Source organism: Triticum urartu, chromosome 5A, assembly GCF_056163025.1.
Source record: "Triticum urartu cultivar PI428250 chromosome 5A, HENAU_Tu73, whole genome shotgun sequence".
Lineage (NCBI taxonomy): Eukaryota > Viridiplantae > Streptophyta > Magnoliopsida > Poales > Poaceae > Triticum > Triticum urartu.
Genome location: NC_141877.1, coordinates 380,934,722 through 381,078,900, shown reverse-complemented (window position 1 = coordinate 381,078,900; position 144,179 = coordinate 380,934,722).

The window sequence follows — 144,179 nt, the reverse complement described above, 5'->3', positions numbered from 1 at the left end:
GTGAGAAAATATCGATATCTGCCATGAGCTTCAATGTTCATTGGACCACATACATCAGTATGTATGATTTCCAATAACTTTGTTGCTCGCTCCATTGTTCCGGAGAACGAAGTTTTAGTCATCTTGCCCATGAGGCATGGCTCGAAAGTATCAAGTGATTCCAAAAGTCCATCAGAATGGAGTTTCTTCATGCGCTTTACACCAATATGACCTAAACAGCAGTGGCACAAATAAGTTGCACTATCATTATCAACTCTGCATCTTTTGGCTTCAATACATGTGTATCACTACTATCAAGATTTAGTAAAAATAGACCACTCATCAAGGGTGCATGACCATAAAAGATATTACTCATATAAATAGAACAACCATTATTCTCTGATTTAAATGAATAACCGTCTCGCATTAAACAAGATCCAGATATAATGTTCATGCTCAATGCTAGCACCAAATAACAATTATTTAGATCTAAAACTAATCCCGAATGTAGATGTAGAGGTAGCGTGCCGACGGCGATCACATCGACTTTGGAACCATTTCCCACACGCATTGTCACCTCATCCTTAGCCAATCTTTGCTTAATCCGTAGCCCTTGTTTCGAGTTGCAAATGTTAGCAACTGAACCAGTATCAAATACCCAGGCACTACTGCGAGCATTAGTAAGGTACACATCAATAACATGTATATCAAATATACCTTTCACTTTGCCATCCTTCTTCTCCGCCAAATACTTGGGGCAGTTCCGCTTCCAGTGACCAGTTCCTTTGCAGTAGAAGCACTCAGTCTCAGGCTTAGGTCCAGACTTGGGTTTCTTCACTTGAGCAGCAACTGGCTTGCTGTTCTTCTTGAAGTTCCCCTTCTTCCCTTTACCCTTTTTCTTGAAACTGGTGGTCTTGTTGACCATCAACACTTGATGCTCCTTCTTGATTTCTACCTCCGCAGCCTTTAGCATTGCGAAGAGCTCAGGAATCATCTTATCCATCCCTTGCATATTATAGTTCATCACGAAGCTCTTGTAGCTTGGTGGCAGTGATTGAAGAACTCTGTCAATGACACTATCATCAGGAAGATTAACTTCCAGTTGAGTCAAGTGGTTGTGGTACCCAGACATTCCGAGTATATGTTCACTGACAGAACTATTCTCCTCCATCTTACAGCTATAGAACTTATTGGAGACTTCATATCTCTCAATCCGGGCATTTGCTTGAAATATTAACTTCAACTCCTAGAACATCTCATATGCTCCATGACGTTCAAAACGTCGTTGAAGTCCCGGTTCTAAGCCGTAAAGCATGGCACACTGAACTATCGAGTAGTCATCATCTTTGCTCTGCCAGGTGTTCATAACATTTGGCGTTGCTCTTGCAGCAGGTTTATCACCTAGCGGTGCTTCCAGGATGTAATTCTTCTGTGCGGCAATGAGGATAATCCTCAAGTTACGGACCCAGTCCGTGTAGTTGCTACCATCATCTTTCAACTTAGCTTTCTCTAGGAACACATTAAAATTCAACGGAACACCAACACAGGACATCTATCTACAACAACATAGACATGCCAAATACTATTAGGTACTAAGTCTATACCTACTAATAAAGTAAGGTGCGTTTCGCCAATTTTTTCATCCGTTCACCACCGAAAAGAACTTTTTTGCTATCCGAGGTGGTACTAAATTTTTATAACTTTGTTTGCTAAAAAAAATTTCGTACGTGGGCCGCGCGCCCTGGCCCAGCGAAGCCAGCCCACTTGTTTGTCTGCCCATGCAGCTGGCGAAATACGATTTCCCGCACAAGGCAAGAAATAGTTGAGTTCCGCACAGGACAACCAATATTGGGCTGGCCCATTTTTCTTTGTTTATGTTTTTTACTTCTATTTTTATTATTATTTCCCTATCTCATTTTCCCTTCCAATTTTATTTTTCTTTTATCATTTATTTTGTAAATAAAGAATTTTCAAAAAATGTTCAGAATTAAAAAAACAATTTTTTAAAAATGTTCAGAATTCCAAAATTTTGTTGATATTTTGTAAAATATTCAAAACATGCAAAAAGTTTCCCATTTTTGCAAAAAAATATTTTTCAAAATTGTTCGAGATGTCTAGAAAGAAAATGGCATTTCAAAAAATGCATCAATTTAAAAAAAATATTATTTATTGAGTTGAATTTTCACAACAAAAATGATGTTCGTGTATAAAAGATACACATTTTCTAAAAATCTTATGAATTTTCAACACATGTTCCCCTTTTTAAAAAATGTTCACAAAGTAAAATAATGTTAATATTATTATAAAAAAATTGGTATTTTCAGAAAATGTTTGTGAATTTAAAAATATCTTCGCTTTCATAATTTGTTCGTGTTTTTTAAAGTGTACATAATTTTAGAAAAACTGTTCCAGATTAAAAAAATTGTTCATGTCTCTAGAATATTTAGAAACTTCATACCTTAAAATCCCCTCGATCAAAAGGATTGAAAGAAAAAGTAGATTGAATAACTCATGGGCCTTATCTGATGTACGATGAGGTAACAAAACTCTTAAATGCCCTCGATTAATGATCGGAAAAATAACAGATTGATTCTTTCACACGCGGCGAAACCGAGAAGCTAAACGTTATTTTTTCGTGTGCACGTAAGATTTTGCTTACACATATAATTGTCACTGACTTTAGATGCATACTATTTTATCTCCCGTTGCAACGCACGGGCATATGTGCTAGTTCATGATAAATTAAAGTTCAATTAATCAAATTACTTAAGAACTCCCACATAGATAGACATCTCTCTAATCATCTAAGTGATCACGTGATCCATATCAACTAAATCATGTCCGATCATCACGTGAGATGGAGTAGTTTTCAATGGTGAACATCACTATGTTGATCATATCTACTATATGATTCACGCTCGACCTTTCGGTCTCAGTGTTCCGAGGCCATATATGCATATGCTAGGCTCGTCAAGTTTAACCCGAGTATTCTGCATGTTCAAAACTGGCTTGCACCCGTTGTATGTGAACGTAGAGCTTATCACACCCGATCATCACGTGGTGTCTCGACACGACAAACTGTAGCAACAGTACATACTCAGGGAGAACACTTATACCTTGAAATTTAATGAGATCATCTTATAATGCTACCACCGATCTAAGCAAAATAAGATGCATAAAGGATAAACATCACATATAATCAATATAACTGATATGATATGGCCATCATCATCTTGTGCCTTTGATATCCATCTCCAAAGCACCATCATGATCACCATCGTCACCGGCCTGACACGTTGATCTCCATTGAAGCATCGTTGTCGTCTTGCCAACTATTGCTTCTACGACTATCGCTACCGCTTAGTGATAAAGTAAAGCAACTACATGGCGATTGCATTTCATACAATAAAGCAACAACCATATGGCTCCTACCATTTGCCGATAACTGTGTTACAAAACATGATCATCTCATACAATAAAATTTAGCATCATGTCTTGACCATATCACATCACAACATGCCCTGCAAAAACAAGTTAGACGTCGTCTACTTTGCTGTTGCAAGTTTTACGTGGCTGCTACGGGCTGAGCAAGAACCGTTCTTACCTACACATCAAAAACCACAACGCGGTATAGTGATTGGTTTTTGATCTTCAGAAAGAACCATGTTCATTGAATCCGATTCAACTAAATTTGGAGAAACTGACACCCACCAGCCGCCTATGTGTGAAGCACGTCGGTATTACCAGTCTTGCATAAGCGTACGCGTAATGTCGATCTGGGCCGCTTCATCCAATAATACCGCCGAATCAAGAATCAACTAGTGATGGAAAGCAATATGTATATACCCATGCCCACAACTCCTTTGTGTTCTACTCGTGCATATAACATCTAAGCATAAACCTAGCTCGGATGCCATTGTTGGGAACATAGTAATTTCAAAATTTTCCTACGCACACAAGATCATGGTGATGCATAGCAACGAGAGGGGAGAGTATCGTCTATGCACCCTCGTAGACCGTAAGCGGAAGCGTTATGACAACGTGGCTGATGTAGTTGTACGTCTTCACGATCGACCGATCCCAGCACCGAAGGTACGACACCTTTGTGATCTGCACACGTTCGGCTCGGTGACGCACGCGAACTCATGATCCAGTAGAGCTTCAAGGGAGAGCTTCGTCAGCACGACGGCGTGATGATGGTGATGATGTTGCTACCGGAACAGGGCTTCGCCTAAGCACCGCTACGATATGACCAAGGAGGATTATGGTGGAGGGGGGCACCACACACGCCATGGAACAATCAACTTGTGTGTCCTAGGGTGCCCCTGCCCCTGTATATAAAGGAGCAAGGGGGGAGGCTGGCTGGCCCTAGTGGCGCCAAAGGAGAGGAGGAATCCTCCTCCTAGTAGGAGTAGGATTCATCCTTTCCTAGTCCTACTAGGAAGGATGAAGGGGAAAGGAAAGAGAGGGAGAGGGAGAGGGAAAGAGGGGCCGCGCCCCCACCCCTAGTCCTATTCGGACACCCCTCGGGGGGCGCGCCACCTCCTGAGCTGCTGCCCTCTCTCTCCCCTAAGGCCCACTAAGGCCCAATACTTCCCCGGGGGGTTCCGGTAACCCCTCCGGCACTCCGATTTTCTCCGAAATCACCCGGAACACTTTCAGTGTCCGAATATAGCCGTCCAATATATCGATCTTTATGTATCGACCATTTTGAGACTCCTCGTCATGTCCGTGATCAAATCCGGGACTCCGAACTACCTTCGGTACATCAAAACACATAAACTCATAATATCGATCGTCACTGAACGTTAAGCGTGCGGACCCTACGGGTTTGAGAACTATGTAGACATGACCGAGACATGTCTCCGGTCAATAACCAATAGCGGAACCTGGATGCTCATATTGGTTCCTACATATTCTTCGAAGATCTTTATCGGTCAAACCGCATAACGATATACGTTGTTCCCTTTGTCATCGGTATGTTACTTGCCCGAGATCCGATCGTGGGTATCTCAATACCTAGTTCAATCTCGTTACCGGCAAGTCTCTTTACTCGTTCTATAATGCTACATCCCATAACTAACTCATTATCTACATTGCTTGGAAGGCTTATAGTGATGTACGTTACCGAGAGGGCCTAGAGATACCTCTCCGACAATCGGAGTGACAAATCCCAATCTTGATCCATGCCAACTCAACAAATACCATCGGAGACACCTGTAGAGCACCTTTATAATCACCCAGTTACGTTGTGACGTTTGGTAGCACACAAAGTGTTCCTCCGGTATTCGGGAGTTGCATGATCTCATAGTGATAGGAACATGTATAGTTATGGAGAAAGCAATAGCAACAAACTAAATGATCATCATGCTAAGCTAGCGGATGGGTCAAGTCAATCACATCATTCTCTAATGATGTGATCTCGTTAATCAAATGACAACTCATGTCTATGGTTAGGAAACATAACCATCATTGATTCAACGAGCTAGTCAAGTAGAGGCAAACTAGTGACACTCTGTTTGTCTATGTATTCACACATGTACTAAGTTTCCGGTTAATACAATTCTAGCATGAATAATTCACATTTATCATGATATAAGGAAATATAAATAACAACTTTATTATTGCCACTAGGGCATATTTCCTTCAAAACCTTAGTCAGAGGGTAATCATGAGGGCATATCTTAACATTAAAGTGAGTCGCCAAACGAGTAGCGAAAATCCCTCCATGTATTTTACCCTTGGACTTATTAACATGGAGGTGACGTGACACAATAGCTCCCAAGCTATAAGTGTTGTCGCCCTCTAGTGCATGACGTAAAACATCAAAGTCTGGTGCACTGAGTGCACCTACTTTTTCTCTAGCAAGCAAACACTTAGCAACAAATAAAGCAAAATAATGTACGGCAGGAAAGTGTATGCTAGTGGCAGTGACGGCCGACACCCCTCTCTCATCTCCCACTGTCAAAGTACGATAAAAGGCCTCAAACTCTGCCAGCCTAGGCTCAGCTAAGCTCCCATCAGAAGGGATCATGCATATGTTACAAAATTCAGTAAGTGGCATCTGATGGGTTTCAGCATATAAATCAAACCGCACCTTAGGAGGATTATTTCTAGGAAGGAAAGTAAAACTTTGAACAAAGATGTTTTTGAGGAGATGATACTATTCGCATTCAGCTGCGATGAAGTCAGTGAGGCCGGCATTAGCAGCATATTGTGTGAACTCCTAAAGGATTCCGCCTCTTCCATGAACGGGGTGTGCGGCCATTCGCACGGCCGTACTTCCGCCAACCTCCAAGGATGGAGATCACTGTCAGATGACTCCCCAATAACACCCTTGGAGTTCTTCTTGGAACCAAACTTCCTAAAGATATTCATGGTTTTCCTATGAACAAAAATTCTGAAATTTATTAGCCCATAAAATTTTCTCAACAAAACTTCACAAGAATATTACCAACTACTCATAGGGATACATAGAGGCCATAGAAAGCATTCAAACTACTTAGAACTCTAAGAATTCAACATGCAAGCTCATCTACAGTAGCACCAAGAGTAGCCTATTATTCAAAATATAAATCACTACAACAAAAACTAATTGGACAAACGGTGGAGTCATATACCAAGCAACAATTCCCCAAAACAGTTTCGAAAACGGAGCTTCGAGCAAAGAGATCGAAATCCGCGGGTTTGAGAGCAAGGACACGGGAGAGAGAGCTATGGGGAATTTTTTTTGGAGGTAGGTGATGATGTGGTGTGAAGGGATAAGTGAGGGGGACCACGTGGGGACGACAATCCACCAGGGCGCGCCTAGGGGTCCTGGCGTGCCCAGGTGGGTTGTCCCCACCTGGTGCACCTCCCTCTAATATTATTTGCACCAGAAATTCAGAAATATTTAGAAAAAATCATATTAAATTTTGACAGCATTATGAGAACTTTTATTTTTGGGTCATTTTTTATTGCATGGGAAATTCAAAAAACAGACAGAACATGGCGTTTTATTTTATTTAACTAATAAAAACAGAAAACAAAAGGTAGGGACAGAAGGTAGTGCTTACTAAATTCATCAACTTCATACCGCTCAAAAATGATCCATTAATAAGGTTGATCAAGTCTTATTAACAACCACTTTCGATTAGCATGAAACCGAACAACTTTCGTACATCACTAAGTTACCTCAATGGGGATATGAATGTCCCCAACAATAAGCATTTCATATTTCTTTTTGACAGTAGGTAGAGGTATTTGAAAACTTCCAATAGTGATTGTCGGAGATTTTTCAATATATTTAATACCATTCACTTGGAATTGTTTCTTCTAAAAGTGCACCGTATGCTCATTACCATTGATATGAAAAGTGACCTTGCTTTTATTGCAATCAATAGCAACCCCTACAGTATTCAAGAAGGGTCTACCAAGGATAATCGACATGTTGTCGTCCTCGGTCATCTCAAGTATTACAAAGTCAGTCAAAATAGTAACATTAGCAACAACAACGGGCACATCCTCACAGATACCGATAGGTATGGCGGTTGATTTGTCAGCCATTTGCAAAGATATTTCAGTAGGTGTGAGTTTATTCAAATCAAGTATTTTATATAAAGAGAAAGGCATAACACTAACACCAGCTCCTAAATCACATAAAGCAGTTTTCACATAATTCTTTTTGATGGAGCAAGGTATAGTTGGTATTCCCGGATCTCCAAGTTTTTTAGGTACTCCATCTTTAAAAGTATAATTAGCAAGCATAGTGGAGATTTCAGCTTCCGGTATTTTTCTCTTATTAGTGATGATGTCTTTCTTATACTTTGCATAAGGAGGCATTTTCAAGATATCAGTCAAGCGAGTAGGCAAAAAGACTGGCCTTAGCATTTCAGCAAAGCGTTCAAATTCTTCATCATCATTCTCTTTAGTTGACTTAGGTGGAAAAGGTATAGGCTTTTGAACCCGTGGTTCTCTTTCCTTACCGTGTTTTCTAGCAACAAAGTCATTTTTATCACACCTTTTATTCTTAGGTTGTGGGTTATCAAGATCAATAGGTGGTTCTTCTTGGGGAACGTAGCATGCAATTTCAAAAAAAATCCTACGCTCATGCAAGATCTATCTTGGAGAAGCATAGCAACAAGAGGGGGAGATTGTTTCCACGTACCCTCGTAGACCGAAACCGGAAGCGTTTGACAACGCGGTTGATGTAGTCAAACTTCTTCTTGTTCCGACCGATCAAGTACCAAACGTATGGCACCTCCGAGTTGTGCACACGTTCAACTCGATGACGTCCCTCAAACTCTTGATCCATCAAAGTGTCGACGGAGGGTTCCGTCAGCACGACGGTGTGGTGACGGTGATGGTGAACTAATCCGCGCAAGGCTTCGCCTAAGCACTATGTGAATATGACCGGAGGTGTAAACTATGGAGGGGGGTGGCACACACGGCTAACAATGTTTGTTGTGTGTTCTAGCGGTGCCCACCTCATATATATAGGTTGGAGGGGAGGAGAGGCAGCCAAGGGGGCACCTCAAGTAGGAGGAATCCTACTTGGGGTCCTCCCAATTCGGCCTCCCTCCTTTCCTATTCCTATTCGGAGTAGGAAGGGAAGAGGGGGAAGGCGGAATCCTATTCCCCTTTTCCTTTCCTTCTTCCCCTTTCCTTCTCCAATTTTTCCAGCCAATATGGGGGCGCACCAGCCCCTTTGTGGCTGGTGTGTTTCCCCTCGTGGCCCATTAGGCCCATATAGCTTGCCGGGGGTTGCCCGGAACCCCTTTCGGTGACCCGATACGTACCCGGTACCCCGAACACTTCCGGTGTCCGAATACTATCATCTTATATATGAATCTTTACCTCACGACCATTTGAAGACTCTTCGTCATGTCCAGGATCTCATCTGGGACTCCGAACAACATTCGGTCACCAAATCACATAACTTATATAATACAAAATCATCATCGAACGTTAAGCGTGCGGACCCTATGGGTTCGAGAACTATGTAGACATGACCGAGACACCTCTCCGGTCAATAACCAACTACGGAACCTGGATGCTCATATTGGTTCTTACATATTCTACGAAGATCTTTATCGTTCAAACCGTAATGACCACATTCGTTATTCCCTTTGTCATCGGTATGTTACTTGCCCGAGATTTGATCGTCGGTATCTTCATACCTAGTTCGATCTCATTACTGGGAAGTCTCTTTACTCATTCCGTAATGCATCATCCCGCAACTAAATCATTAGTCACATTGCTTGCAAGGCTTATTATGATGTGCATTACCGGAGGGCCCAAAGATACCTCTCCGATACTCGGAGCGACAAATCCTAATCTCGATATATGCCAACCCAACAAACACCTTCGGAGATACCTATATAGCATCTTTATAATCACCCAGTTATGTTGGGACGTTTGGTAGCACACAAGGTATTCCTCTGGTATTCAGGAGTTGCATAATCTCATAGTCAAAGGAATATGTATAAGTCATGTAGAAAGCAATAGCAATAAAACTTAACGATCATTATGCTAAGCTACCGGATGGGTCTTGTCCATCACATGATTATCCTAATGATGTGATCCTATTCATAAAATGACAACACATGTCTGTGGTTAGGAAACTTAGCCATCTTTGATTAATGAGCTAGTCTAGTAGAGGCTTACTAGGGACACGGTGTTTTGTCTATGTATCCACGCATGTATCAAGTTTCTGGTTAATACAATTCTAGCATGAATAATAAACATTTATCATGATATAAGGAAATATAAATAACAACTTTATCATTGCCTCTAGGGCATATTTCCTTCAGTCTCCCACTTGCACTAGAGTCAATAATCTAGTTCACATCGCCATGTGATTAACACCAATAGTTCACATCACCATGTGATTAACAGCCATAGTTCACATCACCATGTGACCAACACCCAAAGGGTTTACTAGAGTCAATAATCTAGTTCACATCACCATGTGATTAACACCCAAAGAGTACTAAGGTGTGATCATGTTTTGCTTGTGAGAGAGGTTTAGTCAACGGGTCTGCCATATTCAGATCCTTATGTATTTTGCAAACTTCTATGTCTACAATGCTCTTCACCGAGCTACTCTAGCTAATTGCTCCCACTTTCAATATGTATCCAGATTGATACTCAGAGTCATCTGGATCGGCGTAAAAGCTTGCGTCGACGGAACTCTTTACGACGAACTCCTTATCACCTCCATAACCGAGAAACATTTCCTTAGTCCTCTTTAGGTACCTAAGGATAATTTTGACCGCTGTCCAATGATCTACTCCTAGATCACTATTGTACCCCCTTGCCAAACTCATGGCAAGGTACACAATAGGTCTGGTATACAACATGACATACTTTATAGAACCTATGGCTGAGGCATAGAGAATGACTTTCATTCTCTCTCTATCTTCTTCCATGGTCGGGTTTTGAGTCTTACTCAACTTCATACCTTACAACTCAGGCAAGATCTCCTTCTTTGACTGATCCATTTTGAACTCCTTCAAAATCTTATCAAGGTATGTACTCATCGAAAGTCTTATCAAGCGTCTTAATCTATCTCTATAGATCTTGATGCCCAATATGTAAGCAGCTTCATCGAGGTCTTTCTTTGAAAAACTCCTTTCAAATACTCCTTTATGTTTTCGAGAATATTCTACATCATTTTCGATCAACAATATGTCATTCACATATACTTATCAGAAAGGCTGTAGTGCTCCCACTCACTTTCTTGTAAATACAGCCTTCATCGCAAGTCTATATAAAACTATATGCTTTGATCAACTCATCAAAGCATATATTCCAACTCAGAGATGCTTGCATCAGTTCCATAGATGGATCACTGGAGCTTGCACACTTTGTTAGCACCATTAGGATCGACTAAACCTTTGGTTGCATCATATACAACTCTTCTTTAATAAATCCATTAAGGAATGCAGTTTTGACATCCATTTGCCAGATTTCATAAAACACGTCAATTGCTAACATGATTCGGACAAACTTAAGCATCGCTACGTGTGAGAAAATCTCATCATAGTCAACACCTTGAACTTGTCGAAAACATTTTGCGACAATTCGAGCTTTGTAGATAGTAACACTACCATCATCGTCTGTCTTCCTCTTGAAGATCCATTTATTCTCAATGGCTTGCCGATCATCGGACAATTCCACCAAAGTCCACACTTTCTTCTCATACATGGATCCTATCTCGGATTTCATGGCCTCAAGCCATTTTGTGAAATCTGGGCTCATCATCGCTTCCTCATAGTTCGTAGGTTCGTCATGGTCTAGTAACATGACTTCCAGAACAGGATTAACATACCACTCTGGTGCAGAACATGCTCTGGTTGACCTACGAGGTTCGTTAGTAACTTGATCTGAAGTTTCATGATCATTATCATTAGCTTCCTCTCTTGTTGGTGTAATCATCACGGAAACGGTTTTCTGTGATGAGCTACTTTCCAATTCGAGAGAAGGTACAATTACCTCATAAAGTTCTACTTTCCACCCACTCACTTCTTTCGAGAGAAACACCTTCTCTAGAAAGGATCCATTCTTAGCAACAAAGATCTTGCCTTCGGATCTGTGATAGAAGGTGTACCCAACAGTTTCTTTAGGGTAACCTATGAAGATGTACTTCTCCGATTTGGGTTCGAGCTTATCAGGTTGAAGCTTTTTCACGTAAGCATCGCAACCCCAAACTTTAAGAAACGACAACTTAGGTTTCTTGCCAAACCACAATTCATACGGTGTCGTCTCAACGGATTTAGATGGTGACCTATTTAATGTGAATGCAGTTGTCTCTAATGCATAACCCCAAAACGATAGTGGTAAATCGGTAAGAGACATCATAGATCGTACCATATCTAATAAAGTACGGTTACGACGTTCGGACACACCATTACGCTGTGGTGTTCTAGGTAGTGTGAGTTGTGAAACTATTCCACATTGTTTTAAATGAAGGCCAAACTCGTAACTCAAATATTCGCCTCCGTGATCAGATCGTAGAAACTTTATTTTTTTGTTACGATGATTTTCCACTTCACTCTGAAATTCTTTGAACTTTTCAAATGTTTCATACTTATGTTTCATTAAGTAGATATGCCCATATCTGCTCAAATAATCTGTGAAAGTTAGAAAATAACGATACCCGCCGCGAGGCTCAACACTCATCGGACCGCATACATTGGTATGTATTATTTTCAATAAGTCAGTTGCTTGCTGCTTTGTTCCGGACAATGGAGTCTTAGTCATCTTGCCCATGACGCATGATTCGCAAGTATCAAAAGATTCATAATCAAGTGATTCCAAAAGTCCATCTGCATGGAGTTTCTTCATGCGCTTTACACCAATATGATCTAAACGACAGTGCCACAAGTATGTTGCACTATCATTATCAAGTTTGCATCTTTTGGCATCAATTTTATGAATATGTGTATCACTATGATCGAGATTAAATAAACCATTCACATTGGGTGTATAACCATATAAGGTTTTATTCATGTAAACAGAACAACAATTATTCTCTGACTCAAATGAATAACAGTATTGCAATAAACATGATCAAATCATATTCATGCTCAACACATACACCAAATAACATTTATTTAAGGTTCAACACTAATCCCGAAGGTAGAGGGAGTGTGCGATGGTGATCGTATCAATCTTGGAATGACCTCCAACACACATTGTCACCTCGTCCTTAACTAGTCTCTGTTCATTCTGCAACTCCCGTTTCGAGTTACTAAATTTAGCAACTGAACTGGTATCAAATACCCAGGGGCTGCTATGAACACTAGCAAAGTACACATCAATAATATGTATATCAAATATACCTTTGTTCACTTTGCCATCCTTCTTATCCGCCAAATATTTGGGGCAGTTCCGCTTCTAGTGACCATTTCCTTTGTAGTAGAAGCACTCAGTTTCAGGCTTGGGTCTAGTTGTAGGCTTCTTCATGGGAGTGGCAACTTGCTTGCCATTATTCTTGAAGTTCCCTTTCTTTCCCTTGCCCTTTTTCTTGAAACTAGTGGTCTTGTTAACCATCAACACTTGATGCTATTTCTTGATTTCTACCTTCGCTGTTTTCAGCATCATGAAGAGCTTGGGAATCGTTTTCGTCATCCCTTGCATATTATAGTTCATCACGAAGTTCTAGCAACTTGGTGATAGTGACTAGAGAACTCTGTCAATCACTATCTTATCTGGAAGATTAACTGCCACTTGATTCAGACGATTGCAGTACCCAGACATTCGGAGCACATTCTCACTGGTTGAGCTATTCTCCTCCATCTTGTAGGCAAAGTACTTGTTAGAGGTCTCATACCTCTCGACTCGGGCATGAGTCTGAAATACCAATTTCAGCTCTTGGAACATCTCATATGCTCCGTGGCATTCAAAACATTTTTGAAGTCCCGGTTCTAAGCCATAAAGCATGGTGCACTAAACTATCAAGTAGTCATCATACTGAGCTTGTCAAACATTCATAACGTCTGCATCAGCTCCCACAACAGGTCTGTCACCTAGCGGTGCATCAAGGACATAATTCTTCTGTGCGGCAATGAGGATAATCCTCAAATCACAGACCCAGTCCGAATCATTACTACTATCATCTTTCAACTTAGTTTTCTCTAGGAACATATCAAAAACATAGGGGAGCTACAACGCGAGCTACTGATCTACAACATAATTTGCAAATACTATCAGGACTAAGTTCATGATAAATTAAAGTTCAGTTAATCAAATTACTTAAGAACTCCCACTTATATAGGCATCCCTAGAGTCATCTAAATGATTACATGATCCAAATCAACTAAACCATGTCTGATCATGACATGAGATGGAGTAATCTTCAATGGTGAATATCTCTATGTTGATCATATCTACTATATGATTCACGTTCGACCTTTCGGTCTCTAGTGTTCTGAGGCCATGTCTGTACATGCTAGGCTCGTCAAGTTTAAAACTGAATATTCCGCATGTGCAAAACTGTCTTGCACCCATTGTATGTGAACATAGACCTTATCACACCTGATCATCACATGGTGTCTCGGCACGACAAACTATCGCAACGATGCATACTCAGGGAGAACACTTATACCTTGAAATTTTAGTGAGGGATCATCTTATAATGCTACAGCCGTACTAAGCAAAATAAGATGCATAAAAGATAAACATCACATGCAATCAAAATATGTGACATGATATGGCCATCATCATCTTGTGCCTTTGATCTCCATCTCCAAAGCACAATCATGATCTCCATCATCACCGGCTTGACACCTTGATCTCCATCGTGGTATCATTGTCGTCCCGCCAACTATTGCTAACACATAGTGATAAAGTAAAGCAATTACATGGTGATTACATTTCATACAATAAAGCGACAACCATAAGGTTCCTGCCAGTTGCCGATAACTTTTACAAAACATGATCATCTCATACATCAACGTATATCACATCATGTCTTGACCATATCACATCACAACATGCCCTGCAAAAACAAGTTAGATGTCCTCTACTTTGTTGTTGCAAGTTTTACGTGGCTGCTACGGGCTTCTAGTAAGAACCGTTCTTAGCTACGCATCAAAACCACAATGATGTTTCGTCAAGTTTGCTGTTTCAACATTCAACAAGGACCGGCCATAGTCAAATTCGATTCAACTATAGTTGGAGAAACAGACACCCGCCGGCCACCTTTATGCAAAACAAGTTGCATGTCTGTTGGTGGAACCGGTCTCATGAACGTGGTCATGTAAGGTTGGTCCGGGCCGCTTCATCCAACAATACCGCCAAATCAAAATAAGATGTTGGTGGTAAGCAGTATGACTATGATCACCCACAACTCTTTGAGTTCTACTCGTGCATATCATCTATGCATAAACCTGGCTCGGATGCCATTGTTGGGGAACGTAGCATGTAATTTCAAAAAAATTCCTATTCTCACACAAGATCTATCTAGGAGATGCATAGCAATGAGAGGGGGAGATTGTGTCCATGTACCCTCATAGACCGAAAGCGGAAGCATTTGACAACGCGGTTGATGTAGTCAAACTTCTTCTCGTTCTAACCGATCAAGTACCGAACGTACGGCACCTTCGAGTTCTGCACACGTTCAACTCGATAACGTCCCTCAAACTCTTGATCCATCGAAGTGTCAAGGGAGAGTTCTGTCAGCACGATGGCATGGTGACGGTGATGGTGAACTAATCCGCGCAGGGCTTCACCTAAGCACTACGTGAATATGACCGGAGGCGTAAACTGTGGAGGGGGGCGCCGCACACGGCTAACAATGTTTGTTGTGTGTTCTAGCGGTGCCCCCTCATATATATAGGTTGGATGGGAGGAGAGGCAGCCAAGGGGGCGCCCCAAGTAGGAGGAATCCTACTTGGGGTCCTCCCAATTCGGCCTCCCTCCTTTCCTATTCCTATTCGGAGTAGGAAGGGAAGAGGGGGAAGGGGAATCCTATTCCCTTTTTTCCTTTCCTTATTCCCCTTTCCTTCTCCATTTTTGCCAGCCCATATGGGGGGGGGGGGGGGGGGCGCACCAGCCCCTTTGTGGCTGGTGTGTTTCCCCTCTTGGCCTATTATGCCCATATAGCTTGCCGGGGTTGCCCGGAACCCCTTCTGGTGACCTGATACGTACCCGGTAGCCCATGAGGGAGTCCTGGACTAAGGGGTCCCCGGGCGTCCAGCCTGTTAGTCATGGGCCGGACTAATGGGCTGTGAAGATACAAAGACCGAAGACTCTACCCGTGTCCGGATGGGACTCTACTTGGCGTGGAAGGCAAGCTTGGCGACAAAATATGAAGATTCCTTTCACTTTAACCGACTTTATGTAACCCTAGATCCCTCCAGTGTCTATATAAACCAGAGGGCTAGATCCTTAGAGAGGAGGAAGGAAGATAGGCTAGATTTCTAGGGTTTTAGCCATTACGATCTTGTGGTAGATCAACTCTTGTAACCCCCATACTCATCAATATTAATCTAGCAGGACATAGGGTTTTACCTCCATCGAGAGGGCCCGAACCTGGGTAAACATTGTGTTCCCCGTCTCCTATTACCATCAACCTCAGATGCACAGTTTGGGACCCCCTACCCAAGATCCGCCGGTTTTGACACCGACATTGGTGCTTTCACTGAGAGTTCCGCTATGCCGTCGCCAAGAGGATCGATGGCCCCGTCAATTATCCACAACAACATTGTCCAGGGAGAAACCTTCCTCCCCGGACAGATTTTCGTGTTCGGCAGCTTCGCACCACGGGTCAATTCGCTTGGCCATCTAGAGCAGATCGATAGCTACGCCCCTGGCCATCAGGTCAGATTTGGAAGCTTGAACTACGTCGCAGACATCCGCGGAGACATGATCTTCGACGGATTCGAGACCGCGGCAGTAGCCGCTCCCTGTCACCATGTTGAAAATGGCTTAAATCTATCATCGAACTACACCCAGGAGATAGAACCTACAACTGCTCCAGCTCTAGATCCGAAGAAGGTCACGGCATCCGAGGACGGGAGGCTCAACCCCACCACGGAGGACACTGACTTAGCGGCGTTGGAGCCATACACAGCCCCAACCCCAAGTGAGATCTGTGATGCCAGAACCTCGGACACGTTTCCGGCTACAGGTTTTAAAGCCCGCGCGTCCGCACATGATGAGCTGGATCGGTCGTCGATCATTGAATTCAGCTCTGCGGACATCTTCCGACACTCACCTTTAGGCGACGTGCTAAACTCATTAACTCATTAAAAACACTCTCCCTAGTGGGGGACTCACAACCAAATTATATCCGGTTTGAACTGGGGGCCGATGACGGAGAATTTCGCTTCGCACCCCCCGCCCACTTAATAGCCACTGTTGAAGACCTAACTGACATGCTCGATTACGGCTCCGATGGCATCGATGGTATGGACGATGATGCCGAAGAATAAGAGGCCCAAAACCCACCGTTCACCGGACGCTGGACGGCCACTTCCTCGTATGACATATACATGGTGGATGCACCAAAAGAGGATAGTGGCGATGACAAGGAAGATCCGGTTGAGGATAAACCTCCCGAGATACAACCAAAGCGCCGGCGTCAGCGGCGCCGCTCTAAGTCATGCCGCAGCAAAGACAGCAACACCAGCACGGGATAAGATAACACTCTGGACAGTGACAAAGACAATGAAGACCCCGTTCAGCCAACTTCCGAACAGGACGAACGGGAAGATGGGCGAGTCAGCCCTGACGAACAGGCCGTACACGTAGACTCGGAGGATAGTAATTACCTTCCACTCTCCGAGGATGAGGCAAGCCTCGGCACTGAGGATTTCATCGTGCCCGAGGAGCCCCTCGAGCAGGAGCGCTTTAAGTGCCGGCTGATAGCCACTGCAAGGAGCCTGAAAAATAAGCAGGAACAACTTCAAGTTGATTAAGATCTGCTCAATGACAGACGGACTCCATCCGACCTACGTCACGAACTGGCCCGATATAGAGGCACCGCACACCCTCTCTACTTCACTGACGAAGTCATGGAACATGAATTCCCAGAAGCGTTCAAACCCGTGAATATCGAATCATATGATGGAACCACAGACCCCGACGTATGGATTGGAGACTTCATTCTCCATATTCATATGGCCCGTGGCGATGATCTTCATGCCATTAAATACCTCCCCCTAAAACTCAAAGGGCCAACCCTGCACTGGCTGAACAACCTGCCCGAAAATTCCATTGGCAGCTGGGAGGACTTGGAAGAAGCTTTCATTGACAACTTCCAAGGTACATATGTTTGACATGTCTCCAACGTATCTATAATTTTTGATTGTTCCATGCTATTATATTATCTGTTTTGGATGTTTATGGGCTTTATTATACACTTTTATATTATTTTTGGGACTAACCTATTAACCAGAGGCCCAGCCCAAATTGTTGTTTTCTTGCCTATTTCAATGTTTCGAAGAAAAGGAATATCAAACAGAGTCCAAACGGAATGAAACCTTCGGGAAAGTTATTTTTGGAACGGAAGCAATCCAGGAGACTTGGAGTAGACGTCAGGGAAGCTTCGAGGTGGCCACGAGGCAGGGAGGAGCGCCTGCCCCCCTGGGCGCGCCCCCACCCTCATGGGCCCCTCGTGGCTCCCCTGACCGACTTCTTTCGCCTATATATGTCCATATACCCTAAAAAGGTCGAGGAACAGAATAAATCAGAAGTTTCGCCGCCAGAAGCCTCCATAGCCACCGAAAACCAATCTAGACCCGTTCCGGCACCCTGCCAGAGGGGGCAATCCCTCTCCGGTGGCCATCTTCATCATCCCGGCGCTCTCCATGACGAGGAGGGAGTAGTTCTCCCTCGGGGCTGAGGGTATGTACCAGTAGCTATGTGTTTGATCTCTCTCTCTCTCTCGTGTTCTTGAGGTGGTACGATCTTGATGTATCGCGAGCTTTGGTATTATAGTTGGATCTTATGATGTTTCTCCCCCTCTACTCTCTTGTAATGGATTGAGTTTTCCCTTTGAAGTTATCTTACCGGATTGAGTCTTTAAGGATTTGAGAACACTTGATGTATGTCTTGCACATGCTTATCTATGGTGACAATGGGATATCATGTGATCCACTTGATGTATGTTTTGGTGATCAACTTGCGAGTTCCGTGAACTCGTGAACTTATGCATAGGGGTTGGCACACGTTTTCGTCTTGACTCTCTAGTAGAAACTTTGGGGCACTCTTTGAGGTTCTTTGTGTTGGTTGAATACATGAATCTGAGATTGTGTGAAACATATCGTATAATCATACCCACGGATAGTTGAGGTGACACTGGAGTATCTAGGTGACTTTAGGGTTTTGGTTGATTTGTGTCTTAAGGTGTTATTCTAGTACGAACTCTAGGATAGATTGAACGGAAAGAATAGCTTCGTGTTATTTTACTATGGACTCTTGAATAGATCGATCAGAAAGGATAACCGAGGGAGTCCTGGATTAGGGGGTCTCAGGACAGCCGGACTATATCCTTTGGCTGGATTGTTGGACTATGGGGATACAAGATTGAAGACTTCGTCCCGTGTCCGGATGGGACTCTCCTTGGCATGGAAGGCAAGCTAGGCAATACGGATATGTAGATCTCCTCCCTTGTAACTGACTCTGTGCAACCCTAGCCCCCTCCGATGTCTATATAAACCGGAGGGTTTAGTCCGTAGGACAACATACAATCATACCATAGGCTATCTTCTAGGGTTTAGCCTCTACGATCTCGTGGTAGATCAACTCGTGTAATACTCATATCATAAAGAACAATCAAGCAGGACGTAGCGTATTACCTCCATCAAGAGGGCCCGAACCTGGGTAAACATCGTGTCCCTTGCCTCCTGTTACCATCCGCCTTAGACGCACAGTTCGGGACCCCCTTACCCGAGATCCACCGGTTTTTACACCGACATTGGTGCTTTCATTGTGAGTTCCACTGTGTCGTCACCGTAAGGCTTGATGGCTCTTTCGATCATCGGTAGCGATGCGGTCCAGGGTGAGGTTTTCCTCCCCGGAAAGATTTTTGTATTCGGCGGCTTCGCACTGCGGGCCAATTCGCTTGGCCATCTAGAGCAGATTGAGAGCTACGCCCCTGGCCATCAGGTCAGATTCGGCAACTTGAACTACACTGCCGACATCCACGGAGACTTGATCTTCGACGAAGTCGATCCTGTGTCAGGTGCGCCGCACAGTCACGACGAGCACGACGTAACTCTGACGTCGGACAGTGTTCGGGAGATCGCATCTGCAACTACTCTGACTTTCAATCCGGAGCAAATCACGCCATCCAAGGACGGAGGGATAGACCTCGCCATGGAGGCCGCACTCTCAATGGCGATGGAGCCGGATATTGACTTCCCCCCTTACGAGAGCCGTGTCGCCGAACCACTGGATTCATCTCCGGCCATGGACTCCGAGCCGCCTGCATCCACGCCCATCGAGTCCGACTGGGCACCGATCATGGAGTTCACCTCCGCAGATATCTTTCAGCACTCACCTTTCGACGATGTGCTAAATTCATTGAGGTCTCTCTCCTTGTTAGGGGAACCTTGGCCGAACTATGTCCGGCTAGAATGGGATGTGGACGACGAAGAAATTTTCTAGCCACCCACCACCCACTTAGTAGCCACTGTCGACGATTTAACCAACATGCTCGACTTCGACTCCGAAGACATCGACGGTATGGACGATGATGCAGGAGACGAACAGGAACCACCGCCCACGGGGCGCTGGACCGCCACCTCATCATATGATATATACATGGTGGACACCCCCAAAGAAGGCAATGGCGATGAGAGAGCGGAAGATAACCCCTCCAAGAAGCAACCCAAGCACCGACGTTAGCGGCGCCGCTCTAAGTCCCGTCACAGCAAAAGTAGTGATACCGGCACAGGAGATAATAACACTCCAGATAGTGCCGAAGACAACCACAATCCCCTCCAGCACAATGTAGAGCGGGAAGATGAACAAGCCAGCCCTCCAGAGCAGGCAGCAGATGGAGAACCAGAAGAGGACAATTACATGCCCCTCTCCGAAGACGAGGTGAGCCTCGGCAACGAAGAATTTATCGTACCTGAGGATCCTGTCGAGCAGGAGCGCTTCAAGTGCCGGCTTATGGCCACAACAAATAGCCTGAAGAAAAAGCAACAACAGCTTCAAGCTGAGCAAGACTTGCTAGCAGACAGATGGACCGAAGTCCTTGCAGCGGAGAAATACAAACTCGAGCGCCCCTCCAAGAGTTACCCAAAACGCAGGTTGCTACCTCACCTCGAGGAGGAAGCATTGAAACCTCATTCACCATTGTACGATGCGGCTGACCGGCCACCGCGTGGCCGAGCCAGAGAGGCGTTTCAGCCTGAAGTTCAGCCAGCACCCCACCGCCACTCAATCAAAAATACCAAGGCCCGGGGCAACACACAGGACCTGCGAGACATATTGAATAGCAGGGCAAAACTTGCAAGGTCAATATACGGGTCACGGGCATGCGCGCCAACACGGGACAATGATCGTCGCGCCGGATACACCAAAGGTAAATCCAGCCGGGCCGAATATAGCAGACAAGACTCATATGAACTGCGTCGTGACATAGCCCGGCACAGAGGCGCCGCACACCCCCTATGCTTCACTGATGAAGTTATGGATCACGAATTCCCGGAGGGTTTTAAACCCGTTAATATCGATTCGTATGATGGTACAACAGATCCCGCTATATGGATCGAGGATTTCCTTCTTCACATCCACATGGCTCGCGGTGACGATCTACATGCCATCAAGTACCTCCCACTAAAACTCAAAGGACCAGCTCGGCATTTGCTGAATAGCTTGCCAGCAGACTCCGTCGGCAATTGGGAGGATTTGGAAGACACAATCCTTGACAACTTCCAGGACACTTATGTGCGACCACCGGATGCTGATGACTTGAGCCATATAACTCAGCAGCCAGGGGAATCCGCCAGGCAATTCTGGACACGGTTCCTGACTAAGAAAAACCAAATTGTCGACTGTACGGATGCAGATGCCCTAGTGGCATTCAAGCATAACATCCGTGACGAGTAGCTTGCCTGCCACCTTGGCCAGGAGAAGCCGAAGTCTATGGCAGCCCTCACGACACTCATGACCCGCTTTTGCATGAGCGAGGATAGCTGGCTGGCTCGCAGCAACAACACATCAAGTAATCCAGGCACTTCGGATACCAAAGATGCCAACGGCAGACCATGTCGTAACAGACCAAAGCACCGCAACAACGGCGATAACACCGATGACACGGCAGTCAATGCCGGATTCAGAGGCTCTAGATCTGGTCAGCGGAAAAAGCCATTTAAAAGAAGTACTCTGGCTCCGTCCAGTTTGGATCACATACTAGATCGCTCGTGTCAAATCCACGGCACCCCGACAAGCCAGCCAATCACACAAACAGAGAATGCTGGGTGTTCAACCAGGCCGGCAAGTTAAACGCCGAAAGCAAGGACAAGGGGCTGCATAGTGACGACGACGAGGAGCCCCGGCTGCCGAACACGGGAGGACAGAAGGGGTTCCCCCCACAAGTGAAGACGGTGAACATGATATACGCAACCCACATTCCCAAGAGGGAGCGGAAGCGTGCACTAAGGGACATCTATGCGATGGAGCCCGTCGCCCCAAAGTTCAACCCATGGTTCGCTTGTCCGATCACCTTTGATCGTAGGGACCACCCCACTAGTATCCGTCATGGCGGATCCGCCGCACTGGTCTTAGACCCCATCATAGACGGATTTCACCTCACTCGAGTCCTTATGGACGGCGGGCAGCAGCCTGAACCTCCTCTATCAGGATACAATGCGAAAAATGGGTATCGATCCCTCGAGGATCAAACCCACCAAAACCACCTTTAAAGGCGTCATCCCAGGTGTAGAGGCCCATTGCATGGGCTCAATCACATTGGAAGTGGTCTTCGGATCACCGAACAACTTCCAAATCGAGGAGTTAATCTTTGACATCGTCCTGTTTCGCAGTGGCTATCACGCACTGCTCGGACGAACAACATTTGCAAAATTCAATGCAGTACCGCATTACGCATACCTCAAGCTCAAGATGCCAGGACCTAGGGGGGTCATAACAGTAAAAGGAAACACATAACGCTTGCTCCGCCCGGAAGAGCACACTGCAGCCCTCGCAGCAGAAGCACAAAGCAGCCTTTTAAGGCAAACCACTAATTCGGCGATGCAGCCCCCAGACACCTTCAAGCGAGTCCGGAGTAAACTGCAACAGGATCGCCTGGCACGTTCAGAGCTCGCCTAGCAATTCGGCCCCCGTCCCAGTCCCAGTAAAGCGATGAAATCCATGCCGCGCGTACATAATTACGCACTGAAAATACCATGGACATAGGCGGGGGCACGATCAGGGCACGTCCCGCAATGCGGCTTAACCGCCCTAGGGGCTGTATACCTTTATCATTTATTTTCTCTTTCAGGGCCTAACTCTCTGGAAGCCCTTTCCGACAGTACGATTGCCGGACACATTATGGGAAGGAACAACCAAGGCGGCAAGAAGCTAAGATGTACACGGGAACCCCCAGGTGGTCTCTAATAATAATTGATATACCCGCTTTCTACTATCCATACGCAGCTTGCCCTTGGATAGGACATTTCGAATAGTCCTACTTTCTGCTTATTGCACTACTTGTACCAGTACGCTTCGACGTATTATCTAAATAACAATGCATAGCATTAGTCTATTATTGCATTATTTATCCTTTGTTTTTTATATGTCCATTTACGACAATCCGCACCCGTACATTCGGGTACCGTCAATACGCCAGGGGCTTTCGCTTACCCCATAATACGGCGCAAGAAGTCTGAACACTTTTGACAGTGCGGCACCCCGAACTTATAGCATTATATGCATCAGCTCCTAATCATGTCTTGGGTCAATAGTTGGGTTTGCCCAGCTCCCATGCCTTGGTACCTTACGTTCCGCTATATCGGCTAAGGTAGTGGTGGGAGAACTACTGCGATTGTGTCCCGGTTCTTCCGGATGAGCACCTCAGTAGAGAAAGCCGAAAACTGACTGTCATGATAAGGCGAGAGACTGGTCGCTGTTCGAGAGGTCTCAAGTCCTTAAAGACTTTTTCCGCTTCGGGCGAGGAGTTGGCCTTGCCCGGCTTAGGCGTGTATAGCACCCCAAATTCATCCTTCCGAATACTAGGGGCTTCGCCAAAATTTAAAATTGTAGACTTCTACGGCTAAGTGAGAGTGATAAAGTGTAACATCCCAAATTTTCAATTTGGAATGTTATACATTAGATCATCATGCATATCATATTTTATTTTTGCATTTTGGTTGATCCTAGAAATTCTACGCAACTCAATGACCCACGGAGAGAGTTGGGGATTTCGTTATTTCCATATTTGAGTTCTCTCAAATTTTGAGAATAGGATCATTTGATTTTATTTATTTTATCATCAATTATTTCTACTACAAAAATATGAGAGAGGGAATAAAATGACTTTCCCAAAATAAACAAATATTGAGGATTTAATAAAAAATCAAATAAGATTTTATTTCGGAGTTTTTCGGTGTTTTATTTGAATTTAGGAAAAAAGTGCGTTTTTCAAAATTGCATTTAGGGACCAAATAAATGTTCACCTTGTGCGGCTTGATTTTAGAAGCCCGTGAAAATTTATTTCGGAATTTTTGGAGTCCATTTAGTATTTCTTTTTATTTTTCTTCCGAGCGGAATAATAATAAAAAAACGAACCGACTTCGGGCCGTACCCGAGCGGGACACCGCCCGAGGGCAGCCTTTAACTAGCGCCGCCCCAAGCCGCCCCAGCCCATCAGCCCCGCCTCGATCCGTGCGCGCGGCCGGAGTCGTCGCCGCCGCCGCCGCCGCCGACGATCCCGCCGCCCGAGGTTCGGCGCGCTTCGTTTTTCATGCCAAAAAAAATTCGGCGTTCATCGTTTTTCTTTTTCTCGGATTAAATCCGCGATTTTTCTGATCGGGATTCCTGATCCGATTTTCGTTTTAGTTTAACTTTTCGCTCGTTTATCGGAATCAGGCGATTCAAGCGCCTAGGGATTCGTCTCGAAACCCTCTATCCGTTTAACCAACTTAAACAAGTTTTTGTTACTATAAAATTTTCCCTAGATCCAGATTAGTAGAACGAAGTTGTTTTCTTTCGCAGTTTGATTTTCGTTGCTTTGTTCGATTTGATTCTTTTTGCCAACCGGAGTTCTTAAGTTGAACTTTCTGGTTAGATCTCTTATTTGAGTTTTACCTGTGCATTAGATGAGTGCTTATTGTATGCTTGTTTGTTTGTCTGTGATAGAGTACCCGGAGTGCGCCGCTTGTTACTTCGAATCGTTAGGTTTCGCGGATCATCAGCAAGGCAAGTAACACTTTGATCATACCTTTTCTACTACCCAGTTTTATTGCATTAGATCAATCCTCACACATTGCATGATTAGGATCTAATTAAATTGTGGGATGGGAAGTAGATGAGGTAGTACATATTACCTGTTTATTATCAAACCTTTGGGAGTTACTTCTACGTTTGCTTATTATGCCATGCTATGCTAGTAGACGTGGATTGGGTGAGTGAAATCCATGACAGATGTGAGATTGTTAATTAATGGTTTATCTAAGGTGGCAACTTAAACACACATCTGGGTGGATTGAGGCACCTGGGTATTCCAGGACTTGCCTGTTTTCTTTGGACCGCCACCCAGGATCATGAGACTATTCATACTAGAAACTTCCGTGTGCAGCCACAATCTATTATGGGCTCTAGCATAGTTGACTAAGTCGTGCGAACTCTTACAGTGGTAGACTAGCAAATGTAGGGGATGTAGGTGGTACGGTCTACCCGATCGTAAGGTGCTAGCGCTTCTGAAAGACTATGTCTCGGTCATCCGTCTTCTCAAACACCCTGTAGTGCGAGAAACCAAACGGAGGCGATCGAGTCTTATGGGGAAAAGTGCGCAAACCTCTGCAGAGTGTAATAAACTAATCATGGTTAGCCGTGTCCCCGGTTATGGACATCTTGAGTATCTAGTACTTGGATTTTCATGTGAATCTCAACATGTTACTCTAAATTAATTTTGTTGGGTTATGTTTAATGATGATGCTTAATTGGGATTGAGAATGCTGTCAACCATTCTCAATGTTTAACAACCACCATGATAGTAATAAAATTTTATTCCTTTGAAGTAGGGAAAAATTGGCTTTACGCAAAACTGTAACCATAGAGCTTTCCACCAGCCAAATATGCATATAGTATAGCTGTTTCATTTCATTACTCTCTATGTGTTACCTTGCCAGCATATTCCATGTGCTGACCCATTTCGGGCTGCAACGTTAATGTTGCAGACTTTTCAGCCGATGATTAAGGAGTTTAGGTCGTGGTTCTATACTTAGTGATGCCATTGGAGTTGATGGACTCACTTATCTTCCAAGCCTTCCGCGGTTATCGTTATTAGATGGCCTTAAGCCATACTTATTGTAATAAGTTCTCTTTTGAGACACTCGATGTAATAAGTGTGTGATTGCTACTCTGTTATAAATCCTCCGAGTACTGTGTGGTGTCAGCATTACTGATCCAGGGATGACACCGGAGCACAGAGATCAGACTGTTTGAGGTCTGGTCGCTACAGAGATGGTATCAGAGCACACGCTGACTGTAGGACACGACCACTAAGTTAGAGACCTAGAACACTTTTCACTCTCTTCTCTTCTGACCTCTCATATTTTCTACTCTTTAGGATGGCGGATGCAAGGAACAAGTTCACGCAACCGGATGAAGATACACCCTTTGGACGCCACTTGAAGGAAGTCACTAGATACCTGAACATAGGAGTACCAAGCTTCACGGGAACCTACAATGACACTTTACCTGAAGAAGAGCGCTGGATGATTCAAGTTCAAGTTCCAGGAAGGACGTTCATGCCAGTCACTGAGCCCATAGAATTTTCTTTTGATGCACCAACTTGGAGTCTAGGAAAGAGCCTGGCATCTCACATCGCCATGGGACGCATTGGAGAAGTCTACCGCAAGGATCTCAAGGATACTATCTACTAGATTTGTGGGCGCCGAGATGAACACTGGGAGATGATCAGCACCAGGAAGGATAGATCAATCGCAGCTTTTATCCAGGAGCTAAACCAGCACATTCGTCGACAGGAGAACCAGATGTGCGCCGACATGATAGACCTAAAGAAGGCAAAGACTAGAATCATGGAACTAGATTAAGAACTCAAGGCTACACGTGAAGATTATGAAGAGGAAATTGAAGTATTGGTGGAGAAGAATGATGACCTGATCAAGAAGATTGGAATATTTATGGGAGACCCTACGCCAGTAGATGAAGACGAAGAACCCAAGGAGATTAGCCCGGAAGACTACATCATCATCGACGGCACCGACTCGGAAGCAGATAGTAGCGATGATGACTATGTTGATGAAGCTGGAGCAGATATTATGGAGTCAACGACCGTAGAATATTTCTAGTAGACCACCTCATCAGTAGTAGTAGTCCACCATGTAAATATAGTAGTCTGAGCACTTTTGCGATAGATAGATCGATTGTATGCCCTTGTTTGATTGATTGAAGTGAATTGTTTGTTTTGCCTCATGTGCATATGGGTAGTGTTTTCTCTTTAGACCCCCTCTATTCTGATATCTCACCTTTTCTAAACCCTCAGATGCCTCCGAGATGTGACCCCGGATTTTCCTTTCCACCGGAGCTCACCCAGTTGATCCAGCAGCAGAACACATTGATGCAATTGCTAGTCCAGAATCAGAACCAGGGGAACAACAACAACCCACCACCACCACCACCACTTGTTGACCACTTAGCCCGTTTTCTTAGGCTGAATCCGCCGGTGTTTTCTAGTAGCACCGAGCCGATATTAGCAGATGATTGGCTCCGCAAGACAGCTAGGGAGTTGACCACAACAGGATGCACAGATGCGGAGAAGGTGAAGTTTGCCGCACATCAGTTAGAAGGACCCGCAGCATCATGGTGGGAGAATTTCATAGCCACTTTCCCTGTAGACACTGTCACATGGGACCAGTTTTAGCAGGCTTTTCGTACTGCCCATGTTTCAGCAGGAGCTATGGCCATGAAGAAGCGTGAGTTTCGCAACTTGCGCCAAGGAGGACGGACAGTTGGCCAGTATGTGGAGGAATTTAGTAAGCTAGCACGTTATGCCCCAGATGACGTTGCTACGGATGTAGCTAAGCAGGAGAAGTTTCTGGTAGGACTGAATGATGAGTTGAGCATGCAGTTGATGGTAGCAACCTTCAACAACTACTAGGAGTTGGTAGATCGTGCTCTTATGATTGAAGGGAAGCAACAACAAATTGAAAATCGCAAGAGGAAGTATGGACAAGGGAAGTACAATTCAGGAGCTTAGCAGAAGCCACGTTTTACCCCTAGACCTGGAGGACATTTTCAGCATACCCATGGAGGAGGTAGCTCGCACAATCACAATGGCGCCAAGAATGGAAATGGCAATGGAGGAAGCAACGGCCAGAACCGCACCAACCCCTCAACCCCAGCCAAGAAGGACTTGAGCCAAGTCACTTGTTTTAAGTGTTCGAAGACAGGACATTATGCAAATGAATGTCCTAAATTGCAAAATGGAAATAGCAATGGAAGTTCTGGGAAGAAGCCGAACCCTTTTAACAGGGGACAGGTGAACCACGTTAGCGTGGAGGAGGTTGAAGCTCAGCCCGATGCAGTAATAGGTAAGTTTTTGGTTAAGTCATTTACTGCACTCGTTCTTTTTGATACTGGCGCATCGCATTCATACATATCAAGGGGATTTGTGGATAAGTATAACCTACCAACCCAAGCCCTTAGGTCACCCATGTTAGTAACCTCTCCCGGAGCAGAGTATGTGGCTAGTCTATGGTGTGATCGGTTACCATTAAGGATTGGTAACTATGTTTTTCCCTCAGACCTAATAGTATTGGAATCCCAAGGATTGGATGTGATATTAGGCATGGATTGGTTATCAAAGTATGAAGGGAATATAGAATGTGCTAGTAAGTCAATTTTGCTTACCACCCCAGAAAGGAGAAGGATCAAGTATGTATCCCGGCATGTGCCAAAGAGGACTCAAGTAAATTGCCTAACAGGAGTCGTGTAGGAGGAAGTACCAGTGGTAAGGGATTTCCCTGATGTATTTCCAGAGGAGTTGCCAGGCATGCCACCAGATAGAGATATTGAGTTTTGATTGAGCTATTGCCAGGCACAGGGCCAATATCAAAGAGACCATATAGGATGCCAGCAAAGGATTTGGTGGAAATTAAGAAGCAGATTAAGGAGTTACTGGATAAAGGATATATTCGCCCAAGTTCTTCGCCTTGGGGATCGCCAGTACTTCTAGTGGAGAAGAAGGATGGATCGTTAAGGATGGTTGTTGATTATCGAGGATTGAATGAAGTAACGATCAAGAACAAGTACCCACTACCGATCATCAATGATCTGTTTGATCGATTGCAAGGAGCTAAGGTATTTTCCAAGATCGATCTGCGATCAGGATACCACTAGTTGAAGATTCGAGAACAGGATATTCCGAAGACAGCTTTTACCACCAGATATGGGCTGTACGAGTATACCGTTATGTCATTTGGTCTGACTAACGCACCTACATATTTTATGAACATGATGAACAAAGTGTTTATGGAGTTTTTGGATAAGTTCGTCATAGTGTTCATTGATGATATCCTGGTTTATTCAAAGAATGAAGAGGAGCATAAGGAGCATTTGCATTTGGTACTTGGAAAGCTCAGAGAACATCAATTATATGCCAAGTTCAGCAAATGTGAGTTTTGGTTGAAGGAAGTAGGATTCCTCGGACACGTTATATCAGGAGAAGGTATAGCAGTAGATCCCGCTAAAGTTGAAACCGTGACCTAGTAGGAAGCCCCAACAATAGTTGGAGAGATCCAGAGTTTTCTTGGACCCACAGGATACCACCGGAGATTTATTGAGAATTTCTCAAAGATTGCGAAGCCTATGACGGAGTTATTAAAGAAAGATACCAAGTTCATATGGACAGAGGAATGTGAGGCTAGTTTCCAGGAGTTGAAGAAACGTTTGGTTACCTCACCAGTATTGATTTTGCCAGACCAGACCAAAGATTATGAGGTGTATTGTGACGCTTCACGTCGAGGACTTGGAGCAGTGCTTATGCAGGAAGGGAGAGTTGTTTCATATGCCTCAAGACAACTGAAGCCTCATGAGTTAAATTATGCTACGCATGATTTGGAGTTAGCAGCCGTAGTGCATGCATTGAAGACATGGAGACATTTTCTCATTGGAAATCATTGTGAGGTGTACACGGATCATAAGAGTTTGAAGTACATTTTCACCCAGAAGGAGTTAAATCTCAGACAAAGGAGATGGTTGGAGCTTATCAAGGATTATGATATGAAATTACATTATCATCCTGGAAAGGCTAATGTAGTAGCTGACGCATTAAGCCGTAAGAGCCATGTCAATACGTTAATGACGGGAGGAATACCAAGGGAGTTAGCAGAAAATCTTCGTGAACTATGTTTGGAAATAGTTCCGAGAGGCTATGTAGCAGCATTGGAGATTCAGTCAACTTGGATGGATAGAATTAGAGAAGCTCAGAATGCTGACAAAGAGATTGCCGCTATAAAGGAGAAACTGAGCAAAAGAAAAGCTAAAGGATTTCGTGAGGATGAGCACGACACCCTATGGTTTGAAGACCGTGTTTACGTGCCCAATGACCCAGAGATCAGGAAGTTGATACCGCAAGAGGCACATGACTCACCATATTCGATTCACCCAGGAAACACCAAGATGCATTTGGATTTGAAGGATATTTTTTGGTGGACCGGAATGAAGAAGGATATTGCAGAGTATGTAGCAGTTTGTGATGTATGCCAAAGGGTAAAGGCAGAGCATCAGAAGCCAGCAGGATTGTTACAACCATTGCCGATACCCGAATGGAAGTGGGATAAGTTAGGCATGGATTTTATCACGGGATTGCCCAGGACTCGTTCAGGCTATGACTCGATTTGGGTTGTAGTCGATCGATTGACGAAAGTAGCTCATTTCATCCCAGTAAAGACCACTTACACCAGTGCTAAGTTGGCAAAGATATACATGACCAGGATCGTATGTCTGCATGGAGTTCCAAGGAGTATCGTATCGGATAGAGGAACCCAGTTTACCTCAAAGTTCTGGAAGCAATTGCACGAAACTTTGGGTACCAGGCTAGAATTCAGTACAGCTTTTCATCCACAGACAGATGGACAGACCGAGAGAGTCAATCAGATTTTGGAGGATATGCTGAGAGCTTGTGCGCTACATTATGGATCTAGTTGGGACGATAATTTTCCATATGCAGAGTTCTCTTACAACAACAGTTATCAAACCAGTTTAAAGATGTCCCCTTTCGTAGCTTTGTACGGAAGGAGGTGCAGGACACCGTTGTCATGGGACGAAGTTGGAGACCGCCAGTTGTTTGGACCTGACTTGATTAAGGAGTCTGAACAGAAGGTGAAATTGATTCGCGATAGGCTCAAGGTAGCCCAGTCCAGATAGAAAATTTATGCAGATTCTAAACGCAAGGAGACAGTTTACGAAGTCGGAGACAGAGCTTATCTTCGAGTATCTCCACTTCGAGGAACAAAGCGTTTTGGAGTTAAAGGGAAGTTAGCGCCACGATTTGTAGGACCATATCGAGTTTTGGAGCGTATGGGAGAAGTGGCCTACAAGTTGGAATTGTCCGAAGGATTGTCAGGAGTACATGATGTGTTCCACGTTTCTCAGTTAAAGATATGTCATGCGGAGATGGCTGACATACCGTTGAGAGACACAGTGCCATTGGAAACTATTCACTTGGATAATGATTTGACCTACGAGGAGAAACCAGTTAAGATTCTCGAGTTTGCCAGCCGAGTTACTCGCAGCAAAGTTATTAAGTTTTGCAAAGTTCAGTGGAGCCACCACACGGAGGATGAAGCCACCTGGGAGCGAGAGGAAGATTTGCTCAAAGACCACCCTCACCTATTCTCTAGCCAACCCGAATCTCGAGGGCGAGATTCATCTTAAGGGGGGTAGGTTTGTAACATCCCAAATTTTCAATTTGGAATGTTATACATTAGATCATCATGCATATCATATTTTATTTTTGCATTTTGGTTGATCCTAGAAATTCTACGCAACTCAATGACCCACGGGGAGAGTTGGGGATTTCGTTATTTTCATATTTGAGTTCTCTCAAATTTTGAGAATAGGATCATTTGATTTTATTTATTTTATCATCAATTATTTCTATTACAAAAATATGAGAGAGGGAATAAAATGACTTTCCCAAAATAAAGAAATATTGAGGATTTAATAAAATATCAAATAAGATTTTATTTCGGAGTTTTTCGGTGTTTTATTTGAATTTAGGAAAAAAGTGCGTTTTTCAAAATTGCATTTAGGGACCAAATAAATGTTCACCTTGTGCGGCTTGATTTTAGAAGCCCGTGAAAATTTATTTCGGAATTTTTGGAGTCGGTTTAGTATTTATTTTTATTTTTCTTCCGAGCGGAATAATTAAAAAAACGAACCGACTTCGGCCCGTACCCGAGCGGGACACCGCCCGGGGGCAGCCTTTAAATAGCGCCGCCCCGAACCGCCCCAGCCCATCAGCCCCGCCTCAATCCGCACGCGCCGCTGGAGCCGCCGCCGCCGACGATCCCGCCGCCCGAGGTTCGTCGCGCCTCATTTTCCGTGCCGAAAAAAATTCGGCGTTCGTCATTTTTCTTTTTCTCGGATTAAATCCGCGATTTTTTCTGATCGCGATTCTTGATTCGATTTTCATTTTAGTTTAACTTTTCGCTCGTTTATCGGAATCAGGCGATTCAAGCGCCTAGGGATTCATCTCGAAACCCTCTATCCGTTTAACCAACTTAAACAAGTTTTTGTTACTATAAAATTTGCCCTATAAAATTTTCTTTCGTAGTTTGATTTTCGTTGCTTCGTTCAATTTGATTCTTTTTGCTAACCGGAGTTCTTAAGTTGAACTTTCTGGTTAGATCTCTTATTTGAGTTTTACCTGTGCATTAGATGAGTGCTTATTGTATGCTTGTTTGTTTGTCTGCGATAGAGTACCCGAAGTGCGCCGCCTGTTACTTCGAATCATTAGGTTTCGCGGATCATCAGCAAGGCAAGTAACACTTTGATCATACCTTTTCTACTACCCAGTTTTATTGCATTAGATCAATCCTCACACATTGCATGATTAGGATCTATTTAAATTGTGGGATGGGAAGTAGATGAGGTAGTACCTATTACCTGTTTATTATCAAACCTTTGGGAGTTACTTCTACGTTTGCTTATTATGCCATGCTATGCTAGTAGACGTGGATTGGGTGAGTGAAATCCATGACAGATGTGAGATTGTTAATTAATGGTTTATCTAAGGTGGCAACTTAAACACACATCTGGGTGGATTGAGGCACCTGGGTATTCCAGGACTTGCCTGTTTTCTTTGGACCGCCACCCAGGATCATGAGACTATCCATACTAGGAACTTCTGTGTGCAGCCACAAGCTATTATGGGCTCTATCATAGTTGACTAAGTCGTGCGAACTCTTACAGTGGTAGACTAGCAGATGTAGGGGATGTAGGTGGTACGGTCTACCCGATCGTAAGGTGCTAGCGCTTCTGAAAGACTATGTCTCGGTCATCCGTCTTCTCAAACACCCTGTAGTGCGAGAAACCAAACAGAGTTGATCGAGTCTTGTGGGGAAAAGTGCGCAAACCTCTGCAGAGTGTAATAAACTAATCATGGTTAGCCATGTCCCCGGTTATGGACATATTGAGTATCTAGTACTTGGATTTTCATGTGAATCTCAACATGTTACTCTAAATTAATTTTGTTGGGTTATGTTTAATTATGATGCTTAATTGGGATTGAGAATGCTGTCAACCATTCTCAATGTTTAACAACCACCATGATAGTAATTAAATTTTATTCCTTTGAACTAGGGAAAAATTGGCTTGACGCAAAACTCTAACCATAGAGCTTTCCACCAGCCAAATATGCATATAGTATAGCTGTTTCATTTCATTACTCTCTATGTGTTACCTTGCCGGCATATTCCATGTGCTGACCCATTTCGGGCTGCAACGTTAATGTTGCAGACTTTTCAGACGACGATTAAGGATTTTAGGTCGTGGTTCTATACTCAGTGATGCCGTTGGAGTTGATGGACTCACTTATCTTCCAAGCCTTGCACTGTTATCGTTATTAGATGGCCTTAAGCCATACTTATTGTAATGAGTTCTCTTTTGAGACACTTGATGTAATAAGTGTGTGATTGCTACTCTGTTATAAATCCTCCGAGTACTGTGTGGTGTCAGCATTACTGCTCTAGGGATGACACCGGAGCACAGAGATCAGACTGTTTGAGGTCTGGTCGCTACATAGAGCCTTATAGTCCGATTGCCTGGTTCATTGCGCTGAACACCTCCCTTGAAGGACCCAAAATTGGGGTAAAGAGTGCTCAGGTTTATCCCGAACACCCCAGTACTAGTTACATGGGGGAGGAAGCCGACGACTGGCCAACTCTCAGATTTTATAAACGGACACACAGAAGGTAATATTTTAAATTAAAAAACAAAGGCGTTGCATAGCACAGATGAACTTGTTTCACATTACAGGATCACATGAGCATGTTCATTCAAAAATTACATCCCTGGCACATTCATCCGCCACAAGGTGGGAACCCTTCAGGACACTCTCATAATACATCTCGGGGCGGCGATGCTCCTTGCCCTCCGGCGGCCCCTCCTTCACCAGCTTCACGGCGTCCAGCTTCGCCCAGTGCACCTTCGCCCAGGCAAATGCCCTGCATGCACCTTCGATGCAGACGGACCGCTTTATGACTTCAAGCCGTGGGCAGGCCTCCACAAGCCGCCTCACCAGACCGAAGTAGCTGCCGGACAGGGGCTCGCTAGGCCACATCCGGACTATAAGGCCCCTCATGGCCTGTTCGGCCGCCTTGTGAAGCTCGACCAATTGCTTCAGCTGGTCGCTCAAGGGCATTGGGTGTTCGGTCCCAGTCTACTGAGACCAGAACAACTTTTCCGTTGAGCTCCCCTCCTGAGCTCGGTAAAACTCCGAGGCATCCAGTACACTGCGGGGAAGTTCTGCGAACGCTCCTGGAGAGCTCCGAACTCGGGTAAGTAACAGGAAAATTTCCTCCACATGCTTGCTTAGCATAATGAATGCCTTACCCGCTGCTATCTTCTTCACCGCATCAATCTCCTGGAGGGCCTTGTGGGCTTCAGCCTTGGCGCTCCGGGCGCTTTCAAGCGCCTGCGCGAGCTCGGACTCTCGCGTCTTAGAGTCAAGCTCCAAGGACTCGCGTTTTTTGGCGAGATCCTCGAGCTCTTGCCGCACCTTGCTACCTCTTGAGCACTGCGTTGGATTTCCCCGAAGAGGAGAGGATGATGCAGCAAAGTAGTGTAATAATTTCCCTCAGTTTTTGAGAACCAAGGTATCAATCCAGTAGGAGGCTACGCGCGAGTCCCTCATACGTACACAAAAACAATAGCTCAATGCAACCAACGCGCTTAGGGGTTGTCAATCCCTTCACGGTCACTTACAAAAGTGAGATCTGATAGAGATGATAGATAATATTTTTGGTACTTTTGGTATAGAGATGCAAAGTGAAAAGTAAAAGGCAAAGTAAAAAGCAAAGCAATAATAAAGTGATGGAGATTGATATGATGAGAAAGAGACCCGGGGGCCATAGGTTTCACTAGTGGCTTCTCTCAAGAGCATAAGTATTCTATGGTGGGTGAACAAATTACTGTTGAGCAATTGACAGAATTGAGCATAGTTATGAGAATATTAGGTATGATCATGTATATAGGCATCACGTCCGAGACAAGTAGACTGACTCCTGCCTGCATCTACTACTATTACTCCATTCATCGACCGCTATCCAGCATGCATCTAGAGTATTAAGTTAAAAACAGAGTAACGCCTTAAGCAAGATGACATGATGTAGAGGGATAGTTTCATGCAATATGATAAAAAACCCATATTGTTATCCTCGATGGCAACAATACAATACGTGCCTTGCTGCCCCTTCTGTCACTGGGAAAGGACACCGCAAGATCGAACCCAAAGCTAAGCACTTCTCCCATGGCAAGAAAAACCAATCTAGTAGGCCAAACCAAACTGATAATTTGAAGAGACTTGCAAAGATAACCAATGATACATAAAAGAATTCAGAGAAGATTCAAATATTATTCATAGATAGACTGGATCATAAACCCACAATTCATCGGTCTCAACAAACACACCGCAAAAAGAAGATTACATCGCATAGATCTCCACAAGAGAGGAGGAGAACGTTGTATTGAGATCCAAAAAGAGAGAAGAAGCCATCTAGCTACTAAGTATGGACCCGTAGGTCTGAAGTAAACTACTCACACTTCATCGGAGGGGCTTGGATGATGATGTAGAAGCCCTCCGTGATCAATGCCCCCTCCGGCGGAGCTCCGGAACATGCCCCAAGATGGGATCTCGTGGATACAGAAAGTTGCGGCGGTGGAATTAGGTTTTTGGCTCCGTATCTGATCGTTTTGGGGTACGTGGATGTAACACCCCGGATGTGACTTTCCCAATTTGTACTCCAACTCTTGCTGTTTCGGCGTTAAGCTATTTTATCTTTCTCGGGTTCGGGTCTTTGTCTCCGTGTGTTGTTATCGTTGTCATGCATCTCATATCATGTCATCATGTGCATTGCATTGGCATACGTGTTCATCTCATGCATTCGAGCATTTTCCCCGTTGCCCGTTTTGCATTCCGGCGCTTCGTCCACTTGTAACACCCTCGATGCGACTATATCTCCCACGTGTCGAGGCACGACTTAGAGGCATAATCGCATTGAAGGCATATGTCGCAAGTTAGGCAATCTTCACAACATCCCATGTAATATAAATCATAAAGGGGAGATAACATAGTTGGCTTACACTCGCCACGTCAATCAAGTACATAAATAACATTACATCTTCCAAACACTCATGGCCCGACTATGGTGCCAAAATAAAAGATAACCCAACATGCGACAACGGTCCCGTTCACCCCCAACTGGGCACAACTACTGATCATCGGGAAAGGAAACATAGTATCGTTGAGAGTCTTCGTCGAACTCCCACTTGAGCTCAAATGCGTCTCCGGGATCGGAATCAGGCCCTGCATCTGGTGTAATAGTAATCTGTGAGCCACAGGGACTCAGCAATCTCGCACCCTCGCGATCAAGACTATTTAAGCTTAATAGGTATGGAAAGGTAAATATATGTGGAGCTGCAGCAAGCGACTAGCATATATGGTGGCTATCCTGTTCGCAAAAGAGAGCGAGAAGAGAAGGCAAAGCGCGCACGAGAAACTAGAGAACAACCTGCGCAAACATTACTCCAACACCGTGTCCACTTCCCGGACTCCGCCGAGAAGAGGCCATCACGGTAACACACTCAGTTGATTCATTTTAATTAAGTTAAGGTTTAAGTTATCTACAACCGGACATTAACAAATTCCCATCTGCCCATAACCACGGGCACGGCTTTCGAAAGTTCAAATCCCTGCAGGGGAGTCCCAACTTAGCCCATGACAAGCTCTCACGGTCAACGAAGGAATAGACCTCCTCCCAAGACGTTCCGATCAGACTCGGTATCTCGGTTCTTCAAGACACTTCGACAGGTTAAAACAAGACCAGCAACACCGCCCGAATGTGCCGACAAATCCCGATAGGAGCTGCGCATATCTCTTTCTCAGGGCACACTCAGATGAACACTATGTACAACTAAAACCAACCCTCAAGTTGCCCCGAGGTGGCGCTGCAAGTGGCTCTATTTGGACCAACACTCAGAGGAGCACTGGCCCGGGGGGGGGGGGGTTTAAATAAGATGACCCTCGGGCTCCGGAAACCCAAGGGAAAAAGAGGCTAGGTGGCAAAAGGTAAAACCAAGGTTGGGCATTGCTGGAAAAGCTTTAATCAAGGAGAACTATCAAGGGGTTCCCATTATAACCCAACCGCGTAAGGAACGCAAAATCCGGGAACATAACACCGATATGACGGAAACTAGGGCGGCAAGAGTGGAACATAACACTAGGCGAGAGGCCGAGCCTTCCACCCTTTACCAAGTATATAGATGCATTAAGATAACAAGATAATATAATGATATCCCAACAAGTAAATAAATGTTCCAACAAGGAACGGCCATCAATCTTCACCTGCAACTAGCAACGCTATAAGAGGGGCTGAGCAAAGCAGTAACATAGCCAATCAACGGTTTGCTAGGACATGGTGGGTTAGAGGTTTGACATGGCAGTTTGGGAGGCTTGAAAGCAAGTGGTAGGCATCGTAGCAATGGCATAGCAAAAGAGCGAGCAAAACTAGCATAGCAAAGATAGTAGTGATTTCGAGGGTATGATCATCTTGCCTGCACAGTTGTCAGAGTTGACTGGATCCTCGAAAGCAAACTCAACGGGCTCCTCATTAGTGAACTCGTCTCCCGGCTCTGCCCAAACAAGACAAACAAACAACAAGGATACAATCAACCATGTGCAAGGATCAAGCAATATGATGCGATGATGATATGCTATGCGGGATGCGATGCGGGATGCAAAATGCAAGATATGACAGGAAATGCAAGATCCTGGCCTCAACTTGGAAATCCAAGTGTGCCACGGGAAATATGAGATGAAATCGCTTGAAAATGATATAAAGATCATCGGAATCGGAGTTACGGTTTAGAAATGGCAAGCGATTCAAAAATGACACCGTTCTGCGATTTACAGCAAGTAGGCATCTAAAGGCATTGAGATGAACATGCTACAGCACCCAAACATGACAACAAAATACATGGCAGGGATTCATACAAGATGCTTAACAAAAGTCTAGCACTGAGCTACGGCCAATTCATCCATTAATAGGTTCAAACAAGCATGGCAGAAATGCATATGACAAACAGATCTCAGACTTAGTGAAATTAACACTTGTCTGGAATTTGAGATCAGGTAGCTTCTTCGGAGCAACAAAACTACATTCTACAAGACCTGAACATGGAAAGGTAAAACATGGCATGGAGCTACTCAAATAGCTTAACAAAAGTCCCTTAGTGACCTTGAGCCAAAAGGGATCAGAAAATATACTAACAAGCACGTGAACATCGCAAAAACATGATCGGTTTTCAGACTTAGTGGAAACTGGCACATGCTGAAACATATCTCAAGTAGGCATGTTCACAAGCCCGATGCACTCACTACGTTGCAAGTCATGACAAGAAAAGCATACATCCATCAATAAGGCACAAAATGCAAGCTAGACATGGCAAGAACAATAACATAGCATGCACGGATCAACTGCAACATCATCGGCAAAATTGCAAACAAGTTGACAATCTGCCCAGATTCACAAAGTAGCAAAAGTAGAGCTCGATTGACTCAAGCTAGGGTGCTCCATAATTGCAACAAAAGACATGGATGGATAGAGCACTACAATATGAACAAAACATCCTTACTGATCATCCTCAAAAGAGGCACGGATCACTAGGAAACAACATGAACATATGGCAACATGAGATAAACAGATCAAGGACTTAGTGGAAATGCTAAGTCCCTGAAATCAGAATTATCAAGTGCTTTACTTTGCAAGCTTGCACTAGTCACCACACTCATCACAAAAATACATGGGTTGCACCTCTGGAAAGATGACAAAACCCTTAACAAAACATATGTAGAACATCAGGGCATATCAAGCACACATTAATCATGGCGAAAATGACAAAAAGCTAAATGGAGTAGCAGATCTGACAAATATCTCAAGTAGCCCTCTTCTAACAGCATTTCGGGCATCAAGATGAACTCAAATGAAAATGATGCAATGTAATGAAATGATGTACTCTATGGGATGAAAATTTTGATATGCTATATGCATGAATCGGAGCTACGGCTGCAAAGTTACGGGGCTATGAACAGGAGCACTTGGATCTGCAATTTCGGGACTTAGAGAAAAAATCACCCCGAGATCTAGGGTTTACTGTTCACGGCACGCGAACCGAGAACTTCGGCGAGGTGGCGGCTGCTCCGGCGAGCACTCTTCGTCGACGGGGAGGAAGAGGCCGGAGGAGGGAGAGGCGAGGTCGGCCGGGGAGGAAGAGGCCGGGGCGGCTCCGGTGGTTGGGCGCGGCGGCGACGCGTCGGGCGAGGCGGCGGCAGCCGGCGACGGCGACCTAGGCGGCCGGCGTCGGAGGGCGGCGAGGTGGCAGTGCCGGCGTCGAGCTTCCGGGACGGTGGGGCGAGATCCAGGCGGCGGGGCGACGCACGGGGAGGCGCGGGCGCGATGGGCCGGGCGGGCCCGCTGCGGGCTCGCCGGGCCGCGGCTGCGGCTAGCGGCGGAGGGACACGTGGCGATCTGCCACTGGTGTGGGCGGGCGGCGGACGATGTCCGGCCGGGGACGGACGTGTCCGGCCAGCGCGAGGTGGAAAATTTAGGGTTTCAGAGAGGGAGATCCGGATTTCGGGGAAGGGGTCTTTAAATAGGCATAGAGGGAGCTAGGAGAGTCCAAATGACGTGCGGTTTTTGGCCACGCGATCGTGATCGAACGCTCTAGATGATGGAGCAGAGTTAGGTGGGTTTTGGGCCAAATTGGAGGGGTGTTGGGCTGCAACACACATGAGGCCTTTTCGGTCCCTCGGTTAACCGTTGGAGTATCAAACGAAGTCCAAATGATACGAAACTTGACAGGCGGTCTACCGGTAGTAAACCAAGGCCGCTTGGCAAGTCTCGGTCCAATCCGGAAATGTTTAATCCCCACACATGAAAGAAAGGTAGAAATGACCACCGGAGGAGAACAAAGCGCCGGAATGCAAAACGGACAACGGGGAAAATGCTCAAATGCATGAGATGAACACGTATGCCAATGCAATGCACATGATGACATGATATGAGATGCATGACAACGATAAAAACACACGGAGACAAAGACCCGAACCCGAGAAAGATAAAATAGCTTAACGCCGAAACGGCAAGAGTTGGAGTACAAATTGGGAAAGTTACATCCGGGGTGTTACAACAATCCACCACTACGAAAGGATCTCGTCCCGAGATCTAGGACTGAAAGAACGCCGGGTACTCAGAACGAAGGTGATCCTCGCGTTCCCAGGTAGCTTCACGCTCGGAATGATGTGACCACTTGACTTTGAGAAATTTGATTGACTTATCGCGAGTCTTGCATTCAGTCTCTTCAAGAATAGCAACTGGGTGCTCACGATAAGAGAGATCTTCTTGGAGCTCAATGTCCTCGAAGTTGATGGTGTGGTCAGGAGTCTTGAAGCACTTTCGAAGCTGAGAGACATGGAACACGTCATGAACATTTGCAAAGTTTGAAGGAAGCTCGAGTTGATAGGCGAGGTCGCCTTTCTTGCTGACAATGTTGAAAGGTCCCACGTATCTAGGGGAAAGCTTCCCTTTGATACCGAAGCGACGAGTACCTTTCATAGGAGAGACCCGGAGGTAAACATGATCTCCGATCTGGAAAGCCAAATCACGATGCTTACTGTCATAGTAGCTCTTCTGATGGGATTGGGCTGCTTTGAGGTTATCACGAATGACTTTGCACATTTCCTCTGCCTCTGTGATTAAGTCATTACCCAAAAGCTAACGTTCACCGGTTTCAAACCAGTTGAGAGGGGTACGGCACTTCCTGCCATACAGAATTTCAAATGGGGCCTTGCCCGAACTTGCTTGAAAACTGTTGTTGTAGGAGAATTCAGCATAAGGAAGACAATCCTCCCACTTCATGCCGAAGGAGATCACACAAGCCCTGAGCATATCTTCAAGAATCTGGTTGACACGCTCGACTTGACCGCTAGTTTGAGGATGGAAAGCTGTGCTGAAGCGGATGTTCGTTCCCATGGCCTTCTGAAAAGAATCCCAAAACTTTGAGGTAAAGATGCTGCCACGGTCTGAAGAGATCACTTGTGGAATACCGTGCAGAGAGACAATACGAGAGGTATCGAGTTCCGCCAATTGAGCTGCAGTGATCGACTCTTTGATAGGCAGAAAGTGAGCCACTTTGGTGAGTTTGTCAATGACAACGAATATAGCATCATTGCCACTCTTGGACTTTGGAAACCCAGTCACGAAGTCCATTTCAATGTGGTCAAACTTCCATTCTGGAATGGCAAGAGGTTGGAGGAGACCAGCTGGCCTTTGGTGTTCTGCCTTCACTCTTCTGCAGACATCACATTCATTCACGAATTGAGCAATCTCGCGCTTCATTCGAGTCCACCAATAAGCCTGCTTAAGGTCCTGATACATCTTCGTGCTCCCAGGGTGGATGGAGAGGAGAGAATTGTGAGCCTCATTCATGATCACTTTACGGAGGTCACCTTTGGGTACAACAATTCGATCCTCGAAGAAGAGAGTGTCCTTGTCATCAAGGCGGTAGCATTTGTACTTGGGTTGACTCTTGGCAATCCCAATCTTCACCTTTTTCACCATAGCATCAAGAAGCTGGGCTTGGCGAATCTGGTCTTCCAAGGTAGGAGAGACTTGAAGGTTGGCGAGGAAACCTTGAGGAACAATTTGCAGATTAAGTTTGCGGAAAGCTTCACAAAGCTCGGGTTGATAAGGCTTGAGAATCAGACTGTTGCAGTAAGATTTCCTGCTCAATGCGTCAGCAATCACATTGGCCTTGCCTGGAGTATACTCGATACTCGGATTATACTCTTGAATCATTTCGACCCATCGAGTTTGCCTGAGGTTGAGATTAGGCTGAGTGAAGATGTACTTGAGACTCTTGGGATCAGTGAAAATGTCCACTTTCCTTCCCAAAAGAAGATGTCTCCAAGTCAAAAGAGCATGCACAACTGCCGCCAACTCGAGATCATGAGTGGGGTAGTTCTTCTCATTAGGCTTCAATTGGCGAGATGTATAAGCAACAACTTTGTTCTCTTGCATCAAAACTGCGCCAAGACCTTGGAGAGACGCATCACAAAAGACCTCGTACGGCTTGGATTCATCAGGCGGAGTTAGAACTGGAGCAGTGATCAATTTCTCTTTCAAAGTGTTGAAAGCAATATCACACTCCGGAGACCAAACGTACTTGACGTGTTTCTGGAGAAGATTAGAGAGAGGCTTCGCGATCTTAGAAAAGTTTTCAATGAATCTTCGGCAATAGCTTGCGAGACCGAGGAAGCTACGGAGTTGCTTCACGTTCTGAGGAGGTTCCCAATTCACAATTGCAGACACCTTCTCAGGATTCACGGCAATACCCTTGGCAGAGATGATATGACCAAGATAAAGAACCTCATCAAGCCAAAATTCACACTTGGAGAACTTGGCGTAGAACTGATGTTCTCTGAGCTTATCAAGAACCAAACGCAAGTGCTTGGCATGATCTTCCTTGTTCTTCGAGAAAACCAGAATGTCGTCGAGATAGACCAAAACGAAGTCATTGGTGTAGGCATTGAAGATGAAGTTCATCATGCGAGAGAAAGTCGGAGGGGCGTTGACGAGGCCAAAAGACATGACAGTGTATTCATATGAACCAAAGCTTGTCCTGAACGCCGTCTTGGGAATATCTTGCTCACGGATTCGAATCTGATGATAACCCATACGGAGATCAAGCTTGGAGAATACTTGGGCACCTTTGAGTTGTTCGAACAGCTCGTTGATGTTGGGAAGTGGGTATTTGTTCTTGATGGTCTTCTTCTTCACTGGACGGTAATCAACACAAAGTCGGTCCGTTCCATCCTTATTCTTCACAAAAAGAACACCATAACCCCATGGAGAAGAACTAGGCCGGATGAGACCCATTTTCTCTTGAATATCGAGTTGCTTCTTCAACTCCTTCAACTCTTCAGGTCCGAGCTTGTAAGGACGCTTGCACACAGGTTCCGTGCCAGGCTCAAGATCAATAACGAATTCAACTGGCCGGTGCGGAGGCATTCCTGGAAGCTCTTCTGGAAAGAAGTCTTGATATTCGCAAACGACTGGAATTTGCGAGATGGCATCGAGTTCACCCTTCTCATTGAGAGAAAACAGACGAATGGTATCATCATGAGCGGCAAAGACAATTACATCCTCAGACGAATGAGTCAATTGAATTTGCCTGGCTGCACAATCAAGCTGAGCCTTGTGCTTAGAGAGCCAATCCATTCCGAGAATAAGATCAATATCCGAGTTACCAAGAACCACTGGAGAAGAGAGAAACTTGTAGTCGCCCAACGTGATAGAGACATCCGGGACGCAATTGTTAGAAGTCATTTGCTTGCCCGGAGACACAATCTTCAACGGAACAGGAATCCTTTCGGTCACAAAATCATGCTTGGCCACAAATGGGGTTGAAATAAAAGAAAGCGATGCACCAGTATCAAAAAGAACTTTTGCAGGAACATCGTTAACAGGAAGGTTACCCATGATCACATCTGGTGAGTCCTCTGCCTGAGCTGCATTCAGCAAATTGACCTTGGCGTGCTTGGGGTTATGCTTGACCACAGTTGTACTTGCCGATCTGACAGGAGGAGGAGGAGGAAGACACCTCTGGTTGAAACACTTGTTGGCATAGTGACCCTTCTGTTGGCACTTGTTGGACGTGACCTCTGAAAGCAGACGGTGATACGGAGCACTCGATCTTGGAGCTTGAGACGAAGTCTTGTTCTGAAAGCCAGGGTTGGGTGGGTGGGAAGATCCACTGCCACCTTTGCTCTTCTGCTGATACAGCTGACGGAACGGAGGAGGAGGAAGCCAATACTTCTGCTGCTTGGCCACTTGAGTAGAGGAAGAAGGAGTAACATCTCTGACTCGCTTCTTGGAAGCATCACACCTCAACTGAGCAGCCTCTTGCTTCAATGCCATGTTGTAGAACTCATCGTATCTCAAGGGCTCGAAGAGAACAAGAGCTAGCTGAATATCTTCTCTAAGACCACCCCTAAACTGGTATATCATGCTCTTCTCATTAGGAAGGTCCTGCATGGCAAAGCGGGCGAGCTTCTGGAACAACTTGTTGTAGTCATAGACAGACAAAGAGCCTTGCTTCAGGTTGCGGAATTCCTCACGCTTGCTTTCAACCACGCTTTGGGGAATATGATGAGCCCTAAAATCTCGACGGAAATCATCCCAAGTGATAACACGTCCACCTCTAGAATCCTTGTACTGCTGGAACCATTCTACAGCTTGATCTTTGAGTTGGAAGGAAGCGAACTTGACAAAGTCCTCAGGCCTGACGTTACTGCACTCGAAATGCTTGCACAGATCCACTAGCCAATCTTCAGCATCGGTTGCCTCAACACAATTGCTGAAAGCCTTTGGCCCGTTAGCAAGGAACTGGTTGAGTGTAGCAAAGTGATTCTGATTGTTGCCTTGATTCCCTTGGTTGCCTTGATTGCGCTCTTGAAGAATTTGCATGATCAACTGTGTGCTTGCATTGGTTGCGGCCATCACAGCTTGCCATGCCTCCGAAGGAGGTGGAGGTGGTGGCCGATCAGGATTCGGAGTCGTGCGCGTTGGAGGAGCCATCCTGAAGAGGTTGACCACCATTAGCACATTGACAGAAAAATATTGAAGCTGAATCCAACGGAATGAAAATTGCAACATATAGTCTTTACATCCGAACACAATGAACGAACGCATTCCCCTTGAAATGGTCACATATCCATAAATTGAGAAGCCACGTAGAATTAAGGTAGAGAAATAATTCAACAAGGTACAGATCAAGAACGAATAATCGGTAAGAAATCCCAATCTCAAACCAATATCCGTGGAAGAAGAACTAGAGCTACAAGAATTCCCACCTATGAAACTCCCGAACCTTTCCGGTTATGCAATCAGGTGTTGGGGATACAAGGGAAGCATAATATCTCACCCAAACTAGCAAATCCTACATCCAACTGTATCCATCCTTCAGCACATAACCAAGAAACCTTCGGAAACCATCTACCTCAACCTTCGAAAAGCATCTGTTATACAAGTTATGGCGATACTCCCGAACTCCCGCCCCAGTACTGGGTGGCGTCGAGGTTATCTCACCAACGAACTGCATAAAAGAGATTTTCGATGTCGGCGTACTAAACTCAAGTATTCCAGAACTGCAACGATAAAATTATGATGACAACACCTCAGAGCTCAACTCCCCGGGACACTTCCACTAAACCCCTGACAGGAGGCACCAAGACAATGTTCTCATCATAAAACCGGAACGATTCCAAGATACCCGCGTGATCCTAAATTTTTTTAGTGAAATTTGAGAAGATAAGAGTCAAAACTCTACGTCAGGATGCCTTACCAGAGCGATGAGGAGACTGGGAAGTAAAAAAGAATTCCTAAACTCTCCGATATATAATTCCTAAATGACTCAAAACATTTTTCTAGACACAACTTGGCCGCTAAAAACGATCAAGCAATGGGGCTCCTAAGGTCGGGGAAGGCTCTGATTACCAACTTGTAACACCCTCGACACATGGGAGATATAGTCGCATCGAGGGTGTTACAGTGGATATATATAGGAGGAAGAAGTACGTCGGTGGAGCAACAGGGGGCCCACAAGGGTGGAGGGCGTGCCTGGGGGGCAGGCGTGCCCCCCTACCTCGTAGCCTCCTGTTAATTGGCTTGACGTAGGGTCCAAGTCTCCTGAGTTGTATTCGGTGAGAAAATCACGTTCCCGAAGGTTTCATTCCGTTTGGACTCCATTTGATATTCCTTTTCTTCGAAACCCTAAAACAGGCAAAAAACAACAATTCTGGGCTGGGCCTCCGGTTAATAGGTTAGTCCCAAAAATAATATAAAAGTGGATAATAAAGCCCAATAATGTCAAAAACAATTGATAATATAGCATGGAGCAATCAAAAATTATAGATGCGTTGGAGACGTATCAAGCATCCCCAAGCTTAATTCCTGCTCGTCCTCGAGTAGGTAAATGATAAAAACAGAATTTTTGATGCATGGTGCTACTTGGCATAATTTCAATGTAAATCTTCTTAATTGTGGTATGAATATTCAGATTCAAAAGATTCAAGACAAAAGTTCATGTTGACATAAAAATAATAATACTTCAAGCATACTAACAAAGCAATTATGTCTTCTCAAAATAACATGGCCAAAGAAAGCTATCCCTACAAAATCATATAGTCTGGCTATGCTCTATCTTCACCACACAAAGTATTTAAATCATGCACAACCCCGATGACAAGCCAAGCAATTGTTTCATATTTTTGACATTTTCAAAACTTTTTCGATCTTCACGCAATACATGAGCGTGAGCCATGGATATAGCACTATGTGTGGAATAGAATGGTGGTTGTTGAGAAGACAAAAGGAGGGGAAGATAGTCTCACATCAACTAGGCGTATCAACGAGCTATGGAGATGCCCATCAATAGATATCAATATGAGTGAGTAGGGATTGCCATGCAACGGATGCACTAGAGCTATAAGTATATGAAAGCTCAACAAAAGAAACTAAGTGGGTGTGCATCCAACTCGCTTGCTCACGAAGACCTAGGGCATTTGAGGAAGCCCATCATTGGAATATACAAGCCAAGTTCTATAATGAAAAATTCCCACTAGTATATGAAAGTGACAGAATGAGAGACTCTCTATCATGAAGATCATGGTGCTACTTTGAAGCACAAGTGTGGTAAAAGGATAGTAACATTGTCCCTTCTCTCTTTTTCTCTCATTTTTTGGGCCTTCTCTTTTTTTATGGCCTCTTTTTCTTTTTTTATTTTTCGTCCGGAGTCTCATCCCGACTTGTGGGGGAATCATAGTCTCCATCATCCTTTCCTCACTTGGGACAATGCTCTAAAAATGATGATCATCACACTTTTTATTTTTCTTATAACTCAACAATTACAACTCAATACTTAGAACAAAATATGACTCTATATGAATGCCTCCGGCGGTGTACCGGGATACGCAATGAATCAAGAGTGACATGTATGAAATAATTATGAACGGTGGCTTTGCCACAAATAAGATGTCAACTACATGATCATGCTAGCAATATGACAATGATGGAGCGTGTCATAATGAACGGAACAGTGGAAAGTTGCATGGCAATATATCTCGGAATGGCTATGGAAATGCCATGATAGGTAGGTATGGTGGCTGTTTTGAGGAAGGTATTTGGTGGGTGTATGATACCGGCGAATAGTGTGCGGTATTAGAGAGGCTAGCAATGGTGGACGGAAGGAAAGTGCGTATAATCCATGGACTCAACATTAGTCATAAATAACTCATATACTTATTGCAAAAATCTAGAAGTTATCAAAGCAAAGTATTATGCACATGCTCCTAGGGGGATAGATTGGTAGGAAAAGACCATCGCGCGTCCCCGACCACCACTCATAAGGAAGACAATCAATAAATAAATCATGCTTCGACTTCATCACATAACGGTTCACCATACGTGCATGCTACGGGAATCACAAACTTTAACACAAGCATTTCTCAAATTCACAACTACTGAACTAGCATGACTCTAATATCACCATCCTCATATCTCAAAACAATTATCAAGCATCAATTTTTTTCTTAGTATTCAATGCACTCAAAAGAAAGTTTTACAAATCTTGAATAGCAAGCATATTTATTATTAAGAAAATTACCATGCTATTAAGACTCTCAAAATAATCTAAGTGAATCATGAGAGATCAATAGTTTCTATAAAACAAATCCACCACCGTGCTCTAAAAGATATAAGTGAAGCACTAGTGCAAAATTATATAACTCAAAAGATATAAGTGAAGCACATAGAGTATTCTATCAAATTCCAAATTATGTATGGCTCTCTCAAAAGGTGTGTACAGCAAGGATGATTGTGGTAGACTAACAAGCAAAGACTCAAATCATAAAAGATGCTCCAAGCAAAACACATATCATGTGGTGAATAAAAATATAGCTCCAAGTAAAGCTACCGATAGAAGTAGACGAAAGAGGGGATGCCTTCCGGGGCATCCCCAAGCTTTGGCTTTTAGGTCTACTTAGATTATCTTGGGGGTGCCAAGGGCATCCCCAAGCTTAGGCTCTTGCCACTCCTTGTTCCATAATCCATCAAATCTTTACCCAAAACTAGAAAACTTCACAACACAAAACTTAAAGTAGAAAATCTCGTGAGCTCCATTAGCGAAAGAAAACAAAAGACCACTTCAAGGTACTGTAATGAACTCATTCTTTATTTATATGGGTGTTATACCTACTGTATTCCAACTTCTCTATGGTTCATAAACTATTTTACTAGCCATAGATTCATCAAAATAAGCAAACAACACACGAGAAACAGAATCCGTCAAAAACAGAACAGTCTGTAGTAATCTGTAGCTAGTGCAAGATCTGGAACCCCAAAAATTCTAAAATAAATTGCTGGACGTGAGGAATATATATATTAATCATCTGTAAAAATAATTAACTAAATATCACTCTCCAAATAAAAATTACAGCAGTTATCGTGAGCGCTAAAGTTTCTGTTTTTTACAGCAAGTTCAACAAGACTTTCCCCAAGTCTTCCCAACGGTTCTACTTGGCACAAACACTAATTAAACACAAAAAAAAACAAACAAAAAAGAGGCTAAATAATTTATTTATTACTAAACAGGAGCAAAAAGCAAGGAATAAAAATAAAATTGGGTTGCCTCCCAACAAGCGCTATCGTTTAACGCCCCTAGCTAGGCATAACAAGCAAGAATAGATCTAGGTATTGCCATCTTTGGCATTAGGAAAGAAAAGAGCAAACTTGCTATCTATAGAATTAATCCTTCTATTTCGATAAAGCGCATGGCTATTAATGGTAGAAGAAAGATTAAGTATGTTACGGAAATTTGTAGCTAGACTAGCCTTTATCTCTTTAATAGATTTATTTTGGTAAGAGAGCAAAAGAGATGTAGATTCAATTTTTTCATTGATGGGATGACCAAATATGGTTTTCATTTTTTCATAAGTGTATACGGCATCCCCTTCAATAAAACCTTCTTCAAATATAGAATCTAAGACATGCTTAAAAGAGGAAGGAAGGGCAATATAAAATTTTTTTAAGTAGACTTCAATTTGATATTGAGGCACATAACTAGCCCTTATTCTTAATCATCTATACCAAGCATCTTTCATAGATTAATAAAGTAAATAAGAAAAATTCCAGAATCATCTTCATCAAAATTATTAGGATTCTCATTGATAACTCTGGTTGGTTTTTCCATAGTATTTTTATTTATGAGCTTAGCAAGAACGGAAGGGTTGTCCAAAGTACTAAAACTCCAGAGAGAACCCCAAACCCTTTTGGATTCAGACATAGCGGAAGAACGGCAAGAGGAAAGAGAAGGAGGATAGAGAGAGAGAGGGCGAATAAAACGAGAGGCAAATGGCAAATAATGTAATGCGGGAGATAGGGGATTGTGATGGGTACTTGGTATGTTGACTTTTGCGCAGACTCCCCGGCAACGGCGCCAGAAATTCTTCTTGCTACCTCTTGAGCACTATGTTGGATTTCCCCGAAGAGGAGAGGATGATGCAGCAAAGTAGCGTAAGTATTTCCCTCAGTTTTTGAGAACCAAGGTATCAATCCAATAGGAGGCTACACGCGATTCCCTCGTACCTACACAAAAACAATAGCTCAACGCAACCAACGCGCTTAGGGGTTGTCAATCCCTTCACGGTTACTTACGAAAGTGAGATCTGATAGAGATGATAGATAATTTTTTTGGTATTTTTGGTATAGAGATGCAAAGTGAAAAGTAAAAGGCAAAGTAAAAAAGCAAAGCAATAATAAAGTGATGGAGATTGATATGATGAGAAAGAGACCCGGGGGCCATAGGTTTCACTAGTGGCTTCTCTCAAGAGCATAAGTATTCTACGCTGGGTGAACAAATTACTGTTGAGCAATTGACAGAATTGAGCATAATTATGAGAATATCTAGGTATGATCATGTATGTAGGCATCATGTCCGAGACAAGTAGACCGACTCCTGCCTGCATCTACTACTATTACTCCACTCATCGACCGCTATCCAGCATGCATCTAGAGTATTAAGTTAAAAACAGAGTAACGCCTTAAGCAAGATGACATGATGTAGAGGGATAGTTTCATGCAATATGATAAAAAACCATCTTGTTATCCTCGATGGCAACAATACAATACGTGCCTTGCTGCCCCTTCTGTCACTGGGACAGGACACCGCAAGATCGAACCCAAAGCTAAGCACTTCTCCCATGGCAAGAAAAACCAATCTAGTAGGCCAAACCAAACTGATAATTCGAAGAGACTTGCAAAGATAACCAATGATACATAAAAGAATTCAGAGAAGATTCAAATATTATTCATAGATAGACTGGATCATAAAACCACAATTCATCGGTCTCAACAAACACACCGCAAAAAGAAGATTACACCGAATAGATCTCCACTAGAGAGGGGGAGAACGTTGTATTGAGATCCAAAAAGAGAGAAGAAGCCATCTAGCTACTAACTATGGACCCGTAGGTCTGAAGTAAACTACTCACACTTCATCGGAGGGGCTTGGATGATGATGTAGAAGCCCTCCGTGATCGATGCCCCCTCTGGTGGAGCTCCGGAACAGGCCCCAAGATGGGATCTCGTGGATACAGAAAGTTGCGGCGGTGGAATTAAGTTTTTGGCTCCGTATCTGACCGTTTGGGGGTACGTGGATATATGTAGGAGGAAGAAGTACATCGGTGGAGCAAAAGGGGTCCCACAAGGGTGGAGGGCGCGCCTGGGGGGGGGGGGCAGGCGCCCCCCTACCTCGTGGCCTCCTGTTAATTGGCTTGACGTAGGGTTCAAGTCTCCTGAGTTGTATTCGGTGAGAAAATCACATTCCCGAAGGTTTCATTCCGTTTGGACTCCGTTTGATATTCCTTTTCTTCGAAACCCTAAAACAGGCAAAAAACAACAATTCTTGGCTGGGCCTCCGGTTAATAGGTTATTCCCAAAAATAATATAACAGTGGATAATTAAGCTCAATAATGTCCAAAACAGTAGATAATATAGCATGGAGCAATCAAAAATTATAGATACGTTGGAGACGTATCACACCTCGCCCACTCGGGCTTCTTGCTTCTCGCGCTCAATGCGCTCCTTGGCCGCTTTGTCTTCGGCCTCGGACGGCGCCTTCTTCAGGGTCGCCACTTCGGTCGTGGCCCCTGGCAAATTCGTGATGATCCTATTACTTTACACCCGAACTTCTTTTTTATATAGACAAGGTATTGCTTACCTTTGCTCTCCTCGAGCTGCCTCTTGGTAAGGCCGAGCTCGTTCTCCGCAGTACGTGTGGCAGCGGCCAACAGTGAAGCCTGCACATACACATAGATATATTCTGATTAAACTCCTGAGTCATCATTTGATCCTCTATTCGGCCTTTCTACTTGAACGCCAAACAGAGCATCAGGGGCTACTATCTATGCGGTAATATTTTCTTATATTTTGATTGCTTACCTCAAAGCCGGTTAGGAGGCTGGCGCAAGCTTCGGTTAGTCCATTTTTGGCGGACTGAACTTTCTCGATCACCGCACTCATGATGGTGCGTTGCTCTTCGTCGATGGAAGCGCCGCGAAGCGCTTCCAGCAAGTTGTCCGATGCCTCTGGATGGACAGAGGACACCGTCACGGGCGGCTTGCCCCCCTTAACAGGGGGTCGTCCGCCGGAGTCTGGAACCACCGAAGATTCCGGTGCAGTGTTCGGCTGGGGGCCGAACCTGGCACTACAAAAAAAGACACATCCGTGACATTTTTGGCCGAACGAATTTTTTTCTGTCATACATATGACACTTCTATGATGATAATTGTGACAAAACCCGGTATCATCATAGATGTGGTGGGCTCCTACTTCTATGACAAAAAATCATGACAGAAAATGGGCTTTACGTCCTGGGCGGGCCGGAGACGCAGCTGCATGACATTCTTTGGGCCGTCCATGACGGAAAAAACTGTGGTAGAAGCGAGGGCGAGGAAAATTTCGGGGAGTTCCCGGTTATGGTGGGAGGTTGGGGGCCGAGCGATGCGCGTTCCTCTCATACACGTACGCGCGTGTGTGCGAGGCGTTGGCTCTATTTGAACCTGAGCGAGGCATTGGGCTCTGACTGAACCCGAGCGGTTGCACTGCAGGCTACGCGTTACTGAACCTGAGCAATCGATCGATGGATGTTAACTGAACCCGATTGAGTGATTCCTTCACTACTGCTGCTAACTGAAGCCGATCAATGCTGACTCTGGATGAACAGTGAGCGTTACGGGGGGGGGGGGGGGGGTTGGATGAACAGTTCCCGGTGGGGGTGGATGAACAGGACCCCGTGGTGTTGCCTCTGGATGGACAGGACCCCGATCGATCGAGCCGGTTGGGGCTGGATGAACAGGACCCCGTGGAGGGCTGGATGAGTAGGACCACCCCGTGGAGGGCAGGATGAACAGTAGACGGTGGAGGGCAGGATGAACAGTAGCCCGTGGAGGGGTGGTTGAACAGGAGCCCGTGGAGAGGGCTGGTTGAATAGTAGCCGGTGGAGTAGCGCGCGGTGGAGGCTGGATGAACAGGAGCCCGTGGATGAACAGTCGCAGGTGGAGGCTGGAGCAGGTCGATGATGGATGAACAGTAGCTCGTGGAGGCTGGAGGGGGTCGACGGTGGAGATGAACAGTATCCCGTGGAGTCCCGTTTTGCGGTAGGCCACACCCCTCCCGATGAACAGGACCCTCGTTTCGACCATAGCGCTCCAACACAAGTCCGTTTCCTCTGTGTTGCGGTATGCCACACCCCTCCCGATGAACAGGACCCCTGTTTCGACCATAGGAGGTCCGTTTTGTCCGTTTTGCGGTACGCCACACCCCTCCCGATGAACAGGACCCCCGTTTCGACCGTAGGAGGTCCGTTTCCTCCGTTTTGCGATACGCCAGACCCCTCCCGATCAACAGGACCCCGTTCCAAATGTAGGAGGTTCGTTTCCTTCGTTGTGCGGTACGCCAGGCCTCGTTTCCATCGCATGTTCCGTCCAAGCCCTCCCGATGAACACGACCACGCATTCCGTTCTGACCCAGTCGGTTGGCTCCCACGCGTTCCGTTGCCTCCCCATGAACAAGACGCATTCCGTTGCCTCCCCATAAACACGACGCATTCCGTTGCCTCCCCATGAACATGACGACGACGATGTTTCTCTGTTCCAACCCAGCCATGTACACGAGCCCTGGCCGTACGTATGCGCGAGTAGGCGTTCGAGACCCTGCCCGTATGTACACATACGCGGCCGTATTTTCTTTCTTGCACCCTGGCCGTTTTACGTACATGTACATGCTACGTGCGCGCCTCTACTACGACACGTGCGCGCCTCTACTACGACACGTGCACGCCTCTACATCCACTAGTATGTACGTACACGTTCGCGACCAGAATGACAACGCTATGTACGCTTCGACCAGGTGGGTCCCGACTGTCGGGCACTTCCTTGCCTGCGAAGATGTAGCTGGTGGGTCCCAGCAGTCAGGGGGCAAATCATTTTTTTTGCCCGGACGCACTTCCTTGCGTGCGAAGATGTAGCTGGTGGGTCCCAGCAGTTAGGGGGAAACGTTTTTTCGTGAAATACGGTGGCCCGTCCGGTGGTCCCAGCTGTCAGGTGGAGGAATCATTATTTTCCGCGTAATAAGGAGGCACTTCCTTGCTACGGCCGTGGACCCAGCTGTCAGGCTCTCCACGTACAGTCCACGTCTGATGCAAGTCGTTCCTTGACCACGTTGACCACGCCGTGCCGAGAGCACCAGGGCGGTGGACGACGGCGAGGCCTAGGAAGGGGATGACACGGAGGCAGGGAAGACTCAGCAGTTGTTTCCCACGCAGAGGGGAGTACGACTGTACGAGGGTTTACTGGTTTATCTGCCATCGCCGGAGAATAAAAGCAGGTGTGGGTGAGTATAGGGATGGCTAGGCCAGCGATGGGAGTACGGTCAGGCGGTGAGGCCTGCGCGGCAGCACAGCCGGCCGCGAGGAGGAGGGAGCAGGCAGTTCCGCCGGCGCTTGTTTGAGCGGCTGGAGCAGGAAGAGCAGAGATTGAAGAAGCACGACGGCCGTTGGATGGACATCCAATAGTCAGTGCTTGTGCGTCAACCTTTTTTTTGAGGAAAGCCTCAAATCTGTGGAAAATAGCATGCAACCCATCTGCCATTATTTGTAATAATTTACAGCCCATTTGCTAATTCTTAAGGTTGTTTTGGAGCCCATATTCTTTTTCTTAGCATTACAGCCCATATTGTGGCAATGGTTAAAAAATTATATGAAATTTTGCATATTTCGGTGCGGTCCAAACTGTTTTTAATCCCGAAATTTCGACTCACATTCAAACTAATTTTAAAAATAAATGTATATCAATATAAAATCCAACAAATTCTCCACGCATAAAAATTAATGTAATTTAAAATATTGAAATGAAAAAAAGATATTTAAAACTAATAGCCGGTTTGATGTGTTTTAAAAATGTACAACCCATTTCTCATTACTGATGGGCCATTTTCTCGGCCAGCCGAATGAAAGCTCTCCTCGTCTTGAAAGATTTGCAGCCCAACAGGCCTGACAAAGCGACTTACTTGGCAAATGACAAAAAAACAGGGTTGTGGCCGTGGACCCAGCTGTCAGCCTCTCCACGTATAGTACTCTTCCTATGGAAGTCGTTCCTTGACCATGTTGACCACGCCGCGCGGAGAGCACCATGGCGGTGGATGATGGCGAGGCCTAGGAAGGGGACAACACGATAGTGGAAGCCCGCGCGGAGAGGACTACGAGGGTTCACTGGTTCGGCTGCGGTGTGAGGCTGCCATTGCCGTAGGGCCTGTCCAGCGGTGGGAATAGTAGGGGGCGGTGAGGCCTCTGCGCCAGCACAGCCGGCCACAGGAGGCAGGAGCATGCGGCATGACCGGTGCTGCTTTGGGCGGCTGGAGCAAGAAGACCAGAGGTTGAAGAAGCACTACGGCCGTTGGATGGACATCGTACGGTCACTGGAGCTAGAATCGTTCATATTGACTAAGTTGACAAAGCCCTTCGTCCCCGTCAACTTAGTAGGCCCACAAGTCAGCCTCCCAGCAAGGTGGGTCCCACCTAGCCGGGGGAGTATTCATTTTTTGTGTGTGTAATAAGGAGGCACTTTTGGTGGGTCTGAGCTGACAGCGGGGGGAACGTTTTTTTCGCGAAATACGGTGGCCCGTCCGGTGGGTCCCAGCAGTCAGGGGGAAACGATTTTTTCCGCAAAATACTGGTGGCCCGTCCGGTGGGTCCCCGCTGTCAGGTGGAGGAATAATTATTTTCCGCGTAATAAGGAGGCACTTCCTTGCGGCTGCCATGGACCCAGTTGTCAGCCTCTCCGCGTACAGTACTTTTCCGATGGAAGTCGATCATTGACCACATTGACCACGCCGCACCGAGAGCACCACGACGGTGGACGACGGCGAGGCCTAGGAAGGGGACGACGCGGAGCTGTGCAAGACGCGGCAATGGATGCCCACGCGGAGAGGAGTACGAGCGTTCACTGGTTCGGCTGCGGTGTGAGATTGCTGTCGCCGCAGAATAACAGGGGGATGTGGGTGAGTGGAGGGATGGCCTAGCCAGTGGTGGGAGTAGTATGGGGGCAGTGAGGCCTCCGCGGTAGCATAGCCGGCCACGGGAGGTAGGAGCAGGCGGCACGACCAGCGCTGCTTTGGGCGGCTGGAGCAAGAAGACCATAGGTTGAAGAAGCACTATGGCCGTTGGATGGACATCATACGGTCACTGGAGTATTGACTAAGTTGACAAAGCTCTTCGTCCCTGTCAACTTTGTAGGCCCACAAGTCAGCCCAACAATATGGTGGGTCCCAGCTAGCAGGGGGTATTCATTTTTTTGGTGTAATAAGGAGGCACTTCCTTGCGTGCGAAGATATAGCTGGTGGGTCCGACCTGTCAGCGGGGGGAATGTTTTTTTCACGAAATACAGAGGCCCTTCCTATGGGTCCTAGCTGTCAGGTGGAGGAATCATCATTTTGCGCGTAATAAGGAGGCATTTCCTTGCGTGCGGCCGTGGACCTAGCTGTCAGCCTCTCCACGTACAGTCCACTTCCGATGGATGTCGTTCATTGACCACGTTGACCAGGCCACGCCGAGAGCACCAGGGCGGTGAACGACGATGAGGCCTAGGAAGGGAACGACACGGAGCCAGGGAATACTCGGCAGTTGTTTCCAACGCGGAGGAGTATGAGGGTTTACTGGTTCGTCTTCCGTCGCCGGAGAATAACAGCATGTGTGGGTGAGTAGAGGGATGGCTAGGCCAGCGATGGGAGTACGGTGGGGCCGTGAGGCCTGCGCGACAGCATAGCCGGCCGCGGGAGGAGGGAGCAGGCAGTCCCGCCGGCGCTTGTTTGAGCGGCTTGAGCATGAAGAGCAGAGATTGAAGAAGCATGACAGTCGTTGGATGGACATCCAACAGTCACTGCTCTCGTGTGTTGACTAAGTTGACAGGGCGTTGCGTGTGCGTCAACCTTTTTTTATGAAAGCATACGCGTCAACCTGTAGTAGGCGCACAAGTCAGCCTCAAATCTGTGGAAAACAGCATACAACCCATCTGCCATTATTTCTAATAATGTACAGCCCATTTGCTAATTCTTAAGAATTTTTTTGGAGCCCATCTTCTTTTTGTTAGCATCACACCCCATATTGTGGCCATGGTTAAAAAGTATACAAAATTTTGCATATTTCAGTGCGGTCAACTGTTTTTAATCCAGAAATATCGATTCACATTCAAACTATTTTGAAAAACAATTTATATAAATATAAAATCCAAATAATTGTCCATGCATAAAAATCAATGGAATTTAAGATCTTGTAATGAAAAAAAATTTGAAACTAATTCCCGGCTTGATGTGTTTTAAAAATGTATAGCCCATTTCTGGGCAAACCGAATGAAACTCTCCTCGTCTTGAAATATTTGCAGCCCAGCAGGGCCGATAAAGCAAGTAGGCCTTGTTTGGGTATTTCTTAAAAAAATAGAACTGGGCTAGCTATTTTCAGCAAGAAAAAAAACACAACTGGGCTCATGATGTGGTAAACATAAATAAAACCCTGGCCAGACGGGCCACAGCCCCCGCACAGCCCCGTTGTTACCCAAATCCGTCGCTAAAACTAGTATAAATAACAACTGCTTGTTCCTAAAAAAACAGCGCGACTTGCTGGGTCCTTGGTGTCAGCCGCTCATAGTGTAATTCTCTCGTTTATTGACTACGTTGACAATGGCGTGAGCCCAGATGTCCAACCATTAGGAGGAATCATATTTTTGGGCTTGTACTATAGAGGCACTTGCTTGCGTACTGCCATGACGCTGGTGGGTCCCTACTGTCATCCTCTCCACGTACAATCATCTCCTTGTTCCTCTCGGTTGTTGACGACTAAGGGAGTCCTGGATTAGGGGGTGTTCGGGTAGCCGTACTATACCTTCAGTCGGACTCCTGGACTATGAAGATACAAGATGGAAGACTTCGTCCCGTGTCCGGATGGGACTTTCCTTGGCGTGGAAGGCAAGCTTGGCGATGTGGATATTCAAGATCTCCTACCATTGTAACCAACTCTGTGTAACCCTAACCCTATCCGGTGTCTATATAAACCGGAGGGTTGTAGTCCGTAGGACATCAACTCCATATACAACAATCATACCATAGGCTAGCTTCTAGGGTTTAGCCTCCTTGATCTCGTGGTAGATGTACTCTTGTACTACCCATATCATCAATATTAATCAAGTAGGAGTAGGGTATTACCTCCATCGAGAGGGCCCGAACCTGGGTAAAAACATCGTGTCCCTTGTCTCATGTTACCATCCGGCCTTGACGCACAGTTCGGGACCCCCTACCCGAGATCCACCGGTTTTGACACCGACATTGGTGCTTTCATTGAGAGTTCCTCTGTGTCGTCGCCTTTAGGCCCGATGGCTCCTTTGATCATCAACAATGATGCGGTCCAGGGTGAGACTTTTCTCCCCGGACAGATCTTCGTCTTCGGCGGCTTCGCACTGCGGGCCAATTCGCTTGGCCACCTGGAGTAGATCGAAAGCTACGCCCCTGGCCATCAAGTCTGGTTTGGAAGCCTAAACTACATGGAAGACATCCGGGGAGATTTGATCTTCGACGGATTCGAGCCACAACCAAGCGCGCCGCACTGTCTCGCGCGGCATGATCTAGATCTATCACCGAACTGTATCCCGGAGGCCGCAAACGCACCAGCTCTGACCCTTAATTCGGAGCCAGTTGTGTCAATCGAGGATGAGCGGTTGCACATCACCTCGGGGGCTGCAATCTCAAAGGCGATTGAGCCGAACGCAGGCCCCAAACTCCGCGTGACTCATGACTCTGAGGATCCGGACTCCTCTCCGGACTCCGAACCCCCCGCACCCCTGCCGATCGAATCCGATTGGGCGCCAATAATGGAGTTCACCGCCACGGACATCTTTCAGCACTCGCCTTTTTGCGATATCCTGAATTCTCTCAAGTCTCTCTCTTTATCAGGAGAGCCCTGGCCGAACTGCGGTCAGCGAGGATGGGATATGGACGATGAAGAAATTCAAAGCCCACCCACCACCCACTTGGTAGCCACTGTCGACAATTTAAACGACGTGCTCAACTTCGACTCCGGAGACATCGACAGCATGGATGACGATGCAGGAGATACCGATGAACCAACACCCATAGGGCATTGGACAGCCACCTCATCTCACGATGTATACATGGTGGATACCCCTAAAGGAAGCGACAACGAGGAAAAGGGGGATGGAACGGGAGATCGACCCCTCGAAAAGCAATCAAAGCGTCGGCGTAAACGCCGACCCAAGCCCCACCTCGATAAAAATCCAGCCATAGAGCAGGACCAGCCGGTAGATGACGAGCAGGCCTTAGAGCAACCGTCCGAACAGGGCAACACAGATAGAGAAACCGAACATCCCTCCTTCGGCGAAAACGGCATTCCGGACGACCTCACGCCGGATAAACCCATGGAGCAGAAGAATCTCCACGAGAGGCTCGTTGGAACTGCACGCAGCCTGAAAACGCAGAAACGGAAGCTAAAAACAGCGGAAGATGCACTCCGGATTAGATGGAGCAAAGTAATCAATACCGCAGATAAATACGGCGACGGTCACCGCACTAAAAGCTATCCGAAAAGAAAGCTACTGCCTGAATTCGACGAAGAGGCCCTAGAGCCCTCACATTCAAAAAATAAGAAAGCCACACGGTCGGATAGACGACCCCATAAAGAGGCAAGCGGCGCCGCACTTAAATCTGCATGCGACCCACCTAAGGATTCGCATCATGGCCCAGTTAGGTCCATTTACGGGCCAAGAAAGCAAGCTCTCGTAAGCAATGCAATAAAGCCATCATCAGAATCCGGCACACCCAAATACAGGGGCACCGCACACCCCCTATGTTTCACCAATGAGGTCCTGGACTATGAATTTCCAGAGGGATTCGAACCCGTAAACATAGAGGCATATGATGGAACAACAGACCCTGGAGTCTGGATCGAGGATTATATCCTCCACATACACATGGCTAGAGGAGATGGTCTCCACGCCATAAAATATTTACCCCTTAAGCTTAAAGGGCCAGCCCGGCATTGGCTTAAAAGCCTTCCTGAAAACACAATTGGAAGTTGGGAAGAGCTCGAGGATGCTTTCTAAGCAAATTTTCAAGGGACCTATGTCCGCCCTCCGGATGCAGACGATCTTAGTCACATAACTCAACATCCCGGAGAATCAGCTCGGCAGTTCTGGAATAGATTCTTCCTCACTAAAAAGAATCAGATAGTCGACTGTCCGGACGCCGAAGCCTTAGCAGCTTTCAGGCATAACGTCCGAGACGAATGGCTCGCCAGACACCTCGGCCAAGAAAAGCCAAGAACAATGGCCGCACTAACAAGCCTCATGACCCGCTTTTGTGCAGGAGAGGACAGCTGGTTGGCAAGGTGCAGCCCCAGCGACCCAAGTACATCCGAAACTAGGGATGGAAACGGAAAACCGCGACGCAACAAGGACCGTCGCCGGACTAAGGAAAAAAGTCCAAAGAGCACGGCAGTCAATGCCGGATTCAAAGGCTCATGGCAAAATCAGATAAAACCGCCCCTCCAGGATAACAGGGACGATCCATCCAACTTAAATAAAATCCTGGACAGGATATGTCAGATACACAGTACTCCCGGGAAGCCTGCAAACGATACCCACAGAGATTGTTGGATTTTCAAATAATCCGGCAGACTCAATGCCGAACACAAGGGGCTTGACACACCAAGCGAAGACGAGGACGAACCCCAAAAGCAAAGCACCAGGAAACAAAAGAACAAGAAGTACAAATAGTGAACTTACTTCACATAACAAAACGTGCGGCGCCCATAAAGGTACGCACCACACGACCTACCCCCAAAGGGTCCCGTCACTGGTTGTCAAAACCAATCATCTTCGATCAGCTAGATTATTCTAGAAATATCAAGAACGCAGGCTGGACTGCCTTGATACTCGATCCAATAATTGGCGGACTCCAGTTTTCAAATGTCCTTATGGACGACGGCAGTGGACTAAACCTGACATATCAGGATACAATCCATCACATGGGGATAAACCCAGCAAGAATCCGCCGCAGCAAAACCTCCTTTCAAGGGGTAACACCTGGTCCGGACACCCATTGTATGGGTTTTCTCCGGCTCGAAGTTATATTCGGCTCTGCCGATAACTTCCGCCGCGAAAAGCTGACCTTCCATATCGTCCCGTTCTCAAGTCGCTATCAAGCACTACTGGGACGTGAAGCTTTTACCGCATTATGCATCTCTCACGCTTAAGATGCTCGGTCCATGAGGCATCATCTCTTTGAAGGGGAAGCACTAAAGTGCGCCTCCCCAAGCGAAGGACTATGCGGCCGCTTTGACAGCCCCACAGTAAAATGGCCTCACCGGCCAAAAAACTTTGAAATAGGTCATTAAAGACCTTGAACGCGGATAGACGAGTTCGATACAAAATCATCATGGATGCAGGCTTAGTGGCCATATACTCCCGCACTAGGGGCTCCATGCATATACAATAAGAGACAATAAAGCTCAATTTTATATATTTTACTTTACACTTTGTTTATTTTAAACTTTTATTCGGCACGACCCGTTTTCAACTCAGTTCCTCTCTTTTACAGATGAACGTCGTGTGGCGCCCGTCCAGGATACGGCACAACGGAGACACAGGCGCAGACGTGTAGTAGGGACCCGTCCTAAAGGATTCTTTTTAGATTAAGACCCCGCATAAACCTTTTTTACTGTCTCTTGTTGCTACACATCCCCTGGTTTTTTCTGATATAACCAAGGAGGAGGCTGGCGTCTTGGCATGTGGCCACGTCAGAATTTTTGCACGTACCTGGACACTAGGGGATTTTTTAATAAAGAGTGTTGTTTCCCCTGCACTCATAAAGACCGAACACCTTAGGGAGTGTTCGGCGTCACGAGTTTTGGCATTATATGCATCAGCTCCGAATCATGTCTTTGGTCAAATGTTGGGTTGCCCGACTCCTGAGTTCGGCTACCTTACGTTCCGCTCTATCGGCTAAGGTAGCACCAGGAGAACTACTGCGATTGTGCCCCGGTTCGGCCGGGCGAGCACCTCAGTAGAGAGCCGAAAACTGACTGTCATGATGTAGCGTGAGACTGGTCAGCCACTCGATGACCTATCAGAATCTATCGGATTCCTCCGCTTTAACGAAGGGCCGCTTCCCGGTCAGGCACATACGCGCCCCGAACTCGGGCGAGCGCAGTCACCACCAAGGGGCTACCTAAAGAGTCTCACTGTCAAGCTCCTATGGCTAAGTGAAAGTGTTAAAGCATTATAGTCCGGTTGCCTGGCCCGCTGCGCTATCACCTCCTTTGTAGGACCAAGACGTTGGGTTAAGTGTGAAAATGCGTCTTCTGCGAGCACCCCCGCACTATGTGCGTGGGGGCTAAAGCCAACGACTGCCATCTTTCAGATTTTGTATATATATATATCTTAAAACGGCCGCACAGGAGGTGTTCCCAATACTTGAAGGCACAAGTATAAAAAGGCCACTACAGTTTATCAAAATATTACTTTATAATTACATATGCTATCATAACATAGCATCTTTCGAGCACTGCGTCTCTATTACACGAGCGCCTTCAAGGACTTCCTGAAAATAGTGCTCGGAGGGTACTCGGCTTTTGTCCGAATCTCGGGACGCAACAACGGTGGTCTCCATCTCTGCCCAGTATGTCTTGACACGGGCAAGAGCCATCCTTGCGCCCTCTATGCATGCTGACCTCTTCATTGCATTAATACGCGGCACCGCGTCAAGGAATTGCTGCACCAAGCTGAAATAACTTTTCGGCTCCGATCTCCCCGACCACAAATGACCCATGACGTACTTCATGGCGAGTCCGGACAACCTATTCAGTTCGGCCCATTGAGCCAAACGATCGTCCACTGCCAATGGACGCTCTGGATTGTGAAACTGCGACCAGAAAAGCTTTTCCACTTCGTGATCTTTCTGATCTCGAAAGTGTTCGGTCACATCAGCAGCACTCGCTGCCAAATCCAGATAGGTATCCTCCACACTCCACATCCGGTCCAACAGAGCAAACTTCGGATCGCAAAATTCCCTTCGCAGCATAAAGGGCTTTCCAGCCGCAATCTGTTCGGCCTGACGCAGCTCCTCCTTCGCAGCTCTCGTCGCAAAGCGCGCGTCCTTGGCATTGGCAACGGCCTTCTCTAAGTCCGTCTGTTTCGCCTGGTCTTCTTTCTCAAGAAGTTTGCAATGGTCTGCAGCGCTCTTTAACTTTTCGGCCATCTCGGCCATCTCTTCCTTGCTTCGGCAATGAGCAGCCTGTTCAGCTCTCAGCTCTTCAAGGGCTTTCTTGGCAGCCACATCACTTTCTCTGGCTTGTTCTTTAGCTCGGGCAAGTTCTGCCCTAAGATTCTCCACGGCGGCCGCACCATCTACGTCAAGCACACACATCGTAAGACACTGGCATAACACTCTTCTTACCTGATGCCGCCCGAGGAATTACATACCTTGAGCCTCATCAAGCCGCTTGTTGACAAGCACGATGTCGGCACCTGCCACGTCCAGTTGCTGCTTTAGTTCAGCAAAATCATCAGTTCGGCTCGATTCCGGACACCCTGCCGCCTACATTAAAAGGAGACATCTTAGACCTGGGATTATGATCCTCCGCGTGCCGTCATTTCTTGACGACGCGCAGAGTCTCAGGGGCTACTATCTACATAGGGCGCATATTATTCATGCGCAACTGACAAAAGTGTACATTATCTAATGTACCTCAAAACCCGTCAGTAAACTTTTGACGACCTCATGCAATCCGCTCTCTGCGGATGAGACCCTTTCAATCACCGTGCCCATCAATGCACGGTGCTCCTCCGAGATAGAAGCTCGCCCTAGCAGAATCTTTAGCTCCTCCGGCCGAGCACCAGACGGTGCCGGACTTGTCCCATGACCTCTTTCGAAGGCCGGACGCAGAGAACCTCGGGGGGCCACATAGCTATCTTCCGCCCCTACCGGATTCAGTGAAACCCTCTGCGACGACACCTCAGGGTCGCCCGCCTCGCTAGGCGGCACGGCAGGGGGAGGCGTCCCGCTCTCCACCATCTCCGGAAAGAGATCCCCCGAAGACGAGCTCTGCTGAGAAGGGCTGAGGTCCGAGCTACAAGGTAAAATTTTGGCTAATCTTCTTAGGTATAAATCAAGGATTTCCCTCATCCCTCAAAAGGAAAATCTTTCTCTACTTATGGCTCGCTGGAGGGCTGATCCCCTTGAGGGCGTAGTCCGGCCGAGGAACTCCCAGGCGTCGGACCCTCTAACGAGGATTTTTCCCCCCGCTTCGAGGCCATGGTTTCCGGGTCGTCAGAGGCGGCTCTCTTCTTCCCCTTAGGAGAGGAATTGTCGGTTCCTCCCTTCGGAGCAGCCTCCTTCGAGGAGGCCATAGTTTCCTTGTCCTCCCCCTTGCTTCCCTCCAAAGGCATTATCTCCAGCATCCTGACCAGCACGGGATCCGGCCTGGTTTCGGGAAGGGGAGCCGGACACCTGATCAACTTTGCCTTCGCTATCCACTCCTGTTTAAAAGGACGGCTCTTTTAAGGGCAAGTTTATGACAATTATACGGATAGAAGGTCCGGGCACAAGGTTGCTTACTTGAGTATCCGGGCGATTGCAGCTTAGGCCTGCGTCCTCGGTTAAATCCGGACACATCTCTTGTGATCCGAAGAACAGTTCATACATCTCCGCGGGCGTTGCGCCCATGAAATTCTGGAGAGCTCGCGGTCCCTCTGGATTAAACTCCCACAGGCGAAGGGAGCGACGTTTGCCGGGCAATATTCGGCGAATCAGCATGACCTGCATCACCTTGACCAAGCTGAGGTCTCCTTCCAAGAGATCCTTAATGCGGCCCTGTAACAAGGGCACGTCTTTGGGCAAACCCCAATCTAACCCTCTGTTGACCCATGACGCTAGCCGTGGTGGGGGACCCGAGCGAAAGGCAGGAGGCGCCACCCACTTGGTGCTCCGGGGAGCGGTGATATAAAACCACTCTCGTTGCCACAAGCCTAGCTCTTGAAAAGAGCCCTCGGGCCACGGAGCATCAGCACTTTTGCTTATATCAGCGCCTCCGCACTCTGCGTGCCGTCCCTTGATCATCTTCGGCTCCACTTTGAAGGTCTTGAGCCATAATCCGAAGTGAGGGGTAACACAGAGGAACGCTTCACACACGACAATAAACAAGGAGATATGGAGGATGGACTCCGGAGCTAAGTCATGGAATTCCAGCCCGTAATAAAACAGCAGTCCCCTCACAAAGGGATCCATTGGGAATCCCAACCCCCGAAGGAAGTGAGACATGAACACCACGCTCTCACCGGGCTGGGGACTGGGAATGACCTGCCCTTGAGCAGGCAACCTATGCGAAATTTCGCCGGTCAGAAACTTAGCCTCCCTCAACTTTAGTACGTCCTCCTCCGTGACGGAAGAGGGCGTCCATTGGCCTTGAAGGTCAGAACCGGACATCATCGAAGGTCCGAAGCGCCTGGAATCTGGAGCCTAGGGTGTTGGAACTCGAGGCGACGGGCGAACTCGCTTGAGATCGAAAAAAGGAGTAAGGCCTTGGTCTCTTTATAAGAGGTTGAATACCAAGAGCCCTCCCCGTAACCGTTCGGGACTCGTCTTTAATCGAGGAAACGTGCTAACGGGCACGGTTGGGTTACCCACGTCCGTATTGATGAGAATCCCGTAAAAGGGGTACACGATCTCTGCTTTGACAAGACGTGCCAAGGAAACCGCCTCGCGAAACGTGCTGAGGTGGAAAAGTAAAAACGATTCGAGTAAAGGACTTGGCCGTAGTGTGATGACGCACTGTGGAATACGTCAGCAGATTTGATTTGTGTTAATATTATTCTCTCTATGGCAATATGTGGAAAACTTATTTTGCAGAGCCGGACACTAATCTTGGTGTTTACAATCTTCTATGAAGGACTTGGAGGAGGAACCCGCCTTGCAATGCCGAAGACAATCTGCGCGCCGGACTCATCGTCATTGAAGCCTGGTTCAGGGGCTACTGAGGGAGTCCTGGATTAGGGGGTGTTCGGGTAGCCGGACTATACCTTCAGCCAGACTCCTGGACTATGAAGATACAAGATGGAAGACTTCGTTCCATGTCCGGATGGGACTTTCCTTGGCGTGGAAGGCAAGCTTGGCGATGCGGATATTCAAGATCTCCTACCATTGTAACCGACCCTGTGTAACCCTAACCCTATCCGGTGTCTATATAAACCGGAGGGTTGTAGTCCGTAGGACATCAACTCCATATACAACAATCATACCATAGGCTAGCTTCTAGGGTTTAGCCTCCTTGATCTCGTTGAATGTCAATCCAACGGCTGGTAGGAAGAATCGTTTGTTGACTGGCTAGTAAGTCGACACCACCTTGGATAGGCTATTTCCTCACGGGTCCCAAATGTCAGAATCCAAATCTGTCACGGTCATGCAGCCTTTCCTATGAAAATTTACAGCCCATTTGATGTGCTAGTTCGAAATAAGTTTGTGTGTGTTGGTGGGGGCTAATCACTTGGCTTCTATAATGCACAGTGAGCTCAAGCAGCCGGCGAGAGTGATGTTATTTCCCTTGGTTTGGATTTGTTACAATATTTCACTCTAAATTAAACGAATGGCAAGCCATTTGCCTTGTTTCAAAGAAAATATGACAGTCACAGCCGAGTTGAAAAGGGCAGGAACATCTAATTCCAGCTTACAAACTGTACAAAAGCATGAGGGTTAATTGTTCATCAGGTTTACAAAAAACCAGATTGAAAAGGGCAACAACATCTAACTCCAGCACTATTTTCGGCAGTCACAGTCAAATGGATCGGTCAGGTCCATAGAATGAACGTCCTGGGTTGTAAAATTTACTGGATTATGACCACAATATGTTGTAAATAGAAGCCCGACACGTTCAGAAGCTCTTTTGCCCACCTGAAACTCCTTTTTTTGCTCTTCGACATACCCATCCGTCAAAACCAAGCTGCTGATATACTTAAGCCTGATGGACAATAGTAACCTCGCATTCAGCAGGAAGAATGTGACAAATCTTGTGTTTGCACAGTTGGCTACATATCGTTCTAGCGTTATTGTCTTCAATCAAATCTCATGAGAAGTGAGAAAATCCCGATGCTTACGAATCCACCGATTGGTTATAACTTTCTTACCCCATCATGTTGCCTAAATAGACTTGAAGATTGAAAATAGTTAAGGTCTAAAAGAAGAGTGTCGAAAGAGCAACAGTTGAACGGTTAATTCTAGTACACTATATGCGGGCTTCCAATGTGCGTGAAATTATCACCTTTATATACAACTTCTCCAGACATGGAAAGCATTGCAGCAAGCCAATAATCTTGTTCAAATCAAAACTATTCATTTGGATATATAAGATCTTGACAGAATCCAGCACCATTGATAGGCCATCCATGGAGAAACTCTTCATTGAGCATAGAACATAATATTAGTACAAAATGTGTACTCCAAGATGATATATAAATTATGCGCAGAAATTTAAAATGCAGCTTATGGTTACAAGTGTAGATGATAATATAAAGTACCTGAAGAACTGTGGAGCCAAACACCATATTGAAATGAGCACAGAGATCATGTATTACACCCAAGGTATCCAGTTTAGGCGCAGAGAGGACGGTTATTTGCAACAGTGAATAACTAGAATCAAGGATCAACCTTTGAAGTGAAGGGGCATCTTGGATGATGAGCTGCCTTCCGTCAAAAAAAATTCCAATTCTTACAAGGTTAGGCGACTTTATTTGGAGACAACCGATTCTAACTGTGAAAACAAGCACCAAGCACTCCAGCGCAGGGCAACTGGAGTGGATGATGCTGTGCAATGAGGCCTCCGATATACGAACCCGCACAAGTGAAAGTTTCTTGAGAAATGGGAGTCGAAGGTTTAGTACCAGATTGTCTGGTAGGTAGCACTGCGCAAAGGTGGCGGTGTGGAGAGAGGACGAAAACCCCGAGATGGACATCGGTGCTGAGGGCACAAGTTCATGGCGTTCGGTATGTGGTATGTGATTTCCAGGGGAATAGTACAACTCAAGCAGCTATAGTTCTGTGAATTCAGGGGATTCCAGCTAGGCGTCCACCGTGCAGGGCATGGTATGCTTGCTTAGGTAGCATGACGGGATGTAGAGGCTTTGAACGGAGCCCTGGTGGGAGGAGATGATGGCTCTGGGGATTTCAAAATCATTGAAGAGAGATAGCTGACGACAGTCGAGATTAAGGGGAATGCCGCGCCATAGAGGGCGCCACCGAATTGAGAGGACTTGGGTGCGGCAGCAATCCTTGGTGGGGAGAAGTGAGATGATCTCCCCAAGGATGGCATCTGGGAGATCGCTGATGCGGTCCACCCGAGATTCTATGGGTTCCTGGGATCCGGTGGGGGCGGGGTCGCCGCTTCTTCCCGCACTATCGGGTGCGGGATCTACAACAGGTGTCGCCGCTGGCAGGAGCCTCATCTTCTTGGCGCTGGGGTCAGCCGACTCCATTTTCCTCGAGGGCGTCGCGTCGCGCTCACGGATTTGAGCAGAGTAACGAATGACGAGCCTAGTTGTAGTGCGAGCGAAGAAGAAGGGGAGGTGGGGGTTTTCTGTAGGAGTGAGGAAGAAGGGGAGCTGGGGTTTTCTGTAGGAGTGAGGTGAGGAATTTGGGGGTACGAGTGGAGCGAGCTGACGTGAGGTGGGTGGGGGCGAGGAGGAAGAAGAGCACCCATGTTTGGGGGGGGGCGGTGTGCTGGGTGTGGGTAGCGCCTCTCATTCAGTAAATATATGGGCTTTTGAATTGATTTTACTATTTACTAGTGTGGATAGGCCGTTCTGTCTTGGGACCCGAGAAACAATTACTACTAGTACAGTGGAGACACTCTACAGCTACCCAGAAAAACAATTACTACTAGTACAGTGGAGACACTCTACCGCTTCTGGCTCCTCCTAGGTCATTGAAACGTCTCCCTCTACTGAATGCCGTTATACTTTTGTTCACCGACATGTGGGCCATGCAGCACGCGGGCCCAAATGCCATCCACCAAATTAGAAGGCAGTATGCAGGCGGAGAGTCACCCCGGTCGTAGTGCAGCAGTAACGAGCCGTCGTATCACAAAACCCCACCTCCCCGCAGTCTAAGTTTGACAGACGAAGCAACCATCATTTCACTCTTCACTGAATCCCCTTCTCCCTCACCGTCTTCAAGAAAGGCAACACTTGCATCTGCCATTGTTCTTCTCTCTGAACGAAGGGAAGGTAAGCGGATCCGTGATGTTGGTATATTTTCGTTCAGAGGAAAAAAAGAACTTTTGCAAAGAAGTAACCGATCCTCGCTCTCTTTTTTGTTTCATTGTCATTGCGATTGTGTTTTCCTTTTAGTGGACTCCTAGTATTCGTCAGTTTCATGATGGACCAAGGAGAACCAGGCAAAGATCTGCCGATATTGGAGCAGACGCGGGAGGCTGATCCCCACGAGACAGAGAGCTCCAAGAAGATGGAGGCAACCACCGAGGCGACCCCAGATACTGAGATGGTCAACGCCCCGTTTGAGGTTACAGCCCCCGTGCCACTGCAGGAGCAGTTTTCCCCCTTCGAGGATGTGTCCTCCCCCCCCCCCCCCCCGCTGAGCTGCCCAAAGTGATTTCCTTCTTTGTCGATCTCGATTGTGGTTTTTCATCTAAGTATGTGGTGATTTTTTTAGAAAAGGAAGTATGTGGTGATTAATAATGCAAAATTTTATTAGCTTCGATGCCATGGTATATGTAGTGGTTTAAATAACTTGTGTTTCTTATACTGAAAAGTAATTCAGAATTTGTTTCTGTTTCAATTAGAGACCTGATGCAGACAAGGATTATGTGGTTGTACATGTCACTCGCTATGAGGCGGACGACCTGAATATACGCACTGGAAAAACAGAGTTCTTAGGCTGTTGGATCCTGGAAGCCATTTGCGGTTATACCAATGAAGAATTGTATTCCAGCCTCACTGTTGTCAGGCGTGTTGTCCAGGGTGTACTAAAGCACAAGAAGTTCAAAGCTACTCCTTCGTTTTTGAGGAATACTGTTCTTGTCAAGCTTATGCAGGAAGATGACATGGCATGCCTCCACAAACAAGTTCATCAGTGGCAAGGCCACAAGGTTGTCTTCATGAAGGTTCACATGATTGAGCTGCTGCGGGACGTCCTCGATGATGTTCATGGCAAGGTACGTCTTCTGTCCAGCCCAAATTAGATTGAGGCATGAAATAGTTGCCCTAGCTAGTGTTTAATAATAGTTTGGATTGTGTCTAATTATCCGAACCATGCCTGTTATTGACCCATCTGGGGCTAGTACCCTGTTTGAATCCGTCTATGGGAACTGCTGCTACTTCTGTGTGCCCGTGAATCATGTGAGAACCATCGTAATTGTTGCCGAAACAGATGTGTCCTCACTAGTTTTTTCATGAATATGGCATGGTAAGACATAAGTTGTCACGTTTTATCATACGAGCAGTGTGTGTTTTGATGAAATAGAGCACTCGTTCGAGAACCGTGCGCCGACGTATACATAAGTACTTGTAAACATTGTTGGAGCAACCCCACTTGTAAGCAGTTGTGCAAAACACGCACATTGGCTCAGCTCGCTTCAACACTAGGCTATCGACCAGCTAACAATCAACAATCTGCTGTCTGACATATAAGAAACTATGTATCTTGTTACAGTGGTTCATGCAGTTAATTGAGGCCACAATGTAATAAATTCCAAACATTCACACGCTAGTCCAGCGCTCATGTGGAACACTCACATTAAACTCGTCTTCATAACAAACTTGAAAAGCATATGTTAAGCAATTTTATACATCTCAATGATTCATAGAACATAACAAACATATACTAGTTCACAACAGAAGACAAAGTTGTGAGAAGGTTTACAAATCAGGGAAAAACAAGCAAGGCTTCTCTCTGAGCAAAGGGCCTCCCAGCAGGCTTAAATTTCCTGGAGTTCACTCTGGTTTTTCCTTGTTGCCACCATTCAGGGTTAGGTTCTCTCATTCTAGAATAAACAATTATAATTGTGGTCTCAGCTGGAATGCTGAACTGAACCATGCAGTGTACTGACCAGCTGAAATGCTTGTGCATTCCACTAAATTTAAGCACCGCTATTTGCAGAAATAAGCAGACCACAATGCCTCTTGTCCGCGCACCTGTCCAAAAAACCGCCGTGCAGCCGTGCCAGCTAGTCCTTGGTCCATGGATGAACTGGTAGAAAGTGCATTCCGGACTAGGATGCATTTGTTTTCGCTCGTCCCTGCACTACAATCAGGAAGTAAAACGTACGAATCAGCTTCTTTTAGATTGCGTTGGTCATTCTACCTTAGTTACTACCAATGTAGGGATACCTTGAAGACGGGAGGTTAGACGGCGACAGCGAGGGATAGCCATCTCATTTTGCGCAGTTGTACTAAAACTGAGGTGTGTGCTTTTGATTGCGCGGATAGAAACGATACGGAGACAGACATCCTGAAACGACATGGAGACAGACATCCCTGTTTGCGCAAATAAGAAATACGGTTATTTAAACAGTGACAGATATTACTACTTTCCCCTGTTTCCTCTTAGAACCAAGTCCTAGATTCACGCTACAACTTTCCCACTTTCTTCCCTGTTTGAACCAACGCTTTGAGCCGAATGTATGAAATAGCTTTACTTCTAATCTACTACTACTATAATGCGGCAGTTTTGAAATTGGATTTACCACTCCATCTTCGGTTCTCCCGCCCAAACAAGCATTGGCTCAAAATCCACCATTCATTTCCCCTCTCATGCATATCACTGCCGTCCATCAAACAAAGGATGACATGATCTGACGGCTAAGAGCTGCCGGATTCGCTCCCGTTCCTTGTGCACATGGCCGACTCTGCTCTCCAAGTAAACAAATAAAGAAGTCCCTGATGAATCTGGATTGCACCTACTGAAGTTGAGAAATGTCTAGAAACTGCTGCCACCTCCTCACATGCAAGTACGACAAGTTGGCAAATAGCTAGCACAGTTTGGTTCCCCGTTGTCACCTGGGAAATAAACACTCTACTACTAACTAATTTTTTAGATTACTATAAAAATGGATTTTTTAGATGCCGCTATACTGCAAAGTTTACACTGTTCACATAACATAACATTGCATGGATGATGCTAGCTAAAGTTTTATTCTGCTTCATCGAGAAATGTAATATTTTTATTATTCGCAGAAAAAGTGTAATATTTTATTTCAGTCATACATAAGCTATACCTCAAGCTAATATAGGACATGAGTGTCTGTCAGACCTAAATGACTTATTTAGTTGCACAAAATAGTCCATAAACATGCATGTAAACCGTCAAACAACTCTGGAACTATACATCAGTGGAACCCAGGAAACAACATATAATAAAACTACAAATTTTATCTTGTAATCAAATTCTTACTTGGAACTCAGTTTGATTTGTGCAAGTGATTTGCTTCTTATTTTAGAATAGTCCTTAGATCATGCAAACAAACAAACTATGATATCTACTCAAGATACGAGTACCCATTTCTCTCTCTAAAAAGAAGGTATATGAGTATCTATCATACAGAACATACGTGCAAAGCACGTGCCTTAGTAGAAGTCTAGGTAGCTTTGGAACAGTGGGCGGAAGTAGAAAAGGATCCACACAAAGGGAGCTGGGGCAGTAGAGCAAGGCAGGTTTCGAAGGAATATATACCTGAGGGTCGTCGGCATATCACAAAGACGGCGTCGGGAGGCCGCATCTTGGCCACAATACCGCAGGGAGGAAGAAGGGGTCGGAGGCCCTCCCGAGCCGGTGCTCTCTCGGAGAGAACGGCACGACCGCCGATCGGGACGTGCGGGCAGCCGTTGGTCTCCTCCCTTGCCGCCGACGACAGCGTGAATGATGCACCTACACCCCTGCCCCGGTCGAGGTTGTCCGGCCGGATTTGTGACCAGCCATGAGCTGAGAGAGAGTGTGGCCACCTATGTGTTGCTTAGATCTGGAGAGCATGAGAGAGTGAACGAGAGGAACCCTAGTAAAGCAAGCGCTAAGTCTCCTGCTTTTATATATAGTGGAGTGATTTTTTGTACCAGCTTCAAAAAATGCGCTCCTACGTGTACCCGCGAGTGGGTGTGAGAGAACTAGTGCGTGCGTGCACCGCTTCTCTTCGTGAGAGTACAATATACTATGCCCAAAGAGCGTTCGCCGCAAGAGTAATAGTACAAGTGTGTGACGTGTGAGCTAAAATAAAATGTGTGCGTTGTCTTTTGTTTTTTAGAAGTTCTGAGGGTAGGGTGTGAAGAGCACATATGTGCGAGACGTCTACGTGCAGATAGACGGTGGGTGCGACGTGCGAGTCTGCGAGAGGACTCGGGAGAGTCGTGACTCGTGAGGGTGCGTGTGGGTGAGAGAGGGGGGCACGTACCAATGCAATGCATGTGTCCGTAAATCATTATCCGACAAACATTCACCACAAGCCTTTTCCTGACGAACGCCGTAAGGACCGTTAGATCGGCATCCGACAGTGTCAGTTTTGCCATGTCATTTAACAGAACAGCCACTCCTCCTACACACAAATCTTCCACGTGAGTGTTAGCAACTGCCGTATGCTCCCTCCGTTCCGAAATGCAGTGCATATAGCTTTTTTGAAAATTCGAACCTCGTAAACTTTTACCGAGTTTTCATGTACCAAATTGCTCATGTAGAATACCATGTATATATCATTTCATTCATCTTCGAGAGGTAACTATAAAGTTGGGTGAGGAGTCTACAAAGAAAGACCATCGTATCACCCGCAGCAATTTCAAGCATCCTTTAGTGTCGAGGAATATCATAGGAACTCTATATGGTATGATTTTTATAGGATTTTTTCCTTTAGAGCCAATTGGTTCATAGGAATAGATTCATATACTCCACATTTCAAAGGAAATAAACATGATATCATTTCTATAGCTTTAGAGCCACTTGGTTCATATGAATGGATTCCTATACTCCCTTAATTTCAAAGGAAAATAAACATTAGCGTATATTCAATAGAAAAGTTCCTATGATATGAACCAAATTACATCTCTTTTCTAATCCATCCTCATAGGAATTCAGAAACATGTCATCTCTAGATTCAATAGAAAAGTTCCTATGATGAACCAAATGACATCTCTTTTCCAATCCCTACTCATAGGAATTGAGATGCTCCATGTCATCTCTTTCCCTACAACTTCCATGTATACATCTTCTATTCCTAAATAGATAGTACAACCCACTAGTAGCTTTTTTCCAAAACATGCAACTATGGCACAAGAACTATATAGTGTGCCAATAACTTTGAAAGATGGTCGCTGGATGAAGCTAACCCGACAGTGCAGAGATAGGCAAATCCGAGCACTACTGGCCGTTGGATATCATCAACATTCCACCAGATCTGCCACATGTACAATTTAGAAGACTCCATGGTTGAACTTAAGCATAATGCACAAACCTCAAAAAACAAGCACTTCTCCTTTGTTCTAGAATCTTTTGTATCATAATTGATTATTTTTTTCTAAATGAATTGCCATTATTTGTTTTTTACTTTATGATTTACTCCCTCCGTTCCAAAATAGATGACCCCACTTTGCACTAACTTTGTACAATGTTAGTGCAAAGTTGGGTCATCTATTTTGGAACGGAGGGAGTACAATGCACAACCCCATGAATCTTAACGTTTTTATAAAACTTGATTTTGAATGAGATGAACTATAAGAACTAAACGAACATCTACATCATGCATATATGACTCAAAGCTTTACATGCTATAGTGTGTATTTATTCATAATTTGGTTTCGAAATCTCATGCGTTCAATACATGTGTACCTTAATAGTTTTGAGTAGAGTAGCAAATTTCACGCGGCCGCAGGTATATCAAAATGCGGGGCCCATGCATCATTGCCTTTAGGTCGAACCTACGTCCACAATTTTTTGTACGTACTATATCTCCACTGGTCCCTGAACCCAAAATGCTGCCTCGTTCCCATAAAACCAAGCGGCCCACACATATTTAAGGCATCGGCTCGAACCCGTTTACTATGACGTGGCCCCGCACGCCGTAGTACTCCTACAAACCCTACTGCCGCACTCATCATCGGTTTTCATCAAGAGGACGAGGGAGAAGCCGATTTGTAGTGGAGGCGCTTTAAAAAAAGGATCTGTAGTGGAGACCCCTACCCTAGGGTGCCCTAGGTAGCTGCCGCACGCATCATTGTTTTCTCTTTTCTTTATGCTCTTGCACCCTAGAGTGAAATGATGGTTGCTTCGTCCGTCCAGCTTAATGCGGGAAAGGTGGGGCTTTGTGATTTGACCCCTTGTCGCTCATTTTCTACTACTGCGGCACTACGACTGGGGTGCCTCCAATTCCAACCGCTGCTCTGAACTATAATTTGGTGCATCACACGTGGAACAAGACGGTAGATGAGCCACATGTCGGCCAAAGGGGTCCTGCTAAGTGTGTCGCCATTAGTTGTGCGGACTGACCCTGCTTGAGTTGCTACGCCAACACGACAGGAGCAGCCTACCACTTGGTTTTGCTCCTTGGTGAATCCCGACTATATTAATCTAAAAAGATACGTGCTGAACTACCCTCTACGTCTCGGTTTTTTTTATTTTTAGGCGTCTCGGTTTATAGGGCCTGCACGTAGTTCTAGGTCATCCATTTGACTAACTAAATATGAGTTACTATGTCACAAAAAGTATATCATTGGATTCTTAAGCGGATGTAGTTGTATTTAAAAGTCGAGGGCGGGGCTTTTCCTGCGCGGTAGGCGGCGGGGCAGTTCCGCCTAGTCGGTTTGACAGAGACGCGAGAAGACGAGGGAGTAGGCTGCTGCAAACGTAGGGCTGTGTGATTTGACAACGAGTTACTGCTGGACAGGTGGCGCCCTATGATTTGAGTTGCCATTATCATTTTAACTGGGCGCTACGACCGGCGTGAGTCTCCCAGATACCCGACCACCTCCATACAGGTGCCTCTCCCAATGCTCCACCATGTAGTAGAGGCTGGTTCTTGCATGAGAGCCCACTTCTCCACTTTTTCCTTGCCTCTCTTTCCTCCACATATGCAAAAATGCCATGTAAAGCACACTATTGTACTTACTTTTACTTGCTCCTACAGGTGCTTAAGCTTGCCACATAGGCATGAAGTCTGATGTGGCAAGTTAATCAAGAAGAGAGAGACTAGTTTGGTGATCCAAGGAAGAAACGGTGCTAAGCGCGTGTACCTAGGTGAAAAGACAATTTTGAGTCTATAGCTAATTAAATGAAGCAAACTTACCAACACCATTTCATTGGAAGAGGTTACTCCTTGGCAAATGCAATAAATACACGCGCTTAGCACCATTTCTTCCTTGAGTACGAAGAAAGAGATAGAGAGGAGTAAAAAAATACACTTATAGCCAACCTTGTTGTAGTATGAGTGACTAAGTGATGACTATGTATGACATGCCAACATCAGATAGCCTAACGCACCGTGTTAAATCTCCAAGGGCGCGAGCGACGTGACGGTCGTGGTAGGCGCGACCATGATACGGGCTGCTGGCATCCCTTGGATCTAAGATCAAACGGTCGCATGCTAAGTTGCTGAAAATTTGCAGAATAACCCTCCAGGATAGGATAATAGGTCTAGAATCATGCCATGCAACCGTTCGATCTCATATCCAAGGGCTCTCGGAAGCCCCTATCATGGGAGAATGGAAAGCCACTAACCTGCCGTTCGCACGCTGGCAGTTCACTCCTACTCGTCCCCGCATGTCCTTCAATACTACGGCGGTTCGCTCCTAGTCGTCTCGTCCATTCACATTACGGCGGTTCCACTAATCCTAACCCTCCTCCCAAATCCATGGCGTCCCAAATCTCCACGATCGGCGGTGAGTACAAGGTTAGAACCATCACCGGCGATGAATTCGACGTCATCTACACCCGTTCTTCTGCGACGGTGAAAGGATGCCTTTCTCGCTTCAGACGCATGTTCGAAAACTCAGATGATGAGTGGGTCGCTGGGCTAGATGTTGAGTACACCACAGTCCTGGGACGAGAGAAGGATCTAAAGTACGAAGAGAGGAAGAAGCCCTCCGTGATCCAGGTTTGCGTACATAAAGTTTGCTTGGTCTACCACATATGCCATGCCGACTTGAGTGCCAGGATTTTAAGAACTTCCTCAAGGACAAAACAGTGAAATTCGTTACTTTAGACTTTACGAACGACGAAGAAGTCCTAGGTCGGATAGGCCTCGTTGTAGGCAACCCCTTCGACCTCCAGATGAATCGGCTGGTGCCCTCTCGTCAGCCTTCAATGCTGGCCCTGGCAGGAGCCATGGTTCATCCTTCGTACGGTAAACTGGAGAAACCTCCATACATGTTTCATCGTCATGCATGGCAACGGAATGTACTAGATATAGACCACACCCACTACGCTGCAATGGATGGCTACCTTTGTTTCAATATCTACAAGGGTTGGATGAAGAGCAACAGCCAAGTGTGCGGTTCAAGCAAAGAAGTATCGACCAAGAGGAATAGGGACAAGGACGAAGTCGAGGACGTGGACGAGGACTCTGAGTAAGGTGGCAGTGTCGTTTCTCATGGTGGTTCTAAACTTCTAATGCAGTGTCTACCGGATTAGTTGCATAGTTTAATTTCAGGTGTGCTTAGTTTAATTTGAGGGGTGTGTTGTGCTGAGCCCCCAGCAGAACTATGTTATGTTTCTTCTCGTTACTTTAACTCTTCAGTATGTACATACTACTAGTATTACTTTAATAGAATTTAGCACCCCAATTAAGCAAGTACTAGCTTTTTTAATAGTACTATATGCATAATTTGGCAACGAGCGCTCTCTATATGTACCACCTTTTTTTTAATTTCAATTTTTGCTCCATGGCGCAATCCATCGATAGTACTACTGTACAAAATTATACATTTTTTAAAAGGCTAGAGTACTATTCATCACATATATAGCTAGTTAAATTCTCAACCTAGAACGACGTGCATGCCATGTACTAAACCGATACGGAGGAAGTATTGTAAAAATGAGGTGATTTTACCGAGCGATCGGCGGGGGAGCATGGCCTATCATGTGGTCCCACGTGTCATGATGTACCAAGGCGATGCGCGTGTACCTCTTGAGGAAGAAGCAATACTAGTACGTGGTTTGAGATGATGGCGAACCGAAGTGTGAAATAATGGTTGCTTCGTCCATCTGGGAAAGTGCGACATTGTGATTTGACGTCTCATTGCTCAATACTACTACTGGGCCGGTACGAGTGGGGTGCGTCCCCCTGCTGTTCTGCACTGTTATTTGGTGCTTGACATGTCGACCCGGTTGCTATATGTCCCACATGTCGGTGACAGGAAGTACATAATTCATGAAAGGGAGCGTCGACGGAGGAGTATACTACAGAATTCATGAAAGGGAGCGACTTAGTTTTGGAAAAATCTGTTTTTACGAAGTACGTACCCACTAGGGTTTATAGGGCTCATCTAAAAACATTCGTTTTTCCATTTGATAAGTCTCAATTCTACTATACTAGTAGTAGTACCATTACATGTTGGATTTCGAGGTGCGTTAGATCACCCGACGCAAGCAGTGTCAAGAGGAAACTAACCAATGCATGTACAAGTTCATGGAAATTTAGTGGTCATTCATGCATTCGTTCTAATTAATGCCTCGGTAAACATAACTTCTTGAGAAAAACGAGCGTACTAATTACTTGTGCAAACTACAAAATTAATTCGACCACTCACCTTCTACCTTGGTTGGAGAGATTTTGAAATTGAGCCATAAACTGGAAAGGAGGGAGTAGTAACTTTTGTCTTGATTACTATTTGTGGCCTTGTATAGATGCAAAATGTATTTTTTTATAGTGGCCTTGTATAAGTAAATGGAGGGAGTACTAACCAAAGTATGTAGTAGGGACGAGGAGTAAACGGAGGGAGTTGTAAAAGTTTCTCCTCGTGCTGCGAGCCACCGCGTGCGTGGGTGAGGGAGCGGGCGTAAGGCGTAGTAAGCAAGCTTCACCTCATCCCACGAGCCACCGCGCCCGTGGGTGGGGGAGACGGCGTACTAAGCAAGCTTCTCCTTGTTCTACGAGTTGATGGGACACATCAAAAGTACTCCAGTGTATAGAGCCTTGCCTCTAAGGTAGGCCCCACATGGTTTGCCTCTTTTTTTAATTTAACATAACACGTCAAGTCGCAATTTGTTTGTTCACCCGTGGTAGACGATCCTCCCTCCACCAAGTGGACAACCAGTACACGTGCCAAATGACCACGTGGGCTGCCTTTTTCATATAGAAATGAGCTCCACCGTGTACCCGCGCGGGTGTGGTTGGGAAAGAGACGGGAGTACGTGCGTCGTGCGTGCACCTCTTCTCTTCGTGCACGTCCCCCACCTACGTGGGTGTGTGTGAGAGAGAGATACAAACCTAGACATAATGTGCCGTCCATCCCCATGCCTCCGCCCAGTCCGACCACCAGTCACCACCACGCCTCACTCCTCCTCACCTTATCTCTCATGTTTCTCCCTCCATTTTTGTATACAAGGGGCCACTATCAAAATTACAATTTGCAGATATACAAGGCCACTAACACTAATCGATGCAATATTAATGGTGTTTGCCTCGTGGTACTAGCAAAGGAGGACATTAATTATCCCTTGCATGCATGCGGGAGTTTGCAAAAAATGCATCTTGATGTTCCGTGCAATGCACGGGCATCTTGCTAGTCCATGAAAACAACACATGGCAAAATTCCACGGCGAACGAGGGATTTGAATCTATTGGGAGGGGCTGTTTGGATATTGCCCGGGGTAGCCAAAATATTGGCGACCCTTTTGTCCACCGGTGCCTTTGCCACCGATGAACGAGGAATGGCTCGGGTGCTCATGCTGTCATGCATCCTCCAGTGCGCACGCTGGAGACGAGCTCGCACGAGCTATGTTTTTTTGTCCCACAACGCCGCCCGAGCCGCCCGCAGACCGACCGGCGACCCGCAAATTACGCCATCCAACCGTAGCCGCACACATTATGACAGTAACTCAACCAACCGAACGAAATTCACACAAACACGTAGAGAAACTGATATTTCATATAAACAATGACGGAAATCATATAAAATACCGGATTTTCATACAAACACGACGGATTTCATTACATTCAAATGAACTACGGGGTGATAGTTCTGGACAGCATAGGTATATAATACCTGGCCTAAATGGTCGCCCGCCAATCGATTTGTGTTCCTCATGTCTGGCAGCACGATCACCGGACTGCTGGGAGCCCCGGAGGTATATGCTTCAGCGCAAAGGACGGCTCGCTTCCCCACTGCCCAACTGATATCATTGGCTGGTGCCGAAGATGATGGTGGCTGGCACCGGTTCAAGTTCATCATCGGCCACTACTTCGCCATGGCCAGCACCGGCTCGAGTTCATCCTAACATTCCCCTCTTCCGTGGAGCCCATGCGGGGTCGACGAAGGTCCTCGCAAAAAAGGATCCGGCAAGACACCTACTGTGTATGCCGGCGTCGCCTCCGCGGTGGCCTTCATGGGACCCAAGCGGCGGCGGCCTCCCGTGTTCTACTTCTCCTCGATGATGGCGGCGGACGCGGAGGCGCTGGCCACTGACTCGTCGCTCTCCGCGCACCCGGCTTCTGTCACTGCTTGCATGGTGCGGCCGCCGGCATGGGAGTCTCAGCCAAAGAAACGGGAGACGCGGTACGAGGCAGCGGCGTGGACGGCAGCAACGACGCCCGTGTGCCGCTCCTCGTCGAGCTGGCCTAGAGCGGCGAGTTGCTGAACCGCGCGCTGGCTTGGGGCGGCAACTGGCTCCGTCGGGCAAGGGGAGGGAGGTGGATCAGCGAGCTGCATAGCTCGTATCCAGCGGGCTACCCAGCCGGCTTGGATGCGGAATAACTACTCTTCGTAAGCCATTGCAAGAGTGGACAAAATGGTGGAGGAGATAGGGGAGCGGCGGAGGTGTGCGATTCTTGGCCGGTGTTTGGCCTCATTTAAATAGGAGATTAAATAGATGGCGGATGGGAGGAGCTCGGCCGGTGTTGCGTTTAACGCCGGCCCGGTCATGAACGGACGTGTGTCCAGAGTGGGTTTCTCGGCTTCCACATGGGCGGGTTTCATGGAGGCGTTTGAATGCGGCACGGAGGCGTGTTCAGCCGGGCATGCCACGAGTGGCGCCCTCGACTCTGACCTAGGACACCGCGTTGTTCTTCCACTGACATGTGGGCTCTTTGGGTGCATGGCATGCAGGTCAGTTACCCAACGCAGGCAGCGCACAGCAGAGGAACCTTTGGTGGGCCAGGGCGGTCAGAAGCGGGCATTTCATAAACCAATGATTGTTCATTGAGTGTGATGTCATCTTTTTCATGTAGATAAGCCTACTATGTTGATAGCCCGTTCGATACATTGTGATTCATAAAGACCACTACAAACATCAATGTTCTGCTTATCACAGATAAGATTGATTAATACCCGTAACAATCCATGTCCTTAACAAAGGGTGCATGCACGTATAGGTTGAACGTGTGTCTTGCGTCGTGTGTTGTGTGCATGCAGGCGTGCGAGTATTGCGTGCGTGCAAGGGCACGTTTCAGTGTTGCATGCATGGGTACGTACGTGCGTGTGTTCGTGAGTGCATGTGTACGTGTCAGTGTTGCACGTCAGCATGCGTGAGTGTGTACGTGTCAGTGTTGCACGCCTACATGCGTGCGTGTCTTGCGTGTGTGTCTTGCGTGCGTGCATGTGTACGTGCGGGGTGAGGCTACACGTCAGTCGACTAACTTTTTCATCTCTGGGCATTAGATTTTCCAGCCGTTGGATACGAAATCAAGGGCCTCCAGTTTATCATCAAACTCCACCCCCCTGAGCCTCCAGCCACCACTGGCCGAACCGCCAGCCCCTGTCGCCCGCGGCCGGCCCGCCCTCCCCAAAACCACTCCCCACCGCCGGTCCGCCGCCGCACCGGCCATCCCTCTAGCCCCCCCTCCCCGCCGAGCTTTTTCTCCGGGGATCCCCACCCCACCGCCCAATGAACGCCCCCCAACCGCCGATGACTGCCAACCAGAGGTCTCATGACTTCGAATACCCACCGACCACTAATTTATTTCCATTTTTGTCCTTTATATACGCGCTGACGGGTGGGCCCTATGGTAATGTGTGCTGCTGAATGTGGACCGTTTGACTGGTCAATTGATCGTGTTATCAACAAATTACGGAGCTGTATGGTGAGCCAGTGACCGTATGATCACCCTAAAATGTACTCCTATTTTATTAACACAGTACAGACTCAAACTACCATTTCTTTCTTTCATATACGGCCTGACAGGTGGGCCCCACAGTTACGCGCCCCGATGGTGCAAAACTAGTTGTGCCGCGTGGAACGTTTGACTGGTCAATTGATTGTGTCATCGACAAAATACGGAGTTGTACGGGTGATCCAGTGACCGTATAATCATGATATGTATTTGTTTAACACGGTACAGACGCAAGGGCTCATATATACGCACAAGCACTCACCGCTATAAGTGCACACATGCGAACCCTACCCCTATGAGCACCTTCGAGAGAGTGGGCCAGCATATATGATCTTGAGATTTTACGAAGTCACCATAGGTGACTCGTAGTCGAGTGGAACATCTTCTCCCACTGAACGTACGTCGCCGGAAAATACTGAAATTAACACAAGATAAATGCGAGCACCGAGACTTTAACCTTGGTGGGCTCGAGAAACCACTGTCCTCTAACCATCCAACCACATGTTAGTTAGCATGACAAAATGTATGTGGTGACCGTGATGAGCTTATTCTGAAGTCCAGTGACCATATCGTGCTTTCACTTCAAATACAATGACCGTAAGTGTCATCAACAAAATACGGAGCATGCATCAAATGCAAAGTCCGTCAGTGTCATCAGCAAAATATGGAGACGTATCGTGAGCTAGATACCGTTGTACTATTGTGTATGCTTATTTTCTTAGTGGCCGATTGCGTGTGTGGTGTGATGGGCACATCATTTCTAGTTGTGGTGGGTCAACATGAAGACTCATGGGTCGGTTCCATCCTGCGCCACATATAGGTTGGACCGAGACGTGTTATACGAAGACCCATGTGGAGGACTCGGCGTACAACACGAAGCTACCAGAGTCGCGGAGGACTCTATCCCCACTGGTGATAAGCCGACTATATATGATTTGTAACCCTAGGCCCTTAGTATGTTATACAAGCTTGGGGGCTAGTTCATCGATAGTATACACACACGCACAATGCCTGGTATTCACGTGTACCATGAGTAGGCTCTTTCTTCAACTGCAATTGAATTCTAGCATGTGCATGTGTTTATTTCATATTATCGATCCATAGAGTGAGAGCAGTTTGAAATACAGGCTATGGATGCTTTTGCAATTCATATATAAACATTAATTATTGCACTCCATGTTGTTAGTGTGAAGCACTTTATACATTTGTCACTTGCATGGATACATTCCAAATTGCTAGCTACGAAATAGAATACATGTCGAATTCAACATAAAGGGGGTTTCGAAGATTCGAATTCATAGGAAGTGCATTCATCTATTTGAACCTGAGATAATGGCATTTGTAAATCAGATGTAAAAGGGGGCATCAATCTTTGTTGTGAGTTTGAACATGCTGTATATATTCATACGCATATCTAACTTTTTTTTGCAACCAAGGAGATTATATCTGGAACCATGCATGAACTGAGGTAAGTTGCAGATTTTTTTAATATATACTCATGGACAATGTATATTCAAATGTACCCCCTCCATTCCAAAATAATCGTAGCTTTAGGATTTTCAAGAGTAAAGATTTGTGAAGTTTGACAAATCCTGAAAGTTCAATTCAAGAGAACCGAAAACGTTAATGCTTCTGCTCCCAAATATTGAATGAAGCGCCAAATAGGCCTCTGGTCACCCGAAACCGCGCGAGACTAATGTTTTGGTGGTAGGAAATTACTATCCTGACTCTGGCCCGTGTAGCCTATCGGCCCGATGTCCAAAGGTCTAAATCGGGGTAGGTTTGTAACTTCACCAAGACGCCAGAGAAGCATTCATACGCCGTGGGCGCCTACCCATGCGCTCGGCCGAGATCTATCCCGCCCACATTTGGGACACCTGACATGACTGTCCTACCCCCAACCCGCAATATGTCCGAAATTTTAGATGGGGGGAAAGTTTGTAACTTTCTCCAAATTTCAAACAAGCGCGTCTCAAACCGAAACATTGTTCCCCCTTAGCTCCCCGCCTCCCTCCGTTTCCCCACTCATACTCCGTGGGCGCGAAAACGCCCTCTCCACCAGCCGCGAAACCCCAGCCTCCTCTATCCTCCACCCCATAGCGGCCAATCCACCGCCGCCCTCCTCCATCACGCCGGAGCCGGTACCCAGACGTCCTCGTCCAACGCAACCGCAACCGCAACACCCTCAAGGACTTAGCACCTGAAGCCGAGGCAGAGCTGCCTCCACGACGCCGACGCCGACGTGCGCCGTACCAAAACCACTCCGACCACGCCGTCATGTGCCTCACTGCTGTGGCTCCACTGTCGTAACCGTCCACCGCACCAGAGCTGTTCCTGCTACACCATCGTTCGCTACCTCGGATCTGCTTCCCCGCCACCGACAGACGGCCACCGCACCACACTCAACAACTTGGCCATGGGTTTGTCCAAGGCTGCACCGTCCTCCACAACTTCTGGTTTCCGGCGAACAACAAGAAGATCGTCAGAAAAACAGAAGGAGGACACAACACTGCCAGCAGAAAGAGGTACTCCTCTTCCCTTATTCGTGCAAATCTTACGTCTCCGCTCACACCGTATTCATCCCATGAAAGAAACTAGTTGAGTGCTTCTTACTGCATCTTCTTCATGATACTAAATGCACAAGGTTTCCTCCCTTTTACTATTTCACCTTTGCTAGAGGTCAGTAGCCCGCCTGGATTTCAATTCAGGGTCAGTCGAACCGCAATTAGAAGAAGCAGCACCCGCTTAGGCGCGCGGAGCACCTAGTCCACCTGTTCCCCGGGGAAGCGGCGCATTAGTGTCTATCATAGGGGTGTGGGGCGCAGGAGCTGCTTGCGCCTGATCTGGAGGTCGGCGGGGCTTGAATGGATGCCCGGGGGGCGGTGCCAAGCACGGCGGTGGGGTGAGGTCGAGGGGAGGGCGCAGGCAGGGGAGGAATACTGGGCCGGTGGTCGCTGGCGTTTCGAGGAAGATCGTCAACACTGACTCACTAGAGGTAGATGAAGGCGATCTACCCGTTCTTTGTACATCGGACGGTGCAGAAAAAATGGACTGACCTATTTTCTTTTAGTCAACTGTTATTTTCATAGAATCCTGTAGTAATTTAGTGTGCCATGCATGTTGTAGAGCTATCATATGTCTCCCGTCATTTATTTCTCACTGACCTGCTATCTACTACCTTTACACTGTACTAATTGTGCACACACTTCACCCATACTCACACTATTGTTTTTTATGCATGGGTATTTCAGACTCTGACGCGGTGTTGATGAATGCAGAAAAGAAAAGACAGAAGTCGCTCCAGTGTAATTCGAAGATAAGCACTAAGCGTTCCAGCGCTCTAACGGGTGCAGTGTCAGCAGTTGGAGACAGTAAACGTAGCTCTGCAGTTGATGATCTCAATTGCCACACACAACCATCCCAGGTGCTTGCTTTAACTTCACGCTGTCAAATGTGGTTGCATGTTGCATATGGTGTCTAGCTTGTATTGCTTCCAATTTAGTTAAATTGCATCTGCTTACTTTACACATTATACCTTTGATAATGACATGCCTTCCTGTTTTTGATACATACTACATATGTCTATTAACCATGTTCGTACATCAAACTAATGCTCTTTTGTATCCCTCGTCAATCACTTATGATGAGACAGTCACCCGGGTGGGTTTCTGTGAGATGCCATACTCGTTTAAAGAGTGCAGTGTCATCCTCCCCACACGATTCTCAAGAAACAGCAAGGCTAAATGAAGATAGTCAACGTAGCTCTCTAGTTGATCACCGCAATTCCCCCACACCACCATCGCAGGTGCTTGCTCTTACTTGGCAGTGTGATATGTAGTGTTCGTCTTACATGAAAGTAGTGTTCGTCAGTATCATGCATCAATGAGTTCTGAAGAGCAAATTTTATTCCTTTTTCTTGTGGGTTTGACTTGACAAGGCAAAATCAAGAAAGAGGAAGGAAAAGAGTAAGGAAGGCGATGATGGTGGTCCTCTGCAGCAACGTAAACGGAGCATCTGTACCGATTCTCCTTGTACTGATAGTGCATTACAAGGTCCAAGTCTCCGCTCCCCTACTCCACCATCCAATGCTTGCTCTAACTTGGTAGTGTGATATCTGGTTGCATGTTGCATATGGTGTCTAGCTCGTATTGCTCCTAATTAGTGTAAACTACATCTTCTTAGCTTACGCATGATACATGTGAATATGACACGCTTTCTTGTTTTTGGTACATACTATATCTTATGATAAGGCACCTTTAAGTCGCCACTGTGATATTGGTTGTGTCTTGCATATGATTTCTAGCATGTACTGCTTCTAATTTGTTGAAACGCCATACAGTTTGAACTTGGCAAAGTGATATTGGTTGCATCTTTCATATGGTGTCTAGCTTGCAGTGCTTCTAATTTGTTGAAATGCCTTGTGCTTAGTTACCACATCATAGGTGTGAATATGTCACACCATCCTGTTTTTCATACATATTCCATCCTCGCATCACGTGTTTGCCTTTCATTCGAGTAGTGTTCGTCAGTATCATGCATGAATGAGTTCTGAAGAGCGAATTTTATTCTTTTTTCTTATCGGTTTGACTTCACAATGCAAAATCATTATAGCTGAAGGAAATTAGTCCGGCAGTGGATGATGGTGGTCCTTCGGAGCAACTCAAACAGGGGGTCTCTACGGATTCTACTCCGCCATCCTCCCAACAAGATTCGCAAGACAACACAAGGCTGGACAGTCAACGTAGCTGTGTAGATGATGAGCACATCTCCCCTACTCCACCATCACAGGTGCTTGCTCTAACTTGACACTATTATATGTGGTTGCATGTTGCGTATGATGTCTAGCTTGTATTGCTTCTAACTTGAATTGCATCTTCTTATTTTACACATAATGCCTGCGAATATGACACGTGTTCCTATTTCTACAACATACGTGTACATGATGAGCACATCTCCCCTACTCCACCATCATAGGTGCTTGCTCTTACTTGGAACTGTTATACGTGGTTGCGTTTTCTGTATGATGTCTAGTTTGTATTGCTTCTGATTATGTTGAATTGCATCTGCGTAGCTTACAACTTATACCTGCAACAATCACTTACCCATAAGACACATGTAACTTGGGACTGTGATGTAGGTTGCATCTTGCATTGTCTTCTAGCTTGTACTGCTTCTAATTTCTTGAAATGGCACTTACGACGAGACACTTTTTACCTGATATAGTGATATTGGTTGCATGTTCACATGGTGCCTAGCTTTCATTTCTTCTAATTTTGTTGAAATGCCTTCCGCTTACTGTTTTTTCATACATATTCCATCCTCCTATCGTACGTGTGAATATGAAACGTTGTCTTTTTTTGTATATATTCCATCCTCCTATCCTGCGCTTGCCTTACATCAAAGTAATGTTCGTCTGTATCATGCATCAACCAGTTATGCAGAGCTAATTTTATTCATCTTCTTGTGGTTTTGACTTCATAAGGCAGGAAGGAAAAGAGTAAGTTAGGGGATGTTGGTGGTCCTCTGCACCGACGCAAACAGAGACTCTCTAGATTTGCCACTACTACTGCTAATGAAGTTGAAGTCCCTAGTCTACATGATGAGTTCATCTCCCGTACTCCACCATCGCAGGTGCTTGCTCTAAGTTGATAGTGTGATAATTGGTTTCATGTTTCATATGTTGTCTAGCCTGTATTTCTTCTATTTTGATTAAATTGCACCTGTTGAGTTTATACGTTATACATGTGCATATGACATGGCTTTCTGTGTCTAAAATACAATGCATCTATCTATCATACCATGTTCTTACATCAAAGTACTGCTGTTGTGTATCCCGCATCAGTCACTCATGATTGGATGCTTTTAACATGGCAGTTTGATAGTGGTTGCATCTTGCATTGATTTCTATGTTGTACTGCTTCTAATTTTTTGAATTGCCACTTATGACAAGACACTTTTAACTTGGTAGAGTAATATTGGTTGCATCTTTCATATGGTGTTTAGCTTGCATTACTTTTATTTTCTTGAAAATCCTTCTGCTTAGTTTGCACATCGTAGCTGTGAATATGTCATGCCGTCCTGTTTTTCTTACATATTCCATCCTCATACGGTTGTCTTACATCAAAGTATTGCTTGTCTGTATCATGCATCAATGAGTTCTGAAGAGTGATTTTATTCTTTTGTGTTGTGGGTACAGCTTGACATGGCAAAGTCAAAAAAGAGCAAGGAAAATAATATAGTAGGGAGTGCTGTTACTCGTCGGGTGAAACGGAAAAGGTTCTGCCGTCGAGATTCTGCTGGTACTTATAGTGCAGTAGACGGTCCAAGTCCACCGGCTAAATCTACAAACACAGTATCACCTGCTCCACCAGCTGCAGCATCCGCTTCAACTGTACCAGCATCTCAACCAGTTACTCGTTTGTTTGCTCCAGAACTGGCTAGTTCCCAAGCTGCCTTCACACCTAACACTACTTCCGAAGCACTGCTGACACAACAGGACTTGGCAAGATCAGATGAACCTCATGAGCATCAACACCAAGATGGTACCTGACCGAGTCAAGTTGCAGTTGCATGCTCCTTTATATGTACTCTCACAGTTTGATGTACACTAACACTTTCCATATTCGTTGTTGAACTAGCACCACGGCGCAAGCGGAAACAGACATCAGGGATAATGCTTGATAGATTAACAAAATCTAAAGGAGGAAGAATGGAGATCCATTTTGAGGTAGGTTTAAAAAGGCCACGTGATGCTACAGAGTCAGCCAAGTTAGTATCAGAGGCAACCGTTGTCGTTAGGTGTCATGCACGTATCCTCCCAACGTGGATCCAGTACAGGAATGAGAAAGACAATACCCAGTTTAACACCTTCCTTGACTATTTATCCGTAAGTAATGTTATTCATCGCAATTAGTAATATTGTCTTGCTCTATCCCATACTTTCTAGCTTCCTCCTAATAAGACTTACATTCTTTTTTCAATAGATGAGGTTCAAGTTGGATCCGAAAGATGATGCAACTAGACAAGCATGCACTCATGTTTTTCAGTCTGCTCTGCGACAGTATCGGTACCACCTTAGAAAATCTCACTTTGAAGGCAAGGCTAACAATGAAATCGCCCAAACATCTCCAGTGGAATATATTACAGATGAAGACTGGACAGCCCTTGTTAAACACTGGTCTGATCCAAAGTATCAGGTAGGTTATATGTATTTGATCAGACCACATATTGAACTTGTATTTATGTATGTGCCTTACAAGTGTATCTTCTTCTAGGCTAACTGTTTGAAGAACAAAACCAACCATTCTAAAGTGAAATTCCAACAGACCATAGGATCTCATAGCTATATTGCACACTGCGAGGCTCTTGTAAATAGCTGCTACTTCCTTCTTTTTTGTGCCATATTATCGTATCTATATTGACTTGTTCCAAATATAGAGGAAATCCCATGCGGACCAAAAAGAACCTGAACCGAATGCAGTGCAAATCTTCAAGGATTGCCACACCAGCAAGATGAAGGGCATGAGCACACTAGTTCAAGCCGCTGTTGTAAGTCCTTACTCCTCCTGCCTTGAACTGATTGGTACTGTGATGTGTTCATTTAACTACTTGGTTTGCAGCCAATGTCAGTTACTCTGTTCACTTTTATTCACAGTTGTCTTAACGTATCATTTCACCTTACATGGTTTAAAAGAGATGAAGGATATTCTTTTGGTCTTGATATGTAATCTAGTTGTTATGTTCACGTGCGCACACAATGATAAAATAGCATGTTTGTTTTATATCTGTTTGCCCATGATATGAATGATGTCATACTATGTGCATCCTACTTTAAACCATGTCTCTTTATCCTTAGATGTCAACGAATGTGAGGAAATAGACAATACAGTAGGCATGCTACATGGACATATGTTCCGAAAGTGATTTTATTATGTAGTTGGCACTACAATACATGCTAATGTATTATAGTAGTTCACCAAAATAAGTTATGTATAAACGTTTAACCTACTTTGTTTGTTTTTGTCTCATTAGTAACTTATCTGGTACACTAATCTACAAGTTCAAACTTTCAAGAAGCTATGGAACAAATGATTGAACAGCCACAACCACCTGAAGGTGACGAGGCTACTACAGGCACAATGTCACCTCTTGCTGCAGTGCGTCAGTATCTCTCCACTAACAGTGCAAAAAGCACCTTCCTGCGTAATTCTGGGTTGGTTGTCAAGGTAACCTCGTCCAAATCGCCTACTGAACAAAATCTTCCTGCTAGACAGAGTGATATATCTGTGCTCCAGACACAAGTCCATTCCCTAATGGACGTTGTTTCGGAAACAAGAATAGTGGTTGAGAAATGTCGTCAAGATATGAATGGTTTTGAAACCAAACTATCAGACATTCGCTTCGTTGTTCAAGAGCAATGGCGGAAAAAGGTGGAGATCGTGCTGCTCCATCAGATTCTACAGCCTGAAACATTAGCACTCAGGTCAAATGATCTGTGCTTCTATACATCTGATGGTGCTTTTATCTGGAAGGACTGTAAACTTTATGCCAATAGGCCTTTTGTTGTATGGTCGGAATTTATTTTGTTGTGAGACAACATTTATGATGCTGCCTCAGGCTGCAGTAATTACGATGCTATTTTTGTATAGTGTAGGTTTATCTTAGTAATGTATTCGGCCGAAAGCTTCGTAGGAGCCCAACATGCCAACATTCATCGGGCCCATTCCAATTGGGCTAAAAACGATTACGGGCCGAAATTGGCATGTAGCCCACTAAAAATATCTGAGCCTAAATCAGCATAAGCTTTCATATTTTTCTGATAGGCCTGTGCCCATAGTGGGCCTTTAACAGGCCTAAACATAATTTGGGCCCTCAGTAAAAATAGGCCGTTTACAGGTGTAAATATCTCGAGCCCATAAAATACATGGGCCTTTAATAGACTGAAACTGAGATTGGGCCCTGATTGTGCCAAATAACCCACTGGACTTTAACAGGCCGAATTTCGGACGGGCCGTAAATGCGCCGACCTAATACACGGGCCTTTAACAGGCCGGAGCTTTGGTCGGGCTAGATTATCGTCATTTTTATATGCGTTGTTAATGGGCCCGATATGATGTTGGGCCACATATGGCCCATGGTTTACGTCCGGCGTTAACAGGCCGAAAATGACAACAGGCCGAAAGTGGCCCAAAGCTATAGTGGGCCTCTAACAGGCCGAATGTGAGACATGGCCGAATATGACCCAAATCCTTCACGGTCGTTTATGGGCCGAAAGTTTTGATGGCCTGTAAATGGGCCCAAATGAAGCCGGACCTTTAACAGGCCGAAAATACACCGGGCTGTAATTCGGCCCAATTACTTAGAGGACTGTTAACGGGCCAGAAGTGACCATGGGCCACGTTGATGACAAGTTTAGGACAGGCCGTTGACGGGCCAATTTGATAGAGAATGCTGGGCCTTTAGCTGGGCCGGCCCATTATGGTCGGCAGAATCTTGTGGGCCTTTAGCTGGGCCGGCCCATTGTGGTCCGCAAAATCTTGTGGGCCTTTAGCTGGGCCGGCCCATTATGGTCTGCAAAATCATGTGGGCCTTTAGCTGGGCCGGCCCATTATGGTCTGCTAAATTTTGTGGGCCTTTAGCTGGGCCAGCCCATTATGGTCTACTAAATCTTATGGGCCTTTAGTTGGGCTGGTCCACGTGTCAACATATCATAGGCCCATCTCGATCGTTGGATGAGTGACACCTGTGCCAACGCAGAGCTGACGCGTGGATCCGTCAGCCAATGAGAATTCTACACATGGAAAATCGGCATTGGTCGTGGCTATTAATGGGTTCTCGGATCCAAAATCCGACCCGATAGCTTAACGGCGTTCTGTTACGGTGGATGCCACGTGTCGGTCACCCTTGACGAAAGCACTTCTGTGATGCGCGAATTAACGTCATGGAAGTGGACACTTCCGTGATGATAATTTTGGCAATGTCATGGAACACTTCTACGACAGCACAGGTATGACTATCTTGATTCTGTCATAAATTTGTCATGGATGTACATGCATGACAGAAAACGCGACCTACTGTGACAAACACGTATCATCACGAAAGTGTATTTTTTTGTAGTGTGGAGCCCATGGGAGTCCTGCTCCCTTTACGCCCAGGGTCCGGAAGGTCGCCTTGAGGCGCCCCCAGGACTACATCCCCTTGGCTCGGTGCCTTTTGAGACAACACCTCGGCGTTGTCCGTAGGGCGAGGGGTGGAGGCGGTCGGAAGAGAACCGCTATTCATATCCGACGAGTCCAATGAACCACTCGACGAAGATACGTCGAGATGAGCTCGGGACAGACTGCATAATCTTGTTTGGCATGAGGAAAAGCAGTGCAATAAAACATACCATGAATTACTGTGGTGTCTGGATACTTACGACTTCACCAGGGGCTTGACCCTGGGTAGCCACTCGTCGCCGATGTAGGCAACCGTCGTGGAGCAGTCCGGAGGGAGGGTCCTTCCCTTCTTGGACCCTTCTGCCTCCCCGGTTGGGTCGGCCTTCCTTTTCTTGGCTCCCCCGGCTAGGGGGGGAGAACTTTCCTCCTCCTCCTCGTTTTCATGGGAGGGGTGCGCGTCGGAGTCATTGGATGATGAGTCCGATACAACCTTGCGCCGGAGAACCTTGCGCCAGCATCTCTGTTAGAGAGCATCTGCAGGATATTTAGGCAGGGGGCTGGGCAATTGAGCTCCTCCGCTGTCTTTATCCAGTCCTGTTAATGACATGGAAGCTTAGGTCCCGCACATGATTCAACTGGGGCAAATAAATGCCCTGTGAGATATCGAAACTTACCGGATTGGCATGGCGCTTTGCGCTGAGTCCGCGGTCCTCGGTGAGGGAAGGAGGTACCTCGGCGCCCTTGAACAGCACCCTCCAAACGTCCTTGTGCATCGTGTTGTAGAGCTCTTGCAGCGTCTGGTGCCTGGCCGGGTCGAACTCCCACAAATTGAATGCCCATCGTTGACACGGGAGAATCCGGCGGAAGAGCATGACCTGGACCACATTGACGATCTTGATTTTCTTGCTCATCATGTTCCTGATGCAGGTCTGGAGTCCAGTCAGCTCTACCGAAGAACCCCAGGACAGGCCCTTCTCTTTCCAGGAAGTGAGCCGCGTGGGGATTCCGGATCGAAATTTGGGGGCCGCCACCCAGTTGGTCTCGCGCGGCTCGGTGATGTAGAACCACCCCGATTGCCACCCCTTTATGGTCTCCACATAGGAGCCTTCGAGCCAGGTGACGTTAGGTATTTTCCCACCATGGCGCCTCCGCACTCTGCTTTCTAGCCGACCACCACCTTCGGTTTAACATTGAAGATCTTCAGCCACAGGCCGAAGTGGGGCCTGATGCGGAGGAAGGCCTCGCACACGATGATAAACGCCAAGATGTTGAGGATGAAATTGGGGTCCAGATCATGAAAATCCAGCCCGTAGTAGAACATGAGCCCGCGGACAAACGCGTGGAGGGGAAATCCCAGTCCACGGACGAAGTGGGTAAGAAAAACTACCCTCTCATGGGGTTCGGGCGTAGGGATGAGCTGCCCTACATCTGGCAGCCGGTGTGCGATATCCGCGGCCAGATATCCGGCTTCCCATAACTTTGTGATGTTCTCCTCCGTGACGGAGGAGACCATCCACTTGCCTCCTGCTCCGGACATGTTTGTAGTGGTTTGAGAAGAAAGACACGAACTTGGGCGTTGGAGCTCGAGTGTGCGAGAGTGGGTAAGCAAGGAGGAAGAAGGCGTGGGTGAAAAGAGTGAATCCTAATCCCTTTATAAGGGCGGAAGAGGCGATGCGCCTCCCCACTTGCCTGGTAAAATTGCTTATTCCCCAAGCGCCATAATTGATGGCGCGGTTGGGTTACCCACGTCCGTATTGATGAGAATCCCATAATAAGGGGGACACGATCTCTGCTTTGACAAGACGTGTCAAGAAAACCGCCTCGCGATATGTGCGGTGCTGGTTGAGAAAAATGGTTCGAATAATGACCGGGCCATGGCGTGATGTCGTGCTGTCAAAACATGTCAGCAGATTAGATTTGTGGAAATATTATTCTCTCTACGGTGCTATGTGGAACTTGTTTTGCAGAGCCGGACACTATCCTTGTGTTCAAAATCTTCCATGGGGTACTCGGAGGAGAAACCCGCCTTGCAATGCCGAAGATAATACTGTGCGCCGGACTCATCATCATTGAAGCCTGTTCAGGGGCTACTGAGGGAGTCCTAGATTAGGGGGGCTCCGGACAGCCAGACTATATCCTTTGGCCGGACTGTTGGACTATGAGGATACAAGATTGAAGACTTCGTCCCGCGTCCGGATGGGACTCTCCTTGGCGTGGAAGTTAAGCTAGGCAATACGGATATGTAGATCTCCTCCCTTGTAACCGACTCTGTGTAACCCTAGCCCCCTCCGGTGTCTATATAAACTGGAGGGTTTAGTCCGTAGGACAACATACAATCATACCATAGGCTAGCTTCTAGGGTTTAGCCTCTACAATCTCGTGGTAGATCAACTCTTCTAATACTCATATCATCAAGAACAATCAAGAAGGACATAGGGTATTACCTCCATCAAGAGGGCCCGAACCTGGGTAAACATCGTGTCCATTGCCTCCTGTTACCATCCGCCTTAGACGCACAGTTCGGGATCCCCTACCCGAGATCCGCCGGTTTTGACACCGACAATAACTTTGAGGTGATTTCGTACCCTACCATAATCTCTTCGTTTGTTCTCCGCTATTAGTGACTTTGGAGTGACTCTTTGTTGCATGTTGAGGGATAGTTATATGATCCGATTATGTTATTATTGTTGAGAGAACTTGCACTAGTGAAAGTATGAACCCTAGGCCTTGTTTCAACGCATTGCAATACCGTTTGTGCTTACTTTTATCATTAGTTACCTTGCTGTTTTTATATTTTCAGATTACAAAAACCTTTATCTACCATCCATATTGCACTAGTATCACCATATCTTTGCCGAACTAGTGCACCTATACAATTTACCATTGTTTTGGGTGTGTTGGGGACACAAGAGACTCTTTGTTATTTGGTTGCAGGGTTGTTTGAGAGAGACCATCTTAATCCTACTCCTCCCACGGATTGATAAACCTTAGGTCATCCACTTGATGGAAATTTGCTACTGTCCTACAAACCTCTGCACCTGGAGGCCCAACAACATCTACGAGAAGAAGTTTGTGTTGTAGACATCAAGGTCTTTTCTGGCGCCGTTGCCGGGGAGGTTAGTGCTTGAAGGTATATCTTTAGATCTTGCAATCGTATCTTTTAGTTTCTTGTTTTAGCACTTGTTTAGTTTATAAAAGAAAACTACAAAAAAATGGAATTGAGTTTGCCTCATACGCTTCCTCTTTTTAATATCTTTCGTGAGAATGATGGAACGGAAAATTGTGCTCAAATGCTAGAAGAAGAAGTCTCTAAAATGTTTGGCACAAAATCTTTGAATGATGAGCATGATTGCAATGTTGTTAGTATGAACTCCTTGAATATACATAGTACTAATGATTATTGCACTCGTCATGATGAAAATGTCTCTTATAAGCATGTCAACTTTTGTGGAGTGCATAGAGTTTGCAGGTACACACCAAATAGGGAAGATAGATTTTGCAAGAGGCATAAGTATTTGGAAACTAAGTGGTTGCAAGAGAGGCTAGATGTTTGTGCTGAAAATTTAAAATTTCTTCACCATACTTGTTAACTTTGCAATGAACATGGTCATTTAAATCTTCGATGCATATTGTTCCATTATCGTATCGTGTCCAAAAATTGTGATGATTTGATTTCCCTTGCACATCATAATGAACTTAGTTTTCTTTTGGGTTATGAAGAAATGAAACGTATAACTAAGCATATTCTAGAATATAACCTTGAGAAATTCCTTGATATTGATCTAGAAGAAATTTTTATGTACTGTGCGGTGAATTGCATTGAAAATCCTTATATTGCCAATTACATAAAGAAAAGAAAACAAATAGAGGATGAAGAGAATACTAATGAAAGGGAAGAGGCTTCCCAATATCCTCCTATTATTTCTTATGATGAATCAGGTAACGAGGAGGAGCCTCCTATTCAACCAATCTCATCAATAAGAAGCTCCGAAAAGAGGATTAAACCCACACATGATGTGAAGAAGAAAAAGAAAAGACGGAGAAGCAAAGGTAAAAATGTATCCCTCCCAAATGATGTTGCTCCTATTACTCATTGTGATGATGATAATTTTTATACTATTGGTGCTATCCATACTATTAATGATGAGAGTGATTATGCTTATGATATGAAAAGGCCCAAGCTTGGGGATGCTATGTTTGATGAGAATGACATGTTTGAGAATGTATTTGCTGGAAATAATGTTAGTCCCAAGCTTGGGGATGCTATGTTTAATGAAGATGATGTTTGTAGTATCCCAAGTTTTGATATGCAAATTTATTATGATGATAGCATGCCTCCTACTTATGATGATTATATTAATGAAAGTGGGTTTGTAAGAGTGTCAACTTTAGGAAGTAATGATCCCACTATTTTGAAGAATGTTGAATCTTATTGTGATAATTCTAAAAGTGGATTTGGAGAGGTCATGACTTTATTTAGTAATGATTCCACTATCTTGGAAGAGGTTTCAATTGATTATGATGAGAACAAAGTTGCTACCTATGATGATTATTGTGATCACACTTATGCTATAAAAAGTAGTGATGATTATATTTATAAAACTTGTCATGATTATGATTACCCTTTTTCTGAACATTACTCTTTTAATGTGGAAACAATTTATAGTATTCGAGTCTCTTATGATACCCCCACTATTCTGAATGAGAAGAATTTTGCTTATGTGGAGAGTAATAAAATTTCTATGCTTGTAGATCATGAAAAGAATGCTTTAGGTGCTGGTTATATTGTTGAATTCATTCATGATTCTACTGAAAATTACTATGAGGGAGGAACATATGCTTGTAGGAATTGCAATAATATCAAGTTTCCTCTCTATGTGCTTAAAGTTTTGAAGTTATGCTTGTTTTACCTTCCTATGCAAGTTGATTCTTGTTCCCACAAGTTGTTTGCTCACAAAATCCCTATGCATAGGAAGTGGGTTAGACTTAAATGTGCTAATCATATTCTTCATGATGCTCTCTTTATATTATAATTCTTATCTTTTATGTGAGCATCATTGAAATCAGCATGCCTAGCTAGGGGCGTTAAACAATAGCGCTTGTTGGGAGGCAACCCAATTTTATTTTTGTTACTTGCTTTTTGTTCCTGTTTAGTAATAAATAATTTATCTAGCCTCTGTTTAGATGTGGTTTTATGTTTTAATTAGTGTTTGTGCCAAGTAGAACCTTTGGGAAGACTTGGGTGAAGTCTTTGCGATCTTGCTGTAAAAAACAGAAACTTTAGCGCTCACGAGATTAGCTGCCATTTTTTTACTGGAGAATGCTATTAAGTTGATTCTTTTTAAGAGGATTAATAGACAAATTACTCAGGTCCACCAATTTATTTGAGAATTTTATGAGGGCCATAAGTATACGTTTGATACAGATTACTACAGACTGTTCTGTTTTTGAAAGATTATGTTTTCCATGTGTTGTTTGCTTATTTTGATGAATCTATGAGTAGTATTGGAGGGTATGAACCATAGAGAAGTTGGAATACAGTAGATATTACACCAATATTAATTTAGAATGAGTTCACAACAGTACCTAAGTGGCGATTTATTTTCTTATACTAACGGAGCTTACGAGCTTTTTGTTAAGTTTTGTGTTGTGAAGTTTTCAAGTTTTGGGTAAAGATTCGATGGACTATGGAATAAGAAGTGGCAAGAGCCTAAGCTTGGGGATGCCCAAGGAACCTGTTGGAGTAAATAGCCATGGGTGGCCTAGCCGGCTTCCCCTGGCACTTCTGAAAAAGTTACGAGCCCGCCCGGCTCTCAAGAGTCCAAGACATGGGGCCGCCTTCCCCTAACCGGCTGTCATCAAGGCCGGTTTTCGGAAGGCGGTCCGACTTTAACCCTCATAAGAGGGCCGACTCCAAGAAGCCGGCTGTGAGAAGGCCGACTCCTTCGAGCCGGCTCCCCGTAAAGCAGTCAAGACCGTGCCCACAAAGTTTGCACCCACCTAACGGCGGTGCGACGGGGCGTGGCTACAGAAGAGCCTGCCACCCTCGAATCCCGGGGCACGCCTGGCACAGTGCGCCGTACGGGGTAGGCATGACCCGTCCGGCGCAGCACTGTTGCCATGTTGACCCTGTCCTCACCCACGACAGGCCGCCAGCGCGGCCCACAGGCGGTGGGCCCCTTTACGCAGAGAGACGGCCGAAGGCGGCCACGCTTCCAACAAGCCGGCCTGAGACAGAGCCGGCTCCCCGCAGCCGGCTTGCCGCTTCCCTCGAAGAAGACGCCCCATTAAGGAGACAAGACGCGGTAAGGCTACAGCGATCGTCCGACAGGCGGCGGTACTGTAGCCGCGCTTACCACGACGAAGCTCACGTCACCAAGATGAAGCCACAGTGACCAGCCGTTGACCTGGCCCCGGACAGTGGGGCCTGCCAGTCGACCAAGGAGTTGACAGCCGGCGGGACCCACCAGTCGGCAGGCCCCAGCAGCCGGCGGGCGCAGTCACAGACGGTTGGGCCCCGCGCCCAGCCGGATTACCATTGTACCCCCGGGGGGTAGGCCTATATAAACCCCCCGGAGCACCCATGCAAAGGGTTCGACCCCCTGCTAGCTCTAGACACCACATAAGGAGAAGAAGCAGGCTAGCCGTGCCCTTTCTTCCTCCTCCCCCCAAACAGCTCAAGGAGCGTCGTGTAGCTACTCGATTCATCTAGTGAGCATGCGGAGACCCCGCAGAGCAGCAGTAGGGGTGTTATCTCCTCGGAGAGCCCCGAAGCTGGGTAAGATCCGCCAGCGTGCATGTCTTCGCCTCATCCCGCTTCCAGGCACCGGCGATGTCTTACTGGTTCCCACAAAGATAAGCCACCCGTTGGCATATGTCGCACCCACCACCCGACATTTGGCGCCCACCGTGGGGCCAGGCGCACCGTCGTCTGGAGACCTGTTCTGGACGGGAACCCTTTTCCTCGCCAACGAGCGTAGCCAGCCCGGCACGCCCGATGGCGCTTGCCACGACGCGCTGCAGGGCGTCACCAGCATCTGCGCGGCAAGCAGCCTCGCCGATCTCCCCGACGAGACCTTCACCTCCGACGAGCTCGCCTCCGATGCGGCCACTGACCGCCTCGCCAGCCTTCTCTGCCAGCTCCATGTCTCCAGCGAGCCCGCTGCGGACCTGGAGTCGGTTGGCTCCACCGACCCGATGCCTGTCGACTCCGACACGGCCTCCTACGACGCCTTCCCCACCAACGTCGCGATCTACAACGACCCGCTTCCTCGAACCGAAGGCCACGATGCTGTCACCGCCGAAGTGATGGTTGTCGGCCACAGCGGCCCGGCCGACGAGAGCGCCCGCAACGCCTCGCGCGCGATGGCCCACGACTTGTCCGCTCCTCTCCCGGCCGACGACGACGACAAAGCACTGGAAGCGCGCCACCTCGCTCTCCTCGCAGAGGGCCGGAGGCTGGCCTCCGTAAGACGCCTCACTGAGGCCTACCGGCGCGAGGCTGACCGCGCCGCCTTCGGCACGCCGGCCCCGGGCGGGCCAAGCCGGGCCGGCCTTGTCAAGCAACGCGGCGCCGTCATCGCCGACACGCTGGGAGTCGACCGCCCGGTCTATGCCACTCCGCTCGAGAACTTGCGTGCCGCCCAGGCGGCCGTAGACGAGCTGGACGGCCTGGAGGCCGAAGACCTTCCCCACATGACCCGGCGCATCCAGCAGTTGATTGACGCCGCCACGCAGCGGCACAAAGTCGACGCTCGCGCGGAAAGCCTTCCCCCGCGCCGAGAGCACGACGCGACGTCCCGGACGCCGACTATGAGCAATACCCGCGCGCGACGCGAGAAGGAGCCGGCTACCAGCCGCAGCCGGACCCGGATCTCCATCGAGCGAGACGCGGACGGTCATCCCCGAGCCATGGAGTGGCGGGGCGACCCGCCTCCGCCTCCGCCCCGTGGAGAGAGATATCCCGCCTCACCGCCAGTGGCGCACCCGACTCTCAGCGGCCGGCTGGGCCGCCGTGAAGGAATCGGCGAGAACGACGCCCGTCATCGGCTCGACCGCCTGGCGCGATCCCTGGCATTGGAAGAAGAAGACGATGTTGGCCCGCCTTGTTTTGGCCCCCGCATCCGCGACGAGCCCTTTCCCAAAGGGTTCCCGCTCCCAAGAGACACTCCCAAGTACAACGGCTCCGTGAAGCCGGAGGATTGGTTGATCGACTACTCCACCGCGGTTAGCATAGCCAACGGCAACCGGCGCGTCGCCGTGAAATACGTGCCCCTCATGCTGCAGGGCACGGCGCGGACCTGGCTCAACAGCCTCAAGCCGCGTAGCATCAACAGCTGGCTAGACTTCACAGAAGCCTTCATCCGCAACTTCACCAGCACCTACAAGCGGGCTCCCAAGCCCAGACAGCTCTCCTTGTGCGTACAAGGCCTCGCCGAGTCCACTCGCGATTACCTCACGCGTTGGGCCGAGCTCCGCAACTCCTGTGAAGGGGTGCACGAGGTGCAAGCCATAGAGTACTTCACAGCCGGGTGCCGAGAAGGCACCCTCCTCAAGCACAAGCTCCTCTGTGACGAGCCGGCTACCCTCGATGAGCTTCTGGACATAGCGGACAAGTACGCCACCGCCGACTCCTCGATGAAGACCGAGCTTCGGGTAGACGCGTCCGGAAAGGTGCTCAACCCGGCGCCCAAGACGCCGGCTGGAGAACCCGGCCGACACCCCAACTCGAATGACAACGAGCGCAAGGGCCCCGCGCCGCCTCCCGCTAGCCGGCAGGTGGCCACGGTCGAAGATGCGCCGCCTGAAGAACGGCTGGCGCCCAAGAAGCCCAAGGGCGGCAGGCCGGCTTGGCAGCCCGCCTTCTCCTACAAGCAAACCCTCGACGCCCCTTGCAAGTTCCACAGCGGCGCGAAGCCGTCCAACCACACGACCCGGAAGTGCAACTGGCTCACCCGAATCTCTAAGGGCGAGGGGCTCTTGCCACCTCCGCCTGCCGGCCCGCCGCCTCCACCTCCGCCGCCTCCGGCCGCTCGGCCCACAGTCGGAGTCGTGCATGACGAGTTTCCTGATGAGCAAGCAACCTACATCGTCTTTACAAGCCAGCCCGAAGACCGGCGCAGCAAACGCCGAGAGCACCAGGAAGTCAGCGTGGTCGCTGCCAACCCCGCCGGACACATGCATTGGTCAGAAAAGCCCATCAGCTGGAGCCGGGCCGACCATCCGGAGGTGATGCCGTCTCCCGGCTCTTATGCTTTGGTCCTGGAAGCCACCCTTGCAACGGACAGGCGCGCCGCCCGCTTCTCCCGTGTGCTGATAGACGGCGGGAGCAGCATCAACATCCTGTATTGTGACACCCTGGAGAAGTTGAACGTCAAGACAAAACAGCTCACGCCCACTCAGATAGTGTTCCACGGCATCGTACCCGTCCTGTCCTGCGCCCCCATTGGCAAAGTCAAGATTGATGTACTTTTTGGGGACAAGGAGCATTTCCGCTGGGAAGCGATCTGGTTTGAAGTGGTGGACCTGGAGAGCCCTTACCATGCATTGCTGGGCCGACCTGCCTTGGTCAAATTCATGGCGGTCCCCCACTATTCGTACCTCAAGATGAAGATACCAAGCACCAAAGGCGTCATCACCGTAGTCGGTGACTACAAGAAGTCCTCCGAGTGCGCAGCGGCCAGCAGCCGGCTGGCCGAGTCCCTTGTGATCGCCGAAGAGAAGAAGATGCTGGACCGAGTCGTGGCCATAGCCGGCAAGCAGTCGGCCGTGTCCCCCGACCCCAAGGAGCATGATACTCAAGGGTCTTTTCAGCCGGCCAAGGAGACGAAGAAGATACCTCTTGACCCCGAGCATCCAGAGAGGTTTCCCGTCATCGGGGCAAACCTGAACAGCAAATAGGAAGGCGAGCTCGCCGATTTCCTCCGTGAGAATCGGGACATCTTTGCATGGTCCCCCAAGGACATGCCGGGTGTTCCGAGGAAATTCGCCGAGCACAAACTACATGTTCGAGAAGACGCAAAGCCAGTCAGACAACCCCTTCGCCGACTGTCGGAGGAGAAACGCAGGATTGTAGGGGAAGAGATAGCCCGGCTCTTGGCGGCCGGCTTTATCATGGAAGTTTTCTTTCCAGAGTGGCTCGCCAACCCGGTCCTTGTGCTAAAGAAGAATAACAAGTGGCGCATGTGTATAGACTACACAAGTCTCAACAAGGCCTGCCCCAAAGACCCTTTTGCCCTGCCGAGGATAGACCAAGTGATAGACTCCACAGCCGGATGCGAGCTGTTGAGTTTTTTGGATGCTTACTCCGGATATCACCAGATAAAGCTAGACCCGGATGACCGCCTGAAGACCGCCTTCATCACGCTGTTCGGAGCCTTCTGCTACCTGATTATGACATTCGGCTTGAGAAATGCCGGTGCCACCTTTCAGCGTTGCATGCAGAAGTGCCTCCTCAAGCAGTTCGGCAGGAATGCCCACGTTTACGTGGACGACATCGTGGTGAAGACGGAGAAGCGTGGCACCTTGCTGGAAGACCTCAAGGAAACATTTGAGAACCTGCGCCGGTTCCAAATCAAGCTCAACCCCGAGAAATGCATGTTCGGGGTGCCAGCCGGCCAGCTCCTGGGCTTCCTGGTCTCCGAACGCGGCATCGAATGCAACCCGGTGAAGATCAAGGCCATCGAGAGAATGGCGATCCCTACCAAGCTTCGAGACATTCAGAAGTTCACCGGGTGCTTGGCCTCCTTGAACCGCTTCATGAGCCGGCTCGGAGAGAAAGCCCTCCCCCTCTACCGCCTCATGAAGAAGAGCACTGACTTCGAGTGGAACGACCAGGCCGACCAAGCTTTCCACGAGTTGAAGAAGATGCTGGCCGCGCTGCCTGTCCTCGCGGCGCCGACCGAGAAAGAGCCCATGCTCCTTTACATCGCTGCAACCAGCCGGGTGGTCAGCACCATCATCGTAGTCCAGCGCCCGGAAGAAGGCCGAGCCCAGCCGGTCCAGAGGCCGGTGTACTATTTGAGCGAGGTGTTGTCCGCCTCGAAGCAAAACTACCCGCACTACCAAAAGATGTGTTACGGCGTGTACTTCACCGCCAAGAAGCTGAAGCCCTACTTTCAAGAGCATCCCGTCACGGTCGTATGCACTGCCCCGCTAGCCGAGATCATAAGCAGCCGAGATGCATCCGGCCGGGTGGCGAAATGGGCCATCGAGCTAGCCCCGTACACGATCTTCTACCAACCCCGCACTGCTATCAAGTCCCAAGCACTGGCCGACTTCCTCGTCGACTGGGCCGAGACCCAGTACCTGCCGCCGGCTCCCGACTCCACCCATTGGCGCATGCACTTCGACGGGTCCAAGATGCGCACCGGCTTGGGAGCCGGCATCGTCCTTACCTCTCCCAAAGGCGACAAGCTCAGATACACGCTACAAATCCACTTTACTGCCTCCAACAATGTGGCCGAGTACGAGGCGCTCATACATGGGCTCCGGCTTGCCAAAGAACTTGGCATTCGCCGGATCCTATGTTATGGTGACTCGGACCTGGTAGTCCAGCAGTCATCCGGCGACTGGGACGCCAAGGACGCGAATATGGTGAGCTACCGTTTCCTGGTCCAACAACTCAGAGGATACTTTGAAGGATGCGAGTTCCTCCACGTACCTCGAGCCGACAACGAGCCAGCCGATGCCCTGGCTCGAATAGGCTCCACTCGGCAAGCAATCCCAACCGGCGTCGCTCTACAACGCCTCCTCAAGCCGTCCATCAAGCCGTCTCCGGAATCGATTCCATCTTCGTGCCGCCTGACCCCGATGCGGCCAGGTCCGGCTCAAAGAATCAAGTGGCCGACCCCAAGACCCCCGTAGCCGGCCCGGGGACTTCGGCAGCTGGCTCGGGGACTTCGGTAGCCGGCTCGGGGACTGCGGTAGCCGGCCCGGGGACTGCGGCAGCCGGCTCGGGGACTGCACCAGCACTACAGCCGGCGGCTGAATCCAGCACCTCACCGCCAAGCCCGCCCACCCTGGTGGCAGTAGCCACTTTGGCAGTAGAAGAAGTCGCGGCCCCGTCATGGGCTCAGTCCATCCTCAACTTCCTAGTAAATCAAGACCTGCCGGCTGATGAAACAGAAGCAAGACAAGTCCAGCGCCGAGCCGGAGCATACACAATCGTCAACAGAGAACTACTCAAGCGCAGCGTCACCGGAGTCCTCCAGCGATGCGTCGAGCAAGAGAAGGGCATTGCAATCCTCGCAGACATTCACCAAGGAGAGTGCGGCCACCATGCGGCCTCAAGATCACTTGTCGCCAAAGCCTTCCGCCATGGTTTCTTCTGGCCGACTGCTTTGGACGACGCCAAAGAATTAGTCAAGCATTGCAAGGGATGCCAGCTCTTCAGCTCCAAGCAACATATGCCGGCTTCGGCACTCAAGACCATTCCCCTCACTTGGCCCTTTCCTGTTTGGGGACTGGACATGGTGGGCCCATTCAAGACGGCGCGCGGCGGCATGACGCATTTGCTCGTCGCCGTGGACAAATTCACCAAGTGGGTTGAGGCGAAGCCGATCAAGAAGCTGAATGGGCCGACTGCCGTGACGTTCATCGCGGACATAACAACTCGGTACGGCGTGCCGCACAGCATCATCACCGACAATGGCACGAATTTCGCCAAAGGAGCCTTGGCACGTTTCTGCGCAGCCCAAGGTATCCGGCTGGACCTAGCATCCGTCGCCCACCCGCAGTCAAACGGCCAGGTCGAGCAAGCCAACGGCCTCATCCTCTCCGGCATCAAGCCCCGACTGGTTGTACCTCTAGAGCACTCAGCCGGCTGTTGGCTCGATGAGCTGCCGGCTGTCCTCTGGAGTCTCCGCACTACACCAAACAAGTCAACTGGCTTCACCCCTTTCTTCCTTGTGTATGGTGCCGAGGCGGTCATCCCAACTGACATCGAATTCGACTCGCCTCGAGTAACCATGTACACGGAAGCGGAGGCCAAGGAAGCACGAGAAGACGGCGTCGACCTGCTGGAAGAAAGCCGGCTGTTGGCTCTCAGCCGGTCTGCAATTTACCAGCAGGGTTTGCGCCGCTACCACAACCGGAAGGTCAGGCCAAGATATTTCTAAGAGGGCGACCTTGTGCTCCGGCTGATTCAGCGAACAGCCGGCCAGCACAAGCTCTCAGCCCCTTGGGAAGGCCCTTTCGTCATCAGCACAGCTCTAGGCAACGACTCCTACTACCTGATCGACGCACAGAAGCCGAAGGCATGCAAGAGAGACGACTCCGGCAAGGAGTCGGAACGGCCATGGAATGCCAACCTCCTTCGATTGAAAGGCAGTATGTATCACGCTAACTTTTGTATTAAGTACAAGACAATAGGCTCCCCGAGGAGGGCTCGGGGACTGCCATCCCTTATTTATGAATGAAAAGTATCATGCTTATGACCTTGTCGTATCATTTACTTTTTCCGTCCGGCACCGAGTTCGACTAGTCGGCTCAGGGACTGGCCGACTGAAGTTATATTAGAAGTCCTACCCGCAGTCAGACAAGTAGTGTGCCGGCTCTCAAGCCTTCCCTTGCCAAAGTCGCAGTTCGAAGAACCGGGTTAAAGTTAGGAACGACCGCCCACACGAAAAACGGCTAGGGACTAACGGACTAATATAACAAAAGCCGGTTTTTCCCACACCGCCGACTGGCTACCAGAGTAGCCGGCCGGCCGGTTTCCATTCACTCTACTTTAAATCCAAGAAAGCTCAAGTACTTGCCTCCCCAAAGAGGGAAGGCGGCAAAGGAAAAAGCCTAAGGATGAACAAGCATACGCGAATGGAAACCAAGCATGCACATGATAATATTTACATAAAAAGACCTCCAAGAGGCCAGCATTCAACATAGTTTGGATACACCCCCAGTGGGTGGAACTGCGAAACTTAACAAAAGATTGTTCAAAGACAACAAAGCAGGAAAGATAAAAACGGCAGGTCAAGCTGGCGGAGCGGCCGACTGGTTGGCGAAGACGGTCGCGCCGGCTGAAGGAGCGGCCGGCTGACGAACTTCGGCTTGGTCGCCGCCTCCCGCAGAGGGCGCACTTCCACGCGCCTCGTTGCTGGAGGCACGGTCGGCCTGAGGTCGGCTGGTTGTTCCACCAGCCGGCTCGACGTCTCCGCCGTCGTCGTCTTCGTCTTCTTCGCCCTCGTCGCTGGAGGCGATCTCCTCCGCCGAGTCCTCGCCCACCGCCGGGTTCAGCCCGAACCACTCCTCCGGCTGCGCGACACCGTCATCATCGATTTCGGGCGCAAAAACGCTGATGTCGGTGCACTCGGCGATCGTTGAAGCCCGCTGGGCGATAGCCGACCTCACCGCCTCCAGCTCCGTGTCGGCCTCCATCCGCCAAGTGCGCAGCTGGTCCAGGCTCAGCCCTGGGTACCAAGCCCGGACGAATTCCAACACCCGCCCGGCTCCGAGGCGGGCCGCTGACGCTTTCCAAGCCTCGAAGCGACCAACTGCAACTTCCAGCCAGTCGGCAGTTCGGCTCGGAGTGCGGGGGATCGTCTCGCCGGGCCAGAGGGCGGCCAGGACTTGCGCCCCGGCACGTTGGAGCCGGCGAAGCATCCGATGAGCCGGCTGCAACCGTGCCTGGACAGCCAGAAGCTGCTCCTCAAGGGTCCGGTTTGCATCCGGCGCGATGTCGGCCCCCGCTTGCCGGCGCGCCTCGCGATGGGCCTCAATGCTTTGGGCGGCGAAGGCGGAGTAGCCTGGGAAGTAATCTGCAAGAAACAACAAGCAAGAGCTCAAGATAAGTCAAAAAACCCAAGCGGCAAGGGGCAGGGGAGGGCCGAGAAAGGCAGCTTACCGTCGATCAAGTCCTCGATCCGGCCGAAGCCTACGTCCAGGCCTCGCCGGGTCTCAGACCAGGTCGCCGCCGCCATCTCATATTCCGCCATCAAGGCGTCTTCGCTCTCCCACGCCGCCTGCAGGGCCGTTTTGTGGCTTTCCTCTTGGTCGGCTAGCTTCTTGGCTAGGCGATCCCGTTCCTGGACCAAGGCAGTGCACTCGGCCTCTTTATCGTAAAGGGCGGCCTTTGCTTCGCCAAGCTCCTTCCACAAGTCGGCGTTGGCCCCTGAAGGCAAAGAAAAAGAAAAATCAATAAGAAAAGAGTCGTCAAGAAAGATTCGACCCGACTGCGCAGCAGTCGCCCCGAATCTCGGGGACTACACCCAGTGGGTGCGCTGACGCGCCCCCACAGGAGACAAACAAAACCAAGTACTTACTTCGGCTGTCGGCCAGGTCGTCGGTCCGCCGGCTCAACTCTCGAGCCTGGGAGTCGAAGGCGGTAGCACGAAGGTTGTGGTATTCCTGAAAGTTTAGAAAGAAAGCAAAGTAAGGTGGCCGTCGAGAAAGATCCGACCCGACTACGCAGCAGTCGGCCCGAATCTCGGGGACTACACCCAGTGGGTGCGCTGACGCGCCCCCACGGAAGAAATCAAGAAAGCAAAGCAGCCAAGAGCGAAGGGCTCACCCGGACAGTGGTTCGCGTCGACAAGAACTCTTGGTTGAGCTGTTGCAGCAGGGCGGCTTGAGCTCGTAGCCGGCTCCGGACCCCTTGAGCCGCCGCTTCCAGCTCGCCGGTCCCCCCGCTGGGAGTCCACTCGGACACGGCAGAGCTGGCCGCCTCCAGATCTCCAGCCGGCTGGCCTGCGCCCATGGCTCGGCGCAACTCCGGCGGAGCGGCGCCTCCTCCAGCACGCCGGCCCGGCACCAGCTGCACCTTGAGGCCGGCCCTGCTCTCCGGCTCACCTCCGGCCGGCTCCTCTGGCGCCGCTGATGATTGACCGCCTTGGCCCGCCCCAGTTGGCGCCGCAGGCGGCACTCTCCCCGCCAAGGCCACGGGGTCCTCCTCCCTCTCCAACAGCGGTGGGTCTTGGATGATCTCCTCCGCCAAGGGCAACGGGGTGTCGGGGGCCACGGCTCGGAGAGGAACGGCGAGCAACGGAGGCTGGCTGCGCGAGCTTTCTGTCTCCGTCTCTGTGGGAGCCGCCTCCCTCTGGGCCTTGGCTACCGCTTCGGCCTGCCCCTCTGCCGCCTGGGCGGCCGCCTTCTCCGCCGCCTCGCGCTCCTCCCGCGCTTCGCGGGCGTTCCGCTCTGTGGACTCCCTAAGATCGGCGCGGGGGTCCACGCGGCGGGAGCTCGAGGACCCTCCAGCCGGCCCCACGACGGAGCCGCCCGGGCCCCGCTCAAGGGAAAGCGGTGCCCTGTCCAGCAAGCGAGGAAAAGTTAAGAAGAAATTCGAAGAAAAGAGAACAACAACGACGAGTGCGGCAAAGCAATTGAAGACTTACACCGAGACCGTCTGGGGCTGTTTCACAGCCTTGCAGAAGCGGGCCGCCTTCGCGGCCGCCTCATCCCGCTTTGTCGCCGCGGCGGAAGGCTTGGACTTCTTCGGCCGACTGCCGAAGAGGCCTAGAGCGGCCCGGTGCTTCTGCGCGCCGCCGGCAGCCGGCGCGATAGACGAGCCCGCGCCCTGTTGGTCGGCCGCCGGCTGGCGACGCGGAGCGACTTCGGCTTCGAAATCGTCCGGCCAGTCCTCGAAGCTCGCGGTGAACTTTGAGCCTCCGGGCTCGGCGCTGTCCCCCACGACGGCGTCTTCCATGGAAGCCGCCCCCAAGTCTGGGTCGTCAACATCATCCACCGTGCGGTCGGGGGCGTATTGGTGTTCGATCCCTGCCACCCCGACCGGCAGCGCAAGAAGAGGGTTCTGCTCAGAAAACCGACTGGTCAGAAGCCGGCCGACACGAAGCCGGCTGACGACAGAAAAGAAGATAAAGAGAGAAACTTACCACGGGTGGAGGATTCGCGCGAGAATACGGCGCCTTGCCGTATTGCCAGTCCCCGCTGAGCTTGCAGTTGGCAATGTAGTTGACCATGAGCGCCACCTCCGCGTGGGGCATTTCCCATGTGCTCAGCCGGCTTGGATCGAAGCGGCCGCTCATCTGGCACATCATGTGGGGCCGACTCTGGAGAGGGAGAATCCGGTGCTCCACGAAGGCGGCCACCAAGTCGGCCCCGCGCAGGCCTTCCGACTGGATCATCACCCGAAGCCGGGAGATGGCGGCGTTCCTGGCCGGAGACAACGAACGGGACCGGAAGCTCCACGAGGGTTGCCTCCCAGCCGGCGGGCCGGCTACGTAAGCCGGCAGGTTGATGTAGTCTTCTCGCTCGGCGACATTCTTCACATAGAAATAAGATCTCTGCCAGACCTTCACCGACTGGATCAGGGGGATGGGCGGGAACGGATTGTTCTCGCTCGCCCTCCTCATGGCGATGAAGGCTCCGCAGGGGGCGGGCACGCCGGCGACGACTGTGCCGAGTTTGCTCTGGAAGAACTCTCCCCAGAGCTCCAGCGTGGGGAGCAACCCCAAGAAGCCTTCGCAGAGGGAGACGAAGGCCGACAGCAGCATCACCGCATTGGGCGTGAGGTGATGCGGCTGGAGGTTGTAGAAGTCGAGGAAAGAACGCAGAAACCCGCTCGCCGGGAGGCCGAAGCCGCGCAGGCAGTGCGGGTGGAAGACAACCCGCTCGCCCTCCTCCGGTGCCGGCGAGATCTCCCTCTCGGGCGCCAGGCGGACCTGTATGCGGTCGGCGCCGGGCAGGCGCCGGGTCTGGCGAAGGAACTCCACGTGATCCTCATGGACGTTGGAGCCGTCCCAGGAGCTTGACAATGCCATGGGAGCGAGGTGGCGTGGAGACGCGGCGGCACTGTGACAGGAGGCTGCGGCGGCAGCGAGAGGAAGAAGACGAGAGTTAGGAGGGACGGAGTGGGAGGGAGCGCGCGAACCTCTGTCGCTCCCCCTCCTCCCCCTACTTATAGGCTCACGTGGCAGAGCCGAGGAGGCGTGGCGTGGGGAAGCGTGGGGGTCGATCGTGCCCACTCCCCACGCCCCGCGATTATCGATCCTTAATGGCGAGACGAAAACTGCCTTGAGAAGGCGAGCGGCCCTGTGGGCCACGGGAGATCCGCGCCCGGACCGAGGCTCGCGAGTGGCGGGCCCGGGCCTGCGGCGGCGTCCCATCGCGCGCGTGCGCTCGCAGGATCCTGCCGCCACGTGGCCGCGAGAGGGCTCGTGGTCAGCACGCAGGTCCCTTCTCCTCCCGCCTACGCGGGGTTATCTGAAGTCGGCATACGCCCGCGAGGCCGGCTCCTCAGGATAGGAAGCTGACCAAGCTTCTCGTCCCCACTGCTCACCTCGGAGCTCGATCAGCTTCGGGGACTACTGTCGGAGTAAATAGCCATGGGTGGCCTAGCCGGCTTCCCCTGGCACTTCTGAAAAAGTTACGAGCCCGCCCGGCTCTCAAGAGTCCAAGACATGGGGCCGCCTTCCCCTAACCGGCTGTCATCAAGGCCGGTTTTCGGAAGGCGGTCCAACTTTAACCCTCATAAGAGGGCCGACTCCAAGAAGCCGGCTGTGAGAAGGCCGACTCCTTCGAGCCGGCTCCCCGTAAAGCAGTCAAGACCGTACCCACAAAGTTTGCACCCACCTAACGGCGGTGCGACGGGGCGTGGCTACAGAAGAGCCTGCCACCCTCGAATCCCGGGGCACGCCTGGCACAGTGCGCCGTACGGGGTAGGCATGACCCGTCCGGCGCAGCACTGTTGCCATGTTGACCCTGGCCTCACCCACGAAAGGCCGCCAGCGCGGCCCACAGGCGGTGGGCCCCTTTACGCAGAGAGACGGCCGAAGGCGGCCACGCTTCCAACAAGCCGGCGCGAGACAGAGCCGGCTCCCCGCAGCCGGCTTGCCACTTCCCTTTGAAGAAGACGCCCCATTAAGGAGATAAGACGCGATAAGGCTACAACGATCATCCGATAGGTAGCGGTACTGTAGCCGCGCTTACCACGACGAAGCTCACGTCACCAAGATGAAGCCACAGTGACCAGCCGTTGACCTGGCCCCAGACAGTGGGGCCTGCCAGTCGACCAAGGAGTTGACAGCCGGCGGGACCCACCAGTCGGCGGGCCCCAGTAGCCGGCGCAGAAGCCGGCGGGCGCAGTCACGGACGGCTGGGCCCCGCGCCCAGCCGGATTACCATTGTACCCCCAGGGGGTAGGCCTATATAAACCCCCCGGAGAACCCATGCAAAGGGTTCGACCCCCTGCTAGCTCTAGACACCACATAAGGAGAAGAAGCAGGCTAGCCGTGCCTTTTCTTCCTCCTCCCCCCAAATAGCTCAAGGAGCGTCGTGTAGCTACTCGATTCATCTAGTGAGCATGCGGAGACCCCGCAGAGCAGCAGTAGGGGTGTTATCTCCTCGGAGAGCCCCGAAGCTGGGTAAGATCCGCTGGCATGCATGTCTTTGCCTCATCCCGCTTCCAGGCACCGGCGATGTCTTACTGGTTCCCACAAAGATAAGCCACCCATTGGCATATATCGCACGCACCACCCGACAGAACCCCAAGGTAACATTCAAGGACAACCAAGAGCCTAAACTTGGGGATGCCCCAGAAGGCATCCCCTCTTTCGTCTTCATTCATCGGTAACTTTACTTGGAGCTATATTTTTATTCACCACATGATATGTGTTTTGCTTGGAGCATCATTTTATTTTATTTTGTTTTTATTGCTGTTTGAATAAAATGCCAAGATCTTAAATTATTAAATGTTAGAGAGTCTTCACATAGTTGCATAATTATTCGACTACTCATTGATCTTCACTTATATCTTTTGGAGTAGTTTGTCGTTTGCTCTAGTGCTTCACTTATATCTTTTTAGAGCACGATAGTGGTTTTATTTTGAAGAAATTGTTGAACTCTCATGATTCACTTATATTATTTTGAGAGTCTTTTAGAACAGCATGGTAGTTTGCTTTGGTTATAAATTTAGTCCAAATATGATAGGCATCCAAGAGGGATATAATAAAAACTTTCATATAAAGTGCATTGAATACTAAGAGAAGTTTGATACTTGATGATTGTTTTGAGATATGGAGGTGGTGATATTAGAGTCATGCTAGTTTAGTAACTGTGAATTTGAGAAATACTTGTGTTGAAGTTTGTGATTCCCGTAGCATGCACGTATGGTGAACCGTTATGTGATGAAGTCGGAGCATGATTTATTTATTGATTGCCTTCCTTATGAGTGGTAGTCGGGGAAGAGCGATGATCTTTTCCTACCAATCTATCCCCCTAGGAGCATGCGCGTAGTACTCTGTTTTGATAACTAATAGATTTTTGCAATAAGTATGTGAGTTCTTTATGACTAATGTTGAGTCCATGGATTGTACGCACCCTCACCCTTCCACATTTGCTAGCCTCTCTAGTACCGCGCAACTTTCGCCGGTACCATAAACCCACCATATACCTTCCTCAAAACAGCCACCATACCTACCTATTATGGCATTTACATAGCCATTCCGAGATATATTGCCATGCAACTTTCCACCGTTCCGATGTTATGACACGCTTCATCATTGTCATATTGCTTTGCATGATCATGTAGTTGACATCGTATTTGTGGCAAAGCCACCATTCATAATTCTTTCATACATGTCACTCTTGATTCATTGCATATCCTGGTACACTGCCAGAGGCATTCACATAGAGTCATATTTTGTTCTAAGTATTGAGTTGTAATTCTTGTGTTATAAGTAAAAAGAAGTGTGATGATCATCATTATTAGAGCATTGTCCCAGTGAGGAAAGGATGATGGAGACTATGATTCCCCCACAAGTCGGGATGAGACTCCAGACAAAAAATAAAAAAAAGAGAAAAAAGGCCATAAAAAAAGAGAGAAGGCCCAAAAAAAGAAAAAAATGAGAGAAAAAGAGAGAAGGGGCAATGATACTATCCTTTTACCACACTTGTGCTTCAAAGTAGCACAATGATCTTCATGATAGAGAGTCACCTATGTTGTCACTTTCATATACTAGTGAGAATCTTTCATTATAGAACTTGGCTTCTATATTCCAATGATGGGCTTCCTCAAAATGCCCTAGGTCTTCGTGAGCAAGCGAGTTGGATGCACACTGAGGGAGTCCGGGATTAGGGGTCTCCGGACAGCCGGACTATATCCTTTGGCCTGACTATTGGACTATGAAGATACAAGATTGAAAACTTCGTCTTGTGTCCGGATGGGACTCTACTTGGCGTGGAAGGCAAGCTAGGCAGTACGGATATGGATATCACCTCCTTTGTAACCGACCTTGTGTAACCCTAGCCTAATATAGTGTCTATATAAACCGGAGGGTTTTAGTCCGTAGGACACAATAACATACAATCATACCATAGGCTAGCTTCTAGGGTTTAGCCTCTCTAATCTCGTGGTAGATCTACTCTTGTACTACCCATATCATCAATATTAATCAAGCAGGACGTAGGGTTTTACCTTCATCAAGAGGGCCCGAACCTGGGTAAAACATCGTGTCCCCTGCCTCCTGTTACCATCCGCCTTAGATGCAGAGTTCGGGACCCCCTACCCGAGATCCGCCGGTTTTGACACCGACATTGGTGCTTTCATTGAGAGTTCCTCTGTGTCGTCGCCGTTAGGCTTGATGGCTCCTTCAATCATTGTTAGCGATGCAGTCTAGGGTGAGACTATTCTCCCTGCATAGATTTTTGTATTCGGCGGCTTCGCACTGCGAGCCAACTCGCTTGGCCATCTGGAGCAGATCGAAGTTACGCCCCTGGCCACCAGGTCAGGTTTGGAAGCTTAAACTACACGGCCGATATCCGTGGAGACTTGATCTTTGATGGATTCGAGCCTCTGCCCTATGCGTCACGCGGTCACGATGAGTACGATTTAGCTCTACCATCAAACAGTGTTCAAGAGATCGCACCGGCAGCCGCTCCGACCCTCAATTCGGAGCCAGTTGCGCCGTCCATGGACGGGTGGATAGACCCCGCCACGGAGGCCTTACCCTCAGCGGCGATCGAGCCGAACATCGACCTTACCCTGCACGAGAGCCATGTTGTCAGACTGTCGAATCCTTCTCCGGCCACGGACTCCGAACCGCCTGCGCCTGTTCCTAGCGAATCCGATTGGGTGCCGATCATGGAGTTTACCTCCGCGGATATTTTTCAGCACTCGCCCTTTGGCGACATACTGAACTCATTAAGGTATCTCTCCTTGTCAGGAGGATCCTGGCTGAACTATGTCCGGCAAGATTGGGATGCAGATGACGAAGAAATTCGCCGCCCACCCACCACCCACTTAGTAGCCACTCTCGACGACTTAACCGACATGCTCAACTTTGACTCCGAAGACATCGACGGTATGGACGACGATGCGGGAGACGAAGAGGAACCACTGCCCACAGGGCATTGGACAGCCACCTCATCATACGATATATACATGGTGGACACACCCAAAGAAGGCAATGGCGATGAGACAGCGGAGGATGACCCCTCCAAGAAGCAACCCAAGCGCCGACGTCAGCGGCGCTGCTCTAAGTCCCGCCAAAGCAAAAGTGGTGATACCGGCATAGGAGATAATAACACTCCGGATAGTGCCGAAGATGGCAACAATCCCCTCCAACACGATTTGGGACAGGAGGATGGAGAGGCCAGCCCTCCAGAGAGAGCGGCAGATGGAGAGGCGGAGGACGATAATCACATGCCCCCCTCGGAAGATGAGGCAAGCCTCGACGATGACGAATTCGTCGTGCCTGAGGATCCCGTCGAACAAGAGCGCTTCAAGCACCGGCTTATAGCCACGACAAGTAGCCTTAAGAAAAAGCAGCATCAGCTTCAAGCTGATCAAGATCTGCTAGCTGACAGATGGACCGAAGTCCTCGCGGCCGAGGAATATAAACTCGAACGCCCCTCCAAGAGTTACCAAAAATGGAGGTTGCTACCCCGACTGGAGGAAGAAGCGTATGATGCGGCTGATCGGCCACCCCGTGGCCGCGATAGAGAGGCATTCCAGCCAAAAGCTCAGCCTGCACCCCGATGCCATTCAAATAAAAAGGCATGGGGAAATACGCCAGACCTGCGAGACGTATTGGAGGACAAAGCAAAACATGCAAGATCGATGTACGGATCACAAGGGCGTGCCACTATGTGAGACGATAAATGTCACGCCGGATACAGTAAAAGCAAATCCAGCCAGGACGAACACAGCGGGCAAGACTCATTGGAGCTGCGTCGCGATATAGCCCAGTACAGAGGCGCCGCACACCCCTTATGCTTCACAGACGAAGTAATGGATCATCAAATCCCAGAGGGTTTCAAGCCCGTAAATATAGAATCATACGACGGCACAACAGATCCTGCGGTATGGATCGAGGATTTCCTCCTGCATATCCACATGGCACGCGGTGATGATCTACACGCCAATAAATACCTCCCACTCAAACTAAAAGGACCAGCACGGCATTGGCTCAATAGCCTGCCAGCAGAGTCCATTGGTTGTTGGGAAGATCTGGATGCCGCATTCCTCGACAACTTTCAGGGCACTTATGTGCGACCACCAGATGCCGATGACTTGAGCCACATAATTCAGTAGCCAGAGGAATCGGCCAGGCAATTCTGGACAAGGTTCCTAACAAAGAAAAATCAAATCATCGACTGTCCGGATGCAGAGGCTCTAGCAGCTTTCAAGCACAATATCTGCGACGAGTGTCTAGCCCAGCACCTTGGTCAGGAAAAACCGAAATCTATGGCAGCCCTCACGACACTCATGACCCGCTTTTGTGCGGGAGAAGACAGCTGGCTGGTTCGCAGTAATAACATGTCAAAGAACCATGGTACTTCGGATACCAATGACGGCGGTAGGAGGTCACGTCGCAACAAACATAAGTGCCGCATTAACAGCGACAATACCGAGGATACGACAGTCAATGCCAGATTCAAAGGCTCTAAACCCGGTCAGCGAAAAAAGCCATTTAAAAGAAGCACTCTGGGCCGTCCAGTTTGGACCGTATACTCGATCGCTCGTGTCAAATACACGGCACCCCCGACAAGCCAGCCAACCACACCAATAGGGATTGTTGGGTGTTCAAGCAGGCCGGCAAGTTCATTGCCGAAAACAAAGATAAGGGGCCACATAGCGATGACGAGGAGGAGCCCCGGCAGCCGAATACCGGAGGACAGAAGAGGTTCCCCCACAAGTGCGGACGGTGAACATGATATACGCAACCCACATCCCCAAGAGGGAGCGGAAGCGTGTGCTCAGGGACATATATGCGTTGGAGCCAATCGCCCCAAAGTTCAACCCATGGTCCTCCTGTCCGATCACCTTCGATCGCAGGGACCACCCCACTAGTATCCGTCATGGCGGATTCGCCGCACTGGTCCTAGACCCAATTATTAACGGATTTCACCTCACTCGAGTCCTTATGGATGGCGGCAGCAGCCTGAACCTGCTTTACCAGGACACAGTGCGCAAAATGGGTATAGACCCCTCAAGGATCAAACCCACAAAAACGACCTTTAAAGGCGTCATACCAGGTGTAGAAGCCCATTGCACAGGCTCAGTCACACTGGAAGTGGTCTTCGGATCCCCGGATAACTTCCGAAGCAAAGAGTTAATCTTCGATATAGTCCCGTTCCGCAGTGGTTATCATGCACTGCTCGGGCGAACCACATTTGCGAGATTCAATGCGGTACCGCATTATGCATACCTCAAGCTCAAGATGCCAGGACCTCAGGGGGTCATTAAAGTTAATGGAAACACAGGGCACTCTCTTCGAACGGAGGAGCACACTGCGGCCCTCGCAGCGGAAGCGCAAAGCCACCTCTTAAGGCAATCCACTAGTTCGGCGTTCAAGGACCCGAACACCTTCAAGCGCGCCCGAAGTAATCGGCAACTGGACCGCCTGACACGTCCCGAGCTCGCATAACAATGCGGCCCCCACCCCGGCCCGATCCAAACGGCGAAATTCATGCCACGCGTACATAATTACGCATTAAAAATACCATGGGCACAGGTGGGAAGGGGGGCACAACTACGGCACGCCCCAAGACGCGGATTAAACCGCACTAGGGGCTTCCCGCTTTGTTATTTTTCTTTCATGACATTAATCTCCGAAAACCCTGTCCGGCAGCATGATTGCCGAACACATGATGCAGCAACCAAGGAGGCAGAAAGCTACATCACAAAATAGAGCTCCCAGGTGGATTACGATAACGAGTGAAATACTTGCCTTAACATTATTCCTCATCTTGCCCTTGGAGGGGATATAGTCCTACTTTTTGCTTATTGCACTGCATGTATCATTCCGCTTTAACGCACCTTTTTGAATAAACAATACATAGCATTAAGACTATTATTGCATTCTTCCTTTATATATATATATATATGTGTGTGTGTTCATTAATGACACCTTGCAACCGTACACTTTGGTACGGCCAATACACTAGGGGCTTAAGTACCCCACAATATGGTGTGAGAAGTCCAAACACTTTCACAAGTGCGGCACCCCAAACTTATAGCATTATATGCATCTGCTCCGAATCATGTCTTTGGTCAATAGTTGGGTTTGCCCAGCGCCCATGTTTTGGTACCTTACGTTCCGCTATATCGGCTAAGGTAGCACTGGGAGAATTAATGCGATTGTGCCCCGGTTCAGCTGGGCTAAGCACCTCAGTAGAGAAAGCTAAAACTGACTGTCATGATAAGGCGAGAGACTGGTCGCTGTTCGAGAGGTTTTCGAGTCCCTAAAGACTTATGCCGCTTAGAGCGAGGAGTCGGCCATGTCCGGCTTAAGGCGTGTATCGCGCCCCGAATTCGGCCTTCCGAATACCAGGGGCTTCGCCGAAATTTAAAATTATAGAATTCTATGGCTAAGTGAGAGTGATAAAGCATTATTAGTCCGATTGTCTTGTTCGTTGTGCCGAGCACCTCCCTCGAAGGACCCAAAAAATGGGAACAAGAGTGCTCAGGTTTATCCCGAACACCCCAGCACTCGTGGCATGGGGGCAGAAGCCGACGACTAGCCATCTCTCAGATTTGATAAATGGCCGAACAGAAGGTAATATTTTAAATTCAAACAAGTGTTGCATAGTGCATATGAAACAGGTTTTCAGCATACAGGATCACACGAGCAAATTCATTCAAATATTACATCTTTCGTACACTCGTCCGCTACGAGACGGGCACCCTTCAGGACACCCTCATAGTACATCTCGGGGTGGCGATGCTCCTTGCCCGCCGGCAGCCCTTCCTTGATTAGCTTCACGGCGTCTAGCTTGGCCCATTGCACCTTCACACAGGCGAAAGCCCAGCGTGCACCTTCAATGCAGACGGACCTCTTAACAACTTCCAGCCGTGGGCAGGCATCCACAAGCCGCCTCACCAGGCCGAAGTAGCTGTTCGAAGGGCATCGCCAGGCCACAGCCGGACTATAAAGCCCTTCATGGCCTGTTCGGCCGCCTTGTGTAGCTCGACCAGCTACTTTAGCTGGTCGCTCATAGGCACCGGGTGTTAGGTCCCAGTATATTGGGCCCAGAACAACTTCTTCGTTGAGCTTCCCTCCTCGGCCTGGTAAAAAATTGCGGCATCGGACACGCTGCGGGGCAAATCTGCGAATGCTCCTGGAGAGCTCCGGATTCGGGTAAGTAACAGGTAATTTACTTTCACATGCTTGCTTTGCATATAGAATGCCTTACCCGCCGCTATCTTCTTCATCGCATCAATCTCCTAGAGGGCCTTCTGGGCTTCAGCCTTGGCATTTTTCGCGCTTTCGAGGGCCGCGGCAAGCTCGGACTCTCGCGTCTTCGAGTCACGCTCCAACGCCTCATGCTTCGACACGAGAGCTTGGAGCTCTTGATGCACCTCGCCCACCCGTGCCTCTTGCCTTTCCCGCTCAGTGCGCTCCTTGTCCGCTTTGTCTTCGGCCTCGGATAGCGCTTGCTTCAGGGTCGCCACCTCGGTCGGGGCCCCTGGCAAATATACGATGATCTTGTCATTTTGCAATCGCGTCTTCTTTTATACATACATATCTATAGACAGGGCATTACTTACCCTTGTTCTCCTCAAGCTGCCTCTTGGCAAGGCCGAGGTCTTTCTTGGACCCCTCGAGTTCCTGCTTCAGTGTGGCGACCTCCGCAGTCAGTGCTGCTGAGGCCAGCAACGAAGCCTGCATACGCATATAGACATACTTGTGTTAGACTCCTGCGATATTGTTTGATCCTCTATTCGGCTTTCTTTTTGAACACCGAACAGAGCATCAGGGGCTACTGTCTATGCGGTAATATTTTTCCTATATTTCAAACACTTACCTCAAAGCCTGTTAGAAGGCTGGCACAGGCTTCAGTCAATCCGTCCTTTGCGGACTGAACCTTCTAGACCACCGCACTCATAATACTGCGGTGCTCTTTGTCGATGGAAGCGCTGTGAAGCGCTCCCAGCAGATTGTCTGATGCCTCTGGTTGGACAGAGGTCACCGGCATAGGCGTCTTGCCCCTTTTGGAAGGAGGCCGCCTGCCGGAGTCCGGAACCATTGGAGGTTCTGGTGCGGTGTTCGGCTGAGGGCCGAACTCGGAACCCTCGGTTGCCTTGCTCCCTCTGCTCCCAGAGTCCGGAAGGTCGCCTTGAGGTGCCTCCGGGACTGTCTCCCCTCGACCCGGTGCCTCTTGAGACAATACCTCGGCGTTGTCCATAGGGCAAGGGGAGGTGGCGGTTGGAAGTGGATAGCTATCCATATCCGATGAGCCCAGGGAGCCGTCCGACGATACATCGATACGGGCTCGTGGCGGTCTGCATAATCATAATTCGGCGTTAGGAGAAGCAGTGCGACAAAGGAATGCTATGAGTTACTCTGGTATCCAAATACTTACGACTTTGCCAGGGGCTTGGCCCTGAGCAGCCACTCGTCTTCGCCTTCGGCGGCGGTGGTGGAGTAATCCAAAAGGAGAGTCCTTCCCTTCTTGGACCCTTCGCCCCCCCCTAGTAAGGGTGGCCTTCCTTTTCTTGTCTCCCCCGACTGGAGGGGGAGCACCTTCATGTTCCTCCTCGTCTTTGGGGGAGGAGTGCGTCGCGGAGTTATCAGATGATAAGTCCGATGATGCATGGCATCGGGAACTCTTTCGGGTTCCCTTGGCCTTCCTGGTCTTCTCCGGCACTTTATAAGGGGCCGGAGTCTGCATCTCCGTAAGGAGAGCGTCCACAGTGTCTTTTGGCAGAGGGGCCGGACAGTTAATTTGCCCCGATGTCTCCACCCAGTCCTGTCAAAGGCATGGAGATCCGACCCCGCGCATGATTAAGCTAGGGGAAATAAAATATCCTACCGGATGTATAGAACTCACCGAATGCGCTCGGCGCTTCGCGCTTAGCCCGCGGTCCTCAGTGAGAGAGGGAGGGACCTCTGCACCCTTGAACAGCACCTTCCAGACGTCCTTGTGCGTCGTGTCGAAGAGCTCGCTCAGAGTCTAGTGCCGGGCCAGGTCGAACTACCACAAGTTGAAGTCCCGTTCTTGGCACGGGAGGATCCGGCGGACGAGCATGACCTGGACTATGTTGACAAGCTTGAGCTTCTTGCTTGCCATGTTCAGGATACATTTCTGGAGTCCATCCAGCTCCACCGATGAACCCCACGACAAGCCCTTCTCTTTCCAGGAAGTGAGCCGTGTGGGGAATCCGGATTGAAACTTGGGGGCAGCCACCCATTTGGTGTTGCGCGGCTCGATGATGTAGAACCACGCCGATTGCCACCTCTTTATGGTCTCTACGAAGGAGCCTTCAAGCCATATAACGTTGGGCATATTTCCCACCATGGCTCCACCGCATTCTTCTTGTTGGCCGCCCACCACCTTCGGCTTGATATTGAAGGTCTTTAACCATAGGCCGAAGTGGGGCCGGATGCGGAGGAAAGCCTCACACACGACGATGAACGCCGAAATGTTGAGGATGAAGTTCGGGGCCAGATCATGGAAGTCCAGCCCGTAGTAGAACATGAGACCACAAACGAATGGATGGAGGGGAAACCCCAGTCCGCGGAGGAAGTGGTGGAGGAAAACTACCCTCTCATGAGGTTCCGGGGTAGGGACGATCTGCCCCGCAGCGGGCAGCCGATGCGCGAGATTCGCGGCTAGGTATCCGACTCCGCGTAGCTTTTTGATGTGTCCCTCCGTAACGGAGGAAGCCATCCACTTGCCTCCCGCTCCGGACATGTTTGGAGAAGGTTGAGGAGAAATATGGGGACTTGGGCGTTGGAGCTCAAGTGTGCAAGAGTGGATGAGCAAGGAGGAAGAAGGCGTGGGTAGAAAAAGGTTAAACCTTGTCCCTTTATAAGGGCGGCCGAAACTATACGTCCCCACTAGCCTGGTAAAACTCGCTTATCCCCCAAGCGTCGTAATCGATGGCGCGGTTGGGTTACCCAAGCCCATATTGATGAGAATCCCGTAATAAGGGGGACACGATCTCTGCTTTGACAAGACGTGTCAAAACACTGCCTCGCGTCATGTGCGGGGCCAGATAAAGGAAACGGTTCGAATAATCACCGGGCCATGGCATAATGTCGTCGCCAAAACAAGTCAGCAAATTAGATTTGTGGAAATATTATTCTCTCTATGGTGGTATGTGGAACTTATTTTGCAGGGTCGGACACTATCCTTGTATTCAAATTCTTCCATGATGTATTTGGAGGAGGAACCCGCCTTGCAATGCCGAAGACAATACTGCGCGCCGGACTCATCGTCATTGAAGCCTGGTTCAGGGGCTACTGAGGGAGTCCGGGATTAGGGGTCTCCGGACAGCCGGACTATATCCTTTGGCCGGACTGTTGGACTATGAAGATACAAGATTGAAGACTTCGTCTCATGTCCGGATGGGACTCTACTTGGCGTGGAAGGCAAGCTAGGCAGTACGGATATGGATATCACCTCCTTTGTAACCGACCTTGTGTAACCCTAGCCCCCTCCGGTGTCTATATAAACCAGTGGGTTTTAGTCCGTAGGACACAATAACATACAATCATACCATAGGCTAGCTTCTAGGGTTTAGCCTCTCTGATCTCGTGGTAGATCTACTCTTGTACTACCCATATCATCAATATTAATCAAGCAGGACGTAGGGTTTTACCTCCATCAAGAGGGCCCGAACCTGGGTAAAACATCGTGTCCCCTACCTCCTGTTACCATCCGCCTTAGACGCACAGTTCGGGACCCCCTACCCGAGATCCGCCGGTTTTGACACCGACAACCACCCACTTAGTTTCCTTTTGAGCTTTCATACACTTATAGCTCTAGTGCATCCATTGCATGGCAATCCCTACTCACTCACATTGATATCTATTGACGGGCATCTCCATAGCCAGTTGATACGCCTAGTTGATGTGAGACTATCTTCTCCTTTTTGTTTTCTCCACAACCACCATTCTATTCCACCTATAGTGCTATGTCCATGGCTCACGCTCATGTATTGTGTGAAGATTGAAAAAGTTTGAGAACATCAAAAGTATGAAACAATTGCTTGGCTTGTCATCGGGGTTGTGCATGATTTAAATATTTTGTGTGATGAAGATAGAGCATAGCCAGACTATATAATTTTGTAGGGATAGCTTTCTTTGGCCATGTTATTTTGAGAAGACATGATTACTTTGTTAGTATGCTTGAAGTATTATTATTTTTATGTCAATATTAAACTTTTGTCTTGAATCTTATGGATCCAAATATTCTTGCCACAATAGAGAAGATTACATTGATAAATATGTTAGGTAGCATTCCACATCAAAAATTCAGATTTTATCATTTACCTACTCGAGGACGAGTAGGAATTAAGCTTGGGGATGCTGATATGTCTCCAACGTATCTATAATTTTTGATTGTTCCATGCTATTATATTATCTGTTTTGGATGTTTATGGGCTTTATTATATAATTTTATTTTATTTTTGGGACTAACCTATTAACCGGAGGCCCAACCCAAATTGTTGTTTTCTTGCCTATTTCAGTGTTTCGAAGAAAAGGAATATCAAACGGAGTCCAGATGGAATGAAACCTTCGGGAAAGTTATTTTTGGAACGGAAGCAATCCAGGAGACTTGGAGTAGACGTCAGGGAAGCTTCAAGGTGGCCACGAGGCAAGGATGCGCACTTGTCCCCCTGGGCGTGCCCCCACCCTCGTGGGCCCCTCGTGGCTCCCCTGACCGACTTCTTTCGCCTATATATGTCCATAGACCCTAAAAACATCGAGGAGCAGAATAGAATGGGAGTTCCGCCGCCAGAAGCCTCCGTAGCCACCGAAAACCAATGTAGACCCATTCCGGCACCCTGCCAGAGGGGGGTATCCCTCTCCGGTGGCCATCTTCATCATCCCGGTGCTCTCCATGACGAGGATGGAGTAGTTATCCCTAGGGGCTGAGGGTATGTACCAGTAGCTATGTGTTTGATCTCTCTCTCTATTGTGTTCTTGAGGTGGTACGATCTTGATGTATCGCGAGCTTTGCTATTATAGTTGGATCTTATGATGTTTCTCCCCCTCTACTCCCTTGTAATGGATTGAATTTTCCCTTTGAAGTTATCTTATTGGATTGAGTCTTTAAGGATTTGAGAACACTTGATGTATGTCTTGCACGTGCTTATCTGTGGTGACAATGGGATATCATGTGATCCACTTGATGTATGTTTTGGTGATCAACTTGCGAGTTCCATGACCTCGTGAACATAGGGGTTGGCACATGTTTTCGTGTTGACTCTCCGGTAGAAACTTTGGGGCACTCTTTGAGGTTCTTTGTGTTGGTTGAATAGATGAATCTGAGATTGTGTGATGCATATCGTATAATCATACCCACGGATACTTGAGGTGACATTGGAGTATCTAGGTGACATTAGGGTTTTGGTTGATTTGTGTCTTAAGGTGTTACTCTAATAAGAACTCTAGGATAGATTGAACGGAAAGAATAGCTTCGTGTTATTTTACTATGGACTCTTGAATAGATCGATCAGAAAGGACAGCTTTGAGGTGGTTTCGTACCCTACCCTTCATTTGTTCTCCGCTATTAGTGACTTTGGAGTGACTCTTTGTTGCATGTTGAGGGGTAGTTATATGATCCGATTATCTTATTATTGTTGAGAGAACCTGCACTAGTGAAAGTATGAAGCCTAGGCCTTGTTTCAATGCATTGCAATACTGTTTGTGCCCACTTTTATCATTAGTTACCTTGCTGTTTTTATATTTTCAGATTACAAAAACCTTTATCTACCATCCATATTGCACTTGTATCACCATCTCTTCGCCGAACTAGTGCACCTATACAATTTACCATTGTATTGGGTGTGTTGGGGACACAAGAGACTCTTTGTTATTTCGTTGCAGGGTTGTTTGAGAGAGACCATCTTCATCCTACGCCTTCCAAGGATTGATAAACCTTAGGTCATCCACTTGAGGGAAATTTGCTACTATCCTACAAACCTCTGCACTTGGAGGCCCAACAACGTCTACAAGAAGAAGGTTGTGTAGTAGACATGAATGTTCGACCTCCGGCTGTCGATGACTTAACTCACATAATTCAACAGCCCAGAGAGTCGGCGAGGAAACTCTGGACTAGGTTCTTAACTAAAAAGAACCAGATCATCGACTGTCCAGATGCCGAAGCCTTGGCGGCCTTCAAACACAGCATCCGGGACGAATGGCTCGCACGACACCTCGGCCAAGAAAAGCCGAAGTCCATGGCAGCCATTACGGCATTTATGACTCGCTTTTGTGCGGGCGAAGATAGCTGGATAGCCCGTAGCAATAACATGGCAAGCGAACCTGGCACTGCGGAAGCCAAGAATAGCAATGACAAGTCCCGACGCAATAGACACAAGCGCCGAAACAATGGTGACAATACCGATGACACGGCGGTCAAAACCGGATTCAGCGGCTCCAAGTCCGGCCAGCGAAAGAAGTCGTTCAAAAGAAACAATTCGGGCCCATCCAGCTTGGACCGCATACTCGATCGCCCATGCCGGATACATGACACTCCTGACAAACCAGCCAATCACAACAACAGAGACTGTTGGGTTTTTAAATAGGCCGGCAAGTTGAATGCTGAGAACAAGGAGACGGGGTCGCAAAGCAAAGACGATGACGAGGAGCCCCAGCCACCGAACACAGGAGGACAGAAGAAGTCCCCCCCAAGTTAAAACGGTAAACATGATATACGGTACCCACATCCCCAAGAGGGAACACAAGCGCGCGCTCAGGGACGTCTACGCGATGGATCCAGTCGCCCCTAAGTTCAACCCATGGCCTTCCTGCCCGGTCACTTTTGATCGCAGGGACCATCCGACCAGTATCCGTCATGGCGGTTCAGCCGCACTGGTCCTCGACCCAATCATTGATGGATTTCACCTCACGCGAGTCCTCATGGATGGTGGTAGCAGCCTGAACCTGCTCTATTAGGATACAGCGCGCAAAATGGGCGTTAATTAATCAAGAATTAAGCCCACAAAGACTACCTTTAAAGGAGTCATACCAGGCGTAGAGGCCCGCTGTACAGGCTCAAACACACTAGAGGTTGTCTTCGGATCTCCGGACAATTTTCGAAGCGAAGAGCTGATCTTCGATATCATCCCCTTTCGCAGCGGCTATCACGCACTACTCGGACGAACCGCATTTGCATGCTTCAACGCGGTGCCACACTATGCTTATCTTAAGCTCAAGGTGCCCGGTCCACGCGGCGTCATAATAGTCAATGGGAACACGGAATGCTCCCTCCATACTGAGGAGCACACCGCCGCGTTGGTAGCAGAAGTACAAAGCGGCCTCCTCAAGCAGAACCTTAATTCGTCGGCCGAACCCCCAGACACTGTGAAACGAGTTCAGACTACTCTGCAGCAGGACAGCCCAGCTCGTCAAGACCTCGACTAGCAACTCGGCCTCCGTCCCCGTCCCAACGAAGAAGCGCATTCATACCGTGCGTACATAACTACGCACTCAAAATACCATGGGCATAGACAGAGGCAATAACTATCTTGTGATCCATAATATGGCTCGACCGCTCCTGGACACAAACACTTCCCATTTTTTTTCCTTTTTTCCTTTTCAGGTCCTTTTTCCGCAGGTTTCTTCTGACGACCTGATCATCGGTCCTCTCGGCAGGATGGATACACCAAGGTGGCAAGAAGCACTGGCGTACAAGGGAACTCTTAGATGGTCTCTTTAACGATTATTCTACCTACCTTCAGGACCCACGCGCAGTCGTCCCTTGGTTAGGGCATGTTAAAGAGCCCGGTTTGCTTATCGCACCACTTGTACGAATACGCTTTGACATATTAATCAAGCTATAATGGAAACAGTTTGCGGCCCAACTTCTACGGCACTAGCTTACTACCCTTTTTGCCCTTTTTATTTGATGATTTTCTCAAAGTTGCGACCGTACACTTTGGTACGCTTTAATCTTCCAGGGGCCCCATCGTGACCCATAAGACGGCAACAAAGTCCCCGCACTTTCCACAACATAGTTCGGCACCCTGAATTTAGCATTATATGCATTGGCTCTGAATCATGTCTTTGGTCAATAGTTGGTTTGCCCGGCTCCTGTGCTTACTATCTTACGTTCCGCTATATTGGCTAGGGTAGTAAAGGGGGAACTACCGTGATTGTGTCCTGGTTTATCCGGATGGGCACCTAAGTAGAGAAAGGCGAAAACTGACTGTCATGATGCGGCGAGAGCCGGTCAGCTCTTCGGAGGGTTCAAATCCTTAGCGATTTTTTCCGCGTTATGCGATGAATCAGCTTTTTACCCGATCAGGTGATTACAGTACCTTAGTTCGGATACTAGGGGCTCCACCTCAAATTTTCATTGTAGAACTCCTATGGCTAAGTGAGGGTAATAAAGCCACATAGTCCAATTGCCTGGTTTGTTGCGCTAAACACCTTCTTTAAGGACCAAACAAATTGGATCAAGAGTGTTTAGATTCCATCCCGAACACCCCTACCTACGTGGGGGCTGAAGCCGACGACTGGCCAACTCTCAAAATTTCATAAACATGGCCACACAGGAGGTAAAATATTAAAAAACGTTATATTACATAGCCGAACTTGTTTTTATAATACAGGGCGAGACAATATAACAGTATTCATTCAAAGATTGCATCCTTCGTACACTATTCCACCACAATATGGGATCCCTCGAGGACTTCGCTAAAATATCGCTCGGGCGTGTGATATTCCTTGCCCGCGGGCGATCCTTCGGTTGAGACCGTGGCAGCATTCATGTTCTCCCAGTGCATCTTGACACGGGCGAAGGCCATCCGCGCACCTTCGATACAAACCGACCGCTTGATGGCGTCAAGCCGAGGGCAGGCGTCGACTAGCCACTTCACGAGACCGAAGTAGCTGCTGGGGATAACTTCGGCCGGCCACAGCCAGACTATCAAGTCCTTCATGGCCAGTTCGGCCACCCTATGCAGTTCGACCAGCTGTTTTAGCTGGTCGCTCAAGGGCACAGGATGTTCTGGCGCAAGGTATTGTGACCAGAATAACTTCTCTATCGAACTCCCCTCTTTGGCTCAGAAGAACTCAGCAGCGTCAGAAACGTTGAGCGGCAGATCCGCAAACGCCCCTGGAGAACTCCAAATACGGGTCAGTAGGAGATACCTCTTCTTCACATACTTGCTTTGCATAATAAAAGCCTTACCCACCCTGATCTTTTTGGCCTCCTAGATTTCCTTGAGGGCGCCTTGGGCCTCGGCTCGGGCCTCTTGTGCGCTCTGGAGAGCCTTCTCAAGTTTGGATTCTTGGTTCGCATGCTGACGTTCCAAGGACTCGTATTTCTTCAAAGCATCTTGAAGCTCCTGCTGGACCTCCCCAACCCTAGCCTCATGCTTTTTCTGGACGGCTTGTTCCTTCATCGCCCTCTCCTCGGCCTCGGCCTCGGCCTCGGCCAGCGCTTCCTTGAGGGCTTCAACCACAGTCATTGCTCCTGCAAATATCAAGGCACTACAATCAATATACATCATTTATTCTTTCTGAATATATGACAAATCTCCACATACCTTGCTTATCCTCAAGTTGCCTTTTCACAAGGCCGAGCTCTTCTTCGGCCCGCTCCAGACTCTGCTTCAGTCCGGAGACCTCAAAGGCATGAGAGGTCGCGTCTAGTAGCGACGCCTGTGTTCATAAGACACATTTAGTTAGTTTCCTGTGAAAATTACTTGATCCTCTGTCCGGCTTTTTCTTTCCGAACACCGGACAGTGTCTCAGTTGCTACACTGTCTACACTATGACCTTCTTTCTTGCATCGCTTACCTCAAAGCCTGTCAGCAGGCTGGTACAAGCTTCGTCAGTCCAGCCTTGACGGACTAAACCTTCTCAACCACCGTACCCGTGAGGATACGGTGTTCCTCCACAATGGAAGCACCTCACAACGCTTCCAACAGATTATCCGGTGCCTCCGGTTGGACAGAGGTCACCGGTGGGATAGGCACACCCCCTCCTCTCGAAGGAGGCTGCTCGCCGGATTCCGGAGCCGTATCCGGCTGGGGGCCAAACTAAACACGACCCCTATCGCCGGTCTCCATGGGGATCTGCTCCCCCAGGTGTTTGGCGACCGAGGTTTTGCCCTCCGTCACCTCCCTGACGGCCTCCTGAACCTCCCCTTGGCTTGGGTAGGTCCTTCGGGACAACACCTCAGCGTCGCCCTTGGCCTTGGGAGGTGAGCGGCCGGCGGAGACTCGCTGGCCATCGCCTTCAAATCCAGCGAACCTCCTGATGAGGATCGCAGGGAGCTGTCGTGGGCCGGACTGAAATAGCATGATTAAACATGTTGATACCATGAAGAAGAGGAGGCTGGGTACATGGACGTATGCGAGTTTATAGTACTTATGATGCGGCCAGGGGCTTATTTCGGGGGCGTCGCTCCGGGCTGCTGTCAACGTCCCATGTGGAGTTATCCACAAGGGGGCCCTTCCCCCTCTTGGGCGCCTCCGCCTCCAGATTTGCGGAGGCCGCCCTCTTCTTCCTCCCCCATCAGGGGAAGAGTTACTTTCTTCCTCCTCCTCATCGTCGTCTTTGGCGGTGGAGGAGTGAGTCTTGTCTTCAGACGACACGTCCGACGCTCCCTTGCGGCGGGGGCCACTCCGGACCCCCTTGGCCTTCTTCTTGGCCTTCTTCTCCGGCGCCTGATAGGGCGCCGGGAACAGCATCTTCGCCAGGAGCGGGATGATGTTTCCTCGGGCAACGGAGCCGAACATTGAATCCACTCCGCTTTCTCTGTCCATACTTGAAAAAATAAAAAATAGTAAAGTTTAGATATCCTCCTTGAACAAGCAAGTAGAGGATACACCTTCAGACATGAAAGACTTACCTCACTGGCAGGATGGACAAGATCATGCCCGCGGTCCGAGTCTATGGCTGGTGGCGTCTCATTGCCCTTAAAGAGCAACTTCCAGACATCTTCGTGAGTGGTTTTGATGAGCCTTTCCAAGGTTTGGTGCTTCTTCGGATCGAATTCCCATAAAGGGCAAGTTCGGCTTTGGCATGGGAGGATCCGACGAACTAGCATCACCTGGATCATGTCAACGAGCTTGATGTTTTTGTCCACCATGCTTTGGATGCGCGTCTGCAGCGCTATCAGTTCATCCGATGAAGACCAATTTGGGCCCTTCTCTATCCAGGAGGTGAGCCGCATTGGAGCTCCGGACTTGAATTCGGGAGCCGCGGCCTAGGTGGCGTCGCGGGGCTCTGTGATATAGAACCATAATTTCTGCCACTCCTTGACGGTTTCCACAAAAGTACCTTTGGGCCACATGACATTGGGTAGCTTGCTCACCATGGAACCTCCGCACTCCGCGTGCTGGCCATCCACCACCTTCGGCTTCACGTTGAAGATCTTGAGCCATAGTCCGAAGTGGGGTTGGATGCGGAGGAAGGGCTCACACACGACAATGAATGCCGAGATGTTGAGGAAAGAATTCGGGGCAAGATCATGGAAATCTAGCCCGTAATAGAACATAAGTCCGCGACGAAAGGGTGGAGAGGAAACCCTAACCCGCGGATAAAGTGGGGGATGAACACCACCCTCTCATTAGGCTTCGGGGTGGGGACGATTTTCCCCTTGGCTGGAAGCCGGTGGGTGATTTCTTTCGCCAGATACACGGCCACCCGAAGCTTGGTGATGTCCTTCTACTTAACGGAGGAGGCCATCCACTTGCCTTGCCCTCCAAATGCGGACATGGTTGAGTGCTTCCTGGAGACGGAAAAGATGGGGATTTGGGTGCTGGAGCTCGAGAATGGAAGGGCAGAGAAAGAGATAAGGCATGGGTGAAGAAAGGGAATCCTTATCTCCTTATAAAGACGGTGAATATCAAACGCCTCCCCACTCGCCATGAAACTCGCCTATTCCCTAGGGGTCGTGCAGGCGGCACGGTTGGATTACCCATACCCGTATTAATGAGGATCCCGCAATAAGGGGACACGATCTCTGCTTTGACAAGACGTGATAATAAAACCGCATCTCAAAATACAAAGCGGTGGGCCAAAAAATGGTTTGAAATAATAATCGGGCAGGGACGTGATATCACGTTACAAGAAGTTGTTAGCGGATTTGACTCGTGAAATATTATACTCTCTGCGGTTGTGTGTGGTACTTGGGTTACAGATTCAGATACATTCTATGTGTCCAAGACTATTTTGGAGAAGGGACCCCGCCTTGTAATGACGAAGACAATCTGCGCGCCGGACACCTCGTCATTGAAGCCTGGTTCAGGGGCTACTGAGGGATTCCTAGACTAAGGGGTCCCCGGGCGTCCGGCCTGTTAGTCATGGGCCGGACTGGTGGGCTGTGAAGATACAAAGACCGAAGACTCTACCCATGTCTGGATGGGACTCTCCTTGGCGTGGAAGGCAAGCTTGGCGACCAAATATGAAGATTCCTTTCACTGTAACCGACTTTATGTAACCCTAGATCCCTCCGGTGTCTATATAAACCGGAGGGCTAGATCCTTAGAGAGGAGGAAGGATAATCACAATCAGATAGGCTAGACTTCTAGGGTTTTAGCCATTACGACCTTGTGGTAGATCAACACTTGTAACCCCCATACTCATCAATATTAATCTAGCAGGACGTAAGGTTTTACCTCCATTGAGAGGGCCCAAACCTAGGTAAACATTGTCTTCCCCATATCCTGTTACCATCAACCTCAGACATACAGTTCGGGACCCCTACCCGAGATCCGCCGGTTTTGACACCGACACCCCAGAACACTTCTGGTGTCTGAATACTATCGTCCTATATGTGAATCTTTACCTCTCGACCATTTCGGGACTCCTTGTCATGTCCGTGATCTCATCTAGGACTCTGAACAACATTTGGTCACCAAATCACATAACTCATATAATACAAAATCGTCATCGAACGTTAAGCGTGCGGACCCTACGGGTTCGAGAACTATGTAGACATGACCGAAACACCTCTCCGGTCAATAACCAAAAGCGGAACCTGGATGCTCATATTGGTTCCTACATATTCTACGAAGATCTTTATCGTTCAAACCGTAATGACAACATATGTTTTTCCCTTTGTCATCGATATGTTACTTGCCCGAGATTCGATCGTCGGTATCTTCATACCTAGTTCAATCTCATTACCGACAAGACTCTTTACTCGTTTCGTAATGCATAATCCCGCAACTAACTCATTAGTCACATTGCTTGCAAGGCTTATTATGATGTGCATTACCGAGAGGGCCCAGAGATACCTCTCCGATACTCGGAGTGACAAATCCTAATCTCGATATATGCCAACCCAACAAACACCTTGGAGATACCTGTAGATCATCTTTATAATCACCCAGTTACGTTGTGACGTTTGATAGCACACAAGGTATTCCTCCAGTATTCGGGAGTTGCATAATCTCATAGTCATAGGAATATGTATAAGTCATGTAGAAAGCAATGGCAATAAAACTTAACGATCATTATGGTAAGCTAACGGATGGGTCTTGTCCATCACATGATTCTCCTAATGATGTGATCCCGTTCATCAAATGACAACACATGTCTATGGCTAGGAAACTTAACCATCTTTGATTAACGAGCTAGTCTAGTAGAGGCTTACTAGGGACACGGTGTTTTGTTTATGTATCAACACATGTATCAAGTTTCCAGTTAATACAATTCTAGCATGAATAATAAACATTTATCATGATGTAAGGAAATATAAATAACAACGTTATTATCGCCTCTAGGGCATATTTCCTTCAGTTCTATCTCAACATCATTGTCTGGTTCTTTATTATTAGGTTGAGAGTCTTCATGAACATCAGCATTATCTTTTTTATTATCACTAGGTGAATGTTCATTATCAGACTGAGTTTCAGCATTAGAGATAGAAGTTTCATTATCATTATCAGGAGGTTTTTCTATTTGAGGTTAACTAGAAGCATGCAAAGTCCTATCATTTTTCTTTTTTTCTTTTCTTTTTAGAAGGACTAGGTGCAGTGGTGTTGTTCCTTTGTGAATCTTGTTCAATTCTTTTTGGGTGACCCTCAGGATAAAGTGGTTCCTGAGTCATTTTACCTCATCTAGTTGCAACTCTAACAGCAAAGTCATGTATATTATTATTCATTTCATCAAGCAATTCTCTTTGTGATTTAGCAACTTTTTCTAACTGAGTTTGAACCATAGAAGCATGCTTTCCAACACCTCTAATATCATATGAGATTCTAAATAACAAGTCACTCAAGTGAGAAATCATATCAGAATTATATTTCAACTGTTTCATAACATTTGCATTGAAGTGATTGATACATCTCCGTTGTATCTACTTTTCCAAACATTTTTGCCCTTGTTTTGGACTCTAACTTGCATGATTTGAATGGAACTAACCCGGACTGACGCTTTTTTCAGCAGAGTTGCCATGATGTTATTTTTGTGCAGAAATAAAAGTTCTCGGAATGACCTAAAAATCAACGGAGATTATTTTTGGAATATTTAAAAAATACTGGAAGAAGAATCCACGTCAGGGGGCCACACCCCGTCCACGAGGGTGGGGGCGCGCCTACCCCCCTTGGGTGCGCCCCCTGCCTCGTGGGCCCCCTGACGCTCCACCGACCTCAACTCCAACTCCATATATTTGTGTTCGGGGAGAAAAAATCAGGGAGAAGGATTCATCGCGCTTTATGATACAGAGCCGCCGCCAAGCCCTAAACTCTCTCGGGAGGGCCGATCTGGAGTCCGTTCGGGGCTCCGAAGAGGGGAATCTGTCGCCATCGTCATCATCAACCTTCCTCCATCACCAATTTCATGATGCTCACCGCTGTGCATGAGTAATTTCATCGTAGGCTTGCTGGACGGTGATGGGTTGGATGAGATTTATCATGTAATCGAGTTAGTTTTGTTAGGGTTTGTTCCCTAGTATCCACTATGTTCTGAGATTGATGTTGCTATGACTTTGCTATGCTTAATGCTTGTCACTAGGGCCCGAGTGCCATGATTTCAGATCTGAACCTATTATGTTTTCATGAATATATGAGAGCTCTTGACCCTATCTTGCAAGTCTATAGTCACCTAGTATGTGTTATGATCCGTTAACCCCGAAGTGACAATAATCGGGATACTTACCGGTGATGACCGTAGTTTGAGGAGTTCATGTATTCACTATGTGTTAATGCTTTGGTCCGGTACTCTATTAAAAGGAGGCCTTAATATCCCTTAGTTTCCAATAGGACCCCGCTGACGGTGTCCTGGACTAGGGGGTACTCATCACATCGTCTCCCGACCAGGTGGATCGGGCCGAGGACCCCCATGGCGGTTCACTCATGGGCCACCTCGGGCAGCCCATGCCGCATACAAGGAGTATTCCACAAGACTTGGTGATAAAGACAAGGACTCCTCTCCACCAACGTATTCGGCTAGGACTCTTGTTATCCTAGGCCTCTGGTGCATTATATAAGCCAAGGCCAGGCTAGTCGATAGATTATTAGGACAAACATTATCATAACCATACAAGCTAGGCCTCTAGGGTTTAGCCATTACGATCTCGTGGTAGATCAACTCTTGTAATACTCATATTCATCAAGATCAATCAAGCAGGACGTACGGTATTACCTCCATAGAGAGAGCTCGAACCTGGGTAAAGCATTGTGTCCCCTGTCTCCTGTTACCATCGACCTTAGACGCACAGTTCGGGACCCTCTACCCGACATCTGCCGGTTTTGACACCGACATTGGTGCTTTCATTGAGAGTTTCTCTATGTGATCGGCAAAGGATCAATGGCTCGACTGCAGATCAACTGCAACGTCGGCATCTTCATCACCGACTCGACTGGTCACCTTGGCTTGACCGAGGACTGTGCCCTACCTCCGATCGTCATGTTCGGATGAGGGCCTTCATCAACATCAACTCTGATCTCTATCAAGATCATGGAGGAATCATCCATGGAGCTTGGGGGCTCAACGTCAACATTGCCCTCGGGTGACCGTGCTGTTTTTTCTGGACAGCGAACTTGTATCCGCCGCCACCGCCTCCTCGAGTATCATTTTAACAAGTACTTCGGTGGAATTGTGCAGAATTGAGTCTACAACAACCCTGAAAAATTTCGTCGAGTTCCGATGGAGGAATCTCTGGCAATCTACGATATAACGGAGCCCTGTCAAATCTAGACGGGAATCTGGACGAGTTTAGGGCGTGATTTCCAGAGCCCAGCTCGGAGGTCCTTGGGAAGATCCAACTGTTCATCTGTTGCAGAATTCCCATATCTACCACCCCTCAAAATTTCAGCTCGATCCGACCGTCCAAATTCCTGGAACCTTCCAATTATTGCATCACTTTTCAGATATGTTTTCTACGCGAGAACGAATCCGACCCGAGTTCATCTTTTTATTGAACGGGATTTCAAACATCCTTTTTGAAGGAAGTTTTGTATGGGGTATTGTGTTTTGTTCCCAAACACATCCCGCTAAATTTGATGTCTTTTCCAATATGATCTTCACCATCGTGCCGGTGTCAAACCAGCCCGACAACGTTGCTCTACCGTTGCTGACTTGCTTTGTTGAGCCGAGCTCAACTTCTTCGGATCATCATCTCTACGAGCCGAACAAAAGTTCGGCATCGCAAAGGATAAATCATCACCAGCATCGCTGCCCCACGGACTACACGGAGCGGGCACACCGACATCGTCGCACGGTCACTTCATCAAGCCAGCATTGACCATGTCACGAGCTACGACCTGCATCGGCATGGCCACACTGTTGCTTCTTCAAGCCGATGTCCATCAAGCTGACCTACTTCGAGACCTCGGCTGGACCGGGGGCTCTGCTATTTCTTTGTAAACCTACTCCGGAGACTTCGGTGTCACCAACCGACCAGTTTCGTTACGTTAGCTGGACCGGGGGCTTTGCCTCGGCGAGACAATCTTTGCCAGCATCGCCATGCCAACGCTTCATCACCCATCAGGCAATGGGTGTGCGGATCGAGTCCCAATTTTGGGAGTAACCTTTCTTCGGACTGCTACAATAAATAAACCAGGTGCTATTAATCCTAGCAATTTTTATTTGTTTGGGTTTATCTTTTCCAAGGAATTATTACTCTGGTTTGTTCCATCATCTGTACACAGGTCTATCAAATGGTGGCCGCATTAACAACGGTCGCGTGGTGGTTCGGTCAGTTTCCGCACATAGTTCGGCGAACGCCGCATCCGGAGCTCGGACCGACCTGTGAATTCGGCTTTGCCTCGCCTTTACGGCATCATGCCGATGCCCTGCGTCGACATTGACTTTGGCGCCAGGCCACATATCTTTAAATAAATTATTTTTGCAAAAAGCAATTACGCAAGGATTATATATATATATATTTATATTATTCGTTTTGGACCGCACTATTTTATGTGTAGGTGATCGACTTTGACTGCATCGCGCGATCACTTCGGCAAGCCAACGTCATCGTCCCAATTGGCATAAATTGGCTCGCATGATCATCTTGTTGATTGAATTGCCATACCGACATGTTCGGTTGCCTCGGGGACTTCGGCATCACCAAGAGGGTCCTACCTCATCGGTTGTTGGGCACACGGGCCATATTTCTTTTATTACTCACTTTGCATGAATTATTAATCATGCAACATTTTTTATTACTGTTATCTCCGGCTTGCACTATCTTCTATGCACAGGTAAATGATCCAGATTGGGCAGCGCTGTCACCTCGGCTGGATCGGGGGATTCGTCATCACTTCATTAACCCACGCCGGGGACTTCGGCGTCACTCTGCCGGCCTGCATTGGCCAAGCCGTGTCACTACCTCGGAGTGCCGAACTCCTTGCTCGGACACCTTGAGCTTGGAGGCTGGGACCTCGGCCATGCCGAGGACTGTGAACCTTGTCAGATCTGTCACAGATCAATGGGCGTCTTCGTCTCGCCACAAGCCCGAATCGCATCATAAACACCAAGCACATTAACCAGCTAAGTCGCTTTCATGCTCAAAAACTTTTAGTTTTAAATTTTGTTCGGTTCGACCAAGCATTATACTTTTTGGCAAAAATTTGTTTGTGACAAAATTCCTTGTCAAAACTTTGTTTGTGACACACAAATTCAAATACCCCGTTTATTTAGGGGCTTCCTTTATGAAGCCTTTCCTCTTGCATATGATTATACTTGTATGGCTTCGTTCCTTGTTCGTGTATTACGCCACAATATGCACCATGTTGACTTAAGTGTTTCGCAAGCTGGGTTGCCTGGCTCCTGTGCTTACCCCTACGTTCCCGATTGTTCGGCTAGGCGGTAAAGGGAGCACCTCTGTGATTGTTACTACCGGGTCATCCGAGTTAGTACCTCAGACTGGGTGAAGCCGAAAGCTAGCGCTCTTATTGTTTTCAATCATGGTCGGCACACAACGGAACTCATGATTACAAAAAAATTGTTGCACAAGTCTCATAGTAACAATGAGCAACCGAAGAAAGGTATCGGTGGGGTACTATTTTCTTCGAAGATGCTTCTTACACTTCGTCAGTAATATAGCATAAGTTCCCTGAGTGCGCTTTGTCTGTTACAGCCTTATGGCCTGATTGCCTGGTCATTGGAAACATCATCGATATTCTCGACAGGTGGAGTACATAACACTTTTCAGCCCTTGACCGAAGAGGGAGAAGCCGACGGTCGGTTAAGACGCGTTTAAAGTTCGGGTGAACACAGATGTGATATAAGTACTTTGGTACATACAATCATTATACATAAAATTCTTTTACCCGAGTCACTTGGGGGCTCTTAAAATTTATATGAGTTGTTTTATAGTAAATGTGTTTTCTTCTTGGTCGTTGCAAAGTCTTTTTCTACCGCCTCTTTGTCGACTCGAGTGTACGGTCAATAGCCGGATAGCCTGCCTTCTCTCTAAAAGCCGCTCGAGTTTAGTTTGCTAAACTGACCTCGGAGAAGTACTCTGCCTTTGGGATAAGGAGATTGAAGCTGTAGGCTAACCCGCGTGAAGTCTTGAGATCGGATGTGGCATGTTAAAGCACGACAGAAGCACAATTTTTTGCCAATTTTCGGATTGGCACCGAACACTTGATCTTGTTCGGACGTCAAGTTTTTACTGACATTTTTTGGTTTTCCAAGCTTATGGCACTTTTAAACTATTTGTGTGTTTGTAGCATAAGTCTCACGGTGCAACACCGGACACCTTTAGAGATTTGGCAAAAACAATCTCAGATACTGCTATATATGCATCGGTTTCAAATTGTGTCTTCGATCAAATAGTTGGGTTGCCCGGCTCCTATGCTTGCCTTGTACATTCCGCTTTGTTCGGCTAGGTGTGCAAAGGGAGAACCATTGCGATTGTGCTTCTAGCTCGCATGGTTAAGCACCTCAGTGGAGAAAGCCGAAAACTGACTGTCACAATAAGCGTAAACTAGTCAGCGATCCGATGACTATGTTAAATGACGGGCCGTTCAAAACATTGGACGAAGTGTTTACGGCTTGACCTCGGCTGTCCCCGAACACTAACCAGGGGCAAGTAGCTGACCTCCCAACTTTAAGCTCCTATGACTAAGTGAAAGTTATAAAGCCCGCATATCTGATTGCCTCGTTTCTGCTAACACAACCGCCTCCGGGCACCGAGACGTCGGCTAAGGGTTGTCTGATTATTGCAGAAACACCCTGCGTAGTATCTACAAAGGGGTAGAAGCCGACGATGGGCCACTTTCAATTGATAAACGATCGCAATGGAGTTAAAATAAACATATATCATCGGCGTTTGTATTTAATATATGAGGGCTGCCTTCCGTAATCATCGTTATAAAGCCATAAATATGCATCAATTTGACCTTAAGATTTTGGCCAAGCTGGGTTGCCTGGCTCCTGTGCTTACCCCTACATTCCCAATTGTTCGGCTAGGCGGTAAAGGGAGCACCTCTGTGATTGTTACTACCTGTTCATCCGAGTTAGTACCTCAGACTGGGTGAAGCCGAAAGCTAGCAACCATAAAGTATATAATTGGTCGGCAACGACGGAAGTGAATTTTTACGGTCCATTCAGACCTTAGAGTTCGGGAACTTTCCCCGAACTAAATCCTTAGTATTTTTCTCCCACATTGATCGGAGTTGATGTTTCATCATGGTCAGCATGACAACCCAAAGAAAGGAACCGATGGCGGGACTATTTTCTTTGGAAGATGTTTCTTACTTTAACAGGTAATATAGCATATCTCTTCGCGTACCTTTGTTTATAAAACCATATGGCCGGATTTCCTTGTTTGCCGTAAATCTTTGCCCTTATAAAGGCTTTATAAAGTATGACAAACACTGCTCGGCTACTGGCCGAGGAGGTGGAAGCCGATGGTCGGTCAACAAAGTTTTGTACAATGCGGATCCGAGCATTAATGATGTAGAGTACTGATACGTCTCCAACATATCTATAATTTTTTATTGTTCCATGCTATTATATTATCAACCTTGGATGTTTTATATGCATTTATATGCTATTTTATATGATTTTTGGGACTAACCTATTAACCCAGAGCCCAGTGGCAGTTTCTGTTTTTTCCTTGTTTTAGAGTATCACAGAAAAGGAAAATCAAACGGAGTCCAATTGACCTGAAACTTCACGGAACTTATTTTTGGACCAGAAGAAGCCCACGGAGTATCGGAGATGGGCCAGGAGAGTCCCGGGCTGCCCACGAGGGTGGGGGGTGCGCCCACCCCCCTGGGCGCGCCCCCCTGCATCATGGACTGCCCGGAGATCCACCGACGTACTTCTTCCCCCCATATATACCCATATACCCTGAAAACTTTGGGGAGCACAATAGATCGGGAGTTCCGCCACCAGAAGCCTCCGTAGCCACCGAAAGACAATCTAGACCCGTTCCGGCACCCTGCCGGAGGGGGAATCCCTCTCCGGTGGCCATCTTCATCATCTTGGTGCTCTCCCTGACGAGGAGGGAGTAGTTCTCCCTCGGGACTGAGGGTATGTACCAGTAGCTATGTGTTTGATCTCTCTCTCTCTCTCTCGTGTTCTTGAGGTGGGACGATCTTGATGTATCGTGAGCTTTGCTATTATAGTTGGATCTTATGATGTTTCTCCCCCTCTACTCTCTTGTAATGGATTGAGTTTTCCCTTTGAAGTTATCTTATCGGATTGAGTCTTTAAGGATTTGAGAACACTTGATGTATGTCTTGCGTGGGATAACCGTGGTGACAATGGGTTATTCTATTGATTCACTTGATGTATGTTTTGGTGATCAACTTGCGGGTTCCGCCCATGAACCTATGCATAGGGGTTGGCACACGCTTTCGTCTTGACTCTTCGGTAGAAACTTTGGTGCACTCTTTGAAGTACTTTGTGTTGGTTTGAATAGATGAATCTGAGATTGTGTGATGCATATCATATAATCATACCCGCGGATACTTGAGGTGACATTGGAGTATCTAGGTGAAATTAGGGTTTTGATTGATTTGTGTCTTAAGGTGTTATTCTAGTACGAACTCTAGGATAGATTGAACGAAAAGAATAGCTTCATGTTATTTTACTATGGACTCTTGAATAGATCGATCAGAAAGAATAACTTTGAGGTGGTTTCGTACCCTATCATAATCTCTTCGTTTGTTCTCCGCTATTAGTGACTTTGGAGTGACACTCTGTTGCATGTTGAGGGATAGTTATGTGATCCAATTATGTTATTATTGTTGAGAGAACTTGCACTAGTGAAAGTATGAACCCTAGGCCTTGTTTCAACACATTGCAATACCGTTTGTGCTCACTTTTATCATTAGTGACCTTGCTGTTTTTATATTTTCAGATTACAAAAACCTATATCTACCATCCATATTGCACTTGTATCACCATCTCTTCGCCGAACTAGTGCACCTATACAATTTACCATTGTATTGGGTGTGTTGGGGACACAAGAGAATCTTTGTTATTTGGTTGCAGGGTTGCTTGAAAGAGACCATCTTCATCCTACGCCTCCCACGGATTGATAAACCTTAGGTCATCCACTTGAGGGAAATTTGCTACTGTCCTACAAACCTCTGCACTTGGAGGCCCAACAACATCTACAAGAAGAAGGTTGTGTAGTAGACATCAAGCTCTTTTCTGGCGCCGTTGCCGGGGAGGTGAGTGCTTGAAGGTATATCTTTAGATCTAGCAATCGAGTCTTTTAGTTTCTTGTTTTATCACTAGCTTAGTTTATAAAAGAAAATTACAAAAAATGGAATTAAGTTTGCCTCATACGCTTCATCTTTTTAATATCTTTCGTGAGTATGATGGAATGGAAAATTGTGCCAAAGTGTTAGAAGAAGAATGCATTAAAATGTTTGGCACTAAATCTTTGAATGATGAGCATGATTGCAATGTTGTTAGTATGAACTCCTTGAATATCCATAGTACTAATGATGATTGCACTAGTTATGATGAAAATGTCTCCTATAAACATGTCAACTTTTGTGGAGTGCATTGGGTTTGCAAGTACACACCAAATAGAGAAGATAGATATTGGAAGAGGCATACTCATTTAGAAACTAAATTGTTGCAAGAAAGGCTAGATGTTTGTGCTGAAAGATTCAATATTTATCGCCATCCTTGTGAACTTTGCAATGAACATGGTCATTTAAAGATCCAATGCTATTTGTTTCATGATCAAGTCGTGTCCAAAAATTGTGATAACTTGATTACCCTTGAGCATCATAAAGAGCTTAGTCTTATTTTGGGTTATAAAGAAATGAAACGTATAACTGAGGATATTCCAAAATTTAATTTAGATAAATTTCTTGATTTTGATCTAGAGGAAATTTATATGTATTGTGCGGTGAATTGCATTGAAAACCCTTATATTGCCAATTACATAAAGAAAATAAAACAAATAGAGGATGAAGATAATACTAATGAAAGGGAAGAGACTTCCCAATATCCTCCTATTATTTCTTATGATGAATCAGGTAACGAGGAGGAGCCTTCTATTCAACCAATCTCATTAATAAGGATCTCCAAAAGGAAGATTAAACCCACACATGATGTGAATAAGAAAAAGAAAAGACGGAGAAGCAAAGGTAGAAAGGTATCTCTCCCAAATAATGTTGCTCCTCTTACTCATTGTGATGATAATAATTGCTATACTATCGGTGCTATCCATACTATTGATGATGAGAGTGATTATGCTTATGATATGAAAAGGCCCAAGCTTGGGGATGCTATGTTTGATGAAGATGATGTTGTTGAGAATATATTTGCTGCAATTAATGTTTGTCCCAAGCTTGGGGATGCTACGTTTAATGAATATAATATTTTCAGTCTCCCAAGTTTTGATATGCAAATTTATAATGATGATAGCATTCCTCCTACTTATCATGATTATATTGTTGAAAGTGGATTTGGAGAGGTCATGACTTTATTTAGTAATGATTCCACTATCTTGGAAGAGGTTTCAATTGATTATGATGAGAACAAAGTTGCTACTTATGATGATTATTGTGATGACACTTATGCTATAAAAAGTAGTGATGATTATATTTATAAAACTTGTCATGATTATGATTACCCTTTTTCTGAACATTACTCTTTTAATGTGGAAACAATTTATACTATTCGAGTCTCTTATGGTACTCCCACTATTCCAAATGAGAAGAATTTTGCTTCTGTGGAGAGTAATAAAATTTATATGCTTGTAGATCATGAAAAGAATGCTTTAGGTGCTGGTTATATTGTTGAATTCATTCATGATGCTACTGAAAATTATTATGATGGAGGAATATATGCTTGTAGGAATAGCAATAATATCAAGTTTCCTCTGTATGTGCTTAAAGTTACGAAGTTATGCTTGTTTTACCTTCCTATGCAAGTTGATTCTTGTTCCCATAAGTTGTTTGCTCACAAAATCCCTACGAATAGGAAGTTGGTTATGCTTAAATTTTCTAGTCATATTCTTCATGATGCCCTCCTTATGTTACAATTCTTATCTTTTATGTGAGCATCATTTAAATCATCATGCCTAGCTAGGGGCGTTAAATGATAGCACTTGTTGGGAGGCAATCCAACTTTATTTTTGTTCCTTGCTTTTTGTTCCTGTTTATTAATATATAATTTATCTAGCCTCTGTTATGATTGATTTTTATGTCTTAATTAGTGTTTGTGCCAAGTAGAACCGTTGGGAAGACTTGGGGAAAGTCTTGTTGATCTTGCTGTAAAAAACAGAAACTTTAGCGCTCACGAGAATTGCTGCCATTTTTTATTGGAGAGTGCTATTTAGTTAATTCTTTTTGCAGATGATTAATAGATAAATTACTCACGTCCAGCAATTTATTTAGAATTTTTTGGGTTCCAGAAGTTTGCGTTAGTTACAGATTACTACAGACTGTTCTGTTTTATGACAGATTCTGTTTTTCGTGTGTTGTTTGCTTATTTTGATGAATCTACGGCTAGTAAAATAGTTTATAAACCATAGAGAAGTTGGAATACAGTAGGTTTAACAACAATATAAATCAATAATGAGTTCATTACAGTACCTTGAAGTGGTGTTTGGTTTTCTTTCGCTAACGGAGCTCACGAGATTTTCTATTTCGAGTTTTGTGTTGTGAAGTTTTCAAGTTTTGGGTTAAGTTTTGATGGATTATGGAATAAGGAGTGGCAAGAGCCTAAGCTTGGGGATTCCCAAGGCGCCCCAAGGCAATATTCAAGGACAACCAAGAGCCTAAGCTTGGGGATGCCCCGGAAGGCATCCCCTCTTTCGCCTTCGTTCATCGGTAACTTTACTTGGAGCTATATTTTTATGTACCACATGATATGTGTTTTGTTTGGAGCATCATTTTATTTTATTTTGTTTTGCTTGCTGTTTGAATAAAATACCAAGATCTTAAATTATTAAATGTTAGAGAGTCTTCACATAGTTGCATAATTATTCGACTACTCATTGATCTTCACTTATATCTTTTGAGTTATATAGTTTTTGCTCTAGTACTTCACTTATATCTTTTAGAGCACGGTGGTGGTTTTGTTTTATAGAAACTATTATTCTCTCATGCTTCACTTAGATTATTTTGAGAGTCTTAAACAGCATGGCAATTTGCTTTGGTTATGAATTTAGTCCTAATATGATGGGCATCCAAGAGGGATATAATAAAAACTTTCATATAAGTGCATTGAACACTATGAGAAGTTTGATGCTTGATGATTGTTTTGAGACATGGAGGTAGTGATATCAAAGTTGTGCTAGTTGAGTAGTTGTGAATTTGAAAATTACTTGTGTTGAAGTTTGCAAGTCCCGTAGCATGCACGTATGGTAAACGTTATGTAACAAATTTGAAACATGAGGTGTTCTTTGATTGTCCTCCTT